Genomic DNA, 144,179 nt, shown 5'->3' on the forward strand with positions numbered 1-144,179 from the left:
CTGGACATCCTATTTTCCTTTCACCACCAGAATGTATTTATTCCTCAAGTCATACCATATTCATATTTACTTTAATGATTCATAAACATCCCAGGATTCAGAAGCTTCTAATTAAGTAATCTATTTAGTGTCATTAACAGATTCCCAGGGAGTGATTTATTGTACAGTACCGGATCACACTAACATATAAATCCAGCCAATTGAATTGGCAGGCAGTCTAGGTAAATATCTTCTGCTGCTGGTAGATGAGACTCCATCCTAAATTCAGCATTAATGCCCTGCAGACTGTGGCTGATGTATTATTGTTTTCTTCCTCTATTACTCTGCACATACATACTCTGTAGCATTCACTACATTGTACAGCACTGGTGATTTACCTGTCTTTACAAAAAAAAAAAAAAAAAAAAAAAAAAAAAAAAAAAAAAAATTTAGTAAGCCGCTGCCTAGGATTTGGGGTATATTCTTATACTGTCTGAGAAAAGAAGAAATCAATACTGCAAAGAAGTTTTTGGTCAAGCTCCTTTTAATTTACCTCTGGCTTCTGAAACCAGTCCATCTTACACCCTAGAGTAAAACAATCCCAAACTTTATGAGAAAAGTTATGTTGGAAACCTTGTCTATAGCAGAGTTATGGCCACAACTCCAGACTTTTTATGGATAAATAAGGCAGTGGCTTTTTGGGCAGTACATAGAGTGAATACTTATGACAGCAAAGTTGGCTGTGTGGGTACTCCCACAGCGGTGTTTCTCACAGGCCTGGGGATGCTTCTAGATTCGAACTGCTGAATTCCTAGAGGGAATTGCAAGGTTCACAGCCTGGGCCAGCTACACCTAACCTCACCTGGCAGGCGGAGGCAGCGCAGCCCGAGAGCATCCGCAGGGTCCGCCCGCCGGCAGCCAGAGCGGCGTGAGCCGGCCCGGGCAGCGCCCAGCAGGGCCCGTCAGCTGCGCTCGGTGCCACCGGCTGCTCCGGGGTGACTGATCTAACCCTATAAACACAGCCAGTCAGCTTCGGCCTGCAGGACTTGCTTCACTTGGAAACTAGGTGGGCTTCTCTTTCGAGGTTCAAAGCGGTAAAACACATGTTCTGATCGCCTCTGCTTGTTGCCCGGGCGGAGCTCTCTCCCAAAGCTCACAGACAGATTATTTACCACGCAGGAGGAGAGTTGCAGGTTTGCGGCAGATAAATTTTAGTTATTCTCTCAAGAGTTCACTCCCTCCGTATTCCATTTCTTCCCAATGGCAGCACCACGAGTCAGTTTGCGTTCAAATGCTAAGCAAATGTAGATAAATGCTGTTTTAAATTCCTTAAGGTGGGAGTAATTCGAAGACTGTTAAAATACTCTCATTTTTTACAGAAATTATGTTTGTATCTGTTCACAGTCTTTAAAAATAAAAAAGGGTATTTAAGCTTTGTGTTTCAATGACACTAAAAGGGACTACTGTATATAATTAGGGTGTTTTCTGCTCTATTTTTAAACCCAACATTCTTAGTAAAGTTACTGGGGTTTAATATACTTTTGACTCAGAATGAGATTTTGATGGCAAACCATCTCTGCTGTCTGCTCCAAGCTTTACTTACAGCAGTGATGTCTGTGGGTGGGTTTCAGGAGGAGGAAGAAATATAAGCAACATTTATGGAGGAATGGGAACCAAAACTACATTAATATGGGACTGTGCCCAAAGAAGTGAAGGTATAGGGACTATGACATCTTGAGAAAGGTAATATATGTCAAACAAATATGCTGCATTAAGGTATTTCTAGGAGTTACTATATTTCTCCTCAGGGCTCACTTCAGCAATGAATGTAGGAATAACACCACGATGAGTGTGACTGTTTTAAATTTCAATTAAGGCTTTCATCTTGACTACATCACCCTTCTGCCCTGCTTCTGTCTCTCACAATATGTTCCAAAGATGCTTATAGTCTCTCATACAGAACAAAGCAGGCACAGTCTGCTCCCAGCAGCTGTGTTGTGAGGAAGGCCTGGGCTGGGAGTGCTGCGAGCACAGAGCACTCCAGGCACCTCCCTGTGCTAGCCAGGGGGAACACTCTGCAGATAAGACCCCGCCGAGTCTGCTAAGACTGGCCAACTCCCATCACTCGAGCTGGTTTCCCAAACTCTGTGAAACAACTGTCTATGTAATCTGAAAAGCCAACAAAAAGCATCATACATTACAGCTATGTACTCCAGACATTCAAGAACCTGTACAGACAATGCACGAGAACTACTTTGCATATGCATGATACACAGGCTGAAGAATTGTTTAGAAGACACAGCTTAAGCCCATGTAGGTCAAGAAGCAGAAAGCTTTAACATCTCAGTTAAGAAGAAATGCATTGAGAAAAGTTAAAAATTTGGCAAGGGATGACTGGGAACACTGTGAGAGCACACTGATGCCACAGCATGTGCTATACTGCACATCTCTGTCATCTCAGGCACCCACTTCAGACTCTAATGCCACCAAACATTTAAGGAAGTACAGGAAGCAATAGTTACTTTAGAATATCAGGTACTTGAAACCATTTTGGAAACTCTCTCGTTGTGCTGCTTTAGGCCAGGGTAGTTTTCTTGACAGTAGCTGTGTTTTTGGATTTGTGCTTAAGTGTCGGGATATTTTCGTTATTGCTGAGCAGCTCTTACACAGGGTCAAGGAATTCTCTGCTTCTCACCCCATCAGCAAGCAGGTAGGAGGGACACAAGAAGTGGGGACAGCACACAGCCAGGGCAGCTGATCCCAACTGACCCAAGATATTCCATAACATCCATAATACTCCATATGGCATGACACTCAGCATAAAAAGCTGGGAAAGAAAGTGGGAGGACATTGGGAGTGGTGTTTGTCTTCCCAAGTCACCATTAGAGCTGATGGAGCTCTGCTGTCCTACAGGTGGCTGAACACCTGCCTGTCCATGGGAAACTGTGAATGAATTCCTTCTTCTGCACTGCTTGTGTTTTGCTTTGCTTGTGTTTTGCATGCTTTGCATGGCTTTTATTTGCCTTATTAAACAGTCTTTATCTCAACCCATGAGTTCTCTCACTTCACCCTTCCGATTCTCTCCATCCCAATGCAGGGGAAGGTAAGTGAATGGCTGCATGGGGCTGAGGTGTCAGCTGGGATTAAACCACAACTCTCCTCCAGCCCAGTTCTGTTCTGTTCCTGAACAGCAGAACAGCCATCATGACCCAAGTTCCATCATCATCAACTATTTGTATTCCAGGAGTCCAGCACAGCTCTGCTATACTGAGACGGCATTAAGCGCTACCAGTGCTTTGATTCAGCATTTTTAAATTGCATTTTCCTATTAAAAATAAACTACAGGTGAAATAGGCAAGACTAGAGATGCCCTTATAATGTTAGGAATATCAAGACAACTGCACACCCTCCGGGTTTTCTTAATAAATAAAGACCAACACCAAGAGACATTGGTTCACATGGTACTCACAGAGAAATTTAGGCTAGACAGGGCTTTTGAGGGCATGCAGTCTCTTTGCAAGAGTTAACTTTTGTATTCAAACAGAGATCAATAAACTATTGTGTTATTTTAGATCAGTTTCATAATCTCTAACAGGCCAGTTATAAAAACTAGTTTTATTAAGATTAGCAACCTTGATTTAGAAAGAAGTCTAATATCCCACCAAAATCCATATGGAAGCCAAGAAGCATTCCTAAAAAACTGCTACACAGCATGTGAATTTTAACACAAACCATGATGCTGGAGAGAATAATGAAATATGAGGGTTCCTAAATATTTTGTCACAAACCCAATACTAAATTACAGAATAAATTACTAGGACAATAACCAGCAAATACTGAGATACAGCAGTAAAAATAAACAGTATATAAACAGTAGCATCTCATAAAAATAAGTTTTAATATCAACAACTCAATTTCATATGACTGCATATTAATCTATCTTTTTTTCCCAAAGTTCAAACAATGTTCAAGTTCTGTGTTGTCTACAAAGATGCGGTTATTCTCCTTCATTCTTCTGCACTGACTGCATGGCTTCTGCTTTAACTCTATTTCGTTTTCTTTTTCTTCTTTTCTTCTTTTCAGCACAAGACTCCTGACCCTCCTGTGTTTTCTTCTTTTTCTTCTTCAGACAGCTGAGAGGATTTGGGCCGCCCGCCCTTTTGCGTTTTCTTCTCTTTTCACCTTCTTGCTTTACTAGTCCTTCTTTTTCTTTAAGCTCCACAATACTTTGCTTTTGGTACTCTGGAACAAGCTGATTTGTCTGCAACTTTTGAACAAATGCCAAAGATTTAGGAGAAGGTTTGTCTAGCACCATAGTGTTCTGAATAATAAAGAGGAGAGGAATGCCAGGTTTCCTTTTCACTTTGTTTGATAAGTCCTGGTCCTGCAAAATTAAATTCTTTAGTCAATATTTTCAGATTAAATGGTATTTGCAATTCAAATGCACCTACTCTTAATACAAAACTATGTAGATAAAATTACATTATAAAAAGAAACTTAATCTAGCAGATATACATGGCAATGCCTTTCAGAACAACTAAATTTCAATTTCTCTCCTGATCAGCTGTACATCTGATGCAAAGTTTACCAACATTTTCTTTTTTCCTGCATGTATATGCATACATACATTTTTTGAGGAAAAAGTCCCAATTCACTTTTATGCAGACCACCACACCACAAGAAGTAACATAATTTTTCCTGTAATAAATAATTTTTAAACTCCTGCAACTTACATAATTATGAAGAATTCTACTATAAACTATTTTATATATATTATCATTTATACATGCAGTCCCAATAACAAACCCAAGAAAAAATTGCCTTTTTTATTTGTATAGTTATTTATTCTTTAGTTCAAAATTTCTTAAAATTGAAGTTATATGGATGTTAACATTTAATTTTATTTTTCAGACTACTGTGCAACACAGTTCAGGGAGGGGGATACACACACAAGCAATATGCAAATAAACATTCATGAGTTGTTTTTTACATGTCAATAGGTAGTCAGTATGTTTTGCACACTTTCAGCTAAACTAAGCAGTATCATTACAAAGTAAAAAAAAGAAATCTAGTTGTTCAAGTAAGAGAAAAGATTCCCTGCTCCATAATTAGGAAATACATTAAAGAGCAAGTAAGGCTTTACATGATTAATTCCCACAAACTATTTAAAAACCTCACAATAGAGGTTACTGTAGACTTCTTTATCCTTAGGTATCAAAGCATCACTTCAAAAGAAATGGAGCTACATTTCCCATGAGCTTTTACCTGTGTAGCAATAAAGAAGTGATGAGGGTTGCCATCTTCAATCATGGAAAGTAAACAGGTTGAACCACTCACAGGATTCTTATGAGAACAGTTTCGAACTTGAAATCTCTGGGCAATTAATTTTGCTCCATACAGTGCTTTCCCCAGTGATTCAAGTTCTTTTATAACACATCTGAAAACCAAAAGAGACAATAATTTTTAAACAAAAAAAACCTCATAGTTTTTACAACAGCAAAAGGCTGATGTGAGTTATTTAGGAATGAGCAACGCCCAGTTATTCAGGCTCTATGGTTTGTAAATGGCACCCAGAACTCCGAAAGCAATAGCCCATTTGAAGACATCAGCAAGGTTTCCTTGGTTGTAAACATGATTAACCAGTAATAAAATTAAGATATATTAAATGCTTTAAAAATAATTCACATCAGTGACAATGCCGAGTCCTTAAATTTATGTTCAGATACCACTGAGAATATGAAGCACTACCTAACAAATAAAATTATTTTTAAAATTTAATTTATTTTTAAATTATTATAAAACATGAAAATTTAATTTGTTTTTAAAAATGGAAATAAAGGATCTGGGGAACAGCAGGCCTGTCTCAGCAGTTGGTCTTACCTGTGTGCCTGGCAAGATTATGGAGTGAATCCTCCTGGGAAGTATATAAGGCATGAGGAAAACAAGGAGTTGACTGGTGACAGTCAACATGGCTTCACTAGGGGGAAATCATGAAACATATGGTGGCCTTCTGTGACAGAGTTACAGTGCTGACGGATAAGGAAAGGCAACAGAAGTCACCCAACTGGACTTATGCAAGGCTTTTCACACTGTTCCACACAACATCCTTGTGGAGGCATGGATTTGACAGATGGATTATTTGGTGGATATGGATTGACTGGAGGGTTGCCCTTGAAGAGTTGCAGCAAGCAATGTCCAAGTGGAGACCAGTGACAAGTGCTGCTCCTCAGGGGTCGGTATTGGGACCTGTTTAACATCTTTGTCAATGACATGGACACCGGGATCCAGTGCACCCTCAGCAAGTTTGCCATTGACACCAAGCTGTGTGGTGCTGTTGCCAGTCTGGAGGGAAGGGATGCCATCCAGAGGGGCCTGGAGAGGCTTCAGATGGATTTGTGAAGTTCAACAATGTCAAGTGCAAGGCTCTTATACGGGTCAGTGCAACCCAAGCACAAAAACTGGGAAGAGAAGGACTGAGAGCAGCCCTGACAAGAGTCCCTGGGAGGTGTGCTGGTGGACAAGAAGCTCAATACGAGCTGGCAATGTAAAAGCCAGCTGTGTCCTGGGCTTCACCAAAAGCAGCGCAGGCAGCAAGGTGAGGGAGGGGATTTTCCCCCGCTACTCCACGCTAGTGAGACCCCATCTGGGGGGGTCACAGTGAGCCAGCTCATTTCCCCTGCGAGGCTCTTTTCATAACACTGAGGTGCTGTCTCAGCAACTGCGAGTGCTGACAGCAGAGAAAACGTGTCCATTCAGCTGGCCTAAGTGGAAGTTGGTCAAAATGACCAACAGATAGTGCTGAGAAAAGCAGCAAGAAGTGATATTTCAACATGACATGAACAGTTTGAATCAAAGCAACTCCCAAACGTTTCACAGCTAAGGACATGACTCCATACTGTAGAAGTGCAGGCCAATTCCATACACGGCGCAAGAAGGCTCGGTGTGTTTTTTGAGCCTAGGATATACATCTCCCTGGTATTTTCACTACTTGCCTCCATAGTGGGCAGTTGGCTATTCTGTAATTGGAGATATACAATATATTTTTGTATTTTAATATATACAGTATATGCAATCAAGTAATAACACAGGCAACTTGGAGGCAACTTCAGTATGTAGTATTCATGTTTTACTTTCACGTCTCTGTCTAGCGCATCCTTGTCCTCCCTTGCGAACAGCTGCTTCGGAAACAACCCGGCACTGGCAGGCCGCAGGGGATCTCAGCTTGCCCCTGCTGCAACCACTTCGCCAAGCAGACGCTGCGGGTGGGAAGAGACCCACCCGGCCGTCCCTCACACAGCGGGGCTACCGCTGGCCCCGGGGCCGTGCCACCTTCGGAAAGGCAGCTGGGCCTGAGGGCTGCAGCCAGGCTCCTACAAGTTCCCTCAGCCCCCAGCGCCACCTCCCCCCGGCCCCGGCAGGCCGGAGCGCGCTCCCCGCCGTACCGCGTGGTGCAGAGCTGCGCGGCGCCGTCCAGGTACCCGGGCAGCTGCTCCCGGATCTGGATCTTGTTGCGAAGCGCGGCCTGGCAGAAGGTGCCGTCCAGCAGCACCTGGAAGGGCTCGCGGAACTGGAAGTTGTGCTTGTAGAAGCGCATGATCTTCTTAGCGTGTTTCTGTCTCGTCACCCCCATGGCGCCCGCGCCGCCGCCCGGAACGGCCGCGGCTGCCCCGGAAGCTGCGCCAGGCCCGGGCGGGGCCTCCCCGGAGGGACGGGACCCACACGGCCGTGCTGGAGACTTCCCCGGAGAGCCGGCGCCGACCGGGCCGGGCTGTGCCGCGGGCTCCCCCGGAGAGCCGGGACCCGCAGGGCCGTGCCGAGGTCTCCTCCCGAAAAGCCGGGACCGGCCGCGCAGCTGCCCCGTCTCCGGAGGGTCCCGCCTGCCCGTCTAGCCCTGCGCATGTGGGTAACCTCAGGGCTGCTTCATTGCCCCTTGTTCTGCGGTGCCCTGCTGGCTCCTGCCGTTTGCTAAGATGAAAAATGCAGAGGGTTGGGGTTTTTTTTGGTTTTTTGTGTTGGTTTTTTTTTGTGTGTGTGTGTGGGTTTTTTTTGTTGTTGTTGTTGTTTGTTTGTTTGTTTGTTTGTTTTGCTATTCACTGTACAGTTGCTGTCGCAGAGACTGTAGTTTAATCGCACATCAGCATACAGAATCAATTTGGTTGGAAAAGCCTTCTGAGGACATCGAGTCCAACTTGGGACCCAACACCACTTTGTCAACCAGTCCATTGCACTGAGTGCCATGATCAGTCTTAACCATCTCCAGAGGTGGTGATTCCACCTCCTCCCTGGGCAGTCCATTCCAATGGCTAATTGCTATTTATGTTACGAATTTCACCTAATGTCCAATGTAAACCTCTCCTGATACAGCTTAACACTTCATTCTCTCATTCTGACACTTGTTACCTGGAAGGCTTAGGAATACTTAAGAAGACTTAGGCAGTGCCTTTTTATATTGTTGGTCTGTATTAGCTAAATCTAAGTTCAATGTGCACAAAACCAAAGTTGAAAAGCACAAATTCCACATTTTAATTTTTTTTTTTTTCTATGACAAATTAACTGTACTGCAGGCAAAACCAGGCATCTACCAGTTTGTAGTTATCAGTCAGGCTGCTCTAAGGTCATTTGAGCAAATACCCAGCTGTCATATTCGCCTTATTGCTAGCAAATAGACATGGAAAATAAGTGCTTCCAAGCAAGTTAGTTAGTGTCAAGAGAAAGTGAAAAAGAAAGGATTTTATTACTATTATAGAAATTCAAATATTTACACGGGAAAATATTTTAAAGCACTTAGGATGAAAAGTGCAAAGAACCGGTGATCAAGAATATTTTCCGTGGATCCAGTCGTACTGTTGACAGTATTTTTCTGCCACTAAATCCTTCTTTCCAGCTATCTTCAGGAGACAGTTGTGTGTGCTCCTGAGTATTACGGACATACATGGAGATATGCCTTATTATGAGCCGAGTGATGTTGAATTCATTATTAGACATAATCTTTTATATAAAAGTCTTCATTAAATTTCAGTCCTGTAGCTGATGTGTTTCCATAATGCCATGATGATCCAGTTCGCCTAACTGCACAGTTTCATTATGAAGATGTTAGACAAAAACATTCAGCAAAGCTCCAAAGTAAAACCCTACTTGAGAAATTATTTTTTCTTCAACATGGTTTTTGCTTGTTTTTGCATTCTCTGTGTGTGTGATGACAACTAAGTAACTGCCCAAAGACAGGCAGTTATTCCTTTTTAAGAACACTTTCCACACCTTATAGCTGGAATGAGGAATCTCCAGTGATAACAGCTGCTATTACAGAATGGAGATAAAAATGAGAAACAAGTAAATAAGAGCTTGAACTAGTTTTTGAACTAAGTGCAAAGTAAGATATAATCCAGATTAGGGTGTTAAATACCATTGTGATGACATACTGCTCCCCTGGTAAATAGTATCATCACAAATTTTAATGCAGTTGGTATAGTGGAGAATGCTCAGAAGGCTGGCTAGCAGGCAAAACACAGCACAGATTTCTTCTTCTTCATTGGTCAGAAGATGGCATTAATTGGATGATAAACTACTTTCAGTACAATTATGTAAGTTGTATTTCACATTTATGCAATTCTTTTAAATTTTATTTTTAATAAATTTAAAATGTTAAAAATAATGTCTGTAAGACTACTATAGCAGTGCAAAGAAGTACAGTTCTTTCAGCATTTTCTTTCATATTTTGATAGTATTTTGCATAAACTAAAATTCACCATATTCCTTTCAATTATTTTATAATTCCCATGTGTAAACTGGATTTTTCAAAAAACATAAGCCTAGGGATCTTCTGAGAAGTGTTGAACCCAGACATCTCTGGTACCTGGCATTTGATTTTTCTGGCTGCTGAAATCCATCCACGTACACTGAACCCAGCAGGATTCTTATGCTCCCATGTGTCCTGGACAAGCATGGCACACACAGAGGATGCTAACAGAGCCAGCCAGTCAGACTACCACAGCACACAGAACTCTACCAGAAATGACACATCATGCAAGTTCAGAAAGTGAAGTCCTGCTCCCCTTCTCCAGCTGAACAGACTGAAATGCCCAGGTGATCTCTCATACACCCTCACTCCCTGCACTCACCAGAACACCCTCATTCACAAATCCCCATGGCCCTTGGTCCATCTAATGCCCGTACCTGGACCCTGGCCCACCTGTGCATGTGCGTGTCTCTCCTGCTTACTGGTTAGTCCAGTTTAAATCTGATAGCAGATTACACATCCAAAGGATTAAATTCACTGGTGCAGGATATTTAGGTGCAAAAGAAAAGTTACAAACAAGCTTCATAAAAATATAGGACTGGTTGCTGTGATCAGGCAGAGAGCTCAGTAAGACGAATCCTGCCAGCTCACATGTGACTCCCCTTACATCTCATTTTTCCATGTTTTCCTAGATCCTCCCTGATCCTTCCTTTTCCTGTCTTTGGCCAGTTCTGTGAACATCCCATAGAAAATTTTACAGATTCCTGCTGATGGCCCATAAGAAGTTCTGCACAGTCCTATACACCCCCTCAAATATCTTGTGGTACTCATGGATAATTATGTTTTCCCACTTACCAGAGACAAAGCTCAGATAGATGCTCTTCAGGGTATCTTCCTGGACATTAATGCCCTCAAAACTTCTGCTCCCCACTCTTGTCTTTGTTACCACCTATTTATTCAGCAAATTTGTGCACCTGTGTGTGTTTCATAACTCACTTTCCTTCTTGTTGTCTTTTATACTGAACCAACGCAATGAACTAGATGCTTTTTTACATTCCACGTATCTTAAAAAAACTGTCAGTAGCACAGAAAAGCTTGTCATAAAGCTCAGGGTAAGGTTATGTTTTAAAAATTTCTATCCAATGTATTTTTAATTAAGAAGTTTCATAAATTATCTGTCTGCATTCAAAATACTTTGAGTTTGGGATTTTGAGTGTTCTAGGGTTTTGGAGGGTTTGGTTTCTTTCTTTTCTTCCTTTCTTTCTTTCTTTCTTTCTTTCTTTCTTTCTTTCTTTCTTTCTTTCTTTCTTTCTTTCTTTCTTTCTTTCTTTCTTTCTTTCTTTCTTGTTGTTGTTTGTGTGTTGTTTTGTTTTTTGTTCTTGTTCTTTTTTAAAGTGAGCATTTTATTGAAGAACTAATAAACCACTTGAATCTTCATCAGCCTGCCTACCAGCAGTGTCATTGCAGAAGTGAGCCTGAGGAGGAATGTGCAGGTTGTTTTAACATTACCTTATTAATGTGTCTTGCTTTGTCCAAAGACAGGAAACAGAATTTGAAATCGGCAACTTCTTTTTGTGAAATACAAGTCCTTGTTTGCTTCTGGACAGGATGTAGGTTTCTGGGTACAGTTCTGATCTGACAAAACAGTTCCTGTGTCTTTAACAATAATATTTATACCTTGTAGATAAAGAGAGATATTTAATAAAATGGTGTCACTGAAGAAGGTGAGACCTTCTTTCTCTGTATCCAAAGTGGGAGGAGATCTTCACACTGAATTTCCCAAGCCTGTACAGCAGAGAACCAGGCGTCACAGGAAGCTGGGCTTCACTAGGCATGCTGCACACAAAATGTGCTCCAGCAGAAAATTAGCTCTCTGCAGAGCAGGCTATCTCTTGGCATAAATGAGTTCAGCTCTGGTTTTGAGTGCTAGGTAATGCAGTAGTAAAATTAAATAACAAAATTGCTGTGACACGGATTACTTGAAGTGAAAGCTGTTCTTTATCAAAGGAGCTTTGATGTAGGCCTAGTAACAAGGATTTTCCTTAATAGCTGGCACTTGTCAAATGCTTGTAGCTTGTTGAGAAAATAGCTTCTGATTCTCCCAAAGTTGTCCTGTGTCAGACTTTTAAAATCTGAATGTGTTGCTTTGGGCAAATGTGCTGAGTAGTTATCTGCAGTAAGTCTTAGCACCATGCTTAAATATGAGAAAGGAACTGATTTACAAAAAAAGAAAAGGGTAAGCTTTTCAATTTCAACATTAAAAAAACCCCCAAACCTGTAATAAACACAGGATATAAAACATTGTTGGACTGTATCTGAAAATATTTTCCTAATTGTATTTTTATTAATTTTTCTGAGGTATGGGCCATAGAAGAAGATTCGGATACATTTACTCCTGAATTATATTTGTCAGAATGTATATTATTCATTGGTGGCCCCTCCTTTTATTGTTTTGGGGCTGGTATTGAGCTTTGAATTTTAGTCTTCATCTTGTGCATTCTTCTTTTACAGTGCCTATTTTTCTTCCCATTTTGTGGGAATGCAGTATTTAGATTTAAAATAACCATGGCTGGTTCTGTGACAAGTTCTGTTTTTTCTTCATGGATTGGTATGATACCAGCAGATGAGAATTTTGTGTATGACAAAGCTTTCTTCTTTTCTGGCTCTGCCATTACCATAGCTAGAAAATTATTTCTGGTTTAAATACTATAATGGCCCATCACTGTATATCTCACATTAACTATCTTTTACATTGTGTATCATAGGAAGCACACATTAAATGTAAAGATCAGCATATTTAGTTTCACAAGGGTAAGAAATAAAATGCAGAGACTATCAATGAAGGTTTTAAGTGACTGCTTGTAGGAGCAAGTATTTTGTGAATGCTCTGGAAAACAAAGATTTTGCAGGCAACTTTACCTTTCTTACTAGAGCTGAGAGAAATTATAGAGATGAAAATAACCAGTGGAATTCTTGACACTTTCTCAATGTTAAACCAGCATTGCTCTCTTTTTTGCCTTGAGCTAAATTCACAAGAAAGATGAACAGAATCAGATCTTATCCAATGTAACTAAACTTTCTGATTAGATAGATACACATCCCTGATAGACATAATTTACTTTATGCAGTATTTTTGGTTGATGCAGCTCTTTAAGATGTTCATGTTAAACAGCTGGTTTCATGCTCTCATAAGGACACACAAGGACATTATTTTGGAGCAGCCTTCCCTCCCTGCCCTGTTCCTCAAGATCTGCAGGAGTTAGCTGCCATTCTGCACCACGTGTGACATACTGCAGTACTGCTCCCTCTGTACTCACTTGTAGAAGCCCTTAAAGGATGTAGAAGCGCCATAATGTAGAAACATGGGAAGCCTTAATGGAGTAGCCAGGACTGGAATTGTAACTTCAGTTTGTGAATTGTGAAGAACACAGGAGAGAGGAAGATACCTTGCCTAACCCCGACTCTTCTATACCTGATATGCAAGGTAGGTAGAGGGGAAGAAAAAAGTGATGCTTTACACCTCATCTCCTATTGTGCCTATTGCTTCATTTTGAGCAGAACTTCCCTCTCCCCCTTTAACTACTTCTAATACAAAGTAAATATAAGTCCATTTTAGTTCTCTAAAACAACTTCATGGTCTTACCTTGGAGATGACAGGAAGCTCAGAAGACATAAAAAAATTTGGATTTTTGGTAAGCTTATTTCCATTTCCTCAGTTCTTGTTCTTAGAGAAGGTAGTTATATTCATCATAGGATGGCTTGTGTGTCATCAAGAACCAGAAGGGTCAATTAATTGATTGATTAATTTATTGATTATGAAGAGAAGGCTGAGCAAATTGACATCAAAACAGAAATTATGTGGGAAGCCTACCTCCAACAAGAAATGAACTTATGGCCAAAATTCTGATTTATGCCAGAGAACTCAATTCAGTTGCCTGAGATACTATGTGTATCTTTTCACCTTTTCATTGATTTCAGGGAGCAATCAGTTTACTGGGAACAGAGAAGTGGAATTTTTACAGTGTGGTAATAAATCATACATGCTCCCTACACTTACATACTTGATACTCTAGAAAGAGTCTAGCTCTGCTTAGAAACATATCTTTGTGAAATAACTTGTCTTTGTTTTACAGGCCAAAATTAGCACTTAAAATGTCTGAGTTTGTTTTTTCAAATGCATTTTCAATTAGGCAATTTTATCATTAATTCCTTTGTCATTTTTTATTCCTGTTAGCTGTATGCTAATGGGTTTGAGGTGCTGTACATTAATAATAAAAAATAGTTATAAACACCTGAAACATAATAGTTAGTAAGAATAGAAGGAGTAAAAGAAGAATAAAAACACTTATTGGAAAACATCTATTGAAAATAGCAGAGAAAAAATATTGAGTGGTGAAAAAACCCCAAACTTTCCCAAGGAAAGAACTTTTTTTTTTTTTTTTTTAAATCATTCTTATACTTCTAGTCCAGTAAATGCTAAAAGGTTGCCTGTGTAACAGCATGGCTGAAACCTTCCATGGCCTCTGAAACCTCCATTCTTACAGAAAAGAAATTGCATTTTCCAGGTTTATATTTTGGTCCTGTAGTTTCTTATTACATTTGATGTTTGTCCCTGGGGGTTTTTATATTGTTGCAGCTCCCACTTCTACCATTTTTCTATTGCTCCTGCACCTTATTACTTTTCATTTACTACTTCAAATTAAAAAAGCAAAAACAAAACAAACAAACAACAACAACAATAAAACCAATTCCTTCTACTTTGATTGTCTTGAAAAAATTGTGGAAAAAAATGTGGAATAGACCTCAGCACTGGTATCATTAACTTCTAAAATCACAGCTAGCCTCATGAGAAATAATAGTAATTAAAAATCCAGCTGCAAAAAATGCCCATTCATTTATGTAGCCTGATCTTAAATTTTCCCATTGAGCTCCTCTGTGGAACGTAGTAAACACTTCAGAAGGTGATTATTTATCAGTGAAACAGGATATTGTAGATGCTGTAGAAATAAGTATGCAAAAGTCCTGACTTCAGTGAGTTGCAGCTGATGATCAGTGGTATCTGAACAAATTTGGAATGGAGTGCTGCCTCATTTATCAAGGAGAACCTACCTTAACTTGGGTTGGTATGCCTGGGGATATTTTATTTCTTTGAGTCTTAAATTGCTGTGGTCAGCAGGGCACAAACAGCCAAAACTCCTGAATTACACAAGGCTTATACACAAGGCTGGTTCCTGAGGCTGGAGATGGAATTTGGAATTTCCCTGCACGTGGCAGACAGTGCTGCTGAACATAACTGCAGTTATAGGTTCTAGACTGTTACAGAGGCATGCACCTGGCAAAACGGCATGGTGAGATCTGAGGGTCCCTGTTATATTTTTTGTGGGGGAAAACAAAGGAAAGAAGAGAGTGAGCATTTAAGAGATCTTGTCTGTTCCATGGCTTCGGAAATGTTATTCACAGGTCTTCTTGCCATCCTTCTGTTTTCGCCCCATGCTGCAGGATGAGAGCTGAGTAGGTGTTCGGCTGTTGGCCAGGGTCAACCCACCACAGATACCTTCACAGATACACAGAGGGACCTCTTATCATTAGGATTTATATCCCAAAGGGATATAAGAATGGCTTGTAAAGGAGAGGTTCCTATCAAAAGGTGTCCTGTGAATAAGAAAGGGATTTCAAAAGGAGGAGAGGCCATGCCAAGCACGGAATTATGCAGAATAGCTTTATACTTGAATGTGAAGATTAAGTACAGCCTTAAAATCACTACACTCCTCCCAAATACAAGCCTTACTTTACATGGAAAAGAGTTAAATTCTTCATTGGTAAGCAGTGCACAAATCTGCTGAGGCAGTTATAGGTACATTCCCTTTGTGGCACACTGAAAAGGGTCATTCATATGGAGATGTACCACAAGCCTGTGTCTCCCCATGTTTGAAAGCTTGAGCTTGATGAACACATCACCTCTTTCAGAATACTGAGGTTTTCTGACCTTGAAACTTCTGTGAACTGCAAGATATTACAAGGCAATTTTAAGTTTGTGTTAGAATCTTTTGCTACTGAGTTTTGGAGATTATTTTACTGGAAACAATTTTTTTTAACGTAATTAATGCTAGTTTAGGTAAATTTAGTTATTTATGCAAGTTTGTATCTGGGTGTTGTTATGTCTCAGTGCAAGTACAGACTGTTATGTGTGTCCTAAGTGATTCTTCCCTATTCTTCTACACTTTGTGATAATGAAATTAAACTATTCATTATGCTTAGAAATACTTGGAATTGCTGAGAAGGCAGGGAAGAAAAACACGAAATTCAGACATGACCTATTTACCAAGTGGTAACAAGTCATTGCAGGCTAGCCCATCTCTGGTGCATGGTCTTAGCCTGCAGCATACACAAATGAAACTCAAGTTGGTTTAGCCCTTAAGGTAAAGTCAGTCTGATAATTTGGAAGGGATTATTTCTTTGAACCCTAATCAGATAATTTCTATTTAGCATCTCTAGTTCTGCTCACAGCCCTGATATGGTGCAGAGGTGCTTTGGGGGATATGACACACCTCAGTTTCATCGAGGTTGGAATTAAAGGGTTTTGTTTATTTCCAGCTGTCTTTTGATTTAGAGTATAATTTAAAAATGATTAATGGAGATTGTGTACTACTTGCATTTTTCTAAAGTATTTTGTGATGAAAATCTTCTGTTTTGTAGTTTTCCTGAGTAGCTTGGGCAACGTTTCTAAATTCTTCACACTGACATCCTTTTAGTGACCTCCTTTTCAAGAATTCAGAATTTTCAACGGTGAAATTTTTTATAGCCTCTTGCCTCCAGTGGTTTGGTGAGTTTTGTAAAGTAGAAAGTTTATATTTGTTTTTCATTTTTCATGTTAATCATAATTAACAAAATTGACTCAATTATTCTGGCAGTGTATTAAGTAGTGAGCCCCATGCCAGTCCCTTGCATAGGGATATTTTGGGTGCCCACAGCAATATCTCTGAACATGGTGATGTTCTGTGCTGTAGCTACTTGTTGGGGTTTTTTGGTGGTTTTTTGGGGTCGTTGTGGGGGTTTTTTTTAGTTTTGGTTTGGGGTTTTTTTGGTTGTTTTTTGTTTTGGTTTGTTTGTTGCTTGTTGTTGGTATTTTTAAAAAATACATTGATTTTCTATTCAAAAACTTCATAGGCCAGGATAATACACATATTTGTATTATCCCAGGAGTTTTCATTCTTTTTCAGATCCCTAAGAATTTGCCAATGGTAAAGCACTGTTCATTTACTGTCAGAAGGTAAGTTTTTCTATTTAAATGCTCTTCAACAACATCTTTGAAGTATTCCACAGATCTCCAGCAGTCCATGGATGGGAGTTGAAAATCACTGAATTACCGTAGTATTACTTCCTACTTTTTGTTTTCTTTAAATAAAATTATTTGATCAGATTTAGTTTAACAGGGACAAGTGCCAGATACTGCCCCTGGGACAGGGCAACCCTGGCTGTGTATAGACAGGAGGATGAAATGCTGGAGAGCACTGCCATGGAAAGGGACCCAGAGTTTGATGTCAAGGCTGAACATGAGCCAGCAGTGCCCTGGTAGCCAGGACAGCCAACCCTGTCCTGGAGTGCATCAGGCACAGCATTGCCAGCTGGGCAAGGGAGGGCATTGTCCTGCTCTGTTCTGCACTGGGGAAGCCTCCACTTGAGTGCTGACTGCAGTTTTGGTCACTACAATATAAAAACAATATTAAACCATTGAAGAGCATCCAAAGGAGGGAAACCAAGGTGATGAAGGGGCTTGAGGAGATGCTGTATGAGAAGCAGGTCTGTTCAGCCTGGAGGAGACTGAGGGGAGACCTCAGCACAGTTTACAACTTCCTCAGGAGGGAAAGCAGAGGGGCAGGTACAGATCTCTTTGCCCTCATGACCAGTGACAGCACTTAAAGAAAGAGCACAAAGCGGAGTCAGGGGAGGCTCAGGTTGGATATCAGGAAAAGCTTCTTCACCCAGAGGGTGCTTGGGCACTGGAACAGCCCCCCAGGGAAGTGGTCACAGTATGAAACCTGAGAGAACTCAAGAGACATTGAGACTACACTCTCATGCACATGGTGTGAGTCTTGGGGATGTCCTGTGCAGAGCCAGGAGCAGGACTCGATGATCCTGATGGGTTCCTTCCAACTCAGCATATTCTATGATTCTATGATTCTATGATATTGCAAATGAAAACTGGATATTCATGTTAATATGACAGCTAAGTGAAATAATAATATTGAATTAAACAACTTCATTCTCTAGAAAAACTTCAAAAGGCATGCCAGTGGGAGTGCAGCCTTCAATCATGGAAACCTAAAGGCAGGACTCAAATTTTCAACACCTACATGATGGCTGAGCTTGATGGCCACAGCACGCTGCCCTGTGCGTGCAATTGTTATTGCATCAGCCTCTCTACGAACTGTAGAAAAAAAACGCTAATCCCACTGCACGAGCATTTCAGTCTCTTTGGGGCACAAGGCACATTTGACCTCAGTGATGCTGCCATTCTGAACTTCCCCTTCAATCTCCATTTAAGAATTATTTTCCCAATGGAAAATGTAAAGTGGGATTCATCCATCCCTGCTTTAGACATCGATCACAAGGTGTCCTTAGCAGAGCTGGGTGTCCAGATTTCATGTCAGAGTCAATGCAGTTCTAGTCAGCGATATCAATGGCATTTAGGATATGTTTTGCCTTGCTGGGATGATTATTATACTGGATTCTTTGCTTCAATTTGTTCCAGCACCAATGCAAGCAACTGATAGGGATTAGTCTAAGTGATGTTAGAATTGTTTTATAGGAACAGGCAAATGTTGGGTATATGTCTGCAGGCAAATACAGATACATTTTAATAGTGGTGTTGATAAATATGTTCCTCACCCTTAATTAGAAATTACTGTTAACTACATTGTTGAAAAGATAAATTTTTATGAAGTAACATATTTGGCATAGTGTCTGAACAGATTTGGGGGATTTGGTAGGGCTGTCTTTCACAGCCTGTTGCGCTTTTCAGAAGGAATCTGAAGAGCAGAGTTTGAAATTAAACTTTAAAAATGCACAAAAACCCCCTATCTCAAACAAAACAGAGCCACAAAGCAAAGCCAACTGTTTTAATGCAGTGCAAACTCATTCGTGAGAATTGCATGGGAAGTTGATAGTTCAGGGATTTGTGTAATGTTAAGATTCTGCACTGATGCCTCATTACTCATTCTCAGGACAGGCATTCACATCACTCCACAGCTGTTTGCTTTTTGTAAAGATAATACACAAAGCTTTCAAATCTATTAGAAGTATGTCTCCTTCAACACATGCAGGTTTATTAGTGTAAATCCCCCCTCAAGACCAGAGTCTCCTCAACCATGCTGGGGAGCCTTCACTGAAGCCCAGTGCTGGCCCAGCAAGAGGGCTGGGAATTCATGTCACTGTGGCATAAGAACCACCCAACGTGACCACAGAAATGCACAGATGGAGGTTCCTGGGCCATCAGAAATGGTTTGCCAGGGGCCAACTGGCACCTCGACCAGGGAAGTGACTCTTCCCCTCCACTCAGCACTGGTGAGGCCACAGCTCAAATCCTGTGCTCAATTTTAGGGCCCTCATTACAAGAGGAGCATTGAGGGGCTGGAGCGAGTCCAGAGATGGGCAGTGGATCTGGTGAAGGGTCTGGAGCACAGGTCTGATGAAGAGCAGCTGAGAGAGCTGGAGGTGTTTGGCCTGGGGAAGAGGAGGCTCGAGGGATACCTTATTGCTCTCTACATCTCCCTGAAAGTGTTGCCCAAACAGGTTCTTTCACCCAGTGTGCAAGAGGCCAATCCACAGAGAGTTGAGGTATTTGATTTATTTACAGTTCTGTGCAGAAGGGGGTGCTGGGTGGCAAATCCCCAAAGCCAGCACAATGACTACCAAAACTTTTCACTGTTTATACATTTTAGCAAAGGCACTGAAGTGCATTTGTTAGAAGTTACTTAGTTATTCTATTAATTAGTATTCTATTGGTTAGTGATTCTCTTGCTTCTCATGTTAATTAATCCGCATGCTAAGTCTTTCTCTTCCTTTGCTTTGGTGGGTTTCTTAATCATGATTTTCCACTGCTGGAATTACCTTTTACCCCATGGGAGCTGATTCAGCCCAGCTGCTGAGTTGTCCTTATTAATTTCTTCCTTATCTTGGGGGCTCTGCCAAATGTCCGTGTGGCCCTAAATTCCACATTCTTTGTGTCCGCTGTCAGTGGCACATCATTCTTCCCAAGCTCTTTGTTCACCTCTCCCCTAGGTCTGAGATCACTGAAGCATATCCAGCACTAAACCTTAACAAGACAACAAGTATTTTTTTCTTTCTAATGCCTGCACATCATTTAGACCTTGTTAGCTGGTATCTAATTCACAGATAAATCTCCTTTCTTGTTGATTAGTCTTGAAGGTATACAAAGATCAAATGTCAAAGAGCATGCTTTCTTAATTTTTTTTTTTTTTTTTTTTTTTTTTTTTTTTTTTTTTTTTTTTTTTACATATTCCACATATTGGAACCAAATAAAGTTGTAGCTGATGGAGGTCGGCCTCATCTTCCAGGCAGCTACAGGATGACAGGAACAGAGGACATGGCCTCAAGCTGTCCCAGGGGAGGTTTAGGTTGGTCACCAGGAAGAACTTCTTCACAGAAAGGGCAATTAAACACTGGAACGGGCTGCCCAGGGAGGGCAGTCAGCATCGATGGAAGTGCTCAAGAGATGCCTGGACGTGGCACTTAGTGCCATGGTGCGGGTGACAAGGTGGTGTTTGGTCATAGGTTGGACTCGATGATCTTGGAGGGTTTTTCCACGTAAATTGGAAAGATTCTGTGATTCTCTGGAGAGGAAAGCTGACAGGGAAGGCTGTTTGGGCCCATCCCATGCGGGATGAACTGGGACAAGGCACAAGGCACAGAGCACAGGGCACAGGACACAGAGCAAAGGGCACAAAGCACAGAGAACAGGGAATAAGGTACAGAGCACAGAGCACTGGGCACAGCACAAGACACAGAGAACACATAGGGCACAAGGCATCGGACACAGGGCACAAGCCACACAGCACAAGGCATCGGGCACAGGGCACAGAGCACAGGGCACAGAGAACAGGGCACAGAGCACAAGGCACAGAGCACAGGGCACAAGGCACAAAGCACAGGGCGCCGTCTCTGCAATCACACCCGGCCCCCGGGGTGGAGCAGGGCCGCCAAGGCGGAACCGCAGCAGTACCGGACCCCGCGCGCGGCCCTCTGCGTTCCGCCCGGGGCCGTTTGGCCGCGAACCGCCCCGGCCGCGCCGCCGCTTCCGGTGTGGCGCGTTTCCCTTTCCGGCCGTGCGGGGGCAGCGATGGCGTCGCGCAAGGAAGGCTCGGGCGCTGCCGGCGGCGGTTTCGGCGCCGCTAAGGGCAAAGGCAAAGCCGCAGCCACGGGAGATTCGGCCGTCAAGCAAGTGCAGATCGACGGGCTGGTGAGCGCCGGGCCCGGAGCCTCTGCGGGAGCGGGGTGGGCGGGATGGCCGCATGGAGCCGCCGGCGGGGCCCGTCCGTGGGGCGGTGCCGCGGCGGAGCCTCGTGTCCTGCCGGCACCGGCGCTTCCCGAGGGGCAGGAACGGATTCCTGCCCCTGCCCAGCTTCCCGGCTGTGGCGGAGCCCCCCGTGCTCGTCCCTGCTGAAGGGAGCGGCTCCTGCCCTGTGTAAGCCAAGGCCGGGCCAGGGCAGAGTGCATTGTTTTTAAATGTCCCTTTTCATTTTTCAGTTCTACCGCCCCTGTGCCTAGAGTTGCTATTTTCAGCTTTCATACCCCATACTCATACCATATCCCCAGAAAACTCCTTAGGTGTAAGAGCTGAGAAGCACGATGGGTGGGTTTTTCCTTCACCCGTTGTGCCTTTTGTCATCTCTGTCAGGGCTGCCAGGACCTACTGCGTTTGGTTAACGAGAAATAAAATAAACTGACGGATTGGAGGGACTAAACAGAGAAGAGAGCCATTCTAATCCAGACAGTCCATGCAGGCCTAAAGTGGAAGAGCATCTACGAAAGTTTTTTCTTGGCTTTGCTGCTGGATCCTTTTGTGTTGGTTCGTGACACAGGGAAAATAGTTACTTCTTAAGGATAGAAACATTGTTTGGTACTTCATTGTCTTTGCCAAGTGTCAGCAGAATGCTGTGCCTCTGAACTGTGAAGAAGAGAGTTGGTACCGTGGTTATGAGAAAGAAGATCATAGTTTTGAGACAAGCTTTGAAGCCTGCTTGGCATTATTAGTGCTAGTCTTCAGCTCTTGTTCTGGAGATATATGGTATAGTAAATATTTGGGAAGAGGAAGGATATTTTATTTTTGTGTAGTAGATCTTGTGAAGGAGAAAATTTGAATCATGTTTTTTCTGCCCTGGTCTGTCCAACTATCTGTGCCAATGGCTTTGGTGCATGGGGCATTTTCAAGGAGGGGAGAAAACTGACCAGTTGTGAAATGTTCCTAAAAACCCGGTACTGCATAGCAGACTGCTCCTGCTGCAGGCTGGTGCCATACACTTTGATAACAGCTGGTAAATTGGATTTATTTTGCTCCTGATTTTTCTCTATCAGGCATATAATTTGTTTTATGAGCTGCTGTTGACTCAGATCAACTGTGAATGGACCTGTTGCTCTGCTTCTGGCAGTCCAGCAAATCTCATGATGTTTTTGGTTGTTGTTTCACGCTTTTTTCTTCCTTCTTGTGTTTTCCTCTGGTACAGCACAGTGGTGCCTCTCACATGGAGTCATTACAGATGGAGGTGATTTACTGAAAACTATGAAAGCTTTCACCTTTCCACCTCATGAAGATGTCTCCTAGACAAAGTGTTCTTAGGGCATTGGTTCATAAACTGACATCTCTGATGGAGAGCAATGTTGGCATAAATTTGCTTGCTTTGCAAACAAAGTATCTTCTAAGTCCTTCAGATGTCTTAGTGAAAGTCTTCTGAAGTGTTTGCAATGCCTCACTGATTTAAATGTCTTGTCTGCTCTCAGAAAGTAACAAGACTTCTTCATCAGTCATCTTAATGATCACCAGGGTGATTACATGCCAAGAATTCTGAATTCTGGTGCACATCAGGGAAGTTGGTGATCTCTTTCTCTTCAGTGGTGTCTCATCTCTTGGCAGTGTCACAATTAGTCCTTCAAATGGGGCTGCTTTGAAAGCAAAGGTATGTTTAGGGAGGTGGCTTTTGAGTCTGTGAGTGCAAAATAGAGGATGCATCAGTCATCTCTCTATGTGAGAATGTGAAAGTATGTTTAGAAAGTTTGCTATTTTAGAGGAATAGTAAAGTAAAAAAGCCCCTAGTATTTGTAATGAAAAGAAGAATTTCTAAATGTCAGGATGCTACCTTAAAACTTAATATGTAATGATGCAGCAATATCTATTGTTTGGGCCTCTTTTTAAAATCTGGTATGAATAGAGCATCCTGGAGTTAACTTCTTTCTTATTTTAATCTGTTCAATTTCTTAATAAATAAACTTGAATTGAAAATGGATTCCCAGTGTAGGAGGTCTAGTCTTTCTAAGAAATTAGAAAATGCAGGGTAAAGAATAACTCTCCAGAATCACATTATAAAATGTACTTTTCCTTTAGGTGAGATGTAAGAATTCATGTATTTGTTTTTGGCCATCCTGACAAAAAGATCACATTAAGTGCCATATATTCTATCCCGTTGTCTTTGCTTTTTTGTTTTAGAAATTTGAATAGAGATTCCATCATGTTTTCTCCACTCAAGTAGCCCCAAGAAAGCTTGTGTTTGTGGCAGTGAACAGGCTTGGGAAAGTGTGACTGGTGGGAAAGAACCTAGGGGTGCTGGTTGACAGCAACCAAACTTGAGCCAGCATGTGCCCAGGTGTCCAGAAAGACCAGTGGCATCCTGGCCTGGATCAGAGTGTGGTCAGCAGCACCAGGGCAGTGACTGTCCCCTGTACTCTGCACTGGTGAGGCTGCACCTCAAATCCCATGTTCAGTTTTGGGCTCTTTGCTACAACAAAGTCATTGAGGGGCTGGAGCATGTCCAGAGAAGGGCAACAGAGCTGGGAAAGGGTCTGGAGCGCAGGTCAGATGAGGAGCAGCTGAGGGAGCTGGGGGTGTTTAGCCTGGAGAAAAGGAGGCTCAGGAGAAATCTTCTCACTCTACAACTCCCTGAAAGGAGGCTGTAGCCAGGTGGGGTCGGTCTCTTCCCCCAGGTAACAAGTGATAGGACAAGAGGAAATCACCTCAGTTTGGTACAGGGGAGGTTTAGATTGGATATTAGGAAAATTTCTTTATTGAGAGGGTAGTTAAATATTAGAACAGGCAGCCCAGGGTGGTGCAATCACCATTCCTTAAGTGTTTGAAAAAAACATGTAGACCTGGCACTTAAAGACATAGTTTAATGGTGAATACTGTGGTGGGGTTGGGTTGATGGTGGCACTTGATGATCTTAGAGATCTTTTCCAACGTAAACAATTCTATGATTCTTGCAAGTTGTCAGAAAGAATTGCACAGCAATGCTGTAATTTGCTTACTCCTTTTCTTTTTTTGCAAGAGGTGTTGATGGACTCAGGTTTGTTGTAGTCTAGAAATTCTTCAATAGGAACTGAATTTTTTTGTAATTCAGCTGCTGAAATTAATCAGATTTGGTTCACTGATATTATAGCCTTTTCTTTCAGTAAGGTGTAATAAATTTCAAACTATAAGATGATGGATTTTAGAACATAAGAAATAATGAACTCTGTTGAATGATTTTTAGGTTAACAGAAGACTATATTTCTGTCAAATCTTGGAGACTTCTCTAAAATGCTTCCCTAGTGAAACTTCTAACCCTACTACACTGTCTAAAATTGCACTTATGGAGGCCTTCCTTGGCATATTTATGCATTTCTCGTGATTGTAGTAGTGATATCAGGCAACATAGAAAACTATGAAGGCAGAAGTGAGCTGGTGTATCATTCAGAGGCATGAGATCTGGTGGGGTAAGTAGCATTTTTACAAGATGAACATCAAATTCTGTGTCATTCAGAAATTGAACTAATATCCAAAGCCAGATACTCCATGTGGTGGATTGTGGCTTCAGACCACTGATATGTAGGTGATGGATATATGGAAACTTTCTTCTGGAAAATGACAGCTGTGGGCTGGGAGATGGGGAGCTCTTAGCAACACAAGTGTGCTGCTGGGCCAGATAGGTGTTTTTATTAATCACATTTGCCTTCAGAGTAGTTACAAGGCACTATGCTTTTACTGGGCAGGTGTTTCATTCTTTGCAAATATTCTGCATGAGGTTATTCTAAGAAGGAAGGTAAAAGTAACTAAATTAATCTAACTAAATTCTTAAGCTCCAAAATTACTTTTTCTTTTTAAATCTTACCCTTGCATTTAGGTACACATTCAAAAAAATACACGCCTAGGAACGGTTTTGAATAACAGTGTTAGCTGACTGAAAAAGGTTTGCTTGTACATGGCTCTTGCATAGTGATACAACTAAATCCTTAACTCACGCTGAAGCAATAATATATGCATTGCTTTTGTCATTTCATTAGTGGGAATGGTTCTTTTTTTACTCAACTGTTGCATATGATTTCTTTTTACAGTTACGTCCATTGCATAAAATTCTTACAGATCGTAGGAAGTAGAAGAAGTTACGTAGGCTTCTCAAAATGCCTATAGGTCTCTATTCTTATATCTTCATAACTGCTGGTGTGCAAAAACCTTAATACTACTAATAAATTGCCACTAAACCTTAAGATATCTTTGTAAGTTTGTTTATAGTAAATACAAACATACATTGGCCAAAACATAAATATGTTAAGAAGATGGTTAGAAGCTGTTGGCCTTCTGTGTTTGTGCACCACCATCAGCAGTGTGGCTATAGTGCCACATTCTCTTGTGTCAGATATGACTGATTTAATCAAAGATTGTTACTTTAAGCTTCATTACATCATCCCTGATTTGGTGTTGCTGAAGTGTGCCTACTGCTCTGTATTCCTACCTATGCTACGTGTATATATAAGAATTTATTTATTTATTTATAAAAACATAGATAAGAATATGTGAGACTATATTTTTAAAAAAAACCCTCACATCATTATTGAATTCTTTTTCAGTAGTTATTCAATTCATAATGGTGATATTTAAATTGTTTGTGCTTTGTTTTTTTATTACCATCCGTTTTTGCCTTAAAGGGGTTGGATACATTGGACTGTATCCTCAGCTGTTCATAGGGAGGAGCCCTTCAGGATGATATGTTTGATCACAGTAAAGTACCATGGTTACTGAAAATCAGTCTCTTAAGACTTTTCTTGCAAAGGTTTGTGTGAGCACTTTTTAAAGTGACAACTTTTGACAACTTGAAAGAAAACAATCCATTTCCATAGTGTACTGGTGATGCCTATATTGAACTGGCTGAAATATCTGACATTTCTTAAGTTGTGAATATTGTGCTTTTGTGCTTTTCCTAGCATTTCTTGTGGTTTTGGTTTTTTTGTGTGTGTGTTTTGTTTTTTCCCCCTTCTTTACCCTTTCTGATGACTTTGGAAGAATGCACAGTGGTGGGTTCTGTGTGCTGTTATTTGTGGAGTTTCTTGATGTTGCAGAGCTGTAGAGTAGAATTTTAGGATATAATGTCCTTCGGGCTGTATTGTATTTTGTGTGTCTTCCAAAGGAGTTAAGATGGAATTTTAAGTTGAAGTTTAATCTTGTTGACTTTTCTTTGACCTGTTTCCCTAAAAAATCAGATCACATTATGCTGGCTCTGAGAGTTGGTGTGTGAATTGAATACTGGCTTGATGTATTCATGGATACCTTGAACCACGGAGAAGACAGGAGAGCTTTGTTTTATATTCTATTAATCTTCATATGTTAACAATGAGTTGCATGAATCTAACCCAGAAGGGAACTTCTGGCATATAATCTGTGTTTAAATTCAGAAGAAAAAGCATTAATGTGTTCTGATAAGTTGAAAGGGCAAGAGCCTCCTTGGAATATAACAGTTTTCAGGCTTAGTGAAATTTCTTGAACTGCAGTGGTTAAAGTAGCCATATCATGGTGGTCTGAGAATGCAAATTTCAGTGTGTTCTGTCAGTGGATAGCAATGGATATGTGCTAACAAAGCACAAACTTTAAATGATTTGTAAGAGTGCAGTGGTGAACTCAGCATCACCTAAGTATCATGGTAAGTGTACCCTAGTGAGGCATTTAGAACTGCAACATCTGGTATCGCTTCATACCGTGAAACTAGTGTGCTGACAAAAGGAGTTAATCTGAGTGTGGAGGTGGCTTAAATGTGTTGAGCAGTGTTACACTTCAAGACTTTAGGGGAAAATCTTACTTCAGAAAGGGCTTTTGTTTCTTTCACTGCATGCAAAGAGAAATAATGTGTTGCCCTCTACACTGCTGTCATTAGTGGTTAAAGTTCTCAGGTTTTTTGTCTCTCTTACAGTGCATATCGAACTGGTCTCTGTTGTGGTAATTGTGTATTCATAGCTCCTGTGAAAAACAGTAGATCTCGTGGTTCCTATTTGGTTGTGTTGATACTGAGAACAAGAGTGTTTCCACCAGATATCTTTCAAATAACTTCCTAACTTTTAGTGATGAAAATGTTACATCTGAAATGCAGCCAATAATAATGATTACCTTTTGTCCTGGTAGGTGTTAACTTTGACTCTGTGGTGGGGAGGTGACCAGTGATGGCTTTGTTGCTGAGACAGTGCATTATGTCTGCTTGCACACTGAACATTATTAGATGTTCTCCTTTGGTTTTCAGTTTATTGTAAGAGAATTAGAGCTTTGCAACTGATGTTAAGTGTGGTATAGGTGAATACACCGAACTGCAGGCCCTAGGGAGAAACCCAGCAGGTGCAGATACTGAAAGGCCTTTGGTGGTGTGTATGAAATGAAAACTCCTACACCCTATTCAGTCCTAGGACTTTTTCTTCTTCCACCTTTTAAATAAATATTACAGACCATATGAAAGGCCTTGTAAGAAGAGGAGTAAACTTTTTTTTTTTTGACTCCTAGTCTTTGAAAAAGGATCATGTATCTTCAACTTACTGTTGCTATAGTATTTTATTATTAATCTTTCTCTGCCAGAGATATTTTTTTTGGATATGGCTACTTTGGGTGTTGTTTTTCCATATTTACACACAACCTCAAAATACCTTCTCACTGATGGTACAGTTCTGAGCATACTTTTCTTTCATAATATTTTTTATCTTCCAGCTGTATTAAGATTGCAGACATGTGATACTGGCTTTACCAACAGTGTGTAGCAGTTTAATTAGGTTACCACATAACAGAATCATATCAGCTTGATGGAAAGTAAATAAATGGTTAATGTACCAAACGGAAAATATTCAGGCTCATGTATTAAATATTCTTGTTAATATTTTGTATGATTATTCCATAATCTAAAATCAAGACAGTAGAGCTTAACTTTGACAATGTCTTTTGTAATGTTCATACACAAAGTTACTTCAGCATAAGTGTGGGAATGTTTTTGAATGACTTGTATGTGGATATTTATTTCAGATAAGCATTCTGTTAATTCCTTTTGGCTTAATCAAATTTTAAAGTCAATTGAGAAGCTTATTTACTCACTGGAGTTTGAAGATATGCCTGAATTTTGTTTTATGCATGCAATAACATGCTAATTCTCTTTAGTAAATATTTGGGTTTTTTCTGGAAAGTGAGTGTTAGGATGTTGCTTTGAGCATTTAAGACTTGTTGGTCTTTGCCTTTGTTCTGTTCACACGTTGTATCCTGCTTTGCAGTGTGTTTGCTGCACATCCTTCCTGTTTCTTGGAGCCCATTTCTGTGCAAGAAGCAATGTGCATTCCCCTTCCTGTTTAGCAAGTTCTTTGGTGTTCAGGAACTTGGAGGTGTAAATCACTTACCAATATTTGGGGATTTTTTGTGCATACTTGAGAAAAGTATGCAGTCTGACAAAATGTTTCATCAATGTACAGATGAGTTTTGAGCACTTAGGTCTCGGGGTTTTTACTGTTACATTATTACCAATGCAAAAAAATTTAACTGTTTTGAAGCTTTTTAAACATTACATGAGATGTAGGATATTTACTGCAGCTGTCATCACTCCTTGGAAGCAATTGGAAAGCCATACTGCCTTCTCCATTGGCACTCTCAGTGATAAAATTAGGATGGTTGTTTTTAATCTCATTGTCACAGTAGCTGTTATTAGAAATGGAACTCTTCTGGAAGTGATTTTCATGTGGCAGAGTTCAGATGATCATACAAAGGCAAATCTCTGTCCGAAAGATGAGAAAACTGAAGCAATAACTGGCATTCATGGTTTGGGCTTTTTTTTTTTTCCCTCAATTTTATACTTTTAACTCAGCAGGAAAACTGAGACTCCATGCAGGCCTGGTTCTTTGGATTGCACTAGCTGTTACTAGGAGGATCTGTCTCTGTTGCAGCCCCTTAGCACAAGTGTTTGCCAGAAAGGCTGAGTGTTTCAATGTGGAAAAAATGGTTGTGAAAAAGTTATAAATTATTAAAATGATATAGAAGTCATGTCCGGTAGGGATTTTACTGGTTACTTGGAAGCATCTGTTGAATGCATATGGAGTCATGCTTTAATGACACACCCTTAAATAGCATATTGCAGTTTCGTTGTGCAGGGTATGTTTTTTGGAAAAGATCAGTAGTCTCAGATGAGCCCTCATTCCCTCCTCCCCATCTAGGTCTGTCTTTGCTAATTTTTGAAGGTCAAATAGATAAAAAACATGTCTTGCAGTTTTTCTGCAGCTTCAAAATGGTAGCAGTCTGGCACAATCTGATTAAAGAATAGTCTGTTAAATAAAATTGCTACTGCTGCTTTTGGCTGTCATCTTTAAATCTTTTTATAGGAAGCTGCTAGAAGTTGATACTGAAGAGAACCTTATACTTGCAATATATATACTGTACACTCTTTGCTTGGTGAGCGCCACAAATCTTGAACAATGGTGATTCACTGATACACAGAACATATGTGTCGACTGTATGTTGAAGTATAAATGTAAAGCTCTGGTGTTTTGAGCAGAAAATTTTGAAACAGTGCCTGTCTCTACTGCTTCTATATAATTTCCATATGTTGTGCTCTGAAGGAGTATATTCATCAGCTTTCATTCTTGAAATGATGGCTAGATATTGAATTCATTAAAAATAATAAATATGAATTGTGTTGGCAATTTGTAAAGTCTGCCTGAAATAGTCTGCCTGAAGACAGAATGTCTTCAAAAGTTTTTTGTTCGGTGAGATTTGGGAAATAGAAGAAATAATATACTAAGTAGTCCTGGGGAAATGCTCCATCCCACTTGCAACTAGCAGAATTTTGGATGTTAATCTCATTACATCCCAATCACTGCCTCCTGACAGTGTGCTAATAATGTCTAATGCCCTACCACTCACAGACTGAGGTCCTGGGGCTGTCTTTTGGAAATGTTTCTTTAAGGAAGTGATTCTGCAGTGCATGTGGCCTTGACGGTTTCCATGGGAATATGCATGATTCCGTGTACTGTGAAATGTGGGAGAGAACTACGTTTTACCAGTGTGTGAACACAGCAGTGGGGAGTTTCAATGCACATGTGTAATGATGCATTTTTGCTTACATGGAGGCAGTATTAAAGTGTGCTAATGCCTTGTGATTAACCCTGGAGGTGGTTGTTAACCTGAACTGCTGTAAAACTCAGATGTAGTGGGACAAAAATGAAGAAGAGATTGGTCTATTTGGTAACACACACCTTGATTAATGTTCAGTATTTTTCCGTGTTTTAATAACCTTTGCTTTTTTCCACTGTTTAATTAGTTTTTCCTTTGATGTACTGCAGTTTGTGTTTAACTGCTTCCTTTTGCAAGAACAAGCAGCTCACTTGGACATGAGTAAATAAATGACTTAAACAGATACTTCATGGTACCTACAAGACATTAACCAATGAATGTAAATTCCTGGCAGAGTCAAGGAAAACCACAGCCTATGAAAACCCAACACGCCTCAAGCCAAAATCCAGTAATCTTCCCTTCTAATGTTGTACTTGTGCAGAAATAGGCTTGGTGTCTGTACTATTTCAGTTCTTCAGTCTGAACTCCACTTACCTGTGGAGTCTTGTCTCAGTTTGTCTTTTCCATTTTATATTTTGGATGTTAACCAGTTTTAGATCTAAGTATTGAGAAATGGTCTCTTTCATGTTCTGTGTCTGGTTTTACATGAAATCAGTGTTTTTTGTAATTTGAAGTAGCTTTTTTTATAGGCTATGATTTTTTAAAAAAATCTTTGTGACTTTGAAAGTCTCCCAGTAATAGAATGAGCAAGCAGCTAAGCCATGTCTGCAGCAGCTGAGCTTGCTTCCAGTGAGTGAATAGCGTGTGTGCCAATCACTTGGTGGTGTCTGTAGGAATCCGTGCTTGCACTTTGGGAACAACCACCTTGGCTGGAAGCAGGGCTGTTGGAAGGTGCAGCCAGGATGTGTCCCTGTAGGGAGGCCCACTTCATGTTCGAATGGTTTTCCCTCTTGCTTTTAGGGAAATTCTAGAGCTCTTGAATCACAGCAGTTTGGAAGTATTTCTTAAAAAGAGAAATAAAGGAACTGAAAGAGCAGGTACTTTAGAAGTATTTTCTGTGGGGCGTTTTAAGTGGTGGTTGAAGCTTTGCTTTCAGTTTGTATTGTGCTGCTGAGCTACACGTAATCTGTGCAAGAGTGTTCAGAAAGTGAAAAATGAATGGAATGTCTACTTCTTCTAGACCAAACTTTAGGGTAAGCCAGGTATAGCTTTTTCAGCCATGCTCCAAATAGTGCATATAAGCAATTAATGTTCAGGAAGGAGTGATAAAATGCTTCTTGGCCTGTCACTGACATTAAATTTTGCTTTGAGTCAGCCACTTACTGAGATAAAGTGACAAAGGATGTTATGTCTGGCTTGTTGCTGTGTATGGCTATTATTGACTTCGTTCAGTCAGAAAAAACCCCAACCCAAATGCTGAAGGAAAGTGAGATGGCTATAAGCAAGAGGTAATCAGGAAAACTATCTAGATTCCTATAATTACAAGGAGAAGTAGTTCCTAAACCAAGCAGAAGTGACAGAAGACTTGTTAAATCAATAATCTGTTATGATTTGGGTAGTTTTCTTTAGCCTCATGTACATATTGTGGAGCAGAAAAGTTACTGATGTTCCCTTTTGCAGTTGAGTCATCTGAAGTCTTGATGTTTACAAACTAAGCAAGTGTTATGGTACCAAGTGATGTAATAAAGACACTTAGGGAGCAAAAATCTTTGGATGCTTCTCATGTGCTTCCTAATACTCAGAAATACTAATATAGTACAGAAACATCATCATTCCCCCCATAGTTCAAGATGGACTACTTTCCATTCAATTTAACATGAATTTCCAGAATATTTTGGTGCTGAGGACTGACATGACACAAAATTGACAGATTCCTATAATTTATAATTTCAGTTTGAAAATATATGTAGCATCCTCTGCTTAAGGACCACCTCAGATCAGTACACATTTTTCATTGTTGGTGAATTTAAGCTCAGCTCCAAGAAACCTCTGCTCTTGTCAAAAAGGTATTTTGGTATACGATTGAGATGTTATGAAATGGCATGCATCATGCTGTTATGCTTCCTATATAATTATTGGTTTTAAGCCCCAAATTTCTGTCAGGTTCAGAAAAAAGATTTTAACATCTGGTGTTGAATTAGCTGTTGAGTGACATAAAATGTAAGCTTACTTTTCCAAGAGCTGTATTTACAAAGACTTTATAAATGTTGGTGTTTAGGCTCTATTAAGTCAAGATAAATGTAAATTATTGTGGGGCGTTTGAGGTCTTCTGTCCAAAGGATGACTGCTACACTTATTAGATAAAACAGTGAGGGCTAAGGCTTGTTATTTCTGAAGTCGCTGTTCAAAACAACATTTTTCTGAAGTTACCTTGCCTTTAAAGTCTACTCAGTCTTGGCCTTAGGTTTTTCAACAGAATGTTTAGATTAACTATCTTTTTGAGTACTTCTTAGGGAATTAAAATAATTTTTTTATTTTTTTGGCCACCAAACATAGTTATGACTGAAGATCTCTGCCAAAACAATTACTTTTAAGATGTTGAAGGTCTTAATGGAACACTGTTTTTAAATTCTTTTTCCTTTACTTCTCCTGAGATAAAATTGGTCTAACAGCTTAGTAAGTATGTAGAAGAAGTATGTATGTAAAGTAAGTATGAAGAAGAAAGTAAAGTAAAATAAGTATGAAGTAAAGAAAAAAATGTCTAGACATCCATCATGTTAGGAATGGTTAAAAGTTCAGTCTTGTTCAGTAAGAGAATCTAGAAAAAAATGAAGATCTCTGCAAATAAGCTGGAATGTGCATTCTGTGAATTTTGTGTTTATCAGTCATATTTCTTGAGATTAATATAACGTGTAAAACTCAGTTTCACAGAATGGTTTGTGTTGGAAGGGACTTTAAGAATCAGCTAGTTCCAGTTCCCCTGTCATGGACAGGGACACCTTTCACAAAACCAGGTTGCTCAGAGCTTCATCCAACCTGGTCTTGAACACCTTCAGGGATGGGGCATCCACAGCTTCTCTGAGCAACCTATGCCAGTGCCTCACCACCCTCACATTTAAGGATTTTTTCCTAATATCTGATCTAGAACCATTCTCTTTGAGTTTGAAGCCATTCCCCCTTGTCCTGTCACTACATCCTCTTGTAAATCCTCTCCATTATCCTTGTAGGCTCCCCTCAGGTGCTGGAGGGCTGCAGTCAGGTCACCCCAAAGCCTTCTTTTCCAGGCTGAATAAGCCTGAATCTCTCAGCTTCTACTCGTAAGAGGGTTATTCCATGCCTCTGATCAACTTGGTGGCCTCTGGATTCACTCCAACAGGATTGTGGCCTTTCTGTGTTGAGGACTCCAGAGCTGGACACAGCACTGCAGGTGGGATCTCATGGGAGCGAAGTAGAAGGGGCAGAATCGCCTGCTTGACCTGCTGCCCACACTGCTTTGGATGTGGCCCTAAGTAAAGTTGGCTTTCTGGGCTGTGAGTGCGCATTGCGAGCTCATGCCCAACCTCCTATCCACCAGCCCCCCAAGTCCTTCCGGGCAGGGCTGCTCTCCATCTGCTCATCCCCCAGCCTGTTTGGTACCAGGGGTTGCCCTGACCCAGGTGCAGCGCCTTGTCTTTGCTCTTATTAAACTGCGTGTGGTTCCTGTGGCCTACTTCTAAAGCTTGTCCGGATCCTTCTGGATGGCATCCTGTCCTTCAGAGCTGTCAACTACACAACTCAGCTTGGTGCTGAACTCGTGCCATGACTTTATGTGGTGGCAGTGAGTCTTGTTCCATAAAGGTTCATATCTAACAGCTATGAAACCAGGCTATCAACCTCTTGGTTTTGTGCTTCTAATGTGTTATCTGTCACAGTGCTTTCTAGAACCCATTTCTGTGGACTGCACTGATTAAGGTGGAACTTTGTGTGTCTGTAAACATCTGTCTACTTAATCATCTGGAGGAGCATGTCATGTGTATCAGACATGTTTTCTTACTTAATCATTGCAATGATATCTTTAATTTACTTCAGAGTTCCTGTTCCCCTGGCAGGAGAGTTGAGAGTCTCTGTCGTTGTCTTATCAAGTGGCGCTATAGCCAGGAGACAAATCAGCTCAAGGCAAATTTTTGCTTGGTCAGCTTCCAGAACTTGTCTTTTGTAAGTGTAGGATAAGCACTTATCTATAGTGTGTAAAAACCTCATCTGGAACTATTAAAACGTTAACATTTCTCATGTTTCATGATACCTAGGTTTTTTGTATTTTTTCCAAGTCTTTGTTTAATAACAAAGCCATTCCATGCTTACTTGAGGATTTCAGAACTGTTTAATTAAATTTCATTTTTGCATAGCTAATTGGTTGTTTCAGCCCAACACCAGTTGTAGATTTGCTTTTGTTGCAGGGTTACCTGGGCAAGGAGACATGACCAGTAAATTAGAGTAAAATGTGGTATATCTTCATGTGAATATTAATTGCTAAATAGTTCAGCTCTTTATCCAGAGGTGGCATATATGCGTTTTATGTGTATCAAGAAGATGCCAATTCTAGGCATCTTTGAGGTTAACACAATTGCCTGAGCCGTCGTTAGTAATGACTCACATCGTGATCTATCCATTTACAAAGCTGCAGTTCTCTCTTGAGTTTGGTTTATGCTAGGAGTTTAAGTGAAATTGTTCATGCTGAAACAAATACAAAAGTTCGTGCTTTGAGTTTTAAGAATTTGTATGTAGAAGGCTACATATGTGATATATTCACATATGTAGCAGTTGTAGCTTTCAAGACCCTTTGGCAAGTTAAATATTGATCGCTGTTGCAGTAGTGTTAAGTACTGAGAGAATGTGAGCGTTGTGACACCTTCCCCATTAATGCTGAAACCAGCTACATAACACGGAGTTATTTAGACTCTCTCCCCATCCTCTTCCCCAGATGCTGGCAATTGATGTTAGTGGTTGTGACCGCAAAGCTTTCTTGGGTGGCAAAAAATGTTAAGCATTTAAAAAGATATAAATACTTAATTTAAGACTCTAGACCAGTGTGCTGCATCATGTATCCAGTGGGCTAACAGAAGCTCTCTCTTGTTTGATTTCACATGTGTAAGACATGGCACAGGTACAGGAAATCTGGTTTCAGTGTGATGACATTCATCTCTCTGGAACACTGCCATAAACGAATCCTCAGTGCTTTGATTTGCTGTTGTTTCTCTTTAGATTAATGCAGAAATGTGCATCTTGGTACATTCATATCCCCACAGCGGGATCTCCACGGAACCCCCTGAAAGGCTCACGATACTTCAGCTGTGGGTTCATGTTACACACATTTCTGTAGTGAGGTACAAACTTTTGAAATTAACAACTGTGATGTCAGGTTGTAGCCAAATTTAAAATTTGGCAGTATGCAGTTAAATTATGTATCTTTGATGTTCTTAATAGTTTCAGAATGGTTTTTAATTTTTTTTTTTTTAATTTTGTATTACTTCATTCTTAGTGTTTAAGCAGTGCTTTGAAGATTTGGAGATTAGGAGCCCTGCAGAACTGCAAGGGTTGTGGTTTTTTTTTTTTTTTTTTTTCTTTTTTTTTTTTTTTTTTTTTTTTTTTTTTTTTTTTTTCTTTTTCTTTTTTTCCCCTGGAGGATTAATGGTCATTAAAATCTGACAAGTGGCTACTCCAAGCGATTAAATTACTTTGGTGTTTTGAACACTAAATTTACAAGGCTGGGGGACTCTTGAGTTTTATTTAGGAGTTACTTGTATATCCTTTTCTAAAGAGTCATTATGTACCTGAATATTTCTTACATGGTGATTAAGTACATCATGCTGCATATGATAGTGACTTGTATTCAGGGTATTAGAGTTTAGAAATCTGAGGGTTTTTTTGTTATTTAATTCTTTCTCCTTAAAAACATAACCTTTCCTGGCTGGCCAGTTGTATTACTTTATTAACAGCAGCAGTTGAAATGTAGTTTGGTTTGGGTACTGTTAATTTTGTGTAGCTATGGAATAGCAGTGAAAGGTCTATGGGTATTTAAAAGCAATCATAGCTTGTACAAAGGGGCAATATCTCTTACTAGGGGAATAATTGGATGGAAATTATAAATGATGTTTGGAAAGTGAATCAGCATTGACTGAAAGATGGTTATACTGGTGTTCATTTAGATTTCCTTGGGATTTTTTTTTTAAGTATAATTTGGAAAGATTGATATTTTTCAATGTGCTGTGTTACTTGCATTATTAACACTTACTACATTTATTTTCAGACCAATATAATTACTCTGAATCTGTCCCAATGCTTCACAAACATAACATATTTTTCTTTTAGGAAGTGTCTAGATACAAGTTAGTGCTCATTTTTCTTGGGTGTTTGTGGTTTATTTAGTATGGAGTGTTGGTTTGTACATTCAGTCAGAAATGTCATGGTATTGGTGTTTGCATAGTGTTCATCTCTTCCTGCTGTATCTAGATTAGCAGACTAATGGAAATGACATTTTTAGTGTTGTAGCTGACATTATTACTTGAGAAATAGTTCTGCTTTACACCTGAAGGTCTGTTTTTTAGTGCCGAGACACGAGTTTCAGAGCATATTTCTTTGTTGGTCATGTGGCAGTATTTTGGTGGCAGGTTTTTCAATTTGAGTTGAGGAGTCTGCTGTATAAAAGACCGGAGTCTTACGTGCTAAATAAAACTGACCAGAACAAAGAACAAAATGAAAACAAGAATCCTGTAGCATTGGATGCATCTTTTTAGAAGTGATTTCGGTAGCTAATGTGTTTTCCAGTGCAGTCGTAAACACAAACTTCTGCAGTGTCCTAATGGCTGTGAAATTTGGAGTATTGAGTTCATGAACTCATCTGCTCCCTTTCTGAGACTCAGTTGGAAACAAGGTTACAGGTAAGCTTAAATCCCTGGGTTCTGTATCTCCATGGTTAATGTCTGCTCTCGTCTTCAGGCTGGAAATCAAAAAGTGCAGGCTCTGTAATAACTTCATTGTGTATTGGGGTATTTGGTTAACATTTAAGAGCTTTGAACTCCTCATTTTCTTTCTCTGAAAAATCATTGATACTCTGTGACAGCCCATGCTTTTTTCATTTGTGGCTGCTTTCTGTGAGCAATTATCATCAGAAACGCTGCAGCAAATAGGCATTGTATCACAAATGCTCCTGGAATGAAATCAAACAGGCAAACAATACCCACATTAACAGGGACAGTCAGTGTGCATAGAGAGCTCAAGAGAAATTGAGAAAAATACTGGAAAAGGTGAAGCTTATAAGACTGCAAAGATACTGAGAAGTTCTGTAGTAGACAGAGAGCTCTCTGTGCTGCAAATCTGGCAGGGTAGTTATGGATTCTGTGACCGTGGAAGACTGGGCTTATGGCAAATAACTGATAAACCTTAGCTTTACACTAAATGCCAGTTGAATATTATTTATGTGCTGACTCTAGGGTACATTCATCTTCTACAGCCAGGTGATCTCAAACTGGTGGTTGCTGTACTGCTTCCATCCGTGTTAAATACTGCTTCACTGCCCACTGATCTTAATTTCCTTACTGTTTTCCCATGAAATGAGATGTATATAGCCAAAGTACCTCTTTGTGTCTCTGCTCTGTAGACCTGTGCTAGCAAATTGGATAAAAAGGTGTGGCTGCAAAGGACTTGAGTGACAGATGTGAACGTGTATTGGAGTGAAATGTTGTTTTCTACCTATGATTGAGAGGCTTCAGTGCAAGTATATCGAGATGCAAGAGAAAGCACAAGTGAGTGATGCTGTAAATAAACAAGGAATCAGTGGGTGTTAGTCCAGTTTGATACTTAAATTCAGCTCAGTTGGAAATAGGTATTTCTTTTCAGTTTCACCCTCTCTGCCATACCTCCAAGTAGGCTGCATATGAAGCTCATTTTCTCATTTTAGCCCAAGAAGGCAATGCATTTGTAAATAATTTTTATTCTGGTCTCCTTTTTCTTTCATTTAAGCTATATTGTGGTATTTTAATATATTAATGGTGTTTCACAAAAGGTGACGTCTGCTAATCAACAAAGGAGAAAGTTAGGGACAAATATATGTTCCTGATGTTTAAGTATGAGCTTAACTTCCTTCTCTCCCACCCCATAGAATATTCACTAAAAGCCAATACTTGTACAAAGTCTGTGCTAAGGCTTGTTGAGCTGAAATCTACTAAACTGGTCTGTTTGCCATCAGATGTTAATGTAGTATTGCTTTAATGGAAACATAATCATCAGACATTTTCTGCTGAATTTTGAATGGATAGATTAGGGTTTAGTAAAATAAAACTCTCTTACACTGAACAAAGCATAAGTTCTTTCAAGTCAGTGCTAGTGATGAGTGTCTTACCTCATTGTAGTTTGTGTTGTTGAGTATAAAATGTTATTTAAGAAGTGTTGCTAGCAAATGACTGACTATTTTTGAGAAGTTTTGTTCATACTGTTCCAATTTACAGTATCATCTCTTGAGAATTATTCATTGTAGAGTTCAGTTTTAAGAAAGGAAGTTGGAATTATGTTGTCAAAAATATTATGAGTAATTTGTGCATTTTTTTTTCTTTTATCATTGATTTTTCTTAAATACCTTATGACACGCCATTCACATTATATAACTTGAACTATCATCTGAAGTAGAACTGCAGTGAGATGTACTTTGGAACATGAATGCAATTGAAATTTGATTTGATCTGCACCTTTTAAAAAATTCCTACTAGTTTCTGCATAGTTTTTTAAGATGTTTTGTTAGTTTCTTGAGCACTATTTCACTCGAGAGGTCTTGTTGGGCGTGCAAGATACTGTTAAAAGCTCACAGTTAAAGCAACAAGATAAAGTAAAAAGGATCAATATTTCATTTTAGAATGGGGTTTCAGAAAATTGGGTTAGAATTGCATTTTGATGGTTCATTTAATGGTCTTGTTTTTTCCCTGTAATATTAGGATGGCTGTCTGTTCTTCAACCTGTATTCAAGTGGCTGGTGCTTAAGCCAGTAGCTCACTTGGTTTGCAGCTCTAATCCATGCAACAAATTAAAAATTCCAGATAGAGAATGTTTGAGGATAAAAATAATGCATTGCATGTTATGATTTTATTGTTTTATGTTCTAGGTTGTGTTAAAGATCATTAAACATTACCAAGAAGAAGGACAGGGGAATGAAGTGGTCCAAGGAGTGCTGCTGGGTCTTGTGGTGGATGACAGACTTGAAATCACAAATTGCTTCCCTTTCCCTCAGCATACCGAAGATGATGCAGACTTTGATGAAGGTAATAGTTACAGTTTTGTAAAACTTAAGCTAAAAAGAAAATCTGTATGGGCTAAAAAGGCCTTTTTTTTCCTCAAAGTGAGCAGAAGCTTGTATGTACTCAGATTTTTTAGTGTGGCTTGAGGTGTCAGTGGGTTAATCGGGGTGCCATCCTGAATATCCACCTTAAAGCTTGTCTGTATAAGAGAAGTTACAGAGGGTGAATACTATATTATATGGACATTTATTTTAGGATGAGGCTGTCCACACAGAAAGATGCATTAGTTTCCTGTCTGTAATTCATAATCACTTTAAAGTTTTTTAATGGAAATGGCTGTGTATATGTACATACATGCACATCTGGATGTAGCTCAGCACACAGATTGCCTCTCTGTGGATTAACTTGTTTGTGTTAAGTACTCATTGACAGTCTGGAGAGCAGAGCTTTGTAAGTTTTAGTTTCGGCTAACTTGAAGTCTGGGTGATCATTTTGCTTTCCAAGTGAGCTAGAATGTAGCATGGGTGGTTTCTATGTGTCTGTTTTTTGCTGGTCCTTGTGATGTTTTGTTACTGACATTGTAAGTTAGTATGATTGGCTTGACAAATTCCATCAAATTTATACAGCAAACTTAAAAGGCTTACAGTTCTAATCTTGGTGTTATAAGAATGCATGTGTGTATTTAATGATACTAGTAGAAAAACTTTATTAGGGCATAAAGAGAGTTTAACTTCAAGAGTAACTAAGGAGGCACTGTAGTCAAAGTAGTTGCGGTTGGTTCTGTTTTGATAATTCAATTTGAGCAAGATCACTTAATCTGTAAGTATAAACTGCTTTTTTTTTTGCTTATAATGAGATTAGGTATTATTAAATTAATATTTTGTCTTATAACAAAAGAATTTTGGACCCTGCTTTTATAGCAGAGACAATTTTAAGAATTCTTTGCAACTTGTTAAGGTTTCGTAGCTGTTTATTGCTTCCTTTGTGGGATTATACAGTTAGCTCAAAGAAAAAGAGTGCAAAACAGGAAGGAGTCTTAATTGTCTTACCATAACATGGTGCTTGAGTCAGAACTATATTTTACTAAAGACTTAAAAATTTTTCAAAGATTCCTTCTCTTCTGGAGCTCTTCAGAGGATTGAAATAATCTAAATTCTTATTTGGACACCATGCTTAATTTTTTTCTGTAGAAAATAGCTGAATTATTTGCATGTAGCTGATAGGAGAGCAAGTATTGAAACTAATTTCTCAGTGTCAGACATGGATTCGGCTTGCTGTAGGATGGCTTCCATGCTGAGCTGTGAGCCTGTGATCTGGTATGCAGGGTTCAGCTGTTCACGTTTGGGAGAAACTTCATTCCAGGAGAGTGATTTTTGGTACAAGTCTTTCTTGTTGCCTTTTTTGGCAAATAGGCAATAATGCTGGCATTAAGTAAGGTCTAAAGGCAAAGCTTCCCTTACCTGGACCCCTTAGCTTTTCAGCTTTCTGTTCCCATGCTGTGGGCACAGAAAGCAGAGCAAGCTCTAGCCAGAGTGGGAAGTGAGCCTGTGGCAGTGAGGCTGATACTGCCTCTGGCAGTGGTGGGGAAACTGCAGCCATGTCAGGGAAGCTTGCCTATGCTAAACCCTGTAAGCCAATTCAGGAGAATTTCCCGTTGATTTCCATCTTCCCTAGCCTGTACTATGTGGATCACAGAGATGTTGCCTCTATTCTTCACAGTGAAATACAGTTAAATAGACTGAACCATTTAGGAAATGCCGAGTGCTCATGTTCGTTTTGCATTCCCTTAGTAGGGCCTATTGAGCTCTTCAGCCTATGTGGTACAGTCTAGGGAAGATGAAAACCAAAATCGCTGTTGAGATTGCTAGCTTGAGCCTTTGGTATCTTTTTAGGCTCTTGAGAGTTGTCTTCTCTCTTGCTAATGTGAAAAACAATAATGTTTTATAAATGCTCCCTGTTTGTTTTCCCTGGAGCTGTGTTTCCCTATGCAAGCATCCTGCCAGGTTTTCCAAAGATTCTTTTTCTTCTAGTTGCTGGTAATTGAAATAGAGAAATCTCTTGTTATCTGCCAGAACGTTAAAATTCAGGATGCTAGAAACCAAAGAAAGCAAGGCACCTCCTTCCCTCTAAGACTTGTGTGTTACTTCATATATTTGCACAAATTCAGGTCCATAGATATGGAGGGAAAATATCCGGGCCTTGGCACTTGAGCGCTGCTGTCACACAGAGTAATACTGAACATTGTGTTCCTTTGTCAGGATGATGTTGCATCATCTTCTGCCTCAGTGTAGGCCTTAGTGGTCTTGAGGTGATTGTTGAGATAATTTGAGCTTTCGTACAGGAGGGTGATATTTGAGCAAATAAACTGTTGGGTAATTGGCAAGACACATTTACGTGAATGTTTTCCTCTTTTAAGCTGTACAAATCTAATATAAAACACATTTTTGAGGGTGCTAAGAAAATATCCTTAAATTGAACTTGAAATAGGTATGCATGATATTTAAGAATCAGTTTGATAAAGATGTATTTAAGCTTGCTTACAACAACCTTTTCTTCAGATATGCTTAGTTATGCTTTTGTTATGGTGCCGTTTTGTCTCTTGCTGCTAATGCCTGAGATAATATCAAATTTTGACTGTTTCCTGTTACAGAATTCCTTCAAAAATTAATTTTTTTTAAAAAAAACATATCTGAACTTGTTCTTTTACTGCAAGAACACTTTTTAGTGCAACTTGAATTGGACTATTTCTGAAACTACAGAAAACATGAGAGTTTTTTTAGCTTTAAGTAATTCTTACTGCAGATCCGGGCGGGCTGTCCACCACGTATGAATCCACAGGTGTTTTTCATCTTAGAAAGTTTCTCCTGCAGTGTTGTCTTCCTATGATTCTTTTTACAAAGTGCAATTTTTTTGGTAAGATTTCCTGTCAGGGAAGTCTTAAACACTTAGGTTGGCCTGCTTCAGCATGAGATTTTTAGTGGGGGTGAGAAGGTTCAACCCAGCTCTCTGTTAAAAATCTGTAGGTGAAGTTTAGTTGATGATGTGTGAGCTAATGGAGGAAAATGGCAGAATTGTTGTTGAGTCCTCAGCGAAAGATGCTTCAATGTGAATGTTCGATATTTTAGAGCTGCACTTTGGGCTTTTGGTTAGGCATTTACTTTTCACATAATTGTGTTTCCTTACTGCTGGTGCCCTTAAATCCTCATAGGCGTTGACTTTATTTTTCAAAGCAGTGATCTTTAATTTCATGAAGATACTTTCAGAGATTTATACATACAACCCCTATTCCTGTGCCCCCTGCTTCCCCTTCCCTGTGCCCTTCACCCCATAGATTCAACTCTTGTTTAAGGAAGATCAGATTTCTGCTGTAAGGATTTTTGGCTTAGGTACTTCTGTGAAATGATGCAGTATTCTAGCTTGTCTTACTGAGGGTAGTTTTCTGAGAAGTGCTTTCACTTTAGGGCACTTCCAAGCCTTTGTCTGAGCATAGTTTTGCTGTCTTTCAGTTAAGGTTTACTAAAACCCTTATTTTCTGTATGTTCTTCCTGATAAAAGAAATGTATTTTTCATGTCTATAAATTTTATTTCTGAGCAACATGTTACATTTTGCACTTTATTGGTTTTATCTTTGGTTCTTTTCACTGAGTAGTTTTTCTCCCCATTTAAAGGAAATTTATATTTCTGTCTTGTAAATCCAGCAGTTTAAAATGAAGTATACCTCTTGTCACTCATTATAGATGTTGTGAGACATTATTTTGAAACAGATTTATTTCAGTCCAGTGTATTTTAATAATTTAGTTACAAAGCTAAGATAATAAATTAAGTCCTGTGGTAAATAAGCCAGTCGGAACTTTGAGACAGTTATATAATTATACAGCAAATAAGTTCTATATGGTTGTAACTTTTTCTTCTTTTATTGGATTCCCTCTGAAATGCTCCAGAAGGGAAGCTGATGCCTTCTCCCCCTATATTCTCTGACATGATTTTTACTTTGTTACAGATTAGAAGTTAGCCAGATGATTTTATTACCTTTGGTTTCGAGTACTTTATGTTGTAGTTAGTTATGTAATCATTCAGAAATAACTAGAAATAACATAGTGCAGCATTTCCACAAATCCACCAGTTTTTTAGCTATGACACCTTTGTCCACATGCAGCTGCACTCAGATGGGTGCAGTTGCGTGTGGACAAAGGTGTCATAGCTCATAAATAGTGCTTATTCAGGGTTTTATTTGGCTGTGGGCATCAGCAGTTGGAGCTGCTGAGCCTTACCTGCAGTGCTGCCTGTCTGCTTACTGTGACATGTGGTCCCTGCAGAAGCAGAGGGCTTCAGGTAGAATCACAGAATCATCAAGACTGGATGAAAAGTGCAAGATCATCAAGTCCAAACATTGCCCAGTACTACCACTGTAACCCCGGAACCACATCATCCAGATACCTCTTAAACACCTCCCTGGGCAACCTGTTCCAATGCCTGACTACCCTAACAATGGAAAAAAAAAAATCTGATAACGAATCTGCATCTTCCCTGTCTCAGTTTAAAGCCATTTCTTCTGGTCCTCGCAGGGCAGACACGACAGAACAGACTGGCCTCCACTACACCCCCCTTCAGATGGTTGTAGAGAGCGATCAGGTCCCTCCTGAGCATCCTCTAGTAGGGACTGAACAAACACAGCTCCATCAGCTGTTCCCTTAAGACGTATTTCTAGACCTTTCATAAGCTTTGCTGCAATAGGGTCCAAATGGGCTCTGTGAGGCTTGATTTCTTTTGCTGTAGAAGTCCTGGTGTCATTAAATCACAGCTCCACAGCAGTGTTGGTTCATCTCCTTTCTGTAAAGGCTTCTGTCCAGGATAGATTTTGTCAGTTTTTCTTGTTTTGTTCCCATTTTAAATCAAAGGTTTTATCATTGTATTTATCATCTTGTATTTCTCTTTATTGTTGCATGACAGACCTTGAACATGCAGTGACTGTAACTGTGTTTTTGAATTGGCAGATGCAATTTCAGCTGACTGGTTTTCTTTTTTTTTTTTTTTTTTTCTCTTTCATTTGTTTCTTTGTATCGGTTTATTCTCTTTAGGTATAACAGTTGTAGCTCATGTCTATTGTCTCTTACTATAAGAAAATTGAATGTTTATGAAATGAAGAAACCAAACCAGATTACATGACATTAGAGTTTTATTTCACTAATAAAAGGAACAGATGACACAAAAGCTCCTAAATCGCATCCTTGGTTCTGGTTCCAGTTGTAGTCAGTTTATCTAAATTCTTCATCTGTGTTTTTTGTAAGGCTTGTTGTAATTTAGGAAGAAAGCCATATTGCGTAAATGTTGACTTTTCAATTACTGTAATGGTGAAAGCTCGTCAGGTTTGTCCGTGCATTTATGAAGTTACACTTTGTTCTCTATGTAAAAAAGGAAATAGAATTTTGAGGGGGTTGTTTTAATCATTCGGGTGTAATGAATGTGAAATGGTCCATAGGCTCAGTAAGGCTTAATTTATATAAGTAGTTCAGGTGATTACAACAGAGGGTGGATGGTCAGTTGTTAAGCATTCAAAATAATCTCATCTGATCATCGATACTTTTTCTTGTGGATTGCCAGAACTGATATGTAATATACAGATGGACAAAGATGTTATTTATTACGTGCTTAATTGTCATCTAAAATACATCACATATTCAAGGTTCTTTAATAAAACTGTTAATCACACCCAAATTATTTTGTACTTCACCTGTCCCCAGTGCAAGCCCTTGAATTGTTTGCCTAAAGGAAGCTAATATTGACGTGGTTTGTGGAATTGTGTTGGTTCAGTGAAGTAGCAGGCATATTCAGCCTGTTAAATGTTTTGCATACGTTTTCATACTGTGCAGACTTACCTGTAATGACTGGAGGTTTTTTTGTTTAGTGGGTAAGAAAGAAGAAAACCCAATAACAGGCTACTTTAGCGGGTGCGGGCTGAAGTGTGCCTCGGGTGTGTGGATGCGTGTACTTGTCTCTATCAGATGTGGCCGTGTATGCCAAAGGATAAGTCTAAGAAACAGTGCTTTTAATTCTCTTGCCCGAGGCAAGGGAATTGTCTGGGTTTCCCCCCCGTGCCCGTCGTGTCCCCCCCGTGCCCGTCGTGTCCCCCCCGTGCCCGTGTGTTCCTGTGCCCGCCGTGTCCCCCCCGTGACCGCTGTGTGTCCCCCCCGTGCCCACCGCGTGTTCCTGTGCCCGTGTGTCCCCCCCCGTGCCCACCGTGTGTCCCCCCCCGTGCCCACCGTGTGTCCCCCCCCGTGCCCACCGTATGTCCCCCCCCGTGCCCACCGTGTCCCCCCCCCCGTGCCCACCGTGTGTCCCCCCCCCCGTGCCCACCGTGTGTCCCCCCCCCCGTGCCCACCGTGTGTCCCCCCCCGTGCCCGTGTGTCCTCCCCCGTGCCCATGTGTGTCCCCTGTGCCCGTGTGTGTTCCTGTGCCCGTGTGTCCCCCCCCGTGCCCGCGCGTCCCCGTGGCCGCGGCGCCGGGCGGAGCCGCCGTCAGGGGGCGCCCGTGGCCAGCGCACGGCCCCGGCCCGCGCCGCCTCCCGGCCGGGAGCCCCGGGGCCTGCGGCAGCGCAGGGGTACGCGGCACCTTCATCTGATAAGGTGCGTGTAATCTTTTACACAAATGAATTCCGAAAATCTGTTACAAAGTGCAGTGACTATCCTGACTCAGTGTTTTTTTTCCGTTCTTAAATCGGCCTAAATGTGCTGTGTGCTCTGAGGCTCAGTGTAGATGGGGAGAATTTGATCCAGACTTGCATGTATATCCTAAAAGCAGGACAGGAGCTTGCTTGTTCTGCGTGTTCGCTTCTCTGCTTCCCAATTCTACCACACGTAACTAAGAAAGGGGAGGCAGCGCTTGTGATGGAACTTCTTGGCTTTTCTAAGGGAATTTTTACTACTGGACTGTGCAGACTTAAAAATTGCGTATCAACTATTCCTCTTCTGACAGTGCTGGACAAATTGCCTGAAATACTTTGTTTACTGCATTTCTGGATTTTCAAATTGATTTTACTGTAGGAGCAATGCTTTAAAGTGGTAGGCTAATTCTTTTGTTCAACATCTAATTTTGTATCAAAAAAGAGAAATAATTTTGCTCTTTAAAATACCATGCATATTAAAGTTTTATTTTAATCACGTTCCATTGAAATTTTGCTGCAAAAGAAGTTAGTGTAATTTGATTTAAAATGCAAAATGTTCTACTAGCTCTTTGCATTTTTTTTTAAGAAAACATTTTTAATGGCATTTTACCTTGAGCAATTTTAAACAGGAAAACCTAGCCTAAAATCTGTCGTAGATTGATTTTTTTTCCCCCACAATTCACAATTGCAGGGATATTATCATACTTAATAAACTTCCATGCTGTACTTTACTGAAAATTGTGTTTAAGAATATTCACTTACTTAGCCTGAAAATAAAGTTAGGGATGTGTCTGTTTTAAGAGATAGGTAGTTAGATGTATATAACCGTTTTTTAGCAGCATTAGAATGAGCTGGGAGATTGTATCAAACTCAATTATGCATTTAAACATTGTATTATATAGGAGATTTCATCTTGAAGCCAGGAGTTTTTACTTCATAGCTTGTGTTCTATCTTAACTGTATTCTTTATTTAAAATCACAATATACAATAATTTAGTTTGTTATATGGATATTTCATATAATTTTGTAAGATTTGCAGAAACTCATTAATTTTTATATGGTCAGCAATATGAAAGCCCAGTTTCTTTTACCTTCAATTTTGGTAAAATATTACAGATGAGTCATTCTGAATTTAATTTTTTTGTGCTAATTTAATCAGCTCAACTTTGACTAAAACCATAAAATAGTACAGAAGCAGATAATCAAATAATGAAAGAGTGTGTGTGTGTGTGTGTGTATGTATATACATACTTAATATCTGCTCTTGTGTCTATCTCTATGTTTGGAGGAACTAAAGCTTCATCCAGAAGGAAGACCAAACCTTGTGAAGACATTATCAGTTCTGCTAAAAACTTTAAACTTCTTCATCCTTGATTATTATTCCTTGGTCTTGGACAATGTGGTACAGGAGTGGCTGTTTCAACTGGACTGCCTGGATCACACTCCGCTTTTTGTATGTCTTGCTTCGGTCTGTAGCATGTTCTTTCTTAAGGGACCAACCGTTTGTGGACCTTGTGGTTCCCCTCAGCCTTGGCCATACATTTGGACTCTACGCTCATCTGTTCTTTTCCCAGTGGGACTGGACCAAGAGGAAGAGAAGAGTTCTTTTAACACCTTCTTATTACTCTTTCCATTCCCTCTCCTTTCCTTTTTTTACTAATGCAAGTATTTAGCCACTTCCTTTCCCAAAGAATGCTGTAATAAACTTGAGGGAGCTGAAGGAAAGTGCAGCAAAATGAGCAAATCCTCTATTTTTTTTCGGAGAGCTAAAATTAAGGAAATGCCTTTAGTTCTATTGAAAAGCAGTTCAAATCAATACATCTGTGTGAAAGGTAATAGAAACTGATTGAAATAAATTGTAGCAGTAAATTATGAAAAATCATTTTCATTCTTATTTCTTGTTCAATAATGTTTTATGGATTTATTAACTGCATAATGTGGAAAAATTATGTAGCATTATTCTCCAAGAAAATATTCCATGGTCAAGGTATAGTACACATGAAACCCAAGTTGCACCTCTTTTGTTCATAGCATTCACATTTATTTTATTGATGGAAAGGCAGAGACAAGAAGCTGGACCAAGGTTCAGGACTGAATTAGGAATTAAATACTTGAGGAACAGACTCAAAATCTATTTTGCTGTGGGAAATCCACTGCAGCAGCGGAGCTAAAGAGATAAAAGAATTTTTTTCATAAAAATTACAGAACTTTAAAGATGTTCTAGAGAAGTACCAGTCTTTGATAGAAAAGAGAAAAAACCTTAGTGGAGTTTATGTTTGCATCTTTATTTTAGCATTAGTTGTTTTTGATTAATATATGTTGTGAAATCCAGTGGTGCAGTCAAAAATATATGGAGAAACTGAGAAAGCTCAAACTGAGCAAATCTTGCTTATCTCTGTAGCTTGAAGGTAAGCCATGGTATAGAATCGTAATATCAGCAAAATTTAAGGAAGTAAACTTCTTTAAAGCTCTAGTGAAGATGAGCAGGGTGTGCATAGTTGCACATGTAATAGTGTATAGTAGCTTAAATTTATATAATTCCTTACTGACTGCATCTACAAAATGTATTTATTGCAAATAAGGCTCTCACCCATCTAACTGAAGAAATTTACTCTGTTTTGGTTTGTGGTGTGTTGGTTGATAAGTTGCTGTTGTATGCAGCTTTTCTTTTGTTTCACTGTGCTGAATACACAGTTTGATTTCTTTTATTGGATTTCATGCTTCAGTACAATGTAAATTCATGCAGTAGAAAAATATACATGAAAATAGGTTGTTTACAGTAAAATGCTTATATGTTTTTATATGTTTAGTGTGATAGCTCCTCTGTACATACTTATAGCTAACATGCGAACGTGTGGAGTTCTAGTCGGTAATAAAAATGGAAAGATTTCTTAGAACTTTCTTAGAAAGCAAGACAGGCATGTTCTTTGTGTGATATATTTAGGTCATAAGGGACATCTGCTAAGGATAATTTTTTAACACTTGCTAACAATCCTAATATAATATGGCCTATTCATTGGTCATATTGTTCCTGACTTGGGTAGCATGGATTTTAGTGATTCCCGATGTGCATTTAGACTCTCTTAATTGCTAGTTTCTTGCTGTTCTATCTTATTGTTTTGTAGGACAATGCATAAGCAGGCACAGAATAATCAAAATGGTTTCCCTGGCCATATTAGGCACCTAACACAAGATATATTTGCTGTGCAGTGTGTGGCGTGTTTTTGCAAGTAGAAGTCTCGTTGAAACGAAATAAATCTTACCAGGGAAGTAATTCAAGGATTTGAACATGCTATTCTGTGTCTGTGTGTGTATATATATATATTTGTATATAAAACCCTGATCCGTGTGGTGTGTATTGCAGTTTTTATAGTGTTCCTTTATGCAGCAGAGAAATCGGAAGGGTAAGGCGGGAACTACAGACACTGAACATGAGGATTTTGAAGTTCTCAATAAACTGTTAAATTTTGCCAATTTTGTGTCTTTGGTTGAAAAACAAAAGCTTCTTTAGAGATATTTGCAATAGAGCCTAGATCTAATCTTTTAGGTTTTAATGAACTCAGAATTACACTTAGCTGCAAGGCATTTGACTCCTGAAGAAGTGCATGTAATAGTCTTGCAGCTGGCACATGTGAGGCAGATAGTGCTCTGCTTCATTGTTTGAAGGGAGAGATGTTATGATGGGGGTTAGGTTTTGATGCTAGTGAAACAGGAAAACTGACCAGGTGAAATTTGGCAAAAGTACTAAAAGGGGTGTTTGCAATTTGATTTCCACATGTAGATGTAAATACTTTCCCCCCTGCGCCCTCTTTTTTTTTTTTTTAACAAATTTGTATTGCTCCATTGCTCCGTACTGTGCTCTTACCTACAGATAGAATAATAGCCGTTTAATGCTTTAGGATAACTGTTATAATAATTGTTTTATCTTGATCTGTTTTCTGCCACTGGGATAGTGATAGTGAAGGAAAAAAAGAACTAGAAATTGTAGCTTTTGCAGCAATTTTAGGGAAGCTTTCTTTATAACTTACTGCGGGTGTTGAATCTTGTTTCAATGTAAGCGTTACCCCTCTGATCAATTTTGGGAAGAACAATAAATCTATTTTCTAGATTTTTTACTCTCATTTTTACTCAGTTGTTTTAGCCAAGAAAAGTAGATGATCTTTAAAATTCTGCATAGCTACAAAACATGAAAATTATTTGTTTTTGCTTTGTTGTTTTGTTTTGGTTTTTTTTCCCCAATTCTTTTAGTGCTCTTTACTTCTGTTCTAACAAAACATGTTTAGGAAGACTGGTTTGGACTATTAAAGCAGTGCCAGTGGTCGAGAATAAATCAGCCTGGGACTGTGAAGTCAGTTGTTGAGTATAGTTGAAAGACTATAGTCTACACAAATGTTGATTTCATTCAGAGTTTAAATCTGTGTCTGTATTGCTTAATTTTGAAGTCTTTTACCGGACCTAATAGTTGTTCTCCACATTGGGTAGTTGAAAATTTCATTCATTTATGCACGGTTGATTTAAACAGTTTGGCAAAAAGTGTGAGTTAACTACTTTACTTATAGTATATGTTCAGTTTAAGCAGAGGGCTGCTGGTTTTCTCTAACTGCAGCCTGGGAGAAAGGAACAGGGAAAGACTGAGAAGGGAACTGAAGACGCTGTTGTAAGGATGCAGTTTGGACACTGGGTGCCACTCCTGGTACACACTGAGGCTCAGAAGCCTTTTTCACACTGTGGAACAGCAGGCATTTGTAAAAATGGAGGTCTTTGTTACTCAGGAAATTCCGAAGATCTTCGTCCTGAGCCTAGTGGTTCTTGTAGCTGAGAAACATTGTCCCCAGTCCTACAAGGAGTAACTAAAGATAGAAAGGCAGGTTTTGTTGTTGTTATTTCAGTTCTACTGAGAATAATTTTCTAGACTTGATATGTTGCTCTCTAGTTACATACCTCCCATCATGTATAAGAGAGACAAGGATGCAATGCCAACTGTTCAAGAACTACACCAAATATGACAGTTCTCCTCAGAAACAGAAAAAATAATTGCAAAACCAAATGTTTTAATGAAATGTCTGCCTGCAAGTCTCTCTCTCTCTCTCTCTCTATATATATATATACACACACACACACACATATACATATTTTTTAATATAATTCCATTTTGCCATGTACTTTCTTTTTAGATTAGTTCAGTGTCAAATTCATTTGGTGATGTGTCACCGATAAAAGACTAGAGAAAAGGACAGCAGAAGATGGGTTTGGGATTGGTCAATTTACTAGACTTGGAGGCAGTTATGGTTTCCAATAGGCACTAAGTGTTGAAGATATGAGGAATGCTGAGGAGATGGAATAAAGAGTGGGAGTAAGAAATGTTTAGATGTAAATTGGAATGAGGTTAGTGCTTCCACCCTGAAAGCTGTGTAGCTCTCAAACTAGGAAGCGTGACCTGATTTATGCTTTACTGTGCTCATGCCCAGAGGCGTCAGCTGGCTCTGGGTGTCCTGAACATTATACAAACACATACTTGCTCAAACATTCTAGAAACAGCACAGGAGTTTAGGTGTCCAGTTCTTAATGACTTTTAGTGGAATATTGTTGGCATCTCTACCTGGCTAATTTGGAAACTGAAGTTTCAGTTATAACGGAGAGGCAAGTGGGGGTTTGGAAGGCGAAATGCCATAGCATTTTAGAATTGTTAGACCTCTAAACCTGATCTTTGTGCAAAAATTTTGTCTCTTTTTTATGAAAAGAAATTAAAATAGTGGATCAGAAAATAACATGTGCTTGGAGGGGAAGCAAGGCACTACTTGAAATGATGAATGATAGGGTGAGGGATGAGGAAGTGCCTTGTAAAATTCTACTTTGATGGAATAGTGTAGAATTAAAACCAAAACATCTCTCTATCCTCAAATATAGAAATTTGAGCTCTTGGTTTTACTTTTTAAAATGACATTTGAAAAAAGGTTCCTGCTATTCACAGTGCTCCATTGTATGATACTTGACCAAATCTTCCAAGTCATTTTTCTTGTAATGATGTTTCAAGTGAAAAATTAATTGATGTATTTGGACACATGAAGCACAAAGTTAAGTGAAGAATAAATGTCAAATCAGCTTTTCTTTCTTTTTGCCTGCTTGCTGTCAGAGCTTATAGTAATTTTAAAGGTAATGACTTCCATAAGTAGTTAAAAATTTTGACTGTTTTTACTTGAAACTTCCAGATTAAGTCTCTTAAAGTTGATGTTAAACGTTTATTTTTTTTACTTTTTTGGATAAACATATTGGCCCAGAGAAAACTATGGCAAACATGAGTCATTTGGTATTCCTCTGTAATTAGCTAAGCTTTATGTAGATGGTGAATAATACAAAGACATGCTGGTTTCTGTGGTTTTGCCAACTGTGGCGAAATGCCTGATTTTAAAATGAGTATTTTTTAACTTTTTGGTAATTTTTTGATATTAGACCATCTTATCAAAAGGCACCAGGTACATAAACAGAGCCAGAAATGAAAGAACTGGCACAAACCTTTTGTTGACACCTGGAAATCTATTAAATGGGACACTTGAAATAATGAGTACGGCATACGATAAGCTAGAGCCACCTGGGTTTTATTGGGCGACTCGATGCTTTGATCACAACTTTATTTAAAGAGGTGTCTGTTTACAACATCAGTGTTCCTTGTCATCACTGTGATTTAGATTTTAATCTGACACAATACAAAGAGGAATTGCAAAAATCAAGCCGGTACTTAAATGGAAAGCTGGTATGGGAGAGATGCTGGTTCAATGCGTCAGCCTGAAAACAAAAGCACCTGTTGAGCAAGACCTGTAATCTGAAAGAGCAGGAGATGACTTTCAGCAGATGATGTGGGACACATCATGCCATGGAGAGAGTAGTAATAACTCAGGCTTGCTGGCAGCAGACAGTGGAGTTTACTTGGAACGGGGTGATGTCATCTTGGATGGAGGGATCAGGGTCGATGTCACTAAGGCTGTGTGTTGGTTGGTGTGGTGCAGCTGTGTCCCTTAGGAGCTGGTGTCACAAGGAAGCACGGTTGTAGGCCTGGTGCACAGCTCTGCAATGCGCTTCTGGTCCACCCTTGGGTTCCTAGCACAGCCCTTTGTACAATGCAGACGTGCTCCTTAAGGTCTCCCTTTGCTTTCTCTTGCGTTTAAATGGCAATTTAACATGAAAGAAGGAGCACTTGGGTCCAGCCTCCGATCCTGCTCATTCTTGCTAATAAATTAATAAAATCTAATCCATCTGAATAACTTGAATAGGGGGAAAATCTGTTTTTATTATTTCTATTGATAAAATTTTCACACTGTTTTGTCGATATAAAATAAAGCCATCACTATATACAAGTTGTGTAGGTTGTAACTCTCTCAGGCTTTGCTGATTGGCAGAGGTAGGAGAGCTGCTTGTTTGGTAGTATCTTGATGTTGGTTTGGTCATCGATACTTGAGCATATTACTGAGCCTTGAATGACACTGCTTTTTTTGCTGAGTTATCTGCTGCTGATAATTCCCTCAACTTCCCCACCTTTTTTAGTATTACAGCTATATAACAGCTAGTGTTTTATAGTAATGGTGACGGTAGTTCTTAATTGGGATTGTTTCTGTTGTGTGCCTTAAGTTTCTTCAGTGTGGAGAGGGTGAAGGGACATTTGATAAAATCTCTGTAAAGAAAATTGGTTTTGCCCAAGATTTTTTCTGTGTCCTGGATGGTAGCAAGAAGAAGCAGTGGATTTAACTTGTATTAAGGGTGAATCATGAGGAGAAACACCGTAAGAGTAGTGGTACAGTAGGGCAGTTTGAGTGGAAGTCTGGGGAGGTCGTGAAGGATAGGTTTGTCAGATGTTTGCTAGTGTGTAATGGAAGGAAATGGCTATCAGATGACTTTTAGCTCTGTCCGTATGATTTTGATATCCTATTTATCCTGAATTTGAAAGAGACTTTTAAATTACTGAAACTGATGCATTTCAACTACTGTAATTTGATCAACTAGTTTATTAATATTTTCCATACACCCTCCTGTATGTGGAAGTTTCATTTGTGCAGGGGCTGATGTGAAGGTGGTTTGATTTAATTGGAAATACGTACAGTTATGAAATGGAAACCCAACATTTGCATGAAAACATCTCAACCGTTGTAGTTAAAGTATGTCAGAATAGTATAAAGAAGAAATAATATTTTACTTTTAATTATTTGGCATTTTACTCAGTTGTATGTGTTGCAGTTTTTTCCTTTTTAATGTAAAGGAAAGTAGTGGATGTGAACATGGTAGACAAAGAGTAATGCCCAAATGTCTTTTAAAATCTGCTACCTTATAAAATAAGAACAGGTAATTTTAGTAGGAAATAGGGCAGATTTGAGGGAAATAGGGAAAATCCTCCCTGTTTTAAATGTCTGATTTCAGTAGTTTTTTTTTTTTTTTCTGTTTCCAAATTGCATACAAAAGTTTAAGCTTCCATATATATTATTAGAAAAACTGGTTTTTTTCTATTTTTTAGCAATTGTAGTGTTAAAATTTATTAAAAATGTGCAAGTAACTGTTTCATTAGTCCACATTTTCTCTTTCAGAACAAATAATGTTTAATAATTAAGCTAAACTTTTTAATATCTTTTATCACTGTCTTTTTTGCCTTCAATGAAGTGCTCCAGTCTTAGTTGGAATGGCAGTAGGTCTGTATTTTCAGGCCATGCGCATGCCTTGCGCACGCTTTTCCTTGCTTCAGAAGTTCTCATCATTGTATCACTCTGCTTTTACTCACTTTCAAAGCTTAAGTGAACCTCTTTAAATGTGTCCATAGGAGATGATGGACTGACTTGATGGGCTGAAGTCCTGTCACTTGTCCTGCTGCCCAGCTGATGTGTGCCTGGTGCTGCTGGACGCTCCAGGCTGGGCTCCTGCTTGCACGTTCCACACCAGCAGCACTTCCAGCCAGATCTGTAGCCAAGCCCCTGCTTGTACAGGTGTGAACTGGGAAGTGCCATATAAATGGGGACAGATGGTCACTGCCTGGGGTTATCTGGACCTAGCCTGTGTGTTTAAGAGACTTTCAGCTCTCTCTCATCAATGAGTTTATTTCTGTCTAGATCAGGTCTCAAATGTGGCGCTCTATTTAATGGTAAAAAGGTATTAGCAAAAAGAAGCAAATGTCCGTGGTCAATTTTTATATTCAAGTGTCAAAGTGTAATATTAATGTACACTCCCAATCCCCATTAACTCATTAAGTTACTTCCACCATACTTCTAAGTCTTTCAGCCAAATATGTGTGTTTTAAGTATGGAAATGCATTGATAAAATTATTTATTATTGTAAAAAATTGTTTTATCCAAATTTGTGAATTTGGATAAAAATAGTGGTCTCCACTTCTAAGAGCATGTTTTTGGATAGGCCATTTTTAGGAAGGATGTTGCTAATGCTCTGGGCCTTCAGCTCAAATAGACATTTTTGTAAGGTATTGGAGATGGGTATTGGAGATGGGTATTGGAGATCCTTGGCTCAGGTAAAGGCTGATCCCTGTGTTTTTGAAAATTACAGCTAACAGTTATAGTTACTGTTACTGCAGCTCTCCAGGTCATAGGTTGCCAGGAGTGCCTGATACCTCTCCCAGAGGCTGTGGCCAACAGTTCTTTTGCGGAAGGTGTGCTGTGGTTTAAGAGCTGTGTCACCAGGTGGAGGAACTACACGAGGAAGTGAATAGGTTACATGGTATTTCAGCAAAGGAGCAGGAGGTTGACCGGTTCTTTTTAGAGACACTACACTCTCAAGACTCTCGGGAGTCTTAAACCTCCATTGCAGAGGAAAAGCAGGTGGATTCAGAACCCTGCAGGGTAATTAGTCAAAGGACTGTTAGTCAAGGGTCTGTTCACAATGAAGACTGGAAGCAGGTCACTGCACATAGCAGGAGAAAGTTTCCTCCTTGGAATTTGACAAGTAAGGACTCGCACTTTCTGCAAAGGTGTGAGGTTCTGGAGCTAGAAAGCCAGACAACTGATGAGGTGAGCGAAGGTCTTTCCAGGATAGCAGGGCCTCCTAAGGCAACACCACCTCTACCCTGCCTCATGACCTCCTCTTTTAACAGAAAAAGTGCGCTAATTGCAATAGGAGACTGTTCTAACAGGAACAGAGGGCCCAATATGCAGAGTGGACCCCACTCATAGGGAAGTCTGCTGTCTCCCAGGGGCTCAGGTAACAGACATTACTGGAAAACTCTCCAGTCTAGTAAAGCCCTCTGATTGCTATCCACTTTGGTTGTTCAAGCTGGTGGTGATGAAATAACAGAGAAGTCTGAGGGAAATCAAAAGAGACTTCAGGGCCCTGGGGTGATTGGTCGAAGGATCAGGAGCACGGGTAGTGATTTCCTTGATCCTTCTGGTAAGAAGGAATAATATTGATAGGAATAGAGAGATCCATCAGTTAATGTGTGGCTCTGAGATTGGTGTCAGTGAAAAAATGTTGGGATTTTTGACTGTGGGATGATCTACTCAACACCCAATCTAACACCTGGCAGGTTACATTTGTCTCAAAGGGGAAAAAGAGCTCTAGCACAGGAGGTAACGGGGCTCATTGTTAGAGCTTTAAACTAGTTTGGAAGGGAGAAAGGAACAAACGAGGTTTGCCAGTGATGAGTGATGGACTGTGTGCCAAAACTTGGGAAAAGGAGTGGATTAGTGGATCTCCCAATCTGCTTTACCAGGTGTTGGCTATGGCTACAATCTACCACACCTGAAATGTTTCTGCACTAATATATGCAACAGGAGGAACAAACAAGAGGAGCTTCAGGGTTTGTCCCAGTCTCAGAGATTTGACATTACTGGTATAAACGAAACCTGATGGGATAAGTCCTATGTCTGGAGTGCCCTGTTGGATGGTTCCAGGCTCTTCAGGAGGGACAGGCAGGGTGGAGGAGGCTGGGGGTTGTCATTGTACTTAACGGAAGTGTTTGAATGTGTGGAGCTCACAGTTGGCAATGGCACAATTGAGAGTCTCTGTGAGAATCAAGGGGCAAACAAATAATGCAGATGTCATTGTAGGAGTCTGCTGTAGACCTCCCAACCAGGATGATGATGCTTATGAATTTATTCTTTGCGGAACTAAGGGGCACTTCCAAGTCAACTGCCCTTGTCCTTATGGAGGGCTTTAACTTACCAGAAATTAACTGGGAGCACCACACAGCTGGTACAACCTGCACCAGAAGATTGCTAAAAAGACCTGGATGACAGCTTTGTGATAGAGGTCTTAAGGGAGCTGGCTGGGAAAGATTCCCTCCTTGATTTGCTGCTTGTCGACAGAGTGGACCTCAGGAGCAAAGTGGAGATTGGTGGCTGTCTTGGCCACATTGACCACAAAGTGATAAAGTGTAAAATATCTGTTGACTGGAAGAAAAGTGCCAGCAAAATCCCACCTCTGGACGTGTGGAGAGCAGACTTCAAGATACTCAGGGAACTAGTGAGTAAAGTCCCCTGGGAAAATGTTTTTTGCAGGTGCTGGGGTCCATCACTGCTGGTAACATTTTAAGCATCACCTCCTGAAGGCACAGAGGCAGGCAGTTCTCAAATGTTGGAAGTCAGGCAGGGGAAGCAGAAGGCCAGCTTGGCTGAGCAGGGATCTTCTCCTGGAAATAAGGTAAAAAAGGAAGCTGCATTCCCACTGGAAGCACATGGGAAGAATACAGAGAGGCTGCTTGCTTCTGTAAGGAGTAAATTTGTGTAGCCAAAGCTCAGTTGAAGTTGAAGTGGGGCAGAACTGCAGGGCACAGTAAAATTTTTTTTCAAATCTGTTAGTGGCAAAAAGGCAGTGTGGAAATAAAATTGTCCTGTTAAAGGATAAGGATGGTGACCTCACAAACAGGGACAGACACAAGGCAGAGGTGTTTAGTGCATTCTTTGCTTCTGTCTTCAACATGAAGGAGTCTCCAAGGGGTGCCCTGAGCTGGAGGACCGTGACTGAGGGAATGATCAAGTCCTAGTTGACCCTGAAACTGTGCAGGATTTGGTGTTCCAGCTGTATCCCTACATATCTGTGGGGCCTGGTGAGATCCATCCAAGGATGCCCAAGGAGCTGGCTGATGTCTTTGCAGAACCCTTCTTGATTTTTGAGCTGTCTTTTGAATCCAGAGAGGTCCCAGCTAACTGGAAGCTGGCAAACATTATCCAAATTTTCAAGAAGGGCAAGGAGGAGAAGCCCAGAAAGTACAGGCCTGTCAGTCTCACTTCAATGCCTGGCAAAGTTAAGGAAAATATTATTCTGAGAGGTACTGAAAAACACCTGAAAGACAATGCAGCCATAAGTCACATCCAGCGTGGCTTCATGAGAGGAAAGTCCTGATAGCAAAGCTGATTTCCTTTCATGTCAAGGTGACCCACCTAATTGATCAAGGCAAGCCAGTTGATGTCGTCTTTTTGGATTCCAGTAAATCTTTTGATACTGTCTCTCAGAGGATCCTTCTGGACAGCACACAGCTGGGTAAGCACATCATGGGATGGGTGAGCAACTGGCTGATGGGTGAGGCACAAAGGGTTGTAGTGAATGAGGTGACATCAGACTGGCAGCCTGTCACTCCCGAGGTTCTGCAGGGCTTCATCTTGGGCTCTGTGCTTTTCAACATCTTCACAAATGACTTGGGCCCAGGAGTGCAAGGGACACTGAGCGAGTTTGCAGATGATACAAAACTGAGAAGAGCTGTTGACTTCTCAGAGGCAGGGAGGCCCTGCAGAGACACCTTGACAAATCAAGACTGGGCAATCCTAAACAATATGAAGTTCAGTAAGGGAAGGCGTCAGATTCTGCACCTGGGATGGGGCATCCATGAATGTACGGAAGGACTGGGGAGTGAGAGGCTGGAGAGCAGTGCCATGGAAAAGGATCTGGGGGTCCTTGTTGATGGAAGGTTGAACATGAGTCTGCAGTGCCCTGGTAGCCAGGAGGGTGAATTCTGTCTTGAGGGGCATCAGATCCAGCACTGCCAGCCAGGCAGGGGAGGGGATTGTCCTGCTCTGCACTGGCATGGCCTCACTCGAGTCCTGTGTGCAGTTTTGGGTGCCACAATATGAGAAAGATATTAAACTATTAAGAAATAGTTCCCAAAGAAGGGCAAAAAAAGTGTCAAAGGGCCTTGAGGAGGAGCCATGTGAGGTGCGGATGAGGTCACTTGGCTTGGAGGAGACTGAAGGGAGACCTCATTGTTCCTCATGAGGGGAGGAGGAGGGCCAGACCCTGATCTCTTGTCTGTGGTGACCAGTGACAGAACCCAAGGGAACACCTTGAAGTTGTGTCAGGGGAGACTTAGGTCGGATATCAGGAAAAAAGTTGTTCACCCAGAGGGTGGTTGGGCTCTGGAACAGCTCCCCAGGGAAGTGGTGACACCACTGACAGAGTTCGAGAAGTGTTTGGACAATACTATGAGGCACATGGTGGGGCTCTTGATAATGTGCTGTGCAGGGCCAGGAGTTGGACTGGATGATTCTTGTGGGTCTGTTCCAACTCAGCTTATTCTGTAATTCTGTAAAGTGGTAAAATAATACACCTTCCAGTCTCATCAGAGATCACTGTCATACCTTGATTAACACAAGGTCACCATTCTCATTTTATCGAGTTGTGGCTAAAAGTGATAAAAGAATTGTAGGCATGGATGAATAACTAGAAGTTTCATAATATTTACTACTGCTAAGTGTGTTTTGTCTGTATATACATTCAAACTCTTACAACTTAAGACCACCCTGACCCCCCTGCTTTTTGTTATGTAGGTACAGAATTAATATAGCATGACATGAAGAACATACTTGTTCAGGTGTATTTAAACACATCAGTAGTCTTTTAATTTTAAAAGTATTAACTGTTTTAGAAGTCTTGTTGATATTTTTCTTCCCAGAATGCTTTTCTCCTGTCAGAACTTGTGTACAGCTATATGTGTGCTTCTTTTTGTCTCTGTAGAAGAGAGGTGTATAGTGCGCTGAACATCAATAAAATGCTGTTGCTGTTGGCTCTGTGAGAAGGGAAAATTACTCAAAAGAGACTTGGAAGAAAAGAATGGAAAGGGATGTCGGTTTCAGGCTTGGGGAACTGCAAAGCACTTCTGAGCTGTGGAAGGAAAAAAAAAAAAAAGACTTTGTTTATACAATTAAATCATAACTTGAAGCTATAGTGAATGCAGGACTAAAGTGGATTTAGCCAGTGCTGTGTAACTTTGATCATCATTATGGTTTGTTTTGCATTTCCTTCGTAGTGTCCCAGGCAATCTTTGAAATGGCTTTGTTGTCATCATGTCATCCACACGTGCAGACTCCGAAGCTGCGCTTCTGTCCTATCTGGAACCTTGCAAATGCTGTATTTTCTTTAGCTTACTAAAGTGTTTGGCATCTTATTCCATCTTTTTGTATGGAATATCACTATATGGTAAATCAGTTTTTACTGTCACCTCTTTTTTAAAGTCTCTCCCATTCCCTGCCCAGATTATGGCATTAGGGTTACATTTGATTTATAGTTCTCTTGTTTCTTGCCTTGATCTTTTCTTTCCTTCCCCCAGCTTCTCCTGTTAACATAGAACAGATCTGCCCTTGCTTGCACTGCTGCTCTCTTTCCCCCCACACTTCCTGCTTGTAAACCTTTTTTCTACTTGATCTTCTGACCTGTAGACCAGGCTGATAAAGGCACGATCTCTTTGCTGCACTGTCCTTTTTGCTACCTCTGCTGGATCTGTATCACCAGTGATTCTGAGTGTGAGTTCTCCAGTGTTTATGTTACTGCCTGTTACAAACTTATAATTGTTTTATTAATTTAGAAGGAAGTTTCCATCTAATATATTATTTAAATAACATTATGATGAATGAAGTGTAAGCATTCCAACTGGTAATAGAAGCAATGCAATTAAAACTTAAATTTGCAAGGTGGTCCTTTTGCTGCTTCTATGTTACAGCTTTTATGCTTACTAGATTGTATCTAGCAACATATGTTACATGCAGCTGACACAAGTTTCATGGATCTTGTAGTACTGCCGCCAGAAACACAGCCTGTATCCAGCTTGCAGGCTGGGTGTTTGGGCAGTCTACCTGAAGCTGCAGATGTCTTGAACCAAATGCCCTGTTTTATGTAGGAAAGTGTAGGTAGCTGAACCACAAAAGTGCACTGTGTCCAAGATGTTTGCTGCAGGGAATCGAGCCAACGTATGTAGCAGAGAGTTTTAATGGTTGTAAAGCTGCCAACACTAGGTAAAAGGTGGGATAAGAGAATGATTTGTACCTGGAGTGTGAGATTAATACCCTGCACTTGCATAGCACCTTTCACTTGATGATCTTGGCGTGCTTTATGATCAGTTAATTGCCTCATAACCTCTCTGTGAGGTAAAAACTATCACTAGTTTACGGTTAAAGAAACTGATGCATAGAAGAACTGAAGTAACTTCCTTGGCATGCCTGGGTAGTTGTTGCAGAAATGTCTGAAGTTCGACTCATGCTAATTTTGGAATGTCTAGCATCACAACACTTGATTTCCCTGTACAGAAGGCAACAATTGATTCTCACTCCTTTTTCCTCCAGCTCTTCAGTTGTATGAGTTCCTTTCCTGAGCTTCTTTTTCCCTGTGGTCCTTTGAACTGTGGTCTTACAGGTGGCAGCTGTTGAAAAGGGAAATGAAGCTCTTAACTGAGTTACAAGCACTGCAAATTGTCTGTCTCTTAAATGCTGAAGAGCAGAGTTTTACCATGGAAGTAGTTGAATTCTTTACTTTCTTCCCATTGTTCTCAAAATACAGGTGCCAAAATACGTTCTTCGTATTTTCCCTTTTGTTCTTGTCACTTGGAGAAATCATAAACCAGTAACCCTGTAGTGCCTGAATTGCCATGCTTGAAGCTAGGTATGTATTTTGCTGGTGATGGTTGGGCAATTCTGGGTGAACTAAAAAGTAACTAACAGTGCTCCCTTGATGGCATGGCTTTGTCTCTGCTAGAATTTATGAGCATTAAATAAAATTGCATTTCTCTTTTAGTGTATGGACACATCTCTCTGTTACCCAAAGTAAACTTCCAGTTAGTTTTTTCCTATTGGTCTTTTTTTCATGAATAAAATAACTTGAGCTTTTTTAAAAATTATTATTATTATTTTAACCATGTCTGAAATTCCTGCTTGTCCATACTGGTTAGGAAAACAAGAGTACATAGAAGTTAAGGTATCCTGGGAAAGGATACCTCATGTAACTGGTTAAAGAGGCATATGAAAATGAAATTTGTTTTTAGGGGAAACAGTACTACAGGCTGCATCATTTATAGTAGTGTATGTGAAAAGCTATCTTCAGAGGGGTGACTCAAAGTAGTAATTCTTAAGGTAGAGAAGTACTTAAGATTTTTTTTTTTGAACTGTGACTATATATATTCTGATTTAAAGTACACAAGGAAGTACTTTGAAACAGATGTACAAAGCTTGTCTTTGTTAGAGAAGACAACCTTAGAAACTTTTTAGGTGCCCAAGGTGATTGCTGTGATGAGAACCGTAATGGATTGTTTCCAGGGAGAAAACTTAGAATCATTAAGGTTGGAGAAGACCTCCAAGATCGAGTCCATCCTTTTACTGAACACCATAGCCTGTAGTGCCACATCCAGGCAATCCTTGTACTCTTCTGGGGCTTTCCTGAGAAGCCTATTCCAATGCCTGACTACCCTTTCAGTGAAGAAATTGATTCTGATGTTGAACCTGAAACTTCTGTGATGCAGCTTAGGGCCATTTCTTCTTGTCCTGTTGCTTGTTGCCTGTGAAAAGAATTTAGCAATTGTAAGTTCAAATGACAAATTGAGAGGTTTTGAGCCAAGTGCAGCTGCTGATGCAGTTTTTAAAAATCGTAGAATCACAGAATGGCCTGGGTTGGAAAGGATCTTAAAGATCACCTAGTTCCACCCCCTCTGCTGTAGAAAATGATTCTATGAAACTGCTGTAATATATACATACATGTAACATTTACCAACTCAGTCTAATTCATCATCCAACTCCAAGAAAATTAATTAGCGTCACAATTTGTATGTTACAAATTTCAGAGGTTCATACTGGTAAGTGTTCAAACTGGCATGGTAGAGAGTGGAGCAGAATTTGTCTCTTTTAAGAACACCTGCAAACCTTCTGACCATGGCTTTTCTAGGTACTTTTTCTGCATTTGGCATGTAATTAAAGAGCGGATGTTACTGGAGTACCTTTTGCTGTAGCCTAAGTAAAGTTATAATTGTCCTGAAGAAAAGCAAAACCCCTTTGGTTGTTTTTCTCTTTGGTGTAGTGCAAAATGCATGGTGTTCTGGGTATTTTACTAATTTCTGTGCTCTTCCTGCGTGGAGTTTCCTGTCAGACTTGCATGCGTTTTTCATTGTTGAAATGGTACTGATGCATCACCCATTTTCAGTGCTCAGTTCATTTGTCACATAGAAGAGAACTGACTCTGCTGCCATAAAATTTGTTTTATTGCCAATACATTTAAACACTTTTGATTAACTTTCATTAGGGCCATTTTGTTAAATTTGATGCCTGTGAATATCATGCTGAGGTAAAGATTGCTACTTCGGATGCCACAAATTTTATTAAATTGTTATCTTAGAGCACGGTGGTTCTTTGTTCCTGGCCTAGACATCAGGTTGATTTGGAATCTGGCAAAAGAACATATTGTTTCCTACTTTTAAATTGGCATCCTGCTAAGTAGTAGGGCCTCCTGGTTGCTTTACACAATTATTTTTAAGATATGCAGAAACCCCAAGAAATACGAAGAGACTTCTTTTAAAAGTCTGGTGTTTCATGGAAAGATACATTTATTTCGTTTGCGTCTTCTACAAAACAGTTTGTAAAATAATAATGCCCAAGAAAACATCGCTCTTACATGCAGTGTTATTGTCTTTACAGAAAGTAATCCATCTGACCTATTTGAAACACCTGTTTACTGTTTCCCTTCACAGTGGGCTGGAAATGGAGTTTTTTAGCATTTAATGATTCAGCCCTGAAGGAAGAGATTTTATTTTTATTTTTTAAATTGAATTGACTACTTTTAGTGCAAGTTAATTAGACTTTACTCCCAAGAAGAGTAAAACACTAATAATCTCACTGCAGGTCAGTATTGATTTAAAGATTGCATTTTATTAATTTATATTTTAAAATTTACTAAGTTTTCATTATTTAAGCAACTTTGCTGTGTAAAAGTAGGTGTCCTTATATTTGTTGATCGTAAGTAAATTTTACAAATGTAATGGATGTCATAAGATTCTGTATAATGGAAACTGTGTAGAATTAATTGATATCATAACAGTGAAATAGTATTATAGGTCCATTCTGCAGAGGAATAGAGATGTGCCAGTTGCAACCTGGGACTTGAACAAGCCAAGTGTGTTACTAATTTTAAGTTGTAAATGGACTACAAGGTAATGTTTACTTAGAGTTTTAACTAGGAGAAGAATGTCTTTATCATGTTTTTTGAGAAAAAAAAAAATAGATGAATTAGCCCTAGTCCCTAGTGGTAAATAGGCAAAGAAGGATTGTCAAAAACATTTCAGTGAGAAGTGCGCAGGAGATGATAGTGTACCACTTTTATGTTTATAAGATAGTAATTTACTAATTTTGTACGTACTCAGCGAGAGTTGCATAAATAAACAGGCAAAGCTTATGCAGCAGGGATAGTGGAAAGAAATATGGGCATTAAATTGGCTAAGAGTGGAGGCAGAGAGGAGAGAATTTATACATGAAGAAACAGTATATTTACTGTAGTAGGAGTTGTAATTCTGTGTTTCTGGGAGTGAAGTGGTGATGGGAAGTAGAAGTTAAAAGGCAGGGTGTTGTTTTTTTTAGTATAGTCTCTTTCTGTAAAGATAAGGCTAAAATGGGTAAATTTATTTTCTGCATTGTAAAAATCAAAGGATTTGATTCAATGCATAAAACCCAGCATTTGAGAAATTTGATGAACTGTGTGCTAAGTGCTTATTTTACCTCCAAAAGAGACCCTGAGGCCTGCAAGTTTTTGACACTGAGGGAAATGTGTAATTTTTTAAAATAACTCCTGCTGTTAACCTAAGAGAGAACTTCCATATGGAAACCTAATATATGTTCCCTTAGTCATGCCAGAAAAGCAGATATGGTATTTCATCTAGGCTTTTCTGTGGCTTCCAGACACACAATGCTGAACATCTGACAGCAAAGAATGGATTTCACCATAAATGGGTAATAAGTTGTGTTTTATATGAAAAGAGGATAGTAATCTTTGCCTTGTGCCACCTAATCTGATAACACTACAAAACAATACAAAATGAAAATGTGGGTGTCTGTTCCAGAACATGTGGTCATTTCTTTTTTAATAGTAATTTCTATTTCTTCTGTTCTAAAAAGATGTTTAAGCTTTTTCTTTCCTCAGGCTTTCATGGACTAATCGTCTACATATGAAACAATGGCCTTCCTTTTCTAACAATGAAGGAACTGGATATGAAATGTATAATGTATTACTTGAGCTTTAGGTAGATCTTCATGTGAAGGGCCAAACCATATCAGACTGCTCCCATTTTCAGTGGGAAATGCTTTGTATACTTTTTAAAAATTACTTCAAGTACTTTATCGTGTATTCCATCATGGTAGACAGTATTTCACAAAAAACACATATAAAGTACATATTACAGAAACTTAGTGTACACTGTAGATATTCTAGAATATGATCTGTCTGCATACCAGGAGAGATGTTTACTTCAAACATACTTAAGAAAACAAGATTATTTTCTTAAGCAAGTGAGCTGTTTATACAAAATATTGTCACTTCAGGACACATATGAAGTAAATGACTAGAATCTGTTTGAGGTGCTGTCAGATGGTAGTATGCATTTTTGGCACAGCATACTTAGTAGTAATCTGATGTTTCAGGCTAGATTTTATTTTAAACATAATTTATCTGAAAACTGGGTGTGTAAATAGTGTTCTGCCTCTTCCCCAACAGAAACATACCTTCTAAAAATTTTCTTTGAGATTTTTTAAATGTATCATTGTAAAACCAACAGGGGAACAGACCTGAACAGGTACAAGAGTCACAGTATTTGAAGTCTGCTCTGTCTGCTGCTTATCATAGGTATATTGTTTTCTTTAGAAATAAAAAGAAAATCCAGTTCAGTAAATTACTATAGCTGGATGGCCTTCATGGTAGTTGAAAAAGAAATAGCTGACTTGCTAATAGATTGTGTAATTTGTTATTGAAAAAAGGATACTTCACATCTATTAGAAGACTGGACAATATTATAACCAGCTAGAGAAAAATGGATTGTAAGTCATTCCAAAATAAATAAAGCTTGTGGTTCTTACTGTGATACTGAAAAGGGGATAAGTAAAATCTTTAGAAATATTTTAACATGCTGTTTTTCTAAGTGTAATTAATTAATGGTTCCTAATTTTTTTTTCCTGTGTAATTTGTATAAGTCAGTTATTACCAATGGGAAAAAAATCCAAACAAATCCAACAGATTTTCAGTTACTTTTTTCTACAATTCCACAGAAGATAAAGTCTGGGGACTTCACTATTCCATGCAATGGGCAAATTAAAGCAGGATTTTTAAGCATTTTTTAGAATAAGCCAGCTACTTACCCAGTTCTGAAAATTCCACTAGTCTCACTTAATTGAGGAAAAGGACAATGACAAATTGAGTTGACCATCATCTAGTCATACTTAACACCTAACACTACAGGCACAAGGAATCCTACTGTTTTTCAGATGCCTTTTTTGGCTATTTTAAATGACATGAAGGTAACATGCAGATTTTTCCTGTTCTAATTTTTTGAGTTTCTTGGTGGCCTCTCTGGAAGTGTGGGCTATTGCAGACAAAGGGAGCTTTTTACAAAAGTGGAGGAAGGGTGGGGTAGAAGCTTGGGAATGTCCCTTAATATCTCAAAGGCCAAATTTATCCTATTGAAACCAATCTCCCTAGGATTACTTCAGAGAGTAGCTAATTTGGTGTCAGGGGAAATCTCAATTGCCATTTCACCCTAGGATGAGAAGGTATTTGTAATCTGGCCATAAAAAAGCACAGCAGTGATCAGCATTAAGCAACAAATATTAAACCCCAAATATGTTTAATGTTTCAACCTGTTAAATGTTGCAGATATTTACTGAAGGAGATGATAGTTATTCATTCCAAGCTTATAAGGCAGTACTCCCTCACAGAAATAGGCAACTAAAGAGATGATAAGGTAAGATATCTTCCATTTTAATAGACACAGGATCTACTTTCAGTGTATAACTTCAAGGGTAACAAAATTCTTTTGCAATAAGGTACATGCTTTTAATCAAGTTTTTACTGTACTTTTGCTGATACGATCTGATTTTTTTTGAAACCTCACGTGAGTTCTTCGTTTTAAGCACATTTTAAGCTGTAATTGCACTCAGTGTTCTGGTGAGATGGAGGGGCCTGTATCCCTGAGTTTTTTGTTTGGTTGGTTTTGGTTTTAAGTATATGCTGAAACAGTTTTTTAAAAATCATTCTGGTGTTTGGATTCTTACAGTGCCTCAGCCTTTCAGGTATTCAGTTTAATGCACTGTCTCTGTTAAAACGCAAACATGTGTTCTGTCCTGGTTTTTTGTGTGCCTAGAAGTTGGGTATCTCAGAGGATTTTTAGAGTAATTTGTAAGCTTACTAATTTTTCATGGAACTCAGTCTTTTTCCATAAATTGTATTTAAGTGTCTCAGAAGTTGTAAATGGGCTCTTCAGTTCCTAGTGAAGTGTCCTCCTTGCTGCAGCATCCATTTGATGGTGTAGCAGGTAAAACCAGCACTAGAATAGTGGCCGCAGAGGGGTTGCTGTACGTTTGCTTATTTCTGTCAAGGAACCTGTAAACCAAAGTGGGGTCATGTTGATTTGTGTAATGCACCAACTGCCGTGTTCCCTTGCTTGGAAGTGGTAGAAACTTGAGTGTTGGGATTAAAACCTGATAATTAAGACATGATAAGTTAATAGATTTTTATCAAGCTTTCTCAAGCATCCTGATAGAGGAGTAGTTCCTCAGTGAAAAGGGAGAATGATGTGCAGCTGGTTTTGGACAACTCTTCGTAAGCAAAGTCAGCAGTGTTTGTGCTTTTTGTAAAAACATGTAGCTGAAAAAATGCCAAGAGGTGATGGGAAGTGTGGGAATAGCAAAATGGAAATGAACCTTTAGTATTGAAGGAGTATTTACATGCAGAAAATGGAAAGATGGACAAATGCATAAAAGTAGAGAGTTGTATTTACATTTGTTGTAATAAACAGCTTTTGCTTTCTCCTCTAGCTTTCTTTATTAGTGTACTAGAGCAGTTGAATAGGAGAACTATCTGTATTAGCTTTGGGAATTGATACAAAGAAATTATCAGTATACTGGTCAAAGCTAAAGGAAGGCCAATTATAATGATTTTTAAACAAGAAGATACCAAGAGACTGGATTGCTTCTTTGTTGCTTTGTGGATCCTGTACATTGGAATGGCTGTGTTTTAACTTGCAATTGACTTCTTCTAAGAATGTGTCCAGGAGACAACTTGAGAGGATCCCCGCATTTTGAAAGTAAGCAGTATATTTGGTGAGCTTTATGTATCAAAAACAGCGGATGTGTTTCAAGGTAGGATTTTCTACGCAAAGGTAAAGCTTGCTTGGATAGAAAGGAAAATGTGCTATAGGGAATGTCAGACTAATGAAGAAAGGCAGCTGGGAATATCAGAAGAAAATACACTGGCTAGTTTTTATAAGTTGTCCTACTCAGAGAGGAAGTTGAGAGGTGTTGCAAAATGGGTAAAAGGTGATTCAGTGGGTTGTACAGAGCCTGAGCTGGTGAAGCAGCATTCATTGAAGAGGAAGATGCCCAAGGGTGTCACTTGCCTAGAAGGAGTCTGGAGGTGTTAACTGGTGCTATGGGAACATGCTGTTGTGATCCAGTATGAAGGACCAAACTCAATGATTTGAGGGACTCAGTGGCCCCTTGCCGCGCCTTGCCGCGCCTTGCCGCGCCTTGCCGCGCCTTGCCGCGCCTTGCCGCGCCTTGCCGCGCCTTGCCGCGCCTTCCCTTCCCTTCCCTTCCCTTCCCTTCCCTTCCCTTCCCTTCCCTTCCCTTCCCTTCCCTTCCCTTCCCTTCCCTTCCCTTCCCTTCCCTTCCCTTCCCTTCCCTTCCCTTCCCTTCCCTTCCCTTCCCTTCCCTTCCCTTCCCTTCCCTTCCCTTCCCTTCCCTTCCCTTCCCGCGCCTTCCCTTCCCGCGCCTTCCCTTCCCGCGCCTTCCCGCGCCTTCCCGCGCCTTCCCGCGCCTTCCCGCGCCTTCCCGCGCCTTCCCTTCCCTTCCCTTCCCTTCCCTTCCCTTCCCTTCCCTTCCCTTCCCGCGCCTTCCCTTCCCTTCCCTTCCCTTCCCTTCCCTTCCCTTCCCTTCCCTTCCCTTCCCTTCCCTTCCCTTCCCTTCCCTTCCCTTCCCTTCCCTTCCCTTCCCTTCCCTTCCCTTCCCTTCCCTTCCCTTCCCTTCCCTTCCCTTCCCTTCCCTTCCCTTCCCTTCCCTTCCCTTCCCTTCCCGCGCCTTCCCTTCCCTTCCCTTCCCTTCCCTTCCCTTCCCTTCCCGCGCCTTCCCTTCCCTTCCCTTCCCGCGCCTTCCCTTCCCTTCCCTTCCCGCGCCTTCCCTTCCCTTCCCTTCCCGCGCCTTCCCTTCCCTTCCCTTCCCTTCCCTTCCCTTCCCTTCCCTTCCCTTCCCTTCCCTTCCCTTCCCTTCCCTTCCCTTCCCTTCCCTTCCCTCCCTTCCCTTCCCTTCCCTTCCCTTCCCTTCCCTTCCCTTCCCTTCCCTTCCCTTCCCTTCCCGCGCCTTCCCTTCCCTTCCCTTCCCTTCCCGCGCCTTCCCTTCCCTTCCCGCGCCTTCCCTTCCCTTCCCTTCCCTTCCCGCCCCTTCCCTTCCCTTCCCGCCCCTTCCCTTCCCTTCCCTCCCCTTCCCTTCCCTTCCCTTCCCTTCCCGCCCCTTCCCTTCCCGTCCCCTTCCCTTCCCTCCCCTTCCCTTCCCGCCCCTTCCCTTCCCTTCCCATCCCTACCCTTCCCTCCCCTTCCCTTCCCTTCCCTTCCCTTCGCTGCCAGTCCCTCCCCTTCCCTTCCCTTCCCTTCCCTTCCCTGCCCTTCCCTTCCCTTCCCTTCCCTTCCCTTCCCTTCCCTTCCCTTCCCTTCCCTTCCCTTCCCTTCCCTTCCCTTCCCTTCCCTTCCCTTCCCTTCCCTTCCCTTCCCTTCCCTTCCCTCGCCTTCCCTTCCCTTCCCTTCCCTTCCCTTCCCTTCCCTTCCCTTCCCTTCCCTTCCCTTCCCTTCCCTTCCCTTCCCTTCCCTTCCCTTCCCTTCCCTTCCCTTCCCTTCCCTTCCCTTCCCTTCCCGCGCCTTCCCTCGCCTTCCCTCGCCTTCCCGCGCCTTCCCGCGCCTTGCCTTCCCTTCCCGCGCCTTCCCTTCCCGCGCCTTCCCTTCCCGCGCCTTCCCTTCCCTCGCCTTCCCTTCCCGCGCCTTCCCTTCCCGCGCCTTCCCTTCCCTTCCCTTCCCTTCCCTTGCCCTTCCCTTCCTTCCCTTCCCTCCCTTCCCTTCCTTCCCTTCCCTTCCCTTCCTTCCCTTCCCTTCCCTTCCCTTCCCTTCCCGCGCCTTCCCTTCCCGCGCCTTCCCTTCCCTTCCCTTCCCTTCCCTTCCCTTCCCTTCCCTTCCCTTCCCTTCCCTTCCCGCGCCTTCCCTTCCCTTCCCTTCCCTTCCCTTCCCTTCCCGCGCCTTCCCTTCCCTTCCCTTCCCGCGCCTTCCCTTCCCGCGCCTTCCCGCGCCTTCCCTTCCCGCGCCTTCCCGCGCCTTCCCTTCCCGCGCCTTCCCGCGCCTTCCCTTCCCGCGCCTTCCCGCGCCTTCCCTTCCCTTCCCTTCCCTTCCCTTCCCTTCCCTTCCCTTCCCTTCCCTTCCCTTCCCTTCCCTTCCCTTCCCTTCCCTTCCCTTCCCTTCCCTTCCCTTCCCTTCCCTTCCCTTCCCGCGCCTTCCCTTCCCTTCCCTTCCCTTCCCGCGCCTTCCCTTCCCTTCCCGCGCCTTCCCGCGCCTTCCCGCGCCTTCCCGCGCCTTCCCTTCCCTTCCCGCGCCTTCCCTTCCCTTCCCGCGCCTTCCCTTCCCTTCCCGTGCCTTCCCTTCCCTTCCCGCGCCTTCCCTTCCCTTCCCGCGCCTTCCCTTCCCTTCCCGCGCCTTCCCTTCCCGCGCCTTCCCTTCCCGCGCCTTCCCTTCCCGCGCCTTCCCTTCCCGCGCCTTCCCGCGCCTTCCCGCGCCTTCCCTTCCCTTCCCTTCCCTTCCCTTCCCTTCCCTTCCCTTCCCTTCCCTTCCCTTCCCTTCCCTTCCCTTCCCTTCCCTTCCCTTCCCTTCCCTTCCCTTCCCTTCCCTTCCCTTCCCTTCCCTTCCCTTCCCTTCCCTTCCCTTCCCTTCCCTTCCCTTCCCGCGCCTTCCCTTCCCTTCCCGCGCCTTCCCTTCCCTTCCCGCGCCTTCCCTTCCCTTCCCGCGCCTTCCCTTCCCGCGCCTTCCCGCGCCTTCCCTTCCCTTCCCTTCCCGCGCCTTCCCGCGCCTTCCCGCGCCTTCCCGCGCCTTCCCTTCCCGCGCCTTCCCTTCCCGCGCCTTCCCGCGCCTTCCCGCGCCTTCCCGCGCCTTGCCTTCCCGCGCCTTCCCTTTGCAATTCACTGTTAGAATTGGAATAATATTTTTTGTGATTCATCTTGTCTGCATTATATTATACAGAGAGGAAGACAGTTTCTTTGAAGGTTTCTGTCTTATTTCATGTAGTTGTTAATTCGTCATATATTGTAATAGGATATATACCATTATTTCCTCTGCATAACCTGCTCTTACTCCTGCTTGCCAAGAGCAGCACAGATCTGTGTGTATGGGTGAGGATAGTGATTTGCATGCACTGCAGGATAGAGAGAAGACTGTAGAATGACTTAAAGCAAGATACGTCAGTGTTTTTGAGTCCTGCGACTCTGCTTGGTGATAGAACTTTTCAGAAACTATTTCCTAATTTAATTTTATGTAAAAATACTCAAATCGGTAATTCCAGCACCAGCAGCCTGAAGACCTTGACTATTAATGCACTCTTCTATTGCATGTTTTTCTGTTTCAAACTTGTTTGGATCTTTAGTCATTAGAATACTTTTTGTATTGATACATGGTGCCCCCTCAAATGCCTATTTTAGGTGACAAAGCAAATGCTTACTCTTTAGACAGCTTTCCACACAGAAGTGAGGGGGTTTGTGGTTGGGTTTGTTTGCTTATTTGTTTTTTTGCTAAGAGAAGATTTGTATTTTGGAATTCTGATGCTTCTTTTTAATCATTTGCTGTATAAATCCTCTGTCAGTATGTAAGGCACTCTGACTATGTATTTATCCTTCACACTGTAAATTCAGTGAATTAAAATTTCCAGTTAATGACACAGGGCCCTTGCTTTTAGTTTTGCAACATTTTTTTCAGTTTCTCAAACATAAGAAACAAAGTAAGACTGCACCTATGTTTTATTTGATCAATTCTGTAAGTTCTGGATGACTTTAAATGATTTAAATGTTATTTAAGTGTCTTGCTTGTGTTTTTCCTAATCTGTTACAGCTCTTGTTAGGGCATTCATTGCTGGGAGCAGACCATTTCATTGCTCTGCCATTTCTGAAGCAAATGATCATTGCTATAGGAAGACCTTTGTAGATAGAGTTTAATTTAAATATGTTAATATTGTTCTTGGCCCTGGCATAGCAAATCTTAGCTAACCAAGGCATTTATGTTGTGGCCTGAAAGCAAGTGTATTGATTAAGTTGGGTGGCTTTAAGAGTGGTAAATTAACTGTAACGTGTAATTTATCCCTTCTTTGATAATTTTTAGGACAGGTTTTTTGAATGATGAATAACAAAACAAAAAAAAAAATTGATTGGGTATTTCTAGTTACAGCGCTGTTCATTCTAGAAGGAGTAATTTGTTCTCTGCAGTTTGAACTTTTATAATACATGTGATTTAATCTATCAGCCTAGGGATGGGAGCGGTCCCAACTGTTCCTCTGTGCATTTCCTGCCTCCTGCCTATACAGGATCTAGGGCTTGCATTGCCACAGGGCAAGTCAGATCAGCTTGTTGATCGGCTGGATCCACCAACAACTTGAATCCAACAACTTGAAGCTCATGTAGCTGGAGGAAGAGGAGGATTTGGTATGGACCACCCATTTCAGCAGCAGTTGTGGGTAAAGGACTGAGTTTGACATGAAACAGTCTGATTTTTGTTCCCAGCTTATTTACTTTGTTGTCTCTTAACACAGCAGAGAGTTTATTTTATCATAAAATTACCAAGAGCTGTAAACATTATTGTAGTGACTTGTTTTACTCTTAGCTAAATACACAGATAATGTCAGATACAATAGTTCTGAAATAAGCCTGAGCAAAATATTACCTGTGTCACAGCCGTAGACTTGTCAAATTCTGTAAAAAAGGTAAGCAGCTGCCATGACTCTCATTAGGGGACGAACTAAATTTGAGCTCAGAAAGACAGACATTTAGATGATGCTTGAGATTCATCCAAACTGCTCTACTATGTACATGGCAGTGTAAATAGGTAATGATTTCTAGACCCTAGCATGGATGCTTCATAGGGCTTTCAGCATCAGATTAACATTTTGGTTGTTTGTGTTGGTTTGCTTTTTGGGGGGATATGGGATGGGTTTTTTTCCCCTACAGCTGCTTTGAGTTCTGAAAAACTTTTGCATCACACTTTCTTCAGGGTATTCCAAAGTTACATTGCAAGGTGATTATTTGTAACAATTATTTGGAACAGGAGCTTGCTTGTTTTTTCTTAAATCAGAACAAATGCAAGTGCCCTCTCCACGCCTTGGTTCTCCTTGTGTCAGAAGCAGTCATTCTTTGTCCATTCTTTTCCTGCAACCTTTCATCCCTTTTCTGCACAGTGTCAAGGAGCAGGATGCAGGTAACACCTAATAATTTGGGACGCTTGGTATTGCAATTCTATTTCTGCATGATAGATTCTTGGTATTGTGCTTGATTTATATCATGACACTACTGGCCTGATCACATTTTCTGTGGCCAGTCCTTCATTTCTGTTCCCTAGGTGATCACATTATATTTATCATTTCCTTGTTCTTCTCCCATGTCTTGCATTAAATATATATAAAACTTTTTTGATTATTATAATGAATGCATTTTTGCAAATTTAAGTGGGAGAAGTGCCCTGTATTGAGGGAGTTTTCTGCAGCACAGTTTGTGTTACCATGTAAGCTAAATCTGTTTTTTGAAAAAGATTCCATGTTCCTCTGATTAAATATCTTAATCACTTTCAGTTCCACTATGAAATTTTTATCCAAGAAAAATAAGTTTGGATGAGGATATCACTTCTTCATCTTCTGACTAACCAGATGCTCACTTGGATATTTATGCGTTTTTGTCCCAGGTTTGATGTTAGAATTGTTTAGTGACCGATTTTGTTGGTCATCAAACATTGTTTAGTGATCAGTTCTGTTTCCACTGCCTGTAATGTTCCTACCATTTATAACTCTTTCGTCAGTACTAATGGAAGTGAATGATAGTATGAGGTGATGGAAACATTTTATTTCCTAAACACTTCCCAGTTTGCCGTTGATTTCGGTTTCTCTGGAGGACTGATCTTTCACAGCTGTTGCAAAATGTAAATGCATTTTTTCCCTGCTGTGCAGATATCTGCCTCTTTTTAAAGTCTCTATGGCACAAAAGAGTCTTTTTAAAATGTCACAAATACAAAGCAATTTATGTTGGCATTAAATGTAAACATTTTGCTGTCATTGTTTATGGAAAAAATTGAAAGTTTAGGAGTGAAAGGGTAAAAATAAGATAAATATTGAACAATCTCCTTATAGAAAGAGGAATGTGAGTTACACGTAGTTTGTTCCTTAGGAAATATCTTTCATTCAGTTTTATCAGTTACTGCTTGAAAATACTTAGGCTTCACTTCTGTATAATTGCAGTAACTATTCCTTCTACTGTCTACTCTTTGTTATTTTGTCAATAAGTTTTGTTAAATGTAATGACATACGAATGAATTAATTGTTGTAAGTTTACTTGCACTCTAAAACTGGTGGAACTACATATGTATATATATATATATACACACACATGCACATAACCAGTTTTAACTATACATATTTATGTATATAAATATGCCTAGATAAATGGTTGCATATGTTTAAAACTGCCTAAAACCCCTTATAAAATAATAGGATAGGTTTTAAATGAGATAACTTTACTTTCAGAAATTATTTTCCACTGAGGGTTAGCACTGGGCATTAATGCATACATATGGAAGCATAATGTTGATTCAGATGGAAGAGGAAATATCAATTTAGATTGAGGAATGTGTTCCCTGTAATCCTCCCTGTTCTCAGTTATTCTTGTAGAGCTTTGCATAGAGCTTGTAGCTATGGTGCGGGAATACTAACTTCAGTAGCAGATGTGAGCCTGAAGCTTATTACATGTTTCACCAGATGTTTCATTTATCTTTAGGGCAACCTTCTGGTTTGTTTTTTTATATCAAACACTGAGAGAAATAAAATTCAGAATATATTTTAAACATGTTATGAATATTTGGAGATAAAAAGAAACCTTTTATAACTTGAAGAAGCATTGTGATGTCTTATATTAAATATATTTTTCTTTTAGATTGTATTTCAGCAAGGTATTTTATAATTTCCTATAATGATCCAATCTGATTTAGACTAAGCTTGCTTGTAAAGATAATGTAACCCTAAACAGAAAGGATTTTGTATGTTTATTTAAGTTTATTGTCTGCTTCTATATTTATTAATAGTTCAAGTGATTTGATTTCATACGTATTTACTGCTAGAATTGGTTCTCAGCATAAAGTAGTTTTTTGGATGAGGAAGCCTCAGCAGTTTCAGTAATAATTGTGAATCTTAAGAAGAGATCGCTTAGGCTGATGCACTTGATATTTCTTGAAGGAAATTGATCTTTGGGCCACTTGTGTGGCTCACTGATCTTGTCTTTGCATAATGACCTTCACCTCTGTGCAGAATAGGGCAGGAGAATGTCAGCTTCTGTGCACCCACAGCTGCTCCTGTGCTCAAACCATGTGCCACCCTTGCCATATCTGAGTTACAGTATTGCCCAAAAACTGATGTGTGTTTGGTATCTGTGGACAAAAAATAAGCGTAGCAAATGTTTGGGAAAGTTTTACCAGGGAAGGTTGTAGAGGACAGCAAGTGAAATGTTTATGCGTGTTCAGTGAATTTTGTTCATCAAGCACGTTTAATAGTGTGAGGACATGTCAGGGACTGTCTCTGCCTCCTCTGTTTCCTTTCATCACTGTATCAGTTCCATGAAAAAGAAATACGCCATTTGCACACTTAACAAAGAACAGAGTGGATTGTTAGTCAGCTTCAACTAGTAGGTAAGTAGGAACCAAGTATACTTGTAAACCTGACTGTTCAATAGGTCTGAATATTACAGTGGAATCCTGGAGCAAAAATGTTAGATGTCAAGAAATGAGGCAAGGATCAAGTGCAATTCTTGCACTTCAAATGCAGCATTGGAAAACAAGTTCTTTATTGTTCTTGTCCTTGAAAGGAGTAAAAGAGAGAGTAATTTTAAAAACACTTGGATCAAGAGTTTTTGAATTCCTGTGTAATATGGAGCAGGTCTTAACAAAGACTGTTCTGTGTACATATTCTTTGTTTGTGGATGTCTCCTTTGTGGATGTGCAAATGTCTTTTCCCTTTGGGACTTAATTACATAGCCTCCTTCTAACAGCTACAAGTGCTTACACAGAAGAGTTGCATTGGGAGAGTATTGTTTGTATTTATAATCTTTTAAAACAGCAGTTGGCTACCAGGACCACTGTGTTGTGACCAGCAGTGGCTCTTCAAAACAGAATTTGGAGGTCTGTTTTAAAAGCTAATTAGCAAGTTGTGGTTTCACGTTTGCTAAATTCTAGTTGCCAAATTTAGTGTAGAAGTCTTAGTGTTTATTCTCTTTTTGTGGGAGAAGATCAGGAGAAAACAAAGCAGGCCTAAGCCTAAAAACAAACAGTTTTATTAACACACACTAAAAGAATGGAAAAGTTGAAAAAACAAAACAAAATGAAACTTCAAAACACTCTTCCCTCCCCCTACAAACTCTTAACTTTCCTACAACACAACATAGAGAGACATAACCTGTGATTTTCAGTCCATTTCACCGTTTAAGCATAATCTTTCATTACTTTGGGAGAGGAGTCTCTCTGGAGTCTTAACGGAGACATTTGCCACAAGATACAACAGCCTACTACAACGTCACAAATCTGCAACTGCTCGGAGTTTTTGCAGATTGTGCTGTTCCACCTATTAGCAGCCTTTCCCCTGGCTACTCATGGGCCTCTCAGTGTATCTGGGGTTCTGTTCCTCTAGTATAAAACAAGGATTCTCTTCTTCTATCTCTAAAATCGTCCCTATCTCAAAAAACATAGAGACCTCCTTTTAACCCAGGAGCTGAGGGCTTCAAATCACTTTCTCTCTAAAATCATCTTTGTCTCAAATGTTGAGACCTCCTTTTAACCCAGAAGCAAGGGGCTTTGAGATTCTCACTTAAATCTCAATCATATAAATCCCTAATTTTATTAGAACTAGCATTCCCCCAAACAACATTAAGATGTTACAAGAAACAGTCCATTTCTCCATAGTTTACCCCAGAGAAGTCTGGTTAAAAATGTCCACATCTTCAGTCCCTCTTCTAATAATCTTTATCAGTTCTTTCACTCTTGATCCACTGACTTCATGCGGTGCCTTTTCTACATCCACACTGTCTTCTTCTTCCTCTCCCAGGGAAGGGTTAGACCTTGGAAGCTTCATGTTGCTGGGAAAGGGTGAAATCTGCCCAGGCCTGCAGTGGCTGTGTGCTCTCTGCTGGGCAGCCGTTTCTCTCCCCCAACTCACCTCAGATCTGCCCAGGTTTCTTCCCTTTACTCTTTTCTTTCTCAGTCTGGAAATCACTGGAGGAGGGGAGGGGGAGAGCTCTGCCCACCCCTCGGTGACACTCGAGGAGGCTTTGGCCTAAAACATGCCCATTGCTGTTATCAGGGGCCCGACAGAGATCCCTCCCTGCTCTGGAGGCTCTTGAGGAAGTCGAAAAAAGTAGTTGGTGTTAAACTGCAACTTCTCCTCCCCCGCCAGGAGCCAATGGAGCCCGGCCAGGCCTCGGGGCCAGCTCCCCTCACAAAGGTGGCAGGGGAGGGGGGGAAGCAGCAGGCCCAACTTGATGTTACCTGTTCAGCTGACCAGGAGGAAAACAAAAAGGCCCAACCTGCACACAATCAGGGTTTATATGGGTACTTCCCAAAGTCGCATTTGATGTTCTCAGTGGTCAAAGCAGATGCCAATATCCCAACTAGCCTTCTGATAGGTCCCTCTCCTTTCTAAAACAATTCCAGGGTCCTGACAGGGAAAAACACTCCACATTCCTCCCTAACTAAAAACCAAACTGTGCCAACCCATGGCACATGTCTTTAAGTCCAGGGTAGTATTCCTGATCCTCCTTAGGCTTCCAAAGTAATACCTAAGAAAGGAGGCTGTAAGAATAGACTTGGATTGCCATGTGGCCTTTCGGCGAGAGAGGAGAGAGAAGACCCTGGCCTCCTTTTCCTTTAAAGGACAACAGTGGACTGGGAAAAGTTGCAGTTAGGTTGGAGTGATCACATAACTCATTTAGCCAGTTGCCTGGAAATCTCTCTGGAGGAGTGGTTGTCCATTGCAGAAATGGGGTAGTTCACTGTGGACTGGGTTATGCTGAGTCCCAGGTGGAGATCTGGATTTCTGAAACCATTGTGAATTCAGCTCTCCCACAGAGAAGTTTCAGTAGTGCCATTGTCAGTTTGTCGAGTGTTCCTAGCTCTCAGGACTTTGACAAGGACAATTTTTTTGTGTGGAATCTTCTCTTCCACTTGCTCAAGGAGGGGGACATGGTTTCAAGACTCCTGAACTCCTTAAATGCAAGAATTGAAGAAAGATTATTTGTAAAAAAAGTGTATTAGACTCTTAGCTGTTCGGTAACTGAATGTATTGGGCAGTAAAAAAGACTTGGTATTATGCTACCAATCAACATGATTTGGTTGGTCTTTTATGGCTAAGGCTTTGTGCATATACACCACAAGCTCTGTGTCTGTGTGGATACATTAAGGCTCTCTAATAAGCATCGCTGACTCAGTCTTCCCACAGAAAGGATTTTTCCCCAGTCCCCTTGAATATATTCCAATTATAAAATATAGAGGAGGTGTTTAAAACACAAATTGCAGGTTTTTACATAGTTGTTTAGAGACGATTGAGAATGATGTAAACATCTTTCTTGTAAGGCAGAGTAAACTTCTTACAAAGTTTGCGGATTTCCTGCTGGGACCTGATACTGTGGTTGTTATACATAAAAATAAAATACATTGGGAAATTTAAAATAATTAACTAAGCATAAATTGGGGTTATTCTTACTGAATTGTCACCTTAACAGATACCTCAAAGTTGCCACTGTTCCAGTCATTAAACTTGTATTATTTTGAACTGTTTTCTGGTATAAATGCGTAACTGTGGCGAATGGAAGTTTTTAGTTTTTTCAGTGAAATACTTAAGGAAATAGCATTCTTTGTAATATCTTGCAGAGAATGAGTCTTCAGCAGTCCATCTAGATGTAATTCTGGTTATATTGATATTAAAGACAATTTACTGAGTTTGCTCTTGGCTGCAACATTATTTTTTCATTATGATTTAAATGCAACTTTAAAAATAGGACATCATGGTCAATGTACTAAGATGCTTTTTAATTTGCATTTCTTTCTACCGTGTTTCTCTGTTGAACAAAATTAATTCTCTAGGCCTCTATTTTCAAGTCCTCTTGACATTGCAGTTCAGTGTTATTCAGTCCTTGGCTTTGTTTCCTTTTTGTCCTTTGACAGTTCTGCATTTTTATATTTGCTTACCATATTGAACTGCAGATGCAAATCTAAGCACAGTTTGTGTAACAAAATATTTTCAGACTGGCTTACCCATATTAATTTTTTTGAAACAACTTGTTACATTTTTGACATTCAGTGAGAGTGTCTAAAATAAATAGTCTGTGGCTGTCAAGCAAAGATTTTGTACCTATTGTGACTCGTCTTGTTTGCATTTGAAAAAGTATTTATGCTGAATCCTTTGAGAATTATATAGTGCTCTGTATAATTGCTTTTAACATTTTTAATAACTAACAAAAAGATGAATGCAGAATGAAAATAAATGCTTTTGAAGCACAAAAAATCTCCTTCAGTGCGATTTCACGCTATGGCTGTTTTTTTCTAGAAACCTATATTTTACTCAAGCCAAACGTATTTTACTTAGATTGTGATATTTTTACTTTAGCAATTAACAGAACTTTGTGATCTTGGCCCCTTACAAAAACAACCCCAAAACAAACAAACAAAAAAACCCAAACAAAAAAGCCAAAAATCCCAATAATGTTTTATGTGACTGAAATTAGTGTTTGGCATTTCTTCTTGTTATTTTCTTTACTGTATTCTAACTTATTAAGACATCTTTTCCAGTCATAGAATCATTGAACTGCTGAGCTTGGAAGGAATGTCTAGAGGTCTCTGGTTCAATCCTCCTGCTCAAAGCAGCGCAGCTAGAACAAGTTGTACACGAGTTTTAATTGTCTCCAAGGTTGAAGGTTCTATGGCTTCTCTTGACAGCCTGTTGTGAAGTTTGCCCTTCCTCAGGGTTTGAGAGCAAACAAATAAGCTGTTTTGTAATATACTTAAGTAGAATTTCCAAAGTCTTCATGTGCGTGATAAGATCCCTCCGAGTCTTCTCCAGCTCTCTCAGCCTTTCTTTGAATGACAGATGCCCCAGTCATCTCTGTGGTCTGCCCCTGAACTCTCTGCAGTAGGTCCATGTCTCATACTGAGGAGCCCAGAACTGAACACAGCATCCCAGATGTGTCTTGCCAGGGCTGAGCAGAGGGGAAGGATCACCTCCCTCAATCTGCTGGGAATGCTTTGCCTAGTGGCCAAGAGCTACTGCTGCAAGGGTCCATTGATAGCTCAACTGAACATCAATCCAGGACCCCCAGTACCTCTTCTGCTGAGTTTCTTTCCAGCCAGTCTACCCCAGCATGTGCTGGGCTTCTTCCTCCCCAGGAGCAGGACATTGCATTTGCCTTTGCTGAACTTTTTTCCAGCCTGTTTAAGTCACTCTGGAAGTCAGCACAAACCTCCTTCTGTTTTTTATCATGGCAATCTAGCTGAGGGTGAACTCTGTCCCATCATCCAGGTCATTAATGAAGACGACAGAAGAGTATTGGGCCTAGTATTGATCCCTTGGGCACACAAAAAGGGACTGGCATCCATATGGACTTTGTGTTGCTGATCACAGCCCTGCATGGCTCATAATCTTTGTGGCTTTTTTCTGAAGTCTGTTTGAATAGTATTAATCTTGTTCTATTTTTTTTTTTCCCCTCCAACTATAATTTGGGTTTGTAAGCATAATGTCGTTAGAAAGGCATTTTGGCAGTCAGTGAAAAATAGGTACCACCAAGTGATTTAATGATTCATCTCTTCCTCAAATGAAACTATTTTGCTTTGAGGCTTTGTTCAGAATAAATGGCAAGTGGCTCTCCCAAGGGTTTATAGTCTCCAGAGAACAAGCAGGAGTGGAAAGAATTGACATGTCCAGTCCCCATCAGGGAGTCCTTCAGCTGAGCAAGCAGTGGAACCACAGCCTGCTTACTGCCTCCAGCTCTGATGCACTGTGCTTTTTCTCTTACTCATTAAAAAATTGATTTTAGTGAATCTGCTCCTCTGCTTCCCAACTTGCTTCCCATGTAAAAAACCTTTAAGTTCATAACTTCCTTCTTGGCACAGAGCACTTTTTCTGCCTGTTCAAACAGGGTGTGAGTTCAGTTCTTGGCTACTTTAAAAGAGCCAGCCACATTTAGATACAAAAGTTGCAAGTGCTATGTTGCTGAAATATTAGCTTTGGCTTGCAAAATCGTGCCATATGATGTTACAAGCCCTAGAAAGAGGAGGGATTTATCCTGACTCAGTCTTGCGTAGCTTTATCTAAAAGCCATTAGCTTTATTTTCAAAATTAAATATTCTTAAAGTATTGTGGGTTTTAGTTTTGTTTAAATTATTTATTTGATAATTATAATTTATATTGATATCTTTGCATTTGAAGTAGTGCATAATCTCAAGTTGTTATATGCCAAAGGCTGTTCCTGCCAAGGCATGACTGTCTTTTACCTCAGATATCTAACCACTCCTGTTTTTATTGTTCCTCTTGCTCAGCTATGGAGAAGACTTCCTGAATCTACCCTGATTTCTTTGTTTCTTTGAGGACGCATTGGAGAAGTGATACTGATGCAGGCATTACTAGTGTTAGCTTGGGCTTTAGAAACACAACTGAGTAATACCAACGATGATGCCATTCGGTAGATGCTGTGCAGTGTTGTAGTTCCTTACTGCAGCACTAATGCTCAGTAAAATGGGGATTGAGTTATCTTGGCCTGATTTTCCCTAACCATCATGATGTTATCTGGGCAGTGGTGAGAAATTGTAAGCTGAAAATTTGGGGGCCGGGGGAGGGAGTTGCATTAAGGATTGAGATAAACTTTGTAATACTGGAAACACTGTCAGCTTTCTGAGTCTTGTTTGTTGTTGAGAAGCTGCTTTTACCTTGCTTTTTTATGTATATAAAAGCATGGTCATGTGCATGAACATTTACCATGGAAAATTCACTTTGATGCATGGTTAAATGCATATTTACATATGGGATGTGTGTGTGTATGTATGTGTTCTTTCTTTCTCCCTCTTCTTTCACCCCTCTCAAATCTGTATGTGCATATGTGTACATATATATGTACACATAACTGAAAATAAAGGAGGCAGTATGTGATGATGATGCATCTGATTTCCTTGGGAAGAAAATGTAGCATGTAGTAGCTAACACTATTCAGGTTGTCCAAGACAAGGTTGGAAGTCTGGTATAGAAATAGTTTGGGAATTTGGAGAATGTTAATGCACAGATAGTCTGGATCTGTCTTGACCAGTTGAAGTGCCATTCAGGTGTAGCAGGTTTTACTTACTTTACATCCATGTAGAAAGCCTCTGAAAACTCAATCCTTGTTGTTCAGGTACTGCAGTAGATTCCTGTGTGTTAAAACAAGATCACAGGTGTGTGTCACCCTAACTTTGGTGGTTCTTGTGTTGTGGCTGTGCCTTTCCGTGCCAGGCGGACGTGGGCCCCTGGCTGGCTCAGATCTGCACAGTGGCCAAAGCGTTTTTGGTCCGGGTATGCAAGCAGGTTATCTTTACCTGCTGGACTCGGCTTCTCAGCAGCGGCTGGTCCAGATTGTGTTGTGACTGCGGCGGTAGATAAAAAGATGGCTCTTGGCTAAGCAGGTTTAAAGATGGTTTATTCAAACTGAGCTGCGGGAGCTCCGCAGCTCATCCAAACTGCCGGCCAGAGAGACCTTTGAATTTCCCTCCCTGATCTTATAAGCAGGGGAGGGCTTAGGGGAGGTCACAACAGGATAGCAGATCAGGGAATACGGGGGGTAACAGGGGGTGTCTACTTCTAAGCCTCTGACTACTGACAAAAAGAGAAAAGGGAATTTCCCCAGGGCCAACCTATCACTCGACGCCCCTCAGGGAATTTCCCAAGCTGGGGAGGGGTCCTGAAGTGACAGACAGGATGCTCCGGGGGGGGGGGGCAGGGGGAGGAGGGAGAGGGAATTGACAATGAGAGGTGGGGGGTGGGATGATTGACATGAAACAACTCAAAGGGGATGGACTGTTACAGAACTGGGGGCACAGTGAAATGAACCATAACATAAAACTTCTTATAAAAACTTGATAAAGCAATTCTTGCACTGCCGCATTGTGTCAAAGTGGCATGGTAGCTGCCACCGAGCCTTTCAAAACTGTATCTGCTGGCTTTCCATGGCACCTGTGTTGTAAGTTGCTAAACCCTGTGTTAAAGCATTGTATTGGAATTATTTAGAAGTCTGTGCTGTTATGCCTGAAACTGCACTGTTTTAAAACCTTAAGTACTTTAATACTTTTTAACTAATTAAATGTTGCACATAATAATTAGTCAATAGCTGCTGTGGTAGCAGTCACATCAGGAAACAATACAGTGATGTATCAATGATGTTCTTGAACATTGCTGTTTTGGAATTGGCATAAGAACAAGGCTTCACCTAATGAAGCATGACATACTTCCTCAATTGATTAGCTCCCGAATTCTTAACACACTAGCTTTTTTCTAATATCGTTGCTTAGCAGTTTGGGATAAGGTGTGTTGAAAATTTGGATGCCATCGGTTCTGGATGATGAATTTCTGATCAGAATGTTGTCTCTCACTGTAAGCTCTTGCTGCCTGCTAGCATATGTGGCCATTGTATAACTTCTTGCATCTTCAATACCCTGCTAATGCTATCACCTGTCATGTTGAAATGCACATAATATTATATGCAATATTTAGGGAGCAAAGGAGGCTGATTTTCACATGCAGGAAGGGACTACCTCTATCAGAATTTGTTTTAATCTGTTGTTTCTTGGTGCAGCCAACAGCTTCCAAAATAACTGTGCTGTGACTGTTGGTTGGCAGGGAAGACTTAATAAAAAAAGCTGAAAATGTCTTGTGATCTAATTGCAGTAATTTAGGAATCTTTTGGGCAAACACTTTCACAAGGTTTGAACCACTAGTCTTTCTCTTTATCCAAAATTGAATATTATTCCTCAAACTCCCTAGAAAATGCTGATCAGTGTCTTCTACTTTTGAGCACATCTAAAATCAGTTTCCTTCATATTATTTCACAAACTTAAAACTATCCTGAAGAGAATTGCAAACAACTCTTGGTAGTCAATATGCTACAATAAAATATTAGTGTAATGTGTACCCCTCAAGAGATGGAGTTGTTTGATATACTCAGTTGTGGCTCTCATTAGGCATCGTCTTTGTGTGGGTCCATGGCCTCCACATGTGCAATGCAAACCTTTCACTTCATCGAGAGATATCTTTAGGTAGAGGGGTTGTTTACTTACCCTTTTGTAAGCCTGCATGTTAAGAACCTTCTGTGTTAGGGTTTGGATAATAAAAGCTGGATTTTCCCTCTCTTTTGGAGGGTTGCCTTTTGATAATAAGTGGTGTTGAATATGTGTGTCTGCTGTGTAGTGGCAATCATTAGCTCAGGAACTGAACCAGAAGGGAGCCTGTCGTTCTAATCTGCCTGCAAGCTAAAGAAGGGCAAAGATTTCTGCTGTGGCAGGGATTGCAAGCAACAGGACTTGACTCATTTGGAAGACAGTGCTTGGCAAAGCAAATGTCCAACCCTGGATCTTGTAGTGAAGATCATCTGTCTTCTGGGTAGGGCTTGGCTTAAATTCTGACTTATTCGTACCTCATGTGAATTAAAGTTGCGTTGCTCATGGCTTGAAGACCTGGCTGGCAGCCATGAGGAATGCTTGTAGATGGTCCTAGAGCAGAGATCCAAGTGAAGCTGCCCTTGGTTAGGGCTTTCAGTTTAGTCATTGCTCTCTGAGCTGGTCAGATGGGATGTCTCAGTCTGTCTTCGTGTTGTGGACTGTGGGGATGTGTTATTTGGAGATGTAAAGTGGGATTTTAAGAGTATTGTAAGAGGTGTGCTGAAATATCCTTGTGACATTGTGTTCATCTAGGTATTAGACAAAGCTCCTAGTTGCTGTGTTAAATGAGTGGTGATAGTTGAGTGCTATTTGTACTGAAAAGAAAGAAGTTAATGTGGCATTTCATAGCTGTTTGCTTGGCAAGTAACAGCACCTGGACTAGGCAAAACTGTAGACTTTGCAAAACTAGTGTGACTTGGGGATTGTATGGGGTCTTCCTTCCTGAAAGGAGCCATAGATGCTGACTGCTTTTAGCGTTCCTAGTACATGGGGAGGTCTTGTCCTGCCTGGTAGGACCTCAGTGGAAGAAGCAGTAGGTGCAATGCTAAAGATAGAGTCATCTTTTTATTTTTTAATAACATAGTTGTGTAATTTTGATTCAAAGGATGCGTTCATGGGGGTGGCTACGATGTTCTTCTGTTTTTCCAAAAATTAGAACTTCCCTGTTTCTCTCTGCTAAATGTTTAGTAGTGATCCCTACATGATGGGCTGCTGGAGGTCACAGAAAAATAGCAGGTGTCACTTTCAGCTGAAGAAATAGGGAGCAGCAATGAATTGCTATAAAGCCAATTCAGGAAAATTGCGGTATGAGGGCTGCGTGTGCTTCAGTGTTCAGACCATGTTTTGTGAGTTTGAAACTTAAGAACAGCGTGAGAAATTCTTGAAAACAGACTTGTGGATATTTATTACCAAGCCATCAGAAAACCACTTGCTTTGCTGTATCTGGAAACACAAGATGGGTGTTTTGACTTAAAATAAGCTTGTGGAAGATGTCCCTCCACTTCTCACTGCCCTTTGAATTTCAGCAATGCAAACAGTGATTGATAGAAAATACCCAAACTTTGAAGCTTTACAAAGAAGAAAAATGGTTTTTTGTGCTTCCGGGGAGAAGGAATTTAAAAGCCCCCAAACCCCTTATGTGAAGTCATAGTTTTTCTTCTCTTACTGAAAAGTTGTTAACAAAATGAGACTTTCGTGTGATGCATGCTGTATGAAATTACTGATTTTCAAAATGCAGGGATTTTTTGTATTGTTTCCAATTCAGTCTGTTCCTGTTCTGCTTTCAAATTTTTGAATATGAAAATCTGTGTTATATTAAAAAAGTAGAAGTGACTGTGTAATTCATTAATCTTTAAACATTTCCGAATTTTTCCAGGTAATTGAATAACCTCTCTGAGTATTTATGTAATACAAAATTTAATAAAAAATACATTAATGTGATTGACATTTATGTAGGAAAGGAATTAGTTTCATCACACATTTTTGTGTTATTGTGTGCTTAATTGCTTTGTAACTTAGGGCATTAAGGTAGATATGTTGTAAAGAATATGTTGATATTTTTTAAAGAAAGAGCTTTTACCTGTTAATGTAGCCTCACTAGAGTAAACAAGCAAAAATCATTGGCTGTTAAATGAAGTTAAGGATATCTTAGGAAACTTTTAAAAGCTATTTTTTAAAAGGATGTGCTTCATTGGAAATGAGGTTACTGTAACACAGAGTTGTTTTTTTAACGATGCTGATTCCTTTTCATGCCTTTAATCCTACTTTGTGGATTTGCTAATGTTAGCAGCTAGAATGATACTGGACGAAATCGGTGTAAGTAAAGGCTTCAGGGTGCTGAAGTTCATGGGAATACACTTCCTAATAGAAAACAGTTGATGCTTTCATTAGGCATGTGATGTTTACTAGGAAATGAGATATCATCTTCCTGCTTTCTTACAAGGAAAGTAAGATTTAGGCTGCACAGATGGCATTTCTAGTAGTACAATTTACTGCTGTCATGACAATGTAGGCTGACTGAGACTTTTTCTCTTGACAAAGATTTCGATCTCATATCAAATTTGTCTTCAATCAATGTAGAAATAGTAGTGTAGTAAGCCAAATGGATGCTTAAACAAGAATAATATTTGCCTGCCATACCGGAGGAGATGGAGGATTAATTCGCAAATGTTTGTAAGATACTGTGAAGATGGATCTTTCTAGATAAATGTAAAAAAAAAATAAATTGAAAGATACGGCAGAAAGCCTTCAAAAATGTTGTTTGTTTTTTTTTTTACCATTTCTTCTTGATAATCATTTCCAACAAAATAGTTGAATAATATTGCTTGATTGTAACTTTATTTCAAGATGCTAGTTTAAAGTGGATTTCTGAATTTAAAATGCTTTTTGAAATCTCAGTGTTTTAGTATTTCTGAAAGATAGTATTATAATGCTTTTATCTTTTGGAATAATGTTGCATGCATTAGAAGACAATTTCGCAAGTTACCTTGACAGTCCTACCCATGTTATTTAGAGTTGTCTTGAGCCTTGGATGTATTTATTTAAAAACAGAACAAGTTTTCATTATCTTGAATTGTGTAGAGAATTGTGTGGTCAGTGAGATTTAGCTTGTCCAAAGGCTTATCTGAGTGTTCGCTCATGTGTTGATAAAATGCTGTAATAGGTTGATGACTTTCATTGCTTCTAATTCAGTGGTTGTGCGCTTAGACCAGAGCCCCAAACTCGCTGTCAGAAAACCCGGGGTGAGTGCCAGCACATGTGCAGGAAGTGGTGTGCTTCCATTTGCTACTTTCCCGTTGTCCTGTCACGCACATCCCTGTGCTCTCCGTTCCCTTGTTGTACTCATTTCCTCTCAAATTTCTCTTCATCCTTTATTACCACTAGTGACAGAGCTGCCCTTTCCTACTTTGCCCTGCTCTGTCAGGAGCTTTGTCCTTGTGCTGGCCCATGGCTTGGAGCCACCTCCGTATAGCAAGGTAGTCATGGGCAGTCACTGCTAGCTGTGCTGGGGTGTTCCAGATCCAAGGACTGTTGTCCCTGTCCCTAATAACAGGGCTGTGGTCATCAGCTGTGATGGGGACTGTGCTCTGGCAACTGCTGGCTAAACTGGTAATAAATAACAGTCTGGTGATAAATGCTTACGCTTGGGTAAGTATCTCCTGACAGAAGCACTCCAAATGGTGTTTTTTATTTTTATTATGTTCTGTTACTTTTCACTGTTCACCTACTGATTGTGATATCTCCTCTGGGTGTCCTGTATTTTTTTTCTGTTGAACACAATTTATATCACACAGTGCTGTCATAAAACTAACATTGAGTTGTGATCAAGGTTAAAAATGAATGAGTTTACTGAGCATACATAATGACATAATGAATTGTTACTTAGGAATTTTTCCTCTTCTGTTTCTCTCTTTCTTTCTCATAAAATGAGACCTTTTGTTTTAGAAAAACATGAAGGCACTAGGAAAGCCTCAGTTGCTGTAATATACGTTTACTCAAAAGAGGTTGGGCTTGCTCTTACTAGAGCAGTAGTATTGGTAGTGTAGATGGAGGGGATTCCTAAAGATTTGTAGTGAATTTATCTCATAGCTTATACAGAAAATGCAGACGAGTGAACGTTCAGTTTTTCTACTGCAGTTGCTAACTCATTAGAACATAAAACTCTTTAAAAAAAACTTGGCCAGATATGCTCTGCCCCTTTTTTTCATCCTTCAGTTTAGCAATTAAAATGGGGTTGAATTAAGTCTTTTGACTTGCTTTTGGTTTTTTACTCTTACAACTATGACTCTTGGACTTTTGCCTGTTTTCACGTGATTTTTTTTTTCCCCATCCAGCTACCTACAGACCCTGGTCTGCTTAACTTCCAAGTTTAGAGAAGGTCAGGTGCTTTCAGCCCAGTATAGCAAAAGTGCATAAAATAGAGCACTGTTTTGTAACCCTGACTTGATATTTCAGAAGAGGAAATTAATATTATTGAGGAAGGCAATATTTACTTTTAATTTTTTTTTTGCTCTGTGAATAGGAGAATTGTTGAGTTACTGAGCTTGTGCATTTGTCTTGGGAGAAGTGTGTATGTGTGAGGTGGTTGGATATAGATAAATCTGTAAATATTTGTATGCATATGTGGTGCACACTTTAGACAGAGAAATATATTTCAACTATATATAAAGGCTTTTTCAAATGACACATTGCCTTTGCTGGAATTAATTCTGAATTGTATTTTCTCTTTGCTCATTCTTTTTAGTTGTATTTTTTAACCATAACAAGTTGGTTGTGGTATTCCTTTTATTTGTATCTTCACAATTGGAATTGTTATCAATAGATGCAGTTATTGTGATTCATAGTTTTTTAGACAATTAATTGAGATTGTATGTGTGGAGGGAAACAAATTAATCTGTTGTCTCCATAATTCTCTGTGCTAAATTAAATTAAATAAATCAGTTTTCCTTCTTTTCAAATGCATATGCTGGTTCCTTGAACTAGCATCTGCTAACTTGGTTTAGTCATTGAAGATACTGTCTGAAGCATACATGTGGTTTGGCAAAGTTAATATGTATAGAAAACCCCAAATTTTTTGTGCTGTGAAGTGTATAACACTTGTTCAGTACGCATGCTACCACATGGTAGCACTTCAAAACAGATAAATTATTGCATTAAAAATACTATCCACATTAATAACAGTGCTATAAAAGGAATCTTTTGGCTGTTTTTCAGTATATTTTGACCAGATTAACCAAAATTTACCATGTTCATGTTACCAGTTAAATTCAGAGAAGTGTTAGCACAGAAACTGGATTCTGTCTCTTCTGATGGACTTTTGTGTCCCTTGGACAGTGTGCCTAGTCTTGAGTAAATTTTAGGTAGTTTTAATTCATCTGTCTTCTGGGTGCTCAGCATTCTTCAAGGAAACAATATTCATCCTCATTCTCCGTGAGAGAGTCTTTGTGAGGAGGCTGTAGAAAGTGAGGGAGCAGTAAAGGTCCGCTTTTTTCTTGAACCAGTGACCTGCCCTCCTGAAAACACATGCAACTTCTGCTCTTTGAGTTAAAGGACAAATTTGGGAAACACAGGTTGTGAAGAGAAGAACCAAGGCCACACAGATATTAGGGGTTTGTAGCTGAGAGTTGGTTGTTACCTGTTTTGCAGAGTCGACTGCAGCAAGCTGGGTGAGGTGCAGCATAAAATCAGTCAGACTGTGGCACCTAACACTGGTACAAAGTCCTTCCACTTCCATGAAGCATGTAGATTGCTGCTCTTGAAATCAAATTTCTTAAGGTATATCAAATTATCTTTTGGAAATTAAGGCCTTGAGCAAGTGAAGTGTCATCAAATATATTGCCCCCAGGCCACCATTGATCAGGGTTTGACATGTCACAATATTTATTGATAGTCTGAATGTGGCCAGGCTGAAATGCATCTCCTCTGATGGTAATGATAATTATTTAAGGACTGAATTTCAGCAACATGCACATGCATATGTGATCCCCTGAGAGGTGAATTCTAATGAATTTTTCTTGGTAAAGAAACAATTCAGTAATAAGTAAACTTGCATTGTTTGCCAGTTGTTTTTGAACTCCAGGGTTTTAGATTTGTTTGCATTATAGACAAATGATGGACCTTTTTTCAGTGCTTCAGCTGATTTGACCTATTCTGAAATTAGGTTTTCAAATAGTGAAATTTTGACCAGATATTCTAAGGTATAGAAAACATGGCTGAATTGTCCCGATGTTGAATGGGCCATTACATCAGGGTTCAATTCTTGGTCTTGTATGTGATATATTATGTCTGTTTGTTTGTGTTGTTGTTTGTTTGTTTTTTTCCTTTTTTGTCGTCGTTTTGGGTTTTTTGTTGGTAAGGTAAGGTATATATCTCCTAGGTTCAAGCCCAGATAAAGTTTCTGATATTGGCAGTACTTTCTAGAAAAGGAAAATGTCTTTATGTTCTAGTATTTTTAAAAATCTTTTACAGTAGTTATTAAAGCAAATAAACTACTGTAATAGGGTTTACTGTCAAGATTTTTCAGTCAAGGTATTTTGGTAATACAAATTCACACAAGTCAGTCATTTTCAAACAGAACACCCATATTGTATAGTTTTGTACTTTGCTTTAGATAAATTACAGTAATGCTTTCTAGCTTCTTTAATCCCCTCCTCCCCCATTTGTTTGCAAACTAATAAAAAAATCACCATTTTAGAGGAAGGAGGGGGTGGGTTTTTTTAATAATAGCTAAAGAGAGAGTATTTTTTTTTACAAAAATCTACCTCAGAAAGGTGCTCAGCTGAGGAGGCAGAGGTTGCATGTTCTCAGTGCAGGTGTGGCTGCTGGCTTTCCTCATCATAAGGACATCCCTGAACAAATAGTTTGTTTTAAAATGTAGGTATGCTGTCTAAATGTGCGGGAGAAGGAGGCAGCATCCTGGTCTGGTTGTTCCCCTGCGCTTTTCTTTGTTCATCTCAGTTCTGGGCACTCTTAGACTAAGTGACTCTTTCAGTGTCAGCTTTGCAGAGTGGCTTGGGAGGGACTGTGGCATGGAACAGTGAATTTGTCAGAAAAAGTGCACAACTGTCCCAAATGCTAGCAGATTGTGTAATAAATAGAAGGAGAGAGGGAGCTCTTGCCCAGTCTATGCTAAGCTTCTAGGTAAAGAGATGATGTTCTGTAGATTGGGCAAACAATGTAAAGAAACAGTGTTAACGGTATCAACAAAAGCAACTTGGAAGCTGTTACCCATTTGTGCAAGTTGGCAGCTTGTTGGAGCTATCTAGCTACTAATACATGTTATAAAATATATATGTTTGGTTAAAAGAGTTTCCATTTCTCCCTGGTGGGGACTGCATCATGTTTTAATTTCTGCAGTTGTTTTCCCAAGGCAAGGATGTTAGCTATTGATGCTTTATTGGTTCTTTGACATTTTTTCCACTATTGCCTTCATTATCATCTAACTGCTAACAGTCATGAGAGGATGAATTGCTGACATGAAATCTGGATGATTTTCAGTGAGTCCTTTTTCTTCTGGACAGTATCTCTTACATTGTGTTACATCTCTTACATGTTGCTGGGTGTATTGTGTTTAAGAAAAGAACTTGTCCTAAAACTTGGTTACCAGTTTGCTCTTAAAAGAGCACTTTTGAGAGCATGATACGCTTTTATTCAAGTTTATAAAAGACGTGGATGTTTTCCTGCTCTTGAATATTACACTTCTCAATGGGGAAATTACCTGAATGTATCAGCCACATGATTTCATAGGAATCTATGTCTAAGTATGTTTTTCCCATTGTTACATGATCACCTCTACTTTGAGTGTCCACCATTACAAGAGAATTGCCACTGCAAGGAGCTGTCTAGCTCAGCTGTCTAAAAGTCCACATTTCATTTAATTTCATTTATCTTTTATAAATGATAAGCAGATAAAATCCTTTATCTGTTTCAGCTGCTTTTGAAAATACTTTCTGATTTTTTCTTTTAATGACTTCATTTGGCTACAAAGGATCTAACTTTAATTTCATTTTTTAGCATGTTGAAGCAAGTCATATGAGAAACAAGTCATTCTTGCCTTCCACACAGATAAACCTTTGAAAAGCTTATTTTCACCAAAAGAGTTTATTCTAGCTACATTTAATAACTGGATCATATACTTTTTCAATTCAAAATCATAGTAACAGCAGGAGTATTTTAGGGTTTTTTTTGGACGAGGTCTGTGTTCTTGTTTTAATTATAAAATTTAGAAACTTAGCATCTTCACCTCTAAAAAATCCCCAAAAACTTCTAAAGTCTAAGGACCGAGATGCTTTGACAAACTGGATCTTTGCATTTGAGCCAAACACTGGGATGCAAAAGCACTGGGCTCTGGGTAAGGAGCTTCAGCCTGGCCTCTGTTTCTGGAAGTGGTAAATGAGCTTGCCTTAGGTCTGGCAATGGGGAAGGTTTTTATTCTGACTTGGAAATAGCTGTTTGATAATTGTGCAGGCTGCTCTGAAGAGTGCAGAGGCATTTCCAGATTTGCCTTTGTTTAGAGACAGGCACATTGAGCAGGCCTCTCCTTTACTGGCTGTGTTAGGGCTGTTTCCGAACAAAGCCTGGGTGATTTTGCTGTATTAGTTTCAGGATGCTGTATTATCATGGTCCCCTGGATGAAACATAAATTTCAAGTAATTTCTGTTAAGATGCTCTGGTATAGAATGTAATCACCAGCATATACTGATAGAAGAAGTCTGTAAGGGTTTCTGTAAGTGTATGTAGGTTACTTCGAAAATACAGTCAGTCAGATATGGCAATTTAATGAGAGGGGCCAGAAGACTGCAGAATGTAGTCTGTGCTGCAAGGGTGAGTGATAAGTTGGAAAAATATTTGTCCAGTCTTGAAGAATGATTCCTCATATCTTTAAATAATATGTGTGCATTTTTTTTTTTCCCATTTTGAAGGGATATGAAGTGGGGTCTGAAAATGTAGCACATTCTGCAGCTATTTAATTTGTGTTTCTTTGTTTTATAATGAATATCATATTTGCATCTGTACAAGGAGAAGCCTTGAAAAAAATTAACAAAAATGAACTCACGGGGTTATGTGTGTGTGTGTTTGTAACTTTTGCAGCTGCAGATAAAGCTTAAGGATTGTGTAGTGTTGTTGCATTTGATTTCCTATGAGTTGATTCCGAATGCTGCTTCATCTGATAATCACACTGATTTCTCTTTCCTTAAATTTAACCAGCAGGCACAGTGTCTGTCTGTTTAAAAGGTCCAATAAATGGTAAAGTGTGTTGTTCTGTTTGATGGGATTATGTTAAATATTCTTGAATAGAACTCTTGTTCCATGAAGATGATCTGTTTGAATTGAAGCATTTAATAGAAATAGAATTTTTGTGTTGGTACAATGAAACATTACAGCTGTTGGTGTAAAAAGCCTTACAAAAAATATGTTCTCTACTGTTTGAAGTAACTTTCAGTATTTAGATATGTCTGTATTATTAACAATAATATCTTCATGCAGGCATCCTTTACATTTATATACACCTAAGAAAAAAACTGTGTTGAAAATTGGAAATAAAATGCCATCAAAACTATCTAACAGCTGTAGCTGGTTCCCCAAGCTTTGATACTGAAATTGTAGTTTTATGTTATGAAAAAGAACACTTTGTAATTTATTTCATGTATTCATTAAATAATTCTCCTTTTGATTCCAAAAGTTATCTAATTCTAGACAGTATTGCAACTTAAATCACAATAAGTCTTTGTTACTAAATGGTAAGATGCTTAATGAAACCCAGTATCTGATTTTTTTTTTTTATGAATGAGGAAGGTAATGCACCCTGTAAATGACGTGTAACAGTTTGTTGATCACTTTAGCAATTAACTGCAGCTGAAAAAAGTCTGCTTACTCAGCTGGTCTTACTCTCATTCTCTGAGGAAATTCTGGATTTTAATGAAGACGGTCCAGTGAGTAAACAAATTTCTAGGCAGTTGCAAAAATGAAAATAAAATACAATTTACTCATTTAATATCAGGCTTTCTCTTTAAATAGTACTGATTGTGTAAGTTTACTTTTTGAACATACTTTTTATTGAATCCAGTTCAATACCAGATGGAAATGATGCGAAGCCTACGCCACGTAAACATTGATCATCTTCACGTTGGCTGGTACCAGTCCACATACTATGGCTCTTTTGTCACCCGTGCCCTCCTGGACTCCCAGTTCAGTTACCAGCATGCAATTGAGGAGTCTGTAGTTCTCATTTACGGTTAGTATGAGGTTTCCTTTATTACTCTTTTCCCCTCTTAATATTATTACTACTATTTTTGTATTCTGTCTTTTGCCTGTAAGAGTAGCCTGGCAGGCCTTTTCGAGTAAATACCAACCCTGTGTCTACGGCAGCCTCAGCAGCAGCTAAGTCTAGACAGGGTTTCCTTCTTTCTGTTTATTTTTCTTGCTATCAGAGCCCTGATGTGTACGTTTTGGAATGCTGGAGTAGCTGCTTCATTTTTATTCCTTCATCTCCCCTCCCTCGTGGAAGGGGCTGGTGGAACCCGACCAGATGTCTAACAAACCCCGCTTGCTAGCGTGTCTGGCTCTGTACGTGACTGACCAATCATCACACGAATTGCCAAGTTTTTTTAATACCTCTGACAGAAGCATACAAAACCTGGACTGTTTCTTAGCACAAAGATTTTTTTCTTTTCTGCCTATTTAATGGTGTTTCCTCAAGCTCTCCAGACCAGATGTTCTGTGCTGTATCAGAACCGTAGGCAATTTAACAGCTTTATAGCCTCCCCCTCCCCAAACACTCACAGTTTGCCATATCTGGCAGACTTGCATATAGTTTCCAGCTGAGAAGTAAATGTAACGTCCTGAGTATCTGTCAGAAAAAATACTAATGAATACGATCAATCTTATGAGCTGCCCCAAAATTGTTTCAGTATGTTAACAATTGGATTACAGTAAAGAACAAGTTGTTAAAGTATACTTATATTGGCTGGAAACATTGCATCATCAGACCTTGATGAATTTTCCACTTGTTTCAGTCTATTTTGGTTTTCATTTTATCACCGATTGCTAAAAGTTTTACTGTGTTAAGTTTCAGACAACATGAATGTTAACACAGCTTTTATTCTTAAGTTGGCATGCTTCAGCTGTTATCATGCTGCAAGTGTTAAGCTTCTTTGTCCAAGGAATGTAACAGTTTGTTTAGAAAATTTCCCCCTAAATTCAGCAGAGTATGTCAAGGCAAAACTAATCTTTGTATACACGAGTAACATTGTCATGCAGAAAGCAGCATGGCAGCTTGATCTGAATTAGCTTATTGCTACTTTAAAATTACTCTTTTTTTTCATATAAAATATTTTGTAATGAAGATTTTCATTTTCTGCAGAATGACTGGAAGGAAGAATCTTTTTTTAAATGAGGTCACTCTTATAGAAGTTCTGTGGATAATTACAAGAAAAGGAAATGTGAATTGGACTTCTAATAGGGAAATAAATTAGTAGAATGGATCAAGATTCCCCCCCAAGTTCTCCAAGTTAAGTTTCCTAATTGGCATCACTGTATATTATTGATTGTATTTTACACAGCAGTGCAATAGGACTGCCTCTGCTATAGTGTCTTTTCTCTGTTAGTTTTCTTGATATTTTTTTCGTTAAGACTACTTAGTTTTCCTCCTGTTTATGTCATTCAGATATTTAAAAAGAAAAAGGCAGTCTGGGTTTGGTAATAATAGGCTTCCTTCCATTTTTAATAATAGATCCCATTAAGACTGCCCAAGGGTCTTTGTCACTGAAGGCATATAGGCTGACTCCCAAACTGATGGAAGTTTGCAAAGAAAAAGACTTCTCTCCAGAAGCGTAAGTAACTTCAAAGAATGTTTTTTCATAGGGTTTGGTGAATTTTTGGGATGTAGAACAGTATCTAGGGTTATGAAATGCTGTATTTTAAAATCTCATGTAACTGTGTTTGCTGGGGAAGATGGACCTGTATGAGCAGTGATAGTTGTGCAGTGGCACAGTGGGCTGAGAAGGTGTGAAAGGCTGTCTGGGCATTTCCATGAGTGGGGGATTCTGAACTGGGTTTGGGGCTAATCAGTGGATGTGCCGGAAGGACCATGGGAACATGGGAAGCTGCACATGGGAACAGAGCCTAAACCAGAAAAAAATAAAAAAAGAGGTAGGGAAATAGCCGATTTGTCTTCAAGCTCTTTTTTTCCCCTCTAGAATTAAGATAGAACAGGTATTCTGGAATAGCTGTCCCAGTGTATTTATTCCAAATTAACTCCTCCGTGTGGACACCATCTTCTGGAGTAAAGTAGGATAATTATTCTGTTTCAAAAGATTAGCTCCTTGTTACAGATACAGGCCTTTGCATCCTTTGCCTCCAACTGCTTGGTGTTCAGTAGCAAAAGCACAAACACTTGTTAAAATCACTTCGTTGAGGAAAAATGTATTCATTTCATTGCTTGGTGCCTAAAACTCTAATGATGAACAAACAAATCCATGTTTCAGTCCAGAAACAGCAGAGGCAAAAAGCAAAAGTTTTTGTTCCAAAATCCAGTATGAATATAAAGAAGTTAAGGCTCTATTTCCTTAGAAACTTCTAAATCATTCTTTTATATCCAGATTTTATGAAAGGTATTACTGTCTAATTTATTTACTTTATTATAAAGCAATAGCAATAGTTTTTATGTGTATATGGTAAAAAAATACACACTGAAAATTTATGTTTTAATATTCACTACAGAATTTAATTATTCTAAACCATACAATATTTTGTGAATCTAATTTTTTGGTCAGTAAAATTTTTAATTATTCAGCTATTAGGAAAATTGTTTGTCGTTGTAGTAGTTAGAATATTTTAAGGTTTTTTAGCATCACGTGGTAGCTAACCGTTCAGTTCTGTGTAAGAAACGCTGATGGCAGGAAAATCAATAAAGTATTTTGGAAGGGGCAGAGTTAATCCTGTCAATGCAGTCTCCTGCTGGAGGCTTTTTCACATAGATAATCTATTAACAAGCAAGGCAGCTGCTTGTCTTCCAAGAGTTTTTCATAGAGCAGCTTTTCCTAGTCTTTGTAAACGTGAGGTTTTGCCATGCAAATGCTTTATTAACAAAACTTGACTCTTGTTTAATTGTGGAACTATGAAAATCAAGAATTTTTACAAAATTGTTGTTTGTTGGAGCAACAATTCAACAAAGAGAATAAGAGAGTTACTGTTTATATTAGTAAATATTCTGTAACTTTTTTCACAGCTTGAAAAAAGCAAATATTGCATATGAAAACATGTTTGAAGAAGTGCCTATAGTAATTAAGAATTCATACCTGATCAATGTGATGTTGTGGGAACTGGAAAAGAAATCTGCAGTAGCCGATAGACATGAGTTGCTCAGTCTGGCTAGCAGGTAAGTACTTGTTACAATAATGGATGTACTTTTATTCGCTTTCCCAAACCACAGTTTAACACCTTGGGTGAAATCCCAGTCTCATTACAGTCCATGGAAGTTTTGCCTTGACTTTTAATGGGGTTAGCACTTTACCCTTCATGTTGTTTTGCTGAAGGAAAAACTGCATGGTAAAACTGTAGCATTAGATTCAAGGACTAAATTTGGTCTGTAATCCTCGTATGCTTGCACTGCTTGAAATGTATAAATTTTTCAGAGGACTGTGTTTCTTCAGGAAAATGTGGACACTCAGAAATTCAGGCAAATAAATGTATAAAAAAATAGTTTTGTTAAATATTCCTTAAGTAATTACATGAATTATTTTAATAAAAAAGAAATTGCATTTCTTTTACTTTGGTAGCAGGATGAATTTGAAACTAAAACAATAAAGGCTCAGAGAAACTGGCAGAAATGCCACTGATTTTCATGACAGCCAGCATTCATGATGTCAGAAATCGTTTTAAGAGTTTCTAAAATTATCTTCTCATAACTTTGTCTAATAATAACTTTTTATCCTTGTAGGCTTTAAATTACACTTTTGATTGCAATGTAGGCATGACTTCTAGCAGTATGATAAAAAAATTGGTGGTATCTTAAGCAACACAATACAGTTGGATTATTATTGGTCTGACCAAAACACTGAGATACACAAAATAATGCAGAATCTTGTTGCATATAGAAGCTCGGTTGTATTCGTTAACAAGTTTTTGGGGCAAAACGTTTTACTTTGTCATCAAGGTATTGTCTGCCAAGATTCTGATGCTAGTAGCCTTTTTCTTTTTTCTCCTGCTCCCCCTCCCTCCCCCCATCATGTAAGGCTGAAGTTGATAGATCGGTATTTCTAGTGGTCCCTATGTTGCCTAAGTTAGCAGAAATTTTCCACTTTCTCTGTTTGAGGTTGTGTGGATGTTCTGAGGGATCTGATAGCTTTTAGAGAAAATGATCAAGGGAGAACAGGTATAGGCTTGAACTCTGATGGAGTATTTACAAATGCCACAAATTATGCTTAGTCAATAATTCTGTCCAATAAAGTTGCACATTGGAATTAATGAAGTGAAGAATTCTTGCCAAGATAACTCAGTCTGCTTAACTCTGCAGGTGTTCTGTAGGTCATTTTCTTTCCATGGTCAAAGATCACAAAGTTTTTCCTATTTGAGGAGGGATCGAGCACTGGATGTAGGAGATTACAATGATTTGATTCCTTGTGAGTTTTGTCACTTTATGGTGAAAAGGAGGACCATGTTGAGGATACAGAAGGTTTCCACGTGACTTGACAGCATTGCCTTCGGTTGTTTCTTTGGGTTTCCTCCTGTATAAAGGGCTGGGACTACCTGGCACCCTGGATCTAGTAAGGGCTGCTGCTAGTGACACAGTGCACTTCTGGAAATGGAAAGTAATTTGAACAGATCACAAATCGCAGCTTTATGTCTTATGCAGTAACTGTGCTGTACCACTGTCCTGACTCAAGATAAACAATAAGAACTGTACAAATTACTTTAATGTGTGTTAAATGTCTGGTGCAAGACAGGCTTTCGTGTTGGTCTTCATATCAGAAAGGGAGTGAGAGGTGAACGTGAGAAGTACTAGCCCAAAACTAAAACCAGATTTTCCTGGGAGATTTTTCAAGCTCACCTGGTCTCTTTGAGAAGCTTGAGATGCTTAGTTTGGTTTGAAGGAGAGAAACTTTTGGAAATTACTCCAGTGGGTTGTTGGGAAGTTTTTGTATGTGTCCTTTTTTTTAATATTTGATAGCTGCTTTTACTTACCAGGCAGGTTACATTCATTAGTATCTTATATTGGTATAACTGGCAAAGCAGGTGGCAAATTAAAGCATTTCAGTGCTTGTTTATTCAAGGTTCGGTGACTTGTACTGCCTGCTGAAATACTTCGCTAGTTTTTACTTGAATTCAGCTATGAAGGATACTCTGTCAAAGCATATATTACCTGAAGTAGGGAGTTTAAACCTCCACTATTACGGAGTTTTATTTTCAGGTTTCCTTACTTTTCTCTTTCAGCAGTTTAGGCTGAAACATTTCAGATGACTTAAATTTGGTGCATATCTTCCTCACTTAACTTTGTTGTTGTTGACAGTAACTTCAAAGCTACTTTTTGGGTTTGACCTTATTTTTTGGTTTTTCTCTTAGTTTTGTTTGATTGTGTGGGGGTTTGTTACTTGGTTGGTTGGTTGGTTTGGTTTGGTTTTTTGGTTGATTCTCTTTTTTTTTTGTTATGTTTTTTCCTTTGTTTTTGTTTCAGGTTGGTTGTTACTGTTTTATTTCTTTGGAGTCTCGGATTTGTTGGGCTTTGGGGAGGCTTTTTTTGCTCCTTGGGAGCATCCCTGAACTTATATACTCTCTGAAGCAATGATTTTGACAATAAAATTATTTACTCATAGTTCTTCTTTTCTGGAGAGTTAGCTTCATCAAGATTTTCACCAGTTTAGCCACCCACCTTGTCTGAGTGTAAAGCTCTACCTATTTGAGGTATTTTGCTTGTACCTTAGTATCTCTCTCCATTTGAAGTATATTTGTGATAATTGTATATAGTAATTTACTTTTTTGGACATGAAGTTGTGTTTCTCTTGTGAAATGTGGATTGACTCAAGTACTCTAGGCAAAGAAGTTGAAGGCAGACTAACACAAGGCTAGCAAGTAATAGCAAGTAAAGGCCTTTTACTCAAACAGTTATCCTGCTACCCTTAAGGACCAAAATGTCTTGAAGACCTTGGAGTACTGCCAGTCTTTTGATAGAGACTCAAGAATTAAAATCCTGTCAGATAATGTTCCAGATCTTCAGAGAAATAATTACAACCAACTTTCTCGTTCTCATCCATCTCTTCCTTATTCTATTGATGATCTAGTTTAAATTAAAAAAAGCTTTTTTGTGGTCTAGCTTCATAATAGGGTTGTTCTATAATATCTCAATTTGTCTCAAGCAATTTTTCTAATAGTGTGCGTCAGTAGAAGCAAACATGTGCTGAACATTTACTGCACTAACATCTACTTGGCAGTTATATTTTTCAAACATCAGATGCAGTATTTTTGCAGAAGTAACATAAGAAGGGTTGCTTTGGCTTTTAAATATAATATTAACCTTTATACATTGCACTGCTTATTCAAAACTCTCGATGTGCTTAATGGATTATTAAGATAATTATGAAAGTCTCTAATTTGCAGATGGGCGGACCTGACACAGAGAGTAAATGCATTGCCCAAAGGCACACATCAAAGTCAGAACAGAAAACGGAATGGAACTCAAGACTCTTGACTTACATATCTCATTCAAACAAAATCCTCTTAAACAGCACAGGTTGAACTCAGCTGAAATGCTGAGATGTAAACAAGTTCTGCTAAGTGGTGGGAACATACCTTACAAGTTTTTAATCAAAAAGATGTGTTTTGCCCAGCAGTACTTCTCTAATCCACCCAAAGCTGTTCCCACCAGGAGGAAAATTTTGTACAGGATGGTACCTCTCCCAAAACAGTGGCTGAGAGGGGCCTTCACGGAGCTAATGGAAAATGGAAAAAATGAGCAGCAGATACGGCATTTTCTAATGCTTCCTCATGCTGTTCCTTGTTCTCATCCTCCTTAGCCATGGTACAAGCAAAATAAAATTGAATAAGTAAGGGGGTCCAATTATGGCAATTGTAGGCAAGTTTAGGGGGCTGGTTTTTTTGCACATCTCCAGCTTCAGAAGTGTTATAGCCCAAGCTTTGGTGCCTGGCTGCAGCACTGTGACTTGGGCCTCAGAGGAGCAGAGATGCGGCCTCCCGGGCTAGTGCGGGCCCACGGGCTGTGCCTAGAGACAGGCACAACCAGCGAGCAGGACACAGGCACCCGGGAGCCACGGGAATTGCTGCTTCTCTTTGAACCTTGGGTGTCTGACTTGAAGCTCCATTTTGGGTGTTTCAGAACTTCAGCAAGTGTGCCTGGAGTCCTATTCTGATTAAAGATGCTGAAGTAATATGGGCTTCATGTGTAGTTCCCCATTATGAGTGCTACAGAAGCAGAGCCAGTTTGGGGTTCCAGTCCCAGCTGCTTGCCTTGTTTCTCCCCATTATCCCATTTCGTCTCTACATCCCTCCCACCCTCAAAGATTTTTATTGCTTCATCTGTTTCAGAATATGGCTGTACAAATAGCTTCTGTGGAATAGTCTGATGGAAAAAGTCAGACTCCCACTCCTCCCAACCTTTCCCTCTGCATCCCTAAAAAAAAAAAAAAAGATAGAAACCCCAACAGGGGGTGTTTTTACATTTACAGTAGACTGTTTCACTGAAAGAGTTTGAAGTGTGCCCACGCAAACAGCTGAATCTTTACAGCTCAGAATGCTGTAATCTTTGGGCAAAGAAGGAGAGGCAGGGAGATGGTGATGCTGTAACCTCTTAAACTGCCTTTCCTGGCAGCAGTGGACTGGACCTTTACTCTCCTTAAAATATATCTGCAAAGGGAGCCTCTGGTATGAGCACTCCCTTGGGAAGAGGAAGGCTTGCATTCAGGTCTCTTAGCCAGATCTCTGTCATAAGAGGATGCCCTTGTGCAGTGAGTGATCTGTGAGTTCAGTTAATGTATAGTTGCTGCTTTCTCCTTCTGTGGATGCTGGACTGCATCACTGCCAAATTCAGGGCTCACCAGCAGGAAGAACAAGACAGGGAAGACCGTCAGTGTTATCTGTAGATTAGGCTACTCTGCTCACAGGTTTCTACTTCTCACCCTCAGAATTAATTGACCCTTGTATTTGATAATTGTTAAACAAGGATTCAGAAGTAAACCATGTGCCAAGGACCTGATCTTATATCTGCCCTTGAGGGTAAACAATTATACCCCATCACATTTCTGCTATTACAGCAAAAATGCATAGCTCAAGAAACTGCTTTCCAGTTTCTGATGTGTTTTATGATGTAAAGAGGCTTTGACAGTTTCCCTTTGGCCGTTTGTATGTGTTTGTCATTTTGGGACATTTTTGATTATGCTATCTAAGCTACACAAGTAAGTCTCAAATGATAAATTTCTAGTTCTATGGGTCATTCCTTACAGGTCCATGAATTCTGGTAGCAGTTGTGGTGAAAGAGTGCTCTCACATTAGATTATTCTTCATTAGATGTATAAGAATCCACATGGCAGGTATTTCTTCTGATTTTAATCCCCCCCACCCCCCTTTTATTATCTGTATTTCTTCACAAAAAAGAATACAGTCCCCATGTGAGAGAGGGGACTTTGTGATGCTTAGTATGAAAGCTGATAGTTTTCTGCCACAAAGATTCACTGTACCAGAGGAGTGGTGGTCTCCTGGTGCTATCTTAAGGTGGAGCTATCTTCTAGTTCAATTCAAGAGTGCTCTCAGATCATCACCACTGTGTGATCTCAGACCTGATTTGTTTCAGATGAAACTAAACTGAAAAGAGGCTTTGGGAGAATAATTACTGGGCCTCAGCCACTTTCAGATCACTGGACCATGTCAGAAGTAGTGATAAGAACCCCCCCAAACACATGTAGCATGGCCAATGGTTTCTCAGCACCAGCTGTTTTGCTTTATAGATCTGTTCCTGTTGGTCTGCACTACTTGCTAATTTGAATGTAAACTCAATTTAATTGACTCTTCTGCTGAATCTGCTGACTGAAATGCAGCCATTGAAATTGCAGTTTCTTTATTACTGATCCCCCCAGAACAACTACAAATGCAAGTGCTGAGCTCCACATTGTCTACACTTGACAGTCACAGATCCCTGTAAGGAAGTGAGTCTAGATAAGGATGCAAGCGGCACTTACTGGCATTACTTTTAAAAAAATATATATCCACTTTTAAACTTTTGTTTGTTTGTTTGTTATATTGATGCATAGGGGGCACTTAGGTACCTGACAGTGTGATCTTTGAGATCTGCTGTAGGGAATGCACAATGTATGGAGGCGTCTAAAGCACCCTTTGGGCAAATTAAGTGTATGATGAGTGTTACGGGCTGGAGCAATGTGGTCAAACTTTCTAAGTATTGGCAGAATAAACTTCAGCGGGATAAAACTTGCTTGGAGATCGTACATAGACATTTTTACAAACCGCTTCCTATTTGTCTTTCTGTTTTTTTAAGAGATGGAGCAAAAAAGGGGATCAGCCACATGAGAACTGAGCAAAAAGCTGGTCCTGTATTGGCAGCATACTTATCACTTCATGTCTCAGTTCACATCTGTTTAAGTTATCTGTTTTTTGTTGCCCTGGCAATGAGAGCAAACACTGTTACTGCAACTTCTGACAATAACTCTCTGTTTCTGTACTCTGTTGTACTAAGCTGGTCCCAAAGAGATTCATATAAAATTATTCTTTGTAACCAGCTATATTTCACATGGACACTATCTGTAAAATAATTATGTATTTGTTGTGCACATACCTTACAAGGCTATTAATGTGTACCTACACATGCAATTTTGATAATATCCAGTTGTAACACTAACTCCATACAATATAAACTCTGTAAAAGACTGAAAGCATGCACAGCCTGGCCATGGCAATATTCCACAGTTCTAAATATCATGTGCTTGAAACATTCAACCAAAAAAAAATCCCAAGAAGTTTAAAAATAATTATTATAGTGGCGCCTTTCTTGCTGCTGTGGAGTTGAAATCCTCACCATCTGCCTCTGTACGCAAGTGAGATTTAACACTCTAGCTTGTAAATAAATTGTGGTCTGAAGTTCCTGGTGCAAACCTTTGTTCAGTGAGCAGCTCAGTGAGTGAAACAGCTGTCCTTGCACTAGGAGATAAGAGTGTCTCCAGTTCTGTTGTATTCCTAAGTGCATGACCAGCTTCTGTCTCCAGCTATGAATTCTATGGATTTGGGGAATAATTGACACTTAGAGAGGGATGTGCATAGTATTATGTGTGTGGTTCTCTTTTGACTTTATGCCCATGTCTTCCAGTTAAAGTTTCTCCAGTCCCCATAGGCTGTGGGATGATAGAAAAGCATTGTGAAAGAAGAGAGAATCTCAGATAACATGGTGAAACAGGGATTGAAGGATGTAATTCTGACATTGAAGTACACCAAACTTTTAATTGGAAAGAAATTCTCATGAATATTAGTGGATTTCAGTTGAGGAAGAGAAAGGTGGAATTTAGCTTTTTAATTGCCGGTCTTCAGCCAAGAAGGACAGCAGAGCCAACAAATCAGCTTCTGATCAAAGGGATCAATAGAGAGCAGAAAGTGTCCTTCTTTCACTGCTCTGCCCTGTAATCACAATTTAGGAGGATGTCTCCATGGGCACCAACCTAAAAGCTTCCAAAACTTTGACTTGGTATACCTTAAGTTGAACATTTCCTGTAAAATACTGAGTCCATTGCTAAAAATGGTAACAATAAAAGTTGTTTAACAGACTGCATTTGTCTGGCCAAGGCAGTAGATCGCATAACTGAACTGGACGCGCCCAGCCTGCTGCTTCCATATTGCCTATGGTATGGAATGTGGAGCTGGCTGGACACGACACAGCACTCCGTCTTGACAGCTAGGATCAAACCATGTCTGCTGAACTTCCAGGCGTGGTTTGATAGACTAGTTAATGAGATGGAATTCTGAAGAATATTTAACTATTCTTATTCACAATAATATTTATCAGAGGGCTAATTAAAAATTTGTGACAAACCAAATTCAGGTAGTGGATTTTGAAAAGTACTTTGAAGCCAAACACTTTGAGCACATCTCCTGGAACGCTGCTTGGGTTGCATGTCACAAAAGTGTCAGACTTTTTCTTTTAGATATATGACCTGCATCTCTAATAACTGTAAATTCATGCAAGGCATTGTTTTTTCATTACTGGCAGGTTTCTGGAAAGACCAAAACACTTTAACTTGGTATTTGCAGTGAGAAAAAGATGCTAAAGGAGGGGGTGCCATATAAAGTATCAAATAAAATAAAATTATAAATAAATAAATTATCAAATAAATATGTGAACAAACATAATCAGGAATGTAAAAATTTGCAAATGGTTCCATTAGTGCAGAAATACTGGTCAAGAGACAGAATGATTTTTTAATTTTAAGTTATATTTTTAGTAGTAAATTTAATCTTTCATGAATGTTTCTCCTATTTCAGTAATCACCTTGGAAAGAGTCTGCAGCTGCTGATGGACAGAGTGGATGAGATGAGCCAAGACATTGTTAAATACAATACCTACCTGAGGAACGTAAGCAAGCAGCAGCAGCAGAAGCATCAGGTTAGTGATATGGAGAAACCTAAACGAGAGCATTTTTTTTCCCACAAAATACAGTTTGGGTTGCGTTATCCAAGACAGAGGAACTGAGATCTAAGCAAGATCTTGCAAAATACACCTATTAAGTGGTGTGGTGAGTTGACCCTGGGGGTGCCAAATGCCCCAGAAAGCCAGTTTATCACTCCTCTCTTTAGCTGGACATGGGAGGAAAAATGCCGAAGTCTCATGGGTTGATCTAAGGGCAGGGAGAGATCACTCCCCAGTTACCATCTTGGGCAAAACAGGCTTGACTTAGGGCAATTAGTTTTCATTTATTACCAATCAAATCAGAGTAGGGTGATGAGAAATGAAATCTTAAAACACCTTCCCCTTCACTCACCCCTACTTTTTGGGTTCAGCTTCAGTCCCAATGTTCTCTCCTTCTTCCCCTCAGTAGTGCAGGGGGACAGGGAATAGGGGCTGTGGTCAGTTCATCATACATCTCTGCTGCTCCTTCCTCCTTGGGGATAGGAGGATCCCCCTCACATTCCTCCTCTGCTGCAGGGGCACGGCTGCATCACCGTGTTCTGCACCACAGGCTGCAGGAAATCTCCTTCCTCACTGACCTTGATGCATGCAGGGCTGTTTCCCTCATCTACTCTCATTCCTCTCTTGGCAGGCATTTTTTCCCCTTTTTTCCCCCATCTGAAATGTTTTATCCCAGAGGTGCTGTCACTGTTGCTGTTGGGCTTGGCCAGTGGTGGGTTGGTCTCAGAGCCAGCTGCTGTTGGCCATATTGGACATGGGGGCAGCTTCTGGCAGCTTTTCAGAGAATCCACCCCTATAGCCCCCCTGCTACTAAAATCTTGCCACTATGAGAAGATTTATAAAATCGGTTAGTCAGTGGGCAATTACCAAATGAATTCACTTCTAGTGGCATGTGGTATGGATTTAGATTTCTTTGCTATTTTACATGTTTATTAGTGATTTATGATAAACCAAAATAATTTTTAAATATACCCATGGACACAGGAATAAAGGATTCAGTAAATGAAAGAGGTGAAATGACAAGTTTTACTCCAAACCAAACTGTGTCTTAGTACCATCACATGTAGTCATGCATCTAGAAATAAAGAAACATAGTCCAGTGGACTGTGAAGAAGTTGGACTGTTCTCTGATTGCAAAGGACATTTTAGTCATGTTTAGTATCAATAAATAGTAATGCTGATTGGGTGATGCTGACTTTCAATTCCTGGTGTCAAAGGGCCTCTTTAAAATCCAAAGCATTAGAGAATTAAAGTCCATTGATTAGAGAATCTTGAGTATGAAGAGCAGCACTAGGTGACCCTGCTGGAACAGAAGGGTGGCCTCCAGAGGTCCCTTCCTCTGGAGCTGTAACTATCGTGGTATTTAGAGACAGGATTACTTTCTTTGCTCTTGCTGTACAGACAAAGCAATGCTCTGTCTGACTGTAGGAGGATGATGGTAAATTGGAAAAAAGCACTATGAGAATTATTTGAAAGCCTGGAGAGATTTTGGTGAACAGAATTCACATGTGATAGGTTAACAAATTACTTGCTTACTCAAAGGATACCTGCATGAGGAATAAATCTGAACTCTTTTATCTAGCAGACAGAGATATGACAAGATTCAAAACTGGCCAACTGAAAATGGGCCAGATCACTTTTAAGATAAAATCTTGCAGGTATTGCCACACAAAGTGATTATTAAAAAGAGCACCTGTTGTTCATGTAAAAGACTTCATCACTGAATGTTTTAAAATCAAAATTGCTTTTTTTCATGTAAGGAAGTGTAGCTTGGACAGGGAATATTTTAGGGAAGTAGCACATGATCAGAGGTCTGTCCTGGCTGCAGAATTCCCAAGGACATAGAAGCTTCTTGTGTGTTATCTTCAGATTTTTTTCTTTATTGCCTAATTTGAATGGAAAGATGGCATCTACCTCAAAGGTTTTTGTTAGCAACAAAGGGATCTATTTATTTTGAAAGGCAGAGCATAGTAGGTTCCATGGTGTCTCACTTAATTTCTTTACTAACTATAGCTGCTTTAGTAGTGGCTCATTGCAGCATACTTAGTGGTCGTAACTTCATTTCTAAAATGGAGCAATTGTGATTAAGAGCAAGCCATTTCAATAAAGAATAATAGGCAGACTGCTGAGAAGTCAATGGGGTAATGCAAAGAAAGAAGAAACTACATGCAGTTCACATACAAATATGGGCATTTCAGATTTTATTTTTAACATTGTCCAAAAACATGTATTTGTCACTACTACTGGAAAAAAATTTACTTCATTTGATTGTGCCACTAAGTAAGAACTGTTTTCAAACTCATTGGATCAGAGATACATTTAAGTGAGTGAGAGAAAACACTCTGTACTTTTTGTCTCCTTATTTTAAAGACTTCTTTGTTGTGTTGAATATGAGGAATTTGAAGACAAACTTTATAACTAAATCCTTACTGCCACATACAGTATGAAAGCTCACATAGTTTTTGAATTTATGAGCTTTGCAAGAACATACGTTTATCTGATAGCTGGAGAAATGTTTGTCTCAATTTTTATAAAGTTTGAGTAATCTCTGTGGCAAAGAGAAGTACGGAAAACAAATGGTTTTTATATATATACATATATATATATAAAAGAAAAACTTTTACAAGCTGCTATTCTAGCATATTAATGGAGAAATGAATCGTTGTGCTTGGTTTCAGCCACTGCTTTGTTCGCAGTTTGGAGTTCATATTTTTTGGTGTATAATACCTTATTTAATCAAGTTCTCTTCCCCTTTCACATTAATATTGTTTTGACCTTTATCTTGCATAAAATAGAGAATTTCTGGTTTGTGCAACTATCTGAGGTGGTGGCTTCTCATACCTACATATTCCAACCTTGCTTTTCTCTATTGTGTGGGGCAATGGAGACCTTTATGAACCATGCTCTATTCTTTCCATCAGATACAGTATTTATCTCAGAAAAATTTTAGAAGCTAACCCCACTACCTCAGTATTAAATGATTCTCCATTATCTCATTTATTTAAGGTGCCAGTGTGTGGGATGGGGAATGCCTTGTTGCCAGTGAATTGAAATAAACTGTGAATTGCATTATATTGTTTGTAGTAACCTGAATTGCATTAAATAATGTAATTTTCAAAACATACTTGCTGGTATGTTGAAAATATCTGAAAAGAATTTTCTTTTTTGCAGCTTTGTAAGTCCTGCTGCATTTTGATGCTGTTGTTTTATTTCCAGTATCAGCAGAGACGTCAGCAAGAAAATATTCAGCGTCAAAGCCGAGGAGAGCCCCCTCTTCCTGAGGAGGACATCAATAAGCTTTTTAAACCACCACAGCCACCTCCAAGAATGGAGTCACTCCTTATTGCAGGTAATGTTTAGCAGTGTTTTATACTTTTAACATAAGAATGTGTGCTTGGGAAAAAGTGCAGTTGTATCCTTTGAAAGCATTTTAAGTTTTCATTACCTTTGCCATTATGGTTTGATATTTTGGCTTGGTAGCATTCCAAATATTATCCTTGATATTTTAAATTTGAGATTTTAGAGGAGAGATGGAGAAATGCTCCACAGGGGAGGCTTTCTGCCTGAATGGGTGTAACTGCTCCCTTCACTCATGCCCCAGCCCCTCCCTCAGCTCCAGAAGTTCGGGAGCTGTACAGACAAGACTCAGGAATAGCTGTTTGGGCTGGAACTTCTGATTCAGTGCAGTTGACGTTTCTAGGTTTGAACTGGTGGTTGCAGCAGCTGAGAAGGTTTTGCATTTAATTTCAAATAGAGTGGGGATCATTTCTTTGTTTTATATGGTCAGAAATTTAGGGAAATTATCCCCATATTCTTGCACTGCCAGGCGAGGGAAAGTATAAATGGGAGCAACACATAGATAGGTAGAGATACCACCACCCAATTTCTTCAGTAAACTGGTGGGCTGCAGGCATTGCCACTGTCAGTGCCTGTCCTCTGCCTCCTAGAAGGGTAAAAATACTTGGGACCTCATAGTGTCAACAGAGAGCAGACAGCCTAGGTGGCCTGCTAAGTAAAATGAGTTTGGAAAATATCATGAGGAAGCAGATTGTTTAACTGTAGCAGGCTTTTTGGATCAGATAGTTATCACTTTGTTTTGTACTGAGAGAAAATTCAAAATCCTGGTAATGTACTGTACATCAAAGAGTACTTTGACGTTAAAAAAAGAAAAGTGGATTTGAATTACCTGAATTTTGAAGTGACCAAAGGATTATTATTTTAATATTTAATAGTTTCACACTGATAATAAGTGCTGTTTTTAGAAGAAATAATGTTCTTGATTTATTACTCCTTACAGAGTCCTTTAGAAAACCCTATTGTTTTTATAGCTTTTAGCAGTTACTGAATCCTAGAAGCATTAAAGTATTTAAATATTCAGCTGTAGAAGAGCTTATAAATGCAACGGAAGAGTGTATGTGTGTAGACGTGTGTTTTATGAAAGTGAAAGCATAGGATGAATCATCCCTTATGAGAGAAGGAATTGAAAACTATTATACTTAAAGGAAAAGACAATTTTCAGCCAAAGCACTTTCTTTGTTTGTTCTTTTACCATAGTCAGGGGAAGAATTGAAAGCATCCACTTCAACTTAGATGAAGTAAAGTTTGTGGATAAAAAATAAAACTTAGCTCTTTGTCTCTGAGGCATTTAAAAACTTTTCAAATAGAGCATTAAATCGAGAGTTTATTGGCCTTCTAAACAGCCTTAATTTTGATTAAACTGGCTTCATGTTTTGCTATTCCTAGCTAACAAGGGAAATAACTGGTAGCTGTAAGAGTATAAAAATGTTTTGATGGGCATGTTTGATTTGTAAAGCACTGACAAATCTTCATACCCTGATGATTCTTGAAACAGCAAATAAAATGAAATGTTAGGTAGAAAAAGACGCTAGCAGAGTCAGAGAGGAATGGCACAATTTTCAATGTGCTGCTGAAAAATATTTCTTACAACTGTTTTAATAGAGAAAGAATATGCATTAGAACAGAACTGAAATTCAGTCTTGAAGAATTTTTAGATCAGCTAAATCGAAGAATTAATGTGATTGAGCTTTCAGTTCAGCATAAAGAATTGCTTTTTCTTTTTATTGTCATATGTATTGTCAGAAATTGTATGTAGTACTGCTGGAAAATTAAAGGCTTTTTTGAGCATACCAGTTTACCTGTTCTCCTGATTTAGTTTCTTCTTCCCAAACATATTTGGGCATCCTGAAAATGTAAAACTCCCAAGTGTGGAGTAGTTCAGCAGAGTTAGTGGCTTCTCTATAAATCCTCGGTGGTTCACACACGTTTGGCTTTTGAAAAATTATGTTCTGAGGTGTCTTTCTTAATTTCAAAACTGACAAGGATTTACTCTTTCCTTTTGACAGGTCAAATTAATACTTACTGCCAGAATATTAAGGAGTTCAATGCACAGAACCTGGGCAAGCTTTTCATGGCTCAGGCTCTCCAGGATTACAACAACTGAAGAAACTTTGCTGTAGCCCTCAAAAAGAAGAGTTATTCACAGCTTTACACTGTTTATGGTCATCTTGAAAATTTATTATATTGGGAAGAAAGTCTTGTAAAACAGAGTCAGCTTGGTTCATGTAGAATTCTCTTATAATAGAAAAATAAAGTTACATTTTAATGATATTTCAGTATTTTCTTACTTACTGGCCCTATTGAACTGGAATTTTCTGTAGTCACTCAGGTTTTATAAATGTTTGGCAGTTATTCATGTTTAGTCATAGCAAATAATACAGGTTTTATTTAACTTTGAATTGGAAATAAAAACAAATATTACAAATGCTCAGTATAACTGACTTAGAGAAGATTTAAGATTTCCCAGTTTTGGTTGAGAAGGTACAACTGCAATGTGCTAGACACTTGGGGCAGTTGCTCATTTTTATTTTAATCTGTTTGGATGGTCTGGTGCAATGGTCCTTCTCTATCACAAATGTTTCTTAGACTTCACATTCAGAACATACAAAACCATTGGGACATGCAGACTGATCCCCACCATATTTTGCTGTGTTCCCATTTCCTCTTGCTGCTACCAGCTGGGTTGAAATCAGAATCTGGAATAAAGAACTGGAATGAAAACCAGTTAATGGTGGGACTTGGAGATCTTAAAGGTCTTTTTCAACCTAAGCAATCCTATGCAATCTAGTGATACTACTGACTTCATGACAGAAAGTCCAGAGGTAGCTGGAGCAGCCAGTGCGGTGTGCAAGAGTAGCGTCCCTCTCTTCAGGAACTTTGTCATGTGGATGGTTATTCCTAAACTTGGTCTACTTATCTTTTTAACAAGAAAGCTAAAGTTTCAGTATGTGGCAACTCACACATGTTGCTGTCGTGATTTAGTCTTTTTTTTTCCTTGAGTTCTTGCATGTCATTGTGTCTTGAATTCCAAGAGCCTAAAGTGGTGGAAGGAGTGACTTGGTCTTCTAAAATAACATCCTCTAAATATGGGCCTAGCATGGAATATTTCAGCCTCTAAGGTGAATATTTTGGAAAGTCTTGAGTGTGTGAAACCTGGGGTTTAGACTAAGTACTTACTCTTTTCCAGTCTAAACTATAATGATTTCAATATTTATGTAGATATGCATGCAAATTTTGTTCAGCCCTCACATAACCTGTCAAATTGGCAGGCTGATCTTTTACTTCAGAAACCTTGGTCACTTTTTGTTGTTAATTTTCATACAGTAAACTCCTGAAATCAAAGATCACTGAAGATTCTCACTGCAGTGCCATATGATTGAGTTTAATTTCCTAGACAAAAAATATTCGAACTGTTAATTTTTCTAGTTTTCTGTAGCACCAAAATAACAGCCAGGGAACAGAACTAGGAGCAGATAATTAGGCTGAGACATTTGAGAGAGAAAAAAAATTATCTTCTGCATAACTGGGAATAGAAGACTGACTCTGTAGCTTCCTGTGTATGGAAGGAAGCAGTTGTAACATTATACATACTAGGAGGTCTGCAAAGTTAGCAAAACAAATACTTGGAACAGGTTAAAAACAACCTGTGTGTTTTGAATTAGTTCTTTAAGATTGAGGATGTAAATGGAGGAAGAAGGCAGTAATATTCTGCACGGATGTGTACAAGCTCAGTGGATTTTATTTAGCCGGATTGAATGTACTCAATGTCAAAGTTCATTAAGAAATAAGGAAGACTTCAGTAGAGATTTTTGGCTTCTAAAGGCATAGACCTCTGTCAGGGAAACAAGATACAAAAGTAGGTGAGATGTAAATAGATTCTGGAGATAATTTAACTGTTCTGTTCTGAATTACACTTTGGTCTTCTGTCATGGTGGAAGTAAACAGAGGAAGCTTCTCTGGGAAGAGAGGTGGAGTGACTTGAAGGTGATGATCAATAAAAGAGAATTGATATCTGTGGAGATTAGAGATTAATAGGCTGTGTCTTCATACTGGATTCAGTGTGGATTTCCCCCAGTATCTCTGTATCTCTAGAATTTGTTCTTTACCTAATGTAAGTGAGCTGGCAGCTCATTCACCATGGGATACGGCCTTTCTGTTTCTGATTATTGTAGTGCTACCTGTTTTTTCTGCTTTGTTGTCTGTGAAAGACTTTTCTGTATACTAGTGAATATGTAGTGACATAGTGTCTTTGAGAAATGCATATAAAGGACTTAGAAGTTCTTTTTGGTCAGCAAGCCACTGGCAGAGGCTTCTGCCCTATGGTCTCTGCCCCATGGTTACCTCTCCATTACGTGTCCACAGATAACACATACACACACACAAGAGACCAAATATGCATGCAAGGAAAAATGTGCCCTGTGGTTACTAGTTACACACCCAGTCTGCATCAAGCTGTCATGTCTCCTGTCAGGCTCCTAACTGTGCAGATTTGTGTTGGAATAACTGGCTTGTAATTGGTTCTTTTTTTGTTTCTGCAGCACTGTAATCCTTGTAAGAAAAAGTGTTACTATGGTATCCATCTCTAATTGGTGTGAATCTTACAGGTTCTCCAAGCTAGATGTGCAAGTCTTCCAGAAGTGACATTTGAATGGGGGAAAAAGGAACAATTATCTTAGTTTTGATGTTGTAGAAGAACAGCACTTCTTCTAGTTGTTTAATACATAGGATCTTCACCAGTATAGCTGGTGAGATTTTCTTGTGAGACTTACTGCCTCTGTTCTGCTGGTACTTGTGAAATGTCTAATTGTACTGATAATTTGAGCCAATGTGGATGTGAAGCGCCATCTCCCTTAACCACAGCACTAGCTCAGGTTCCAGTGCCATGACTGGCACTTAGAGGGGCTGTGCCCCTCTCTTAATGCCCTTGTTATGTGTAGACAAAAAGGCTTTGAAGGATGGGTAGATGCAGCTTGGTATTGCATAAAGGGTCAGAAAGGCTGTGCCCTAGTCGTTTGAGGTAGTCACAGCAGTGGATGGTGCAGGCTCCCACTCTGTCTCAAGGCAAAGTGGAACAGGTTAATCTCAGCATTTCCAACAGTCTGAAATGTGTCTGGTTGGACCAGCACCCCAGTTATCCTCAGGAAAAAGTGCTAAATTTTGAACCATCTGTTGGTTTAACTAAAAAAAGTAAATAATTCTTTAGATATGGTTAACTGCCACAGCTGTTGTCAGACTCTAGTCCTTGACATTAATATTTAAGGAAAATGAAAGTCAGTGGGAGAGCTTTTCTGTAATCCGAATGTACTTGGTGTGAACTTGCTTTGACATCACAGTGATGTGCTGTTTGCATTCTCCGTTTGGTGTTCTCAAAGTTGGACCTCCTAAACTGTAAAGCATTCTGCTGCTGACGGCCCATATGGGGTGCTCCCCCATTTCTACACCAGTTACCACGGTGTGGTTTTTTTCAGCTTCACATGATATTTTCCCAAATACTTTAACATTTAGGAGGCATAATTTCTACTCCCGTGTGTCCTGTCAAAGTCTGGACATGTGTGCAGAGCTGACCATTATGGGTATAAGGAACTGCCATGTAAGGATGTTTGTGCAGATCTAAACACATGCACAGAGGGGCAGAGTAGAGAAGGTCTGAGTGAGGTTGCAGATAGCCTTTTTGGTGCTAGCAAGGATACTCAAAGGGATTGGCATTTGCAACCAATAACACTTGTAAAGAACATTTGACATCTTTGTGTTTATGCTCTTTATACTTTGCAAATTTGAGCCCATGCATTCATCTTTTTGATCTATATTGCTTTTTTTTGCCTTCTGACAAATCTGTGATATGACAAATCACTGGTGACAATCTGAGGCATCTTTAAGAAGAAAGCACTATTTAATGGTTCTCACTTGGCAGCCAAAGGACTCCGAGTGCTCTGTTAAGATGTCGTTAGGAGCTGGTGATGCAAATAATATCTCAGTCAAAATACGTGCAGTGTGTGCAACGAGAGGAATTGAATTTCTCTCTGTAGAACTGCTTCTCATCCGGTTTGACAGCCCTGGGGTGAGAGATACGTCCCTCATGATTCTCCATGCCTATGCATTTCTTCCCTTGAATTTTATGTTGCCTTTTAATTTTCTTCAGATTTTGCCCACAGCTTGTTGATTTTTAAGCAAAACCAGCATGCTGCTCTAAAACCCATGCCTTCTGTCATTATATTTACTTTTCCGTGAATTCTTCTAGAAAGCTTTGTCTGCAGTTGGAATGATGCTTTAAATTTGTGATCTGAACATTCCATTTATGGTGGAGGTTTGAGTTGCTCAGGTGTCAGGTGTGGTCCCAAAGTCAACTTTCTCATGCCCCTGCCCTTCAGCCACAGAGACCTTAAAGCTTTGGTGCTGCTCAGGTGCTGCTCTTTGGTCTCGTCCAGAGGGACTCATTCAGAAGCTTTTCATGTCGACTGTTCTACTGGAAGGAGGTTTATACAAAGTTGAGCTTGTGTTTTATTTTTGATCTTTTATTGACAGAACAGATTGCTGTTGACGCAACTCATCATATGCTGAGCAGTAGTGAACTCTGCAGAACTGTGGAGGATGTCCCTAAAAACAACAGCTTTGCAAAAGGCTCCTTGCTGAGAGAAAAGCAAAAGGCTCCTTAATAAAAGAAAAGTTAATGTCTTATTCAATTAAAGCAAACATTTATATGTGAAGAAAAAAGCAAACATTTATATGTGAGGAAAAATGGCCAGATCCATTTTACGGTGATATTAAAAGGCATTACAGTGTCAGTTGAACCAACAAGGAAGAGTAGCAATTTATTCATCCATCAGAAACACAGCTGAAGCTTTCCAAACTTTATAAGATGAAACGAATATGTTGAACAAGGATTGCCATTCTGGTTTGAATGATCAATTTATTCAGTCTCTCTCCATTACTGAGGGTGATCTTGCTTAAATGTCTTATTGATACATCAATCTCTTGATTTTTTTTTTCCCCCCCTTCTGGATTTGACCACTACAAATGTAGTTTTAAATTTAAAAAATGTATCATGTTTTCATTATTCAGTGTGTGATTTCATCCCTTGTCTCTCAGTAAAACTGATGGAAGAGCCACATCCCTCAGGTTAGACAGTTGAAATCTGGTTGAAAGATTCAGGGGTCTCATAACACATGCAGTGTTTGCTTACTTGTGTATCCTGATGTTTGAAAACAAAGCACTTAAATAGGTTTTCTCTGCCACAGAACTGGTAAGTTGGGTTTTTTTGTTCCCAAATCTTTCATTTTGCTTCTTTAACATTAGCAAATTCAAGGGTTAACTCGCAGATTGTATCTAAGGCAGAAAAACATTATATAACTAGAACTCACCATTTGTTATAGACTTGCCTTTTTCAAGATGTGGTAATAAATGTGCTTGAAAGGGAGTCTTGACTAATAATGACCAATTTATATATATTAGAAGTACGTAGATCAAGGCTAGCCTGTCTTTCAAGAATTTTAACACATGAACAGTTTCTGTATTGGACCAAATGTGTGATTTCTGTGATCGGGATACGCAAAGCAATCACACGGAGACGAGAGATTTCGCAGAGCAGAGAGTTCTTCCGAGAGAGCCCAAGGCTGAGCCAAGGCCGAGAGCCCCTCTGCCTGTTTATTTCTTACTTTCTATACATTTGTGGGTCTGGCTGTGGATTGGCTTCTGGAGTTTTCACCTCCCAGCCGAATGGCCAGACCAACTGTCAGTTACAATTGTTTTCAGGTTAGAAATATGCAAACAAAGGACAGAGAATGAAAAACAAAGGATTTGTTTATGTTACATGTGTGAGAAAGGCAGAAACTGCTCCTAATATTGTACAGTAACTAAAAAGTCTGACTCCATTTTATGAACAATCAAAAGGCTTTAAAAAACTCAGAAAAACCAGGGTGACAGATTTCCACACAGATAGTTAGGTTTTTTTAATTGGGGGGGAGGAAAAAAAACCAAACCAAACAAAAACCCAAACCAAACAAAAAACCAAACCAAACCAAAAACAAAAAACCAAACAAACAAAACCACAACCAACTCAAAAACAAACAAAAAAAACACACTCCAAAACCAAATAAGCAAGCAAACAAACAAAAACAAAAAACACCCCAAAAAATACAATTGCAAAAAGTGAAAAAGTATGATCATATTAATTGCTGTACAGAAGTCTGGCAAATCCGTTGTTATTGGCTATGAAGAAAATAGTTTCCAAAATGATTAGCAATTACAAATTTCAGCGATGTTAACAACTTCTTTACATGGACTTCAGGGTCATATTAAAGATAATGTTTAATGTGACTCCTGAAGTCATGCTCTAAGACATCTAAGTTTCTAGTACTGTTAGAGGGGGAAAAACCCTTTCAGTTCATAGAATAGCATTTTCTACAGTTAAATATGTGAGCATAAGCAGTCATGGGCTTGGTTTCTTGTGGCTTTTTGGTGTTCTTAGTTCAACCACAAATAGCAGTTCACAATGACTCCTACGCACAACTGCCGCAGTGGATGTTCAGTTCTCTCTCCAGGAGTTTCTCACTTCGGAGCGAGTGCCGGTCCAGTGCTCTGCTGCAGCCACCCGGCTCCTGTGGCCGCGGCTCCCAGCGCTCGGGGCCGTGCGTCCTGCGGGTCTGCTCAGGACCTTGGCAGCTCAGCCCGCTGCTCTCTTCTCACTGCACTTGGCCATAGAGCTTAGAAGGTATCAGATGAGCTAAGAGACTGCATGACTGCATTAGCTCTGCCTCGTTAGACCAGCTCAACATCACCCTTCATTAATGCTGACACCACCAGCTGCGCATAGTACAGAGTGTGTGTGAAGGGGAGGCTGTGCAGGTCTGTGTTCACAGGGACCACCAGCATCCATCCTGGGCTGGCTGATACAGAGTGCAGTCAAACAAGCTGTTTGCAAGTGAAGAGCTCCCAGTTACAAATTCATTTTTTTGTTAAGACTTCCATGAGTATTTAATTAATTTCCACTCTCCAAGGAAAAATTCTGTCTAGGGGGGATACCCAGACATTTTAATTTTACGTATTTGTAGACAGGAAATCAGGTAATTTATGAGAGGCTTCTGAATCAAGCACCAAACCACTTCCATGGTTGTAAAGTGACTGGTTTTTGTTTGTGTACACATTACATATGCTGGCAGAAAAATGAGCATTTTTGGGTGTGAATATTTCTTAAATCATAAGAATTTTCATTAGATCATAGCATTATTAGAAGAGACCCCTTTTGTATATATGTGGTATTTTTCATATATCTTAAATAAGTGGTACAAATCAGGCATCTATCTGAAATTTCTTATCCCCTTCATAGGCAGCGGCTGCTTCTTCCTCTCTTGGGACAACCAAACTTTGTTTTTCTCCTGCAAAATACAGAAGTGCATTCCTCACTGAAAGAGGTGAAAGAGGACCTGAGCCATGGGCTTAGCCGTCCCAAAGGAGAAAACCCCCATTCCTGGAGAGAAGCTTGTCCATGTCTTGTGGCTCACCAGCCACCAGGCCATAGCTGAGAATCTGCCAGTCTGCATACTGAAGTGTTGGTAGTGCTGTTGATATAGAGGGCAGCTCTTCTTGATTTGAAACATATGAGCTGCTGCTTTATTCACAACTGCCTGGCAGTATAGACGTGAGCCCAACAGATATCCTGTCTAAACCCGGATACAGGAGATCCAGATAACCACCCTGAGAAGGTCCTTGAATCCCAGTGCTTCATTCCTCCAGTACAATTAAGTAGCAATTCTCTCTTTTGTATTTTCTGAATGTAAGCTCCTTAAGACAGATGCTGCGGTCTGTCGTATGCATTTAAAGTACTTCATGTGCTCAATCCAGCCCATGCTCAGCAGGCCCTTGATATCATTTGGAGAATCTAAGTATAATTGCCTGATTATTACATGTTATGGAGAAAATAGTACATGATTAGGCTATTAAAAGGTTGTATACTGAGTAACAGGATGAAGATTGCACTGACAATTGAGGTTTTTTCTGTCTCTTGAGGGCTTAGATTCCCAAAGTCTAGTAAAGCAGAAATTATCATATGAATTTGTGTAGACTGCCATGCCAGCTGTATTTGAGGCTGTATTGGAGACACAGTTACTCTCCCTGAGAGCCGAGAGAGTGGAAGGCAGCAGCACAATGCAATGACCTGCTATGTGTACGTGACAGCAGAGAGGTGTTAATGAGCTGCTTTGCTACCTGCCGAACAGCAAAGCTGTGTTGAGGCCAAAATGCATAGATGTGATGAACCCTTCTGGTCTTGTAATGCTACCAGCCAGACAAGGTTGTTCTGCCTCCCCTCTCCTTAGCACCTGATTTTAATTTCTTATGTTTCTTAACTCTGTAATCAGATGTTACTTATTTTCAAGCCATACTCTGTGCTCTTTGTCAGCCTTCATCCTTGGTCATTCTTTGAATTTTAAGATCAAAACTCTTATTTTCCCTTACAGAAGTGCCAGAGCTTTTCGTATGAAACTTGGGTTTGCCTCTCTCTCTCTCCCTCTCTCTCTTTTTTTTTTTTTTTTTTTTTTTTTTTTTTTTTTTTTTTTGGTTGGTTTGTTTGTTTTGTTTTGTTTGTTTGTTTTGTTTTGTTTATTTGTTTTTCCCTTTTCTGTAACCTCAGCCTTGGAAATAGCTGAATCCCTTGAGCCAAATCTTCCCAAAAAATGATCCTATTAGTCAGACAGCTAACATCAGGAATGTTTAGCCTGAATTGTTCAAAGTTATCCTGAAGCAGAGTATTACAATGGAAAATGTTAAGTAGCTTCCTCTAAGTGTGGCCAGTTGTGCTGCCAGTAATATCCTTGGCCTTGCAGAGAATGTTCTTGTGCTAGTTAAATTAGATTAACCCGGAAATTTGCTCATACTTTAATGTCTATCAAATCTGAGACTTCCAGGCTTAAGCCTGCTGCCACTAAAGCTGATGGTGAAGCTGTTGGATTCTGTGTGAACGTGGACTTTGCAGGGATGATGTCAAAATTTTGTACTGTTGAAATCTGTGAGTATTAATGTAAGAATATAGGCATTGCAGTGCAAAACTAAAGAAGATCTTTCAGACTGGACTTAAGTGTGAACAAGGATGTGTATGACAATTCCATCAGTTTTAATGTCGGCTTGTAAAAGTCTCTAAGTGTATTAAGAGCATAGGACTCCCTGTGGCTTCTGGTAAAATTACATTTTTAATATCCTAGAAAAAAAATCGTGTGATGAAGGGTTCAATTCAATTTTTCTGAATGCTTCATATATCGGAAGAGTTACAACTCTTGGGAGAGCATAATATAATATATAAAGTCATACTGGTATTTAATGTTTTGTCATTGTAGCTTCTGCTTTCGGCCTGTGCGCCTTATTCCATTACCCTCAGATATGCGGTGGCATTATTCAGATTTAAATAGCTTTTACCTCTCTCTGGCAAGAAAGCAATTCCAAGTGTATTATCTGCACTGTTTTTTTAAAAGAAACTGATAATATAAACTGCTGCCCTTTTCAGCTGGAGATGGCTGCCTGGTGGCACTATTTAATAGCAGATAAACAACTAGGGTCTCAGCTGGCATATTGTCACTTGGGTGTATAATATGTGCTCTGCTCCTGAGAACAGGTGAGACATTTGCAAATTTAAAATACTGAGCTACTTTGTCCTGTATTTCATATGTGTTAGGCAATTTTTTTTGTCCCCATGAAAATCTAGAGTATCTTGAATACTGTGTCACGTGGATTTTGAGTCCCCAGAGGCTTTTTTTTTCAGAGCTGAAAACCTGCTGTGCCAAGGCATGGGCCAGCCCAGAGCTGCCTTTGGGAGCAAGTAGTTTAGAGGGATGAATCATTGCTTGAGATTGTGGTACCCCAGCTACATGGAGTACTTTCTGTGTGCTGTGCTGTGCTGTGCTGTGTGTGGCACAGACAGCCCTCAGGCTGGGAGCCGCAGGGAGCGTGCTGTGTCTGTGACCTGAGCCACTCTGCCCAGCCCGTGGCCGTTCCAGAAACGTGCCAAGGAATCGAGAGGGAGGGAAGATTCAGGACATCCTCTGTGCCAACACCTCCCCTGTTTGAAAGCAAGAGTTGATGGTGACTGAAGCCAACACTTTTACTGACCATTCATGGAGAGTAGGAGCCTATTCCTGGCAGGGGAGATCTAAAATGTCCAGGGGCAGGAGTAGCATCCAACCCATTCATATCCATTCATATCCATCATACAGAGAATTCACAGTAAGTGCTCATGGTGTGAGCTGTGGTGGTCCCTGGGTCAGCCGCTGAGGAGCTCACCCTCCCTTGGAGGGTTGACCTGATACTGGAAGATCGCCTCCTGCTCCTTCTATCCTGCATCCCCTGAGAAGAGCTTCGGTGCTCAGCTGCTCCTGCAGCCCTCAGAGCTGAGCTGTATCACTGAGGTGTGCCTGTGTGCTGGGACCGTCAGCGTCTTCTAAAGACGCTTCACCCCGAAGGTCGCGGCACCCAGAAGAGCTCGCGGTCTGCGACACTTGACCACCTTGCAAAGTGATCAACTCAGCTACAAATGAGCTTCTCTCTTTCAGATCACTCTGCTGAGCTAAATGGGAGAACTTCTTTAAAGCTTGTTTATGGCTGATTTTAATAGCAGCAGTCTTAACTTGTTGTATGGGGCTTTAACTGTGCACATCCCATTAGTGCAAATGGAGTTACGCACCTGAAGTCCTGCACATTAAGATGTGACTATAAGTCCAGGGTTGCAACCTCATTAAAGTTGTTTATTTCACATGTAATAGCCCTTTTGCCACCAGGATACCTTAATTCATTGCTTTATTTGTCCCTTTGAATGAAGTCTTATCTCAAGATCATCACTGCCTCTTCTCTGCCGTGCCCTGAGATGACAACTTGTACTTTTCTCCATCCCTATTGCTCAACATGACAAAAAAAAAAAAAGCCAGACCCACCTCCTGTGATACCCTGATACAGAGAAACTATTTATTTAAAAAAAATCTTTTAGGCCTCACCAGTTCCTGTATTGTTTTTCATTATGAGTGCTGGGAGGTGCTGTTAAGCTATGCCATTTCTCAGAGCAGTTTCCCGTTGCTTTTGGTGATAAAGCTCTACTCAATACTTCCCTGCAGGTGGTGAGGGCGGGGCACAGTGAAAGTAGGGGCAGCAGTGCCGGGCTTGTGCTGGAGAAGGTGTATGTGTGCATCAAGGAATGAGATGGTCTGGCATCTGGGCTTGAGGTAAAGGCAGGGGAAAAGGACAAAGTGGGAAAGCCAGGAGAGAACTGGGGTTTGCAGAGCTGAAGAGGGCTAACTTTAGTGAAGAACAAGTGTCTACAATTAGTGGAACAAAAAGATGGAATTCCCCGAGTGACAAAAGTAGGCTCAGGTGTGACCATTTACAAAACCATGGTGGTTTGTGTGCAGATGGATTGTGCCGTTGGCACACAGCCTGTGCAGGCTGCTGGGCAGAGATGTTTGCCCTGGTCCCACAGGAGGAGACACTTCTGACAAGTACTTACCTTGGTCTTCTGCTTTCTTGTGGTCTCTTCATCCTGAATCCTGTTCATCGCTGAAGGATAATATATGCAGGAATAAAAAGGCCTTTTCTGATTCATCACAAATTGTGGATAGCAAAAAAAAAAATTACATTCTAATAGCCTTTGCTTTGAACGGCTTTGTTTGTTTGTTTGTTTGTTTTTTGTTGGGTTTTTGTTGTTGTTGTTGTTTGGTTTTTGTTTGTTTGTTTTTTTAAGAATGATTTTATTCAGAGTGTTCATGAAAAGCTTTGTCATCTCCAGGCCAAGACTTACTCTAGTAGTCATCTAGAGAAAGTCTAATTCATCAGTTGAGTGCCCATTACAGGTTGCCCTGGCATGACTGGTTTGCCAAAGACATGAACTGAAGTCTGAACTCTCCAAAGGGGATATAAAAAGAGTAATGGCTATTAAGAATATGCGTAATTTCAGACATGGAAGGGTTGAAAAACCTGCTCAAGGTCCATGTTTCTTGGTTTTGATTTCTATGAGTGTTGTGGTTTTGGCAGGAGGACACTTAGGTTACAGCAAGGACTGGGAAAATGAGTGCCTGTTCTTTGTCCAGCCTGGCATGTCAGAGGGCAGTGGATCTGGGGCTAGCTTTAAAACAGGATGTGTTTCAACAACAGAGGTAGGAAGGTGATCATTAAGAGGGTAAGCAAAGGGAGGATCATTTTGGAGTATCTTGGTGAGGGAGAGGAAAGGGGAGGAATTAGGAAGACACAGGGCTATTTACCTGCCTTAACAAATCTACTGACTTCAGGGAAATGCCCATATGTGAGGGAGACATTAAGGGCAGATGCAAATATGGGTTTTCATATTATTGAGTGGGAAGATTTCTGCCTGGAGGCAGCTCAGACTAGCTATAAATATGAATGAGAAAAAACTGAAACCAGTGATGAGTATTCTTCTGCAAGTGGTGGGACCGTGCTGGTGACCTAGGAAGAGAGATTAGGTATCTGTAGGGCAATGCTAAGTGGAAATGGACTTGGTGGAACAGGAAACTTTTTTCTCAGGTATTGGTCCACAGATGACACTATTCTGAAGACCTGGAATGTGTCCTCATCACTTGTGTCTGTAAACCAGAGCCCAGCTGCTTCACCAAGGCTCCCGAACATATCACATCCCCCAGCACCATCTTGCTGTTGTCCAGTGACTGCCATTTCTGTTTGTGTGTCTCTTTCAGAATAAGCTCTACCAGCATTGCAGAGCTTCCCTTTCACTGCTGCACACTTTTTGTGTGCAGTTTGCAATACTCAGCTTACGGAATCAATCTGCAAGTGTAGTTATCCTGGTTTGAAAGATCTCATTTGGAGATGGATCCAGATGAGACAGAAGCAGTATTGAACTCCGTGTTGTTGACTCAAAACAACCCAAAATGGAACTCCTTTACACATTTATTTCCATTTCCATTTTATTTTCTTACTCATTAAGTGAATAATTAGGATAGAAGTTGCTCCCAAGTATGTATTTCACCCAAGGTTGCATGGTACCCTGGGCAACTGAGTCCCCCTTAGGGATGTTTCAAATTAAGATTCTTAGAACTGAGGTGTACTGAATGCTTCTGTCTGCTCCACTGTGATAAAGGCATGCCTGCCCTTGGCACACTTTCAGGCTACAGCATTGCAAACGTGGCCAGTATCCAGGCACAGCTCTCCCTCTCCCCATCCATAACTGAGACCATAATTTCCCAACCATCCCTCAGTGCCCTGCTGGCAAGGCAAGAAGCTATGCCAGCAGTGCAGTCATTCAATTTGTGCAAGCCTAGGGAGACCATGAGGACCCTTCAATCAAGGACTCTTCAGTGAAACTGCCGGCTCTACCCCTTTTGTGATAATCACAGACATTTATCTATTAAAAGAAACAAATTCAGACACTATCAGTTTGTACCAACTTTTTGTTCTTCTGCTTAGTTCTATTTCTTTTGTTCCAGAAGCTGTGCAGTTTTTTGTAATTTTAAAGAGGTTTTATTTTTGACCAAATCAGCACAACATAGTAGTGACAGTAAAAATGAGGCCATTTTGTTTTAACATCTGACTGTGAATCACGCTTGACATTGGCAGGGAAAAAATGAAGGCATTCTGTTTTTTCCCTGTGAAATGAGGGGGGGGTGGTTGTTTTTTTTTTGGGGGGGTGGGGGGAAGGAGTGTTTCTTGCTCTTTGGTTAGAGTTTTTTGGGTCATCTAAGTCTGTAGTGTGCTATGTAGAAAGTGCATCCCATGGTTCCTCACAAAACTCTCCTGATAGTGGGTCGGTAGGATAAATATTTAGCAATCAGCTTGGCAGGGGAAGCACTGCTGGGAGCCACCACCCAGGGAGCATCCCACTACCTGCTCCCAGAGCAGATCCAGCAATACTGGTACCACTGAGATCCTGGCTGCCATGCCGCCTGGATTGCTGGTTTCTGGCCTGTGCAAGCCCTTTGATGAGCCCACACAGGTTGGCTTTGATTTAGAGTCTACCACCTGCCAAGGACTCTTGTGTATCACTTTCTCCCAGAGTGGTTTATCTCAGCTGTCTTCTGCTCCTGTGTTGGACTTGGTCTTCTGGTGCCTCTCTGTGAAGAGTGTGATGGTCAGGGGACCAGATGAAGGCACCTACTTTTGGATGGGATGTTCATGTCCTGAGCTCCGCTGACTGCAGAGGAGGCACAGGGTTACCTGCTCAGGTGCACGCAGACTGTCAGTCAAATGCACATCCCCCTGGTACCTCCACTGAGATCACACTGGGTCCCACCTCGTTTTTCCCAGCTCATTCAATATCTTTTGCATATCGATGAGATCTGCCTCTTCATGCTGGACATGTGATACTCTGAAAACCCTGAATTTGCACCTGGAAATGAGAATAAAGCAAGTCTGAATGCAAGGAGTGTTTTTGCTGTGCTGTGCCACCCTTCTCTGTGTCTGCCAGCAGGTGTGTGTGTGTGTGCTCCCGTGTGCTCTGAAAGTGGAGTGAGTCCCCACTGATGACCAAACTCTGAAATCCAGAATGTGCCCATCCTAGTGAGACAATCGTGTTGGTTACATGAAGTGTATTGTGCCGTCGCTGATATTTTTTAATAGCTACAAATATTTTCTATCAAGTTTTATTAAGTGAGACCCACATACTTCTCCCAGCTGTGACTGCGGTCTGTTCCTACATAGTTGTTCACCCCGCCCTTGCTCAGCAACACTTCACAGTCATGCTGTGGTGCAGATGAAGAATTTGGGTTTGAAGCTGGCAATCTGATTCCCATTAAAGCTGTATGGAAATTTGCCACACACCTGCCTAGGAAGCTGGAATAAATAATTCAGTGCTGTACAGTGATACCTAATAGCAAGCAGATAACTTGAAAAACCTTGCACTTGGTTCAGGTCCTCCGTGCTCTGTCCTTTCATGGCAAAAGATGGACAAAAACACTAAGACAGACATGGAGATGCTAGAAAGGGCTGTGGACCTTCTGAGCATGAGCTTTTAGCCCTTCCAAAGGGAAGGGAAGGGACTGACATCTGGTACAGCTGAGGAATGCAGCGAGGAGAGCAAACTGTGAGACCCACTGACGCTTGCTCGGGAGAGAGGCACCAGCGGGAACGCGGCTGAGTTAATTGCTGCAAGTTAATAACCATACAAGGCAAAAAGAAGAGCACGTAAATCTTTGTGTCTGACTCCCATTTTCAGAAATACCTTCACATTTTAGGAGCAAGTGTCATAAATAGAATTTAAACTCTTCATTACATGCATTACTTTTGCAAGGAAGGCCACCTTTGTTAGAATCAGATTCAGAATCACAGAATATTCTGGGTTGGATGGGACCTAGAAGGATCACCACACAAATGTATTAACCATTGGAGACCCTCCTGCTGCAAGCATGACTGACTTGCCCTCACTAGGATGCAGCAACATAAAGTTGTGTTGAAAGCTGGCATGCAGGAGCTGTGGGCAGAAACTTCCAGGTTTAGGCCCTGTGCTGTTTACAAGTCAGTTGATCATATTGGTTTCCTAGTGCTTTCTCACAGTTTTTTGCTATCTTTTCTGCATGCCTATGGACACCTGGTGATTAGTATCTGCATTTAGAGCAAATGTCATCAAATCTAACTGTTGTTTCATTTTGTATCTTATGGCTCTAAAAGTCTTGGCATCTCACTTGAGAGATGAAGTAATTGTATTTTCCTTTAGGAGTTCACAAGCTATATTTAAGAAAATAATCTTAAAAAATATTGGTTTGCATTTAAAGAAATCTTGATTTGCATAAAATTTTGTTAGATTTTTTTTTTCTGCAACATCTTTTAATTACCATTCCTTCTTATTATTGAAAACTAAGTGATTCGTGCCTCCAGGCTGCTGGTGATCTGTGAGTTGCATTGGAGACAATATATCTAATTCAGCAAGAATGATGCACCGACTCCAAGACACAGTGCAGCCTGTTAAAAGAGATAGTCTAATCTAAATTATAAATATGAATAGATTAAGGATGTAGTAACTTTCAGAACTGCAGTTTGTGACTGGGCTCAAGGGCTTCAATGACACCTCCCTCCCTGTAGTCAAACCTACATCTGTACCTGAAGCACAGCAGAATTGTATCTGTTATTATCACGAAAACCTAAACCTTATCAACTGCATAGAGACACCTGTTAATCTTCTGCAACCTGTTTACACATAGGCTTGCATTTGCAGGCCTGGTCTTGAAAAGGGGGGAGAAAAATTACCTCTTGGATGGCATCAGATAAGCCAGCCTAAGCTGGAGAGCTGCCTCACTGCAGACCTGCTTTCCCTACCCTGCTGCCCAGGTGGGGAGGGACCCAGGGAGAAAGAATAATCTGTATCTCCAGACAGTCTTGCTGTCGCAGCAAGCAGGGAGGTAGCTGTGTTGCAGAGAGGAAGAAGATTTGCTGCACAAAAAGGTGTCGTTCCCTTAGTGTTGCTTCCCAGTGCTGTACACTCCTGGGGCCAATGTAAATAATAGATGTGAATTAAACAGAAGTGGTTTCTACTATTACATAGTTATTGTAACTATTTCCAAGTTGTATGTCAAAGAGATTTTTTCAGGCATGTCTGTGCTCAGAGGGAAACTGTAGGTAGATCTGTGTGCTCAATTTCAGCATTAATCTTGGGACAAGTAGGTAACAAGTAGTCTCTCAATGACATTACAGTATATTGTGTTTATGATGTCAGACTAAGGCCATTCTGATTTTTTGACTTCTATAAAACACCCCATATACTGTACTAGGAAATAGTCACTTTTTTACATATGATGTGCCAGGTTGGTATGGTTAGACAGTTTTGGTACATTTCCAAAGAAACTAGACTTCTGGGATTTTTTTTATTTCATTCCGCCCAATGCAATCTGATCTACTGCTGGTCCCATGTGAAGCCAGTTTATGTACCTTTGGCCACACAACTCCACATGATTACTAGCTGACTTTCTTGGCTCTTAGAAAAGTTGTCAGGAAATTTTTTGATGTTAGCTCCCAACAAGAGAAACAGGGTGCTTGCTGGTAATTCTTTAAATACAGGGTAATTTAAAAAAAGAAAATCCCTGAACTACATTTTTCTTATATCTGGGCAGTTATAAGATGCTGGTTTCTTTATTGGGAAGGAACAATGTTCTTTACTCTTAGCTGGAGACTGGAACAGACTTTGCAACAGAGAAATCTCTACTAATAAAATCTATCAATCAGCTAAACATGGATGCCCAATACCTCCTCCAGGGTCATGCAAATTGCTGACTGGAAAACTGCAGAATCTGTCATACCTGAAAATATTCCTAGATGTTATTATTTTTTAAGCTTTGTTGTCATTTGGTGATGTCAGGATGCCAAATTTATGAATAATGCCATCCTTTCACCTTTTATTTAGCTACTGGATGAGATGCATTTCTCAGTTGTATTATGGTTTAAATCCGTTGCCCTGTAGACTTTCCAGGGTCAGGCATTTCTTGTCATGCTCCTGGGCAGGGGATCATGAGTGAGGTGGTTCTGCAAGAGCAGATGAAACAACATCACTTCTGGGGTGGTAGCACTGCCCACCCGGCACCTTGGCACTGTGGGTGCAGTCCTGCCCCTGTAATGCTAATTACAGAGGGTTGGGAGCAGGGTAAGAGTACTCATTTTGAGTAAATTTGAGAGGCATATTTTGCATGTTACTAGCCAGGGAACATTCTGCTGGTAGTTTCTGTGGGATGGAGGAACAGTGGGGAGAAGATGGCATATTCCTGATTCAGTGGGAAAAGACTCAGGCTTTGGGAGCCCAAGTCAGAGCTGTGCCCTATTTCACAGAAGCTAAATGAGCGTTTCTCAATCTTTTAATATCAAAGGACCTACAAGGTTTTTTTGATCTGAGCACCAGCAGCCAGGGAGTGAGCAGTGCCTGTAGGCAGGCACTGACATAAGTGCCTGCCAACTGCGTGGGATGCTGTGTGTGTGTTTTGGTTTAGTTCCTTAATTATTTTTCTGCAATCAGTTCCCGGACCACCTTCTGGTGCCTTATGGATTGCGGATTGCCCATGGGCCCCACAGAGCAATGCTGAGCTGGATGACTGTTAAGAACTTGGCTGCACTAGAGGCACTGTGGATGAAGGATTTATGTGCTGTTACATATATTCCCTGAAATAATCACTTCTGTCTGAAGTACTTTGATATTGATAAGTGGCTGAGGTAGAATTTGTGTTCCTATCTAGTCCTACATTCCTTGTTTTGCAATTATCCACCTTCACTTGTTTTTCTCATATAAATTTAGCAATTATTTCTTTACAATGATCTACATTTATTCAAACATTGCATCCAAGGGTTTAATCCAATGTGTGCATTTCAGGTGAAACATTAGAAACCTCTCAGCATCTGTAATAATTTTTCTGTATTAAATGTAGGAATTTTTTAAATTTAACATTAAAAAAAATACACTTCAGTTGTATGGGCCAGCTTCAAAGTGGCTGCAGGCAGGAAATTGAAAGTTGGATCATCTCTTCTAGCCCAGTGGAAGAAAGTTTCACAGGAGCTGGACTTCAGCTCAATGTGGTCTTGGTTTGCTGAGCTTGCTGCTTCACGGGGAACCCAAGCTCCTTCCTAGGGATGGATGAAATGGTCAGGAGACTGGTCAGCATGACTTTGCCCTGCAGAGGACTGTGTGCTGCTGCTGCTGCCCTGTACCCCAGCAGTGGGGTCTTTCTAGGGATGTTTGTTTTCTGTTGTGTTAAGTCAGTGACAGCCCGTGGACACTGGGGTCGATAGTTGGTGGTCACAGCTTAAACTGACGATCCCAGCCTGCCCTGAGGAGGAGTTTGCAGATGCACTCCGTGTCTGACAGGAGAGTGCAGGCCTGGGACACAGCATGGGAAGTGACTGATTGACATCACTTCATTACTTCATTACCTTCCCTTAATTCCTGTAAACAAGGTTTTGGGCAAATGCTAAGAAAAAGCTGCTTTTGCCTCTAAAAGAGGTAATGTGCTAATATTTAGTGCACAGCTCATGGCTTCAGGCTGAGACCTGCTGGTCCTGTAGCAATGACATGTTCCTGCATCCACCTGCACAGTTCCCAGGGCAACAGAGCTGAAGGTGTCCACCTAGGAAAGGTGAGTGATGATATGATTATGATAAAGAAAAGGTAAATCAATCACTGTGTGTTAAAAGGGTAATTAGTGAGCAGGTTACCACTTAGCAGCTGGGCTTTTGATCTGTTTGGTCAAGCCAGTTTTGTCAGGAGTGGCTGATGGTCTGTAGTACTTGATCTCTCCAATGCATACATCCTGTTCTGTGGGCAACTGACTGAGTGATAAATCTGGCTATGCTGCAGTAGAGCTTAACCCTGCTTGTGAACAGCCACTGTAAAAACATCTGGGGCATGTGCTGCATTTTAAACATTGATGTCATGGCTGCTTTTGTTGCTGTTTCAAAACACTGGAAGAGACAAGGCAACAGGATTATATAGTTTGCTGGCTCTCTTTTGCTTGTTCCTAATCTTAAAGTGATTTTTCTTTTCAGTCATAAATAGCATTCTTTTCATTTTCTTTTAATTTTGCTGCCGCTTTGGATGTCAGATCTGGTTTATATACTCAGTCTACTCACACACATTCCTTAAAAGAGAGGGATCCTGCTGTTTTGCCTCAGGCACTTTGCAGCCCATTCCTCATAACAGCAACAGCAAATCTACTCAAAGGGCAAATCTTTCTGCCCTACCAAGTGCATGACTTGCAGCAGTGTTGGTGGAGACAGCACTGGACCTTTATACTCTCCTCATACCTTGCCTGTCTCATAGCTAAGGAAAACGAAATTGTCCCTCACAGATGAGCAGTTGGGATTTTTTTGGTCAAAGGAGAAGATGAGAGGGGAACCCTCCTCACCTGCCCTGTAGGAATGTGTTCTTGCCTATAGTCAATTGAAAAAATGATAGTTTAGCAATTTTCTTGTGCGCCCCTTGATGCTGATATTTTCTTTAAGTATCATTTTCTGTGAGCAGAGAAGAATCTTGGATTTCTTTTTTGTGTTAGAAGAAGGTAATTTTCTAAGTAATGCTCTAAGTTTATTGAAGAAAAGCTTGAGAGTTTTTCAACTTCAAGGCTAAAAACCCTAAAGGTGAGCAAGAAGAAACCCACAGAGTATTATTATCAAGACAAACATGCAAACCAACAAACTAACCAACCCAACAAATAATGGCTCAGTTTCTGGTGGGGGATGGCTGTGGTGTGGGCGTCTGTCTGTTGGACTGACTGATGTTGTCAATAACTCTGTTCCTCCTCCTCCTCCTTGTCTTCTAATTTTGTGAATGATATTTTTATAACTGTTTCTTCTTGGATGCGTTTGGTTCTGGTTATAGGGGAGACACCAGGAGAAACACCATCATCTGATTTGCTCTGGGCTTGGCTGTGTTTTTCTGCGCATGTTGCTTGGTTGCTGGCTGTGCTGCTGCCTCCCTGGTTGCCTCTGTTCTGGGTCAGTGGGTTCAGCAGCTTGGGAGGGCATCAGGTCCTTGTAAGGCTGATCTGCTTGGTCAGTACACTTTTACAAATGTGCATTACATTGATCTAATTGTCCTCTGCCCTGACAGATCTGACAGCCTGCAGACCTCCCAGGATGCGCCCTTCCCTGCTTTGTGGCTTTCCTTCCATCATTTTCCATACCATGTCTATCTTTTTCACTGCTAGAAGAGCTGAAGATAGAGCTGGGGATGGAATATTGTGGTTTTATTCAGAAGATCTGATATTGTTATTTACTTTCCCCATGATTCTTCTATTAATGACCATTGAAGCTCATGCCTTATTTCAATCTAATATTTAAGAATTTGTTTAAGAGTTATGGATGCTTAATTTCAAGCTTTGCCTGAAAATATCAACAAGACTTATATTACAAGTTGCCAAAACCATTAGCCCTGTAGAGAAGCTGCTGCAGCTCCACAGCCTCAGGCCCAGCCAGCAGTGGCACTAAGCACATGCTCCCAGTAAACACATGAGTGCACACACATACCTGTATGCACAGCCTGAAAATAACACTAAGTAAAGCAGACAGAAATACACAAACAGAGCATAAGTGACCTAATCCTGTCCTCTTCTCAGTCGTGTCCTATGCAGAACCCCAGAGATTTGCCCCAGTGGACTCCTGGTCCTGCGTCTTTCCTATCCTCCGGGGCTGATGCTCTCCTGGGACAGCCTTGGAGGAGCTGGGACAGGGTTTCATGTCTCTGACTGAGGCGCCACCGGTGTGTCTGTGCTCTTCTGTGTGGGTGTGAGCCTTTCATCATAGAACTGAACAGGTTATTTCTGGAAATAGAAATGGTACAGAAACACTAGAGATTACTCAAGACTTAGGCATGTTCAGAAATGTCTGAGTGACTTAGCAGCCCTGTATCCTTCCTTGGTACTTAAAAACATAAAACTCATCAAAAAATGGTTGCTGTTTGTGGTCCCAAGTTGCTTTTGAATTTACTCCTGTTTTGACTAGTATTGCACAAGCAATAGATTTTGTCCTATGAAAACTGCTCCCAACATAACAATTTATGGTGAAACTGCAGCATATATTTTAGAAAGATAGAGACTTTGATTCAGGACTGGATAAATAATGGAAAATTCATCACACCTTTTAGCAACTTGTACCAACAACAACTTTGGTCTAACAGACAGTGATTTGTCAAAATCCACCCTCTAAAACCTAATTGAAATGTTGTGCTGATTGACAGAGCTGTAGTCAACAACATTCAATGTAGAAGAGGATATTTTCTTCCCTGTGTGTTTGTTAGATTAAAGAGCTCTCAAGGATCAGAAGAAGTGCCTCTGTCTAAGGAACAGAGGCATCTGTGAATGGTAGGGGTGTAATTTCCTACCCACCTCCAGTTACACTCTCTTGTGATCCATCTGTCTGTGAAGCTATCAGGTATTGTGTTTTATAATTACTGCTTGTTAAAAATATAATCTTCGTTGTAAATTTAAAAAAGGAAATCTCAACAGACCCTCAAAAAAATGAAAGCAAAGCTACTTCTAGGAAAAAAACCCCCAACTTTTAATGAGAAATATATTAAAAATGGGAACACCTTACACAAGGATTTGTTTTAAAAAAACCCCAAACAGGCCACATAGAGCATTTCAATGATAAAAGAAATGTACATGCTTATGAAAATGTTCTATGTCAAGGAAGTGCACCAAAGTGTTTAGATGAAATGTCTCAATATAATTGCAGGATCACATCGAGAAGTGTCCTTTGCCTGTTCAGGTGCAAGACTGAACTCAGAGTTTGACCTTCAAGGTAATGGCTGTGTTCAGCTCCCTTCATCTGGGAACAAAGTGGTGCATCAAATCGACAGGAAAGATGGATGTACTTGTTAATGGGATCTGGGTCTCCTCAATAAATTCCTGATATCCCTGTAGAGCTGATTTTAGGCAGGAGGAGCAGGTGCCTCACAGCCTGGTTTTCCCTTCAGCCAGATGAGAGGGGACACTGCTCGTCCCCTTCCAACACACCCAGATTAGCTTCCCACAGAAAGAAAAGGCTGTGGCTGAGTTACATGTCTGGACCTAGGACTGGGAAGCTCTTTCTAGGCCCTCGTTAAGGATATAGCCAGGACTGACATTTTGGAAGTCTCTGAAGGCATGTCATTTCCATGATGAATATGTAAGGAATTAGAAGAACCATTGTATTGAGCATTAGAGGAGCCTTAATTAAGTGCATTGCTCCAACCTGGACCAGTTATCTCCTCAGCGACACTGAACTGTTAAAGTAAGAAAGAGCATTATCAGGTAGAGGGACTGAAAACTCATGCATAATCCTGGTTACTGTGATGGCAAGACTCAGTGTGCCTCTGATTTAGCAACAGAATTTGCGCTCTGTTGATGAATACAGATCCCATTCCTTATCCTTGTCCTGGTATCACCATTTGCTTCTACAGAGAGCTAGGTGTCCCCAGCCCAGCTGAACTATGTGTCTGAGAAAAAAAAAAAGACTCAGCTGATACTGTCTACTCTTTCCATTTTATTCCTAGTTGCTTCCTGCTTTATTTTCTTGGTTCCTGTTCACCCATATTAGGAATCAGTCATTCAGAAGCTGCAGAATTAAAACATTTGCTCACATGCCTTCTCTTAAAGGGGCTGATCCATCTATACCAGTAACACCCTGAGAGACCACCTAAATCCAGCTGGCCTTGTCCCTTCCCACAATGCTATATGCCAAGGTTGCTTGTAGGGGCAAGCAAGCTCACTCCTCACATCCAGGCATAGACAGACAGACAGTCTGGAAGATGTTGGGCAGACGTACATGCCAGTGATACAGGTTCTTGGATGTATGCCTGGGAGAAAAGAAAGTGAAATGACCAACTGTGGTTCACGGCCATGGACTCATTATTATTTTGGTACTAAACCATGAACTCTGGTGTTGCTTATCTCCAGCATGGCACCTTCAGTGAAACTGTACCAATTTCCACACACTGATGAGTTGCTACTGTGTCTTAGTAACTGTGTCCTTATTCCTTCCCCTGCAGGGGTCAACATGGGAGGGAAAAGATGGGGTAGATTTTCACACTGGAGTTCAAATTGACTAGCTGGCATTCAAAGAAATAACTCTAAGCTTGCAGAGGCAGGGCAAGAGTTAAAAACTAAAATTCCAGTTTGGACATCAAGGGCAATCATGACTTTTACTACATCCTTCTGCCCAGCAAGTATAGTAACAAACTGGGTGGATGACAATCTCTCTCTGTTTGTAGAGACTGAAAATTATGGTATTTGCATGGCAATAAACTGTTGTGGGAATAAAAACAGCTCTCAGATGTTTACTGCTGGCAAACAGGGGAACTCTGAAAAAAAGGGATCACGTAAGGATTTATGTTTTGTGGTGGAGAAACTGACAGTAAAATATATTTTTTAAAAAGCCAGTATTCTTACCTGGTACCATGGGCACGCTCTGCTTCTTCATGGCTTCACCCTACTGGACTGTATTTCACACTCTGCAGAGGAAGTACACTTTCTTTGCAGAATGGGAGCGTGACAACTTCTCTCTCATCCTCTGCCCTGGAGGCTTGTTAAAAGGAGGAAGAAAAACTGCATCTGGAAAGTGACTGGCTAAATTACCCAGGAGCCGAAGAACTGGGATAGTGTGAGGGGGGTTGACATACAGTTTGTGGGTTACTCTAGCTATTATCTCAAATGGCTCATCCCACGGAACTATGATGGGGTAACCAGAGGGTTACTCTACTTTTAGTCACAATTCAGGTGTTGCCTCTGGGGATCTCTATGCACTGAATGGACTGTTTTTCCTGAGGAAAGACTGTAATTAAAATATTCTTTAAGCTTTCCTGTATGTATATTCATTCCCTGAGGAGCCTCCAGAGGCAAGCGCCCAGACGTAAAACTTGTGGGATTTCATCCACAGGGACACACACAAATGTGTCTCCTAGGGCCATATGTGGGTTTTCCAATAAAAGTCGTCTGTGCCAGGGCTGTCAGGAGAATAGAATGAGGGGGATGGACATACTCCCCTGGAGAGACACTGGGCGTGGCATGGCCCATAGCCACCAAGTTTTCTGTTGGTAAGGGTGCCTGAGCTGGGGCTGCAAGACCTCCCCATGGCAGTGGCTGGAAGCTGAAGGGGAATATCTGCATCCAGAAGGGAGCCAGCTTTTCATAAGGAAATAATCTCATACGACAGTGTGATGAATTTGTGTGCATGTATATCCTTGGCTGCTGGAGCCAGTCCAAGCTACGTGTCTGTGTGCCATAGGCCCTCTGCAGCTCAGAGCAAACAGAGGATCCCTTTCAGCCTACGTGGTGGGGAACCGTCCTTCTGGCATGAGGCGTCCTGCGGTCATGGGTCATTTCCCAGGCTGGGCGTTTTGGCTTAACAATGCTCAGGAAAAAGACTTTGATTTTTGCTGGTTTATACTAGTGAAATCTTTAGAGAAACAATGGCAGATTTTGTACAGTTATGCTTAATTAATTTAATTTGGTAATGGCAGAGTTTTATTGGTGGAAGCCCTCTTTCTCTGGTGTAACCCAAAGAACCTGCCAGCACTGCTCTACTCTAGCAAGTCACTCCCCACACAGGTAAGATCTGATGCAAAGTGTGCTCAGGATCTGGCTGGTGCCTTTTGCTCTTGCATGGGAGGGTCTGCCAAAAAATATTCCTCCGCTTCATCCCAGGAATGCTCCTCAAAGACAAACAGCCACAGCGTGTGCTGGTGACTGTGCTGGCAGCCATTCCGTGGGGTGAAGCCTTCTGCTCCAAGTGGGCAGGAGGAGAACGGCTCCCTGCCAGCAGAGCTGGTGTGGGCCAGTGGGGTGGACTGAGCCATCTCTGTTCCCCACTCTGTGGCCACCCTGGCCTCCCTCTTTCCCAGTAGTTACGTCAGAGCCTGTGCACTTTGCCAGTAGGTTTGATACGACTGACTAAAAGCACCATTTTCCTGGTAAAACAAACACAGACTCCTTTTTAAAAACACCTTTTGATACTTTATGAGCAGCGCTGGTATATGTAACCTATCAAGCCCAACATATGGCTTATTATGACATTTAGCTGATTAAAATAGTCTAGACATAAACTTGAGATTTCAAAAATGTTTAAGCTAAGTCCGAAATACATTTTAATGTACAGTAGATGTATACTGCAATTTAGGCCACCTGTGTCCCTGTAGGAATTATGGAGCAGGAAGTACTTTTGACTCAAGAAGTGTGTCTGAAAATTGAGGCTGTAAATTAACAACAGCTTGTCTATTAGATTATTTCACCCATAAAGGAGTCTGTATATTTCTAAATGCCTCGTGATTTTCAATACCTTGCTGTTGTTACTTTTATTAAAGAAGGAGGTTGGCAACAGTCTGGACATCTAGGTCGAGCACATTTTTAGAAAATCATGGAATAAATAGCAGCAGCCAGCCAGACTGTGGTGAAGCATACCTGTGGCCACAAGAGGAGGAAACCCCAGGTTGGCCTGTTGGTGGGCACGGTGGTGCCGGTGTTCCCTGGCATCCAGGAGATTCTGCCCAGTTTGTTTCAGACCCTGGGCTGCTGCCTGTTGGCTGTTCCAAAGCCAAAGGCAGGGCACTGTGTACACACCACCATGGACCATCTCTGTAAAAGGCCAGATAATTTACCTCTTTGTCAGCTTCCCGGAGTCACTGCATAACTTCACATCATCATCTTGCCTGCCCCTCTCTTTTATTTTTCCTTCCTTCCAAGAGTTTGGACTATTTATGGTTGTTCAGCTGTCTTTGGAAAGGCCAGAATAGGAAAATAAAATAAAAAAAAATTCTGCTCCACAATCTGTCCCAAGCTTCCTAGGAGTGGCTTTCAAGGAGGAGAGCAATGAATCCTAAACACTTCAGAGTGGGAGCCATCGCCACAGACTCCTAGCAAGGGGCATCACGTAAGGCTGGGTAACGGTCAAGGCATCTTGAGCAGGGGGACGGGGCTGGGGAGAAATACCTACAGAGAAATTTCCATGAGGAGGAAGTTATGGCATAGAATATGCATTCTATCCTCCATAAATTGTTATGTAATTCCTATTTTGCTGAGCAGTTCTGCCACTTACATTAGACCTAATGACTTGCACAGCACATGAGAGTGGACTACATGGGGTGATTATTTTGGCAGAGAGCTGCACTATGTTCAGTCTGGTCATTATGCAGGGGTCTAGATACATTAACCCTCTGTGGTTCATCCTCAGGAGTAGTCTGTACCTCCGTCCTGGACACTGGTGTCCTGCTGAACAGAATAACACATTGACTGGGGTATGGGATATTGTTTCAAGGACAAGAAAAATGAAACCACCGGGACAACTCATGGAAACTTCTTTCACTTGAAGAACACTGGGCTGTGGTTTGGTAGCTACTATTCGCACAGTCTTGCAACACCCCATCTGCAGGGTGGGTCAGTAGGCAACTGGCAATTGAAGGTGATGGAGGATGTGTCCCTGCTCTGGGTCTGGGCTAAGATACAGGTGTCATGGTCCAGCCAAAGCCACTTGATGGTGAAAGGCTCTTGTTCTGCCCGCAGAGAGGTCTTCCTGTGACATTAGAGCTTGTGGCAAGTGTTTAGTCTGCCTGCAGCATGGATGCTCTGTCTAGCAGCCTGTCTGATAGGCAAGAGCTAAGTGCAGAGCCCAGGTTATTCGAGGTGCTTCAGAGAAAACCGTCTGCAGCCAAGTCGAGGCAAATACACAGGCACAAAACCTCAAATGCTTCTGAATCTCCCTCCTCTTCCCTGGTTTCTCCCTTTTGTGCTCCCTCTGCCTTTTTGGCTTGTCATTGCCCCATCCCTGTTCTTCCAGGCTCGGTCCATCTGGCACGTTGGTTGCTAAATCACGTCTGGGCAGTCCTGCCAGGATGCCGGGTTCCATCTGACCGCCCAAAGGCCTCTCTCTCACCTTTTAATCCATGAATGAAAGTGAGCCAGGTGGAGGGGATTATTCTGGCTTTGCTGCAGGGTGCTTAGTGTCACTGTGTCAAACACGTAACAGGGCTGCTTCTCTGCACATGCGGAGCTGGGCCAAATGGTCCCGTGCGGGCTGCAGCCAGAGCCTGTTTGCACCACAGCTTGGTGGGCAGTGGGCAGTGAGGGGGGATGAGGGACACCAGCGGGGAGCGGGGCTGCAGCAATTCTGGGGCACAAAGGAGCAGTTGTCACTCTGGATCAGCTTCTCCCATCCCAGAATGTGGCATATTAAAGCAATTAAGAAAAGCTCTGCTCAACATAGGGATTTTAAGGGGAAATATGAATGTAAGGATACAACATTCCTCGATCAGAGGGGAGAAATAGCAGAGGGTAAATTAAGCACAGCTGGAATGAGCATAAGAAATAGATTAATTCCACGAGAATTTTTTTTTTCTTTCCGTTCTTTAAAAATTATGGGAGCTAGGAAAACTAGCACATCTTAATTCCACTTGGTATGCAGCCCTTTAGTCCTCTAGCCTGTCAGCCAGCATGCACCGAATTCTAGTGCAAACCATTCACCCTACAAACCCTTGGTAGGGGACCCCTCTCCCAACACCCAACCCTGCACAAATCATCTCCTCTTTTTGTGCTGCAGTGAGGACAAATACTGTGGACAAAGGAACTCTGGAAAATAGATCAGGAAATTATTTGCTTGTATGTTGTGACACTGGTTCAGAGAAATGAACAGAGCTCCTCTGCAAGAACAATGTCAGGTTCTCTTTCCAATATGCTTGTCAGAGAGGGGATCATCCCTCAGTTCTGAGGCTGCACAGAACTTGATCTGATGGCGTCTTGTTCTGTGGCTCAGGTGTTTAGTCTAATGCAACCTGTGCAGTAAATAATAGTGGAGTTTGTGGACTGAGGCTCACCAGCTACTTCTTCTGTGCCTGATACTCAGCTCTTCTTGGTTCTAGGCACCTTATCACAAGGTTGGACAGGACCTGTGAAATCTGAGCTTTGCCTGGGTGCTCTGGAATTATGTGGGATATATTGCTCTCTCTCCTGCTGGATCCTAAGTATGGGCAAGCTCATCTGACCATTGCTCAGGGCAGGGATCAGCTTCACACTCGTGCCTGTAGGGTCTGGAGTGCAGTCTGAGCATGTAGATGAGTCCAGGGACCTGAGTCCAGGGAGGCTGGGTGGAGGCAGCTCATGTTCCCCTGCCTGTGGTGTGTGGCTACAGGCTGATGCAGGGCTCAGGAGCTCAAGGCACTCCCAGGACCAGGACGTAAGTACTAGACCCCATCCTAACTCTCTATCCCTCAGGCCTCTGGGATTTTGCCTCTCCCAGGAAGGTCTGTCCTTGGGTTAGGGGCCAGGCTGTCAAGTACTGCCCCCACCACCGAAGGGCTTGAGAGGGCCAAGCCCCACAACTCTGCAAGGGCAGCCTCTCAGGGATGGCTGGGCTGCAGCAGTTCTGGCTTAAAAAAAGATGGAAGATAAAAGAGTCAGGAAGAGGATAATTCTGGATGCTTATTGTAGGCACTGCAAAAGCAGGAAAGGATTTGAAAGAACAGATGAAGCCTGTTGCCATAACATACAAATTGGTACATCAACCAGTGCTGGACAAGAAATGCAAGTTATGGCTGGCACTCCACTCTTACCTCATATAGCTGCTGGGTAAAAGCATAAAGGATAGCCTTGGTTTTGAATATCTTGGCTTCACTTAACTTGTACTGCAGCCATAATATTAAGTAAATACCTGTTTTCTGGGAAGATATTTTCTTTTTCTCTTTGGCAATGACAATTTTTGTTGTTTTCTATTTAATAAATAACATATGGTCATAAATTGAGCATCATTTGCTCAATGATATAGATGACTTTGTTGGAATTTGTCCAGTCTTCAGTAAAAGATATATTTAACAGGTTTCAAATACAGTATGTATTTAGAATGAGGTGAATAATCCTTAAGGCATTTTGAAAATGGTGTTTAAGTAAAGTCTGTTCACAGTATATTTTGCTAACTTCCCCCATACTGCACAGCTAAGTGTGATGTCTTCAGTGATGCACTCAGGCCATCACAAATGTTAAACTCAGCAGGTATGTATGGAGTCCCAGCCAAGGGCATGGTATGGATAAAATGCCCTCTGTGAGGCCGGGAGGCAGGGCTGCATTTCTGAGGGTTTCAGGACACCTCTTGGACTCTGTGTCATGTTTTGACACTGGACAAATGGCAGACACTCACGAAAATCATTTGTTCACCCCTTTCTTGCTCTCAGCAGGGCACAGGAGAGGAAAAGAGAAAAAAAAAAATTAACGAAGGGCCCATGAGTTGAGATGAGGATAGGGAGAAAACACTCTAAGGGCAAAATAGGTTCAAATTTAAAGGTATACAGTAAATTTATTATTAACAGAGTAAGAACAGGTTAATGAGAACTATAATAAACCTTTTAAAACACCTTTTTTTTTTCTCCTCAGGCCCTCCCTCCCTCCTACTGACAGCGCAGGGAGACAGGGCATGGGGGTTTTGGTCAGTTTGTCACTCAAGATCTTCTGTTTGCTCAGGGAGAGGAGTCTTTTCTCTGCTGTGCCATGGGGTCCCTCCCACAGGCAAAATGTTTTCCTGAAACTGCTGTGGCGTGGGTCACTCCATAGGGTTCAGTCCTCTAAGGATAGGCTGCTCTAGTTTGGAAGCAAGGGCTCTCTCTCTCTCTATCTCTGGAAGCAGGGGCCCTCTCTATTTGAGTCTCCCACCAGATCACAGCTCTCTCTGGCATCCACCTGCTCAGGTGTATTTTTCCCACAGGCTGTGAGTGCGTTACTGCATCCCCCAGGGATTTCATGCATTACAGGGGGACAGTTTGTTTTACCATAGTCCTCACTATGGCTTGCAGAGGCATTTTGGCTCCAACGCCTGCAGCACCTCTTCCCCCTCTTTCTTTTCCACTGACCTGGCTGCCGCTATGTTGTTTTTCCTCTCATGTCCTCACTTCCTCCTCTTCTCTCACTAGAAGAAAAACTGCTGCTCGAAGGTACCATTGCCGACAAGTTCCACTAATTTAAAGATTCCTGCGGGATCCTGCAGCTCCGAGAGGTTGATCTCATTTAGGTTCCACACTGGGGAGTTGCTCGCCATGTTTTCACTGCTGGCAGCAGAGGCTGCCGCAGCGTCGGCATAAGTTCACGCCTCTCTTCATGGGGGGCACTGGGAAGGGGAAGCGGCGTGCCTGGATAGCGGTGGCCAGGCAGGCGAGGGTCGCCGTGGGCCACGCCGAGATGGCGGCAGTCACGGCGCATTACCGCGGGCTGCCCCCGGAAAAAAACCCTGTGTTTGTGCTGTTTTGATTTTCTTCTTGATTATGCCATCACAGAGGCATTACCAGCCTCTCTACTTGGCCCAGTAGCATGTCTGTCTTCAGAACCATCAGCGACTGGATCTGTTCAACATGGTGGAAGATTCTAGCAGCTTCTCACAGAAGCCACTTCTGTGGCCCTCCCTTGCTGTCAAAAGCCAGTCTGTGCCAAATCAGCACACTGTGATGGATGCCCTGGAGCAGCACCCCCTGAGCTGCACCAGGGCATCCTCATGCTCTGCATGCTGCCTCTCCATGCATGCCTTTCCCCTTCCCTGTCCTTGCTCTGTCCTTCCCATTGCTCTCCCTTCTTCCCTCCAGGGCCGATGGCTTGAGAGGGCCAGAGTCATTACACCATTCCCAAGCCAGCAGGCAAAGTGTCTTATAATGATGATATTTTCTAGCAGAAGGGCTCTGATGCCATAAAATATTTCTTTTTGTATCCCCTGAGCAGCATAAAGAAACTTTAAAGGAGGAAAAGAATTGAAACTACTTCTGGAGTGAAAAGATATATAAATATATTATAATATACTCACGACATACCGTTGCTGAATTTTAGCACATTAGACTCTGTCTCTTGCACTTACCTGAAGACACTGCCTTTGTTGGTTCCTGCTCAGTATGGTGGCTCCTCGAGAAACCTTCCAGAGCAATCAGAGAAAGATTTTGCAAGATCGGCAGGAAGTTTAAGGGATGTTCAAAGCAGACATTGTAGACTTCAAACAAAGCTGTGCAGATAATTTAGACTTCAGTACTGTAATTAGAAGAAAGTGTATGCTGTGATAAACCCAGCTGCTGTTCTCATAGCATGTGACTGATATCATGGGCACACGGCCAGGACCGAAAAGGGTCACAGCCATGGTTAAAGTGCTGCCTTCTAAAATTCATCAGATTTTATGTGCGTGTTCAGGACGATGAAATTCTGGTTCAGATACTCCTCTCACCTCATTTGAGTAGGCCAGGCTAGAGCTGCCCCTTACAAATTCATTGTTCCCTCTACAAAACCTAGTCAGAGACTTTTCACAACCATGTCTGACTACAAGCTGTGCAAAATATGGGCAAGCAAAAGAGATCCTGATGAGGCGACCCATTTGCAGCAGCATAAATTCTACTTTTATCCCAAGGAACCTTCCGTCATGGCTAACATCATTGCATGGACTTTGGTCAATGACACTTCTAAAGCTTGGATCTTGCAACAACTTCATGACCTTTGTAATAAAACAGAGAGGTATCCAAAAAGATGGGTATGTCCAATGATTAAGACATTGTATAATCTACACTGTTGCCAAGAACAAACAAAAACTGCATCCATGGCAGAATTTTGGTGTAAAAAAAGTAAGAGTCACAGTGAGATCACTGAGAGACATTCAATTTGAAGATCTTATTTCTCCAGTCAGACTTAAAATTGTTGCCAGGTTGAAGTAAGATAGATTAAAAAAAAAAGCATGGCATTTAGCATCAGAACAGAAAATG

The 144,179-nt window shown here is 40.5% G+C and overlaps 2 protein-coding genes across 2 annotated transcripts; one reads left to right on the plus strand and one right to left on the minus strand.

Moving 5' to 3' along the window:
* Positions 1-3,149: 3,149 nt before the first annotated feature.
* UTP23 (UTP23 small subunit processome component) lies at positions 3,150-7,636 on the minus strand. Its single transcript, XM_040065461.2, has 3 exons — positions 7,422-7,636; positions 5,245-5,416; positions 3,150-4,363 (listed from the first exon to the last, which is right to left on the minus strand). The coding sequence occupies exons 1-3, from the start codon at positions 7,607-7,609 to the stop codon at positions 3,977-3,979; spliced, it is 747 nt and encodes a 248-aa protein (XP_039921395.1). The 5' UTR covers positions 7,610-7,636; the 3' UTR covers positions 3,150-3,976.
* A 13,420-nt stretch (positions 7,637-21,056) lies between these two features.
* Positions 21,057-112,312, plus strand: EIF3H (eukaryotic translation initiation factor 3 subunit H). Its single transcript, XM_040077417.2, has 8 exons — positions 21,057-21,194; positions 39,349-39,505; positions 95,117-95,284; positions 96,782-96,881; positions 98,279-98,428; positions 106,540-106,660; positions 109,901-110,033; positions 112,048-112,312. The coding sequence occupies exons 1-8, from the start codon at positions 21,075-21,077 to the stop codon at positions 112,143-112,145; spliced, it is 1,047 nt and encodes a 348-aa protein (XP_039933351.1). The 5' UTR covers positions 21,057-21,074; the 3' UTR covers positions 112,146-112,312.
* Positions 112,313-144,179: the final 31,867 nt, after the last annotated feature.

Source organism: Hirundo rustica, chromosome 1, assembly GCF_015227805.2.
Source record: "Hirundo rustica isolate bHirRus1 chromosome 1, bHirRus1.pri.v3, whole genome shotgun sequence".
In the NCBI taxonomy this organism is placed as follows: Eukaryota; Metazoa; Chordata; class Aves; order Passeriformes; family Hirundinidae; genus Hirundo; species Hirundo rustica.

Coding starts and splice junctions, on each gene's coding strand:
- UTP23 (XM_040065461.2), bottom strand. CDS start 7,609: ATGGGGGTGACGAGACAGAAACACGCTAAGAAGATCATGCGCTTCTAC. Junction 5,417..7,421: donor GCGCAGCTCTGCACCACGCG/GTACGGCGGGGA, acceptor TTTGGTTTTCAG/ATGTGTTATAAAAGAACTTG. Junction 4,364..5,244: donor ACTTCTTTATTGCTACACAG/GTAAAAGCTCAT, acceptor TTAATTTTGCAG/GACCAGGACTTATCAAACAA.
- EIF3H (XM_040077417.2), top strand. CDS start 21,075: ATGGCGTCGCGCAAGGAAGGCTCGGGCGCTGCCGGCGGCGGTTTCGGC. Junction 21,195..39,348: donor AAGTGCAGATCGACGGGCTG/GTGAGCGCCGGG, acceptor TTTATGTTCTAG/GTTGTGTTAAAGATCATTAA. Junction 98,429..106,539: donor TTGCTCAGTCTGGCTAGCAG/GTAAGTACTTGT, acceptor CTCCTATTTCAG/TAATCACCTTGGAAAGAGTC.